This window comes from Carcharhinus amblyrhynchos, chromosome 1, assembly GCF_965287045.1.
Source record: "Carcharhinus amblyrhynchos chromosome 1, sCarAmb.v2.hapA, whole genome shotgun sequence".
NCBI lineage: Eukaryota > Metazoa > Chordata > Chondrichthyes > Carcharhiniformes > Carcharhinidae > Carcharhinus > Carcharhinus amblyrhynchos.
In genome coordinates, this window is record NC_137324.1 from 39,512,238 (window position 1) to 39,616,996 (window position 104,759).

The 104,759-nt window shown below is 40.8% G+C and overlaps 1 protein-coding gene across 2 annotated transcripts; it reads right to left on the reverse strand.

Annotated features, from left to right (window-relative positions):
- Window positions 1-6,822: 6,822 nt before the first annotated feature.
- mtmr12 (myotubularin related protein 12) lies at window positions 6,823-85,715 on the reverse strand. 2 transcript variants are annotated; one of them, XM_080212677.1, is made up of 17 exons: window positions 85,596-85,715; window positions 73,171-73,222; window positions 71,880-72,019; window positions 65,840-65,912; window positions 62,563-62,699; window positions 60,082-60,175; window positions 54,045-54,186; window positions 49,391-49,466; window positions 42,612-42,718; window positions 37,979-38,109; window positions 36,550-36,628; window positions 26,633-26,703; window positions 26,159-26,328; window positions 22,071-22,241; window positions 16,543-16,701; window positions 12,684-12,740; window positions 6,823-11,078 (listed from the first exon to the last, which is right to left on the reverse strand). In XM_080212677.1, exons 1-17 carry the CDS (start codon window positions 85,662-85,664, stop codon window positions 10,497-10,499), a joined length of 2,310 nt encoding a protein of 769 aa, XP_080068803.1. In that variant the 5' UTR covers window positions 85,665-85,715; the 3' UTR covers window positions 6,823-10,496. The 2 variants fall into 2 exon arrangements, with proteins under 2 accessions (XP_080068803.1, XP_080068889.1); XM_080212763.1 differs by lacking the exon at window positions 12,684-12,740.
- Window positions 85,716-104,759: the final 19,044 nt, after the last annotated feature.

A 104,759-nucleotide genomic window follows, 5' to 3' on the forward strand; every position in this document is an offset into this window, starting at 1 on the left:
GCTTAATTTGACATAGCATGAACTTGTGAGGGGTAGGTCTTGCGTCACAAATTTGATTGAATAGTTTGAGGAGGTAACTAAGTGTGCAGACAAAGGTAGAGCAGTTGATGCCATATACATGGATTTTAGTAAGGCATTTGATAAAGTTCCCCATGGTAAGCTCATGAAGAAAGTGAGGAGGTATGGGATAGCGGGAAATTTGGCCGATTGGATAGGTAAACCAGCTATCTCATAGAAGACAGAGGGTCATGGTAGAGGGAAAAATTTCAGACTGGAGGCCAGTTACCAGCGATGTACCACAGGAATTAGTGCTCGGTCCTCAGCTATTTCTGATTTTTATTAATGCCTTGGAAGCTGGGGCTGAAGGATGGGTTAGTAAATTTGCTGACGACACCAAGATTGGTGGAGTAGTGGATGTGGTGGAGGGCTCTTGTAGGCTGCAAAGAGACATTGATAGGATGCAGAGCTGGGCTAAAGAGTAGTAGTTGGAGTTTAACCCTGATAAGTGAGGTGATTCATTTTGGTAGGACAAACTTGAATGTGGATTACAGGGTCAACGAAAGGGTTCTGAGGAATGTGGAGGAACAGAGCGATCTTGGGGTTCATATCCATAGATCTCTGAAGGTTGCCACTCAAGTGGATAGAGCTGTGAAGAAGGTTTACAAAGATGGAATACAATGTTGGCAAGTGTGAGGTTATCCACTTTGGCAGGAATAATAGTAGGAAGGACTACTACTTACAGGGCGAAAAGCTGCAGCATGCGACGGTGCAGAGGGACCGGGGGGGGGGGGTCCTTGTGCATGAGTCGCAAAAACCCAGCCTACAGGTGCAGCAGGTGGTCAGGAAGGCAAATGGAATGCTGGCCTTCATAGCGAGGGGGATTGAATATAAAAGTAGGGAGGTCTTGCTGCAACTGTACAGGGCACTAGTGCGGCCACAGCTCGAGTACTGTGCAGTTTTGGTCGCCGCACTTGCGCAAGGATATTTTGGTCTTGGAGGGAGTGCAGAGGAGGTTCACTAGGCTGATACCGGAGATGAGGAGGTTGAGCTATGAGGAGAGGCTGAATAGACTAGGCTTGTACTCGTTAGAGTTTAGAAGGATGAGGGGGGATCTTATTGAGACGTATAAGATGATGAAAGGGATGGATAGGGTAGAGGTGGAGAGGTTCTTCCTGTTCAGAAAGGACAGCAGGACTAGAGGGCACAGCCTCAAGATAAAGGGGGGCAGTTTAGAACAGAGTTGAGGAGGAACTTCTTCACTCAAAGGGTGGTGAATCTCTGGTATTCTCTGCCCATTGAAGTGGTGGAGACTACCTTGCTAAATATATTTAAGACGCGGGTAGATAGGTTTTTGATAGACAAAGGAATTAAGGGTTATGGGGAGAAAGTGGAACTGAGCCACTTCAGATCAGCCATGATCTTATTGAATGGCGGGGCAGGCTCGAAGGGCTAGATGGCCTACTCCTGCTCCTATTTCTTATGTTCTTACGTTCTTATAGTGTGTTAGCGTTTATTAACAGGGGGGGGTTGAGTTTAAGAGCTGTGGGGTTATGCTGCAACTATACCAGATGTTGGTGAGACCACATTTGGAATATTGTGTGCAGTTCTAGTCACCTCACTACAAGAAGGATGTGGAGACAGTGCAGAAGAGAGTGCTGCCTGGTTTGGAGTGTAGGTCTTATAAGGAAAGGTTGAAGGAACTGGGGCTTTTCTCTTTAGAGTGGAGGAGGATGACAGGCAACTTAATAGAGGTTTATATGATGATGAGAGGGATTGATAAAGTGGACATTCAGAGACTATTTCCTCGGGTGGATGTAGCTGTTACTAGGGGGCATAACTATAAGGTTCACGGTGGGAAATATGGGAGGGATGTCCAAGGTAGATTCTTTACTCAAAGTAGTTGGGTTGTGGAATACACTGCCTGCTGTGATAATGGAATTGGACACTTTAGGAACTTTCAAGCGGTTATTGGCTAGGCACATGGAGCACACCAGAATGATGGGGAGTGGGTTAGCTTGATCTTGGGTTCAGACATAGCTCGGCACAACAGCGAGGGCCGAAGGGCCTGTACTGTACTGTTCTATGTCAAAGTATTATGCAGAACCACTTTGAATAATTTTAAAGATCAGCCAACTAAATCAGGAAACTATTGTGGTGAAAAGTCACTGATCTAAAATGTTAACTCTTTCTCTTTGCACAAGTACTGCCAGACCTGCTGAGTATGTACATCATTCTCACAACTTACTGAGAGGCTAAGCATCAAGCCAGTAATGGATGATATTTATCCAAGTGTTTATCTTCTTGGTCAGTAGCATCAAATTCCACAACCATGAGAATCAGAAAATGTTTAAATAGAGGTTTAAAAATTTTCGATTTGATCAATTAATGTGGAAAAGGAATGTTAATTTTTGATTGGATATTGAACATCCTGAGGACACAATCCCCAAATAGAAAATAATTCGTCTTAGTAGGATTTGCTTGTGTATTGACAAAATAATGATTTCTGGCAACAGCAGTCCTGCATGCTGTGGTGTTCATTAAAATACCCGAAAAGTGAGCAGTGCAAGATTAGCTCAAATTGTTTTAGGTTTATTTTTATCCACCTATTTGAAGTGTTTTCTTTCCTTTCACTATGTACCAGAAGAAAGGAATAAATGTCCGCTTCCAGGCATTTACCAGTGCTATTTAAAACTTCAAACCAGAAATGTAGGAGACCTTCAGGGTGGCTCTTCAGAGTTTCTTTCTTCCTCCTAAAGTTATACAATAAAGATTTGTTATTTAGCTCCAGGGAGCAGATGTCTCTCAAATGGAAGAATTGGAGCACTAAAATAATTGCAGCATCACATTTGTTCAATATTTCAAATTCCATAGCAGCAGAACCTACAACATTTTCCTCTTTTCTTCCACGACCCACCAGCCAGATCTGGCTGACATAGGAGAAATGATGACCATGCCTATGCCTTGGTTCATTGCAGCACAGTGATTAGCACTACTGCTTTACAGCACCAGGGACCGAGGTTCAATTCCCTGCCTGTGCAGAGTGTGCATTTTCTCCCCGCGTCTGCATGGGTTTCCTTCTGGTGCTCTGGTTTCCTTGCACAATCTGAAAGACATGCTGGTTAGGTGTGTTGGCTATGCTAAATTCTCCCTCTGTTAATGCGAACAGGTACCAGAGTGTGACAACTAGGGTATTTTCATAGTAAGATAAAAGCAGATGCTGGAATCCGAAACAAAAAATAGAAAATGCTAGAAAATCTCACCAGGTCTGACAGCATCTATGGAAAGAGAATAGATCCAACATTTCAAGTCTGGATGACCCTTCGTCAGAAACAAAGGGCTCTGATGAAGGGTCATCCAGATTTGAAACGTTGGCTCTATTCACTATCCCCAGATTCTGTCAGACCCGCTGAGAGTTCACAGCATTTTCTGGATTTTCACAATAACTTTATTGCAGTGTTAATGTAAGCCTATTTGTGACACTAATGAATAAACTTTAAGCTTTATAATTGTCAGTTAAAAGCAGTGACTGCACGTGACTGGGCAGAGATTCTCACTAAAAATAAACTACAAGTATGAATCCAATCCACGATGTGTGAAAGCCAGTGGACATATAGGGATGGGGGGTGTGGAGCACACAGAGGGGGGAAGTGTCTTGGGAGCTGGTGGCATCCAAGGTAGATTAATGATGGTTCTCCAGCTGAAATGAAATGCAAGGTCAGTTGAATTCTTTGATCATTGATCTGCAAGTTGATGTCCTGTGAACAAAAAAAAGACTGGCCTAGAAATCACCATTTTAGTTGAGCATCAAGAGTTACTTGGTTTGTGCATCAACTGATTAATGACTTATCACTCTGACATTGAGATATTCAGGATTCGGCTTCCAATAGTTTCCTCTTCGCAAATATTGTTTATTTTCATCTCTAACATTGCCCACCTCCACATCCTCTCAGCCCATCTTTTGCAGAAGCCCTCATCCATTTCTTTCCCACCTCTAGCTTAAACTATCCCTGTGCTATTCTGGCTGGCTCTCACCCTTAATAATTTGATCAGCTATGATCAAAATGAATGGCAGAGTAGGCTTAGAGCCAAAAGTCCTACTCCTGCTTCTAGTTTCTATAATCCAAAACTTTGCTATGTGGAACAAAGAAACACTCTCTCACACACACCTGTCCTAATTAACTAGATTGGCTACAATTTAAAGTTCTTTTCTGCCCACTTGAAGGCAAAATGAGGACACTGAAAAGTTGGGGTGATTCACCTTTAATACTTCCTTGTCAAATTACTTCTGCCAATGAACATGACACTAGGAAATTCTGAGGAACAATGGGACCTTGGTGTGTTTGTCCTTGGATCTCTGAAGGTGGAAGGGCTTGTTAGGAGGGTGGTGAAAAAGACATATGGGACACTTGCCTTTATCAATCACGGCATAGACTACAAACGCAGAGAGGTCATATTGGACTGGTATAGAATTTTGTTTGATGAGGCCAGTGTGCAGTTGTGATTGCCATATGATAGGAAAGTTGCAATTGCACTGGAGGAAGTGCAAAGGAGATTCAGAGATGTTATCCAGGATGGAACATTTAAGTTATGAAGAGAGGTTGGATAGATTTGGGTTGTTTTTGTTGGAGCAGAGAAGACTGAGAGGCAACCTGATTGAGGTGTTCAAGATTATGAGGGGCATGGACAGAGCAGCATTTCCTCTTATTTGAAGGGTCAATCACAAGAGCAAATAGGTTCAAGGTCCGAGGCAGGAGGTTTAGAGGGGATGTGAGGAAAACCCTTTTTACCCAGAGGATAGTAACAGTCTGGAAATGCGTTGCCTGGAAGGTTGGTGTAAGACAGCTTCACATCTTTTAAAAAAGCACTGGATAAGTACTTGGCACATCACAACACTCAAGGCTTTGGGCCAAGTGTTTGTAAATGGGATTAGGTAGGTCAAGTGTATCAAACAGTATCCAAAACAGTATACTTGTTGGAGAGGGGGATGACCACAGGGGACTCCTGCACTAACTGCCTGCCCCTTCTGGCAGTCACCCATCTATCTGCCTGCATCTTTGGTATTATCAGCAGGTTTCTATACTTAAATTTTTTTTTTTTAAGTACAGCATGTATCAGTGCAGACTGTTCTGCACTGTAATTTTTATTCCTCATGGCCTTGCTGAACCTTACCCACCACACTGTATTTTATAGATTTAAGCACTCCGTGCAACCCCTTCCCTTGTTCCACAATGTTGACTGTGCCTTCAGCCATGAAAGCTGAAGTTGTGTTTGCAATCATTCTCACATGCATGATGACAAGTCACCAGCAACATTTACATAACTGATTTACCCTAAAATACAAAAACAGAAAATGCTGGAAGTACATAGGTTGCAGCTTTGGAGAGACAGATTTAACTTTTCAAATCAATGACCGTTGATCAGAATAATGGATTCCATCAGATTTAAACAACATTGACCATTTATTTTTGTTTGGAATAATGCATGAATCCAATAAAAATGGGAGTGTAGTATCGTTTCAGGAATTGCATTGGACATTGGGATTCTACTTTGAAAGCCTGAGTATTATCATCAGATTTCTATACTTAAATTTTTTTTTGGTACAGCATGCATCAATATACTAAAATACCATCTTGATTTAGTGCTCCTCTTTGGGTATCTTTCTGAAGTTAGGATAGGGCAGAATGTAATGTCATTATTTGTAGGAGGCCCTGCATTGAACTGCTTAATGCTACCCCAAACCCATCTGGAATCAGTTCTTCCTGTTAGCAGGAATCTGGTCCCTTTGCTCAGCAGACTGGCTAGATTTGAACTCAATGGATAGTATAGTAATCTAACACATCACACTGTTTCATTTTCATTTTAAAAAGGAAGATATACATTTTCACAAACTGTCATGACGTAGCTAGTCCCATTCAGCCATCACTCTCCTGTGCTTGTTGAGCTACACTGGCTCTTGATCAAATAACATCTTGATTTTAAAACTCTCCAGTTTTCCAATTCCCTCCTTAGCCTTGTCCCTCCCCATCTTGAATGTCCTCCAGCCTCTTAACCCTCTTGTGATAACCGCATTCATCTAATTCTGCACTTCTAATTTTTCTCAATTTTAATGGCTCCATCATTGTTGGTTATGCCTTCAGTTGCCTTCTAAACTCTGGAACATTCTCCAAATACCCCTCTGCTTCTCTACTTGAGGCTATCTTCTTCAAGATAGCCAATCTCTGAACAAGTTTTTTGGTTATCTGACCTATTATTTCCTGATGTGGCTTGATGTCATCTTGATTTTATGCTCCTTTGCAGCAGGATGTTTCATTACATTAAAGATACAATAATAAAATCAAATAGTTCTGCAACATCTCGCAATTTGACAGTAGAATGTCACCCTCTTTTGCTGCAATTCCTATTCTAGTAGGTTATGTCATACAACAAGTGGCAAAGTGACACATACAATAATTCCTTTTCCAAAAAAAATTGGTCATTAATCTGGGATCTGACATTCAAAAGCCTTTGCAACTACACATTAATTATAACACTTGCACAAAAATGCCTAACATTGTTTAAGGTAATGGACATCTCAATGGTCCTCAAAACCAAGTAATCCCATCAAAAGTCTTCTAGTTTAAGAAAAACAAACAGCAGAAATCTAATTCTGTGAACCCAAAACGTTCGGTATCAAGCCCAAACTCACCAGTAAGAGATACTATCTAAAGACATATTTAAATTTCAGTCATATTGTTAACAGATTTACTTAAGAACCTTACTTGTTACAGAAACATTTATAGATGCAACATTGGGTAATTAGAGTATACAAAAGAAAGTGAAATATTGAATTTTATGCTTTAATTAGGGAAACATTTCAATTGTCAAATGGCAACAGAACCAAAGATTGAAATGAATATGGTAGCAAAGATACTGTAATGTTTCCATCAAAATACACGATACACCCATTATATACATTTAGTTCCGATATCAGTGCCACATTATAAAAAGTACAATTCACTTTGCAGTGCTTAAATTATAATTTTGCAACTGTTATATTAACAAGGCACAATGAAACAATGAGAATTTACAGTATTATACAGTATAGTTAAGGCTATTCATAATCAGTTCAGTAGTCAAAACTTCTGTTTTAAAACAGACTGAAAAAGTCAAAGATTGACCAATGTACGGAAACACAGGGCTGCACAATCAGAAGATCTCATACAACCAATGAGATACCAATTTCATTATCTTTCAATAAAGATTTTGTGGGATATAACATTCTCTAATGACAGGTTTTTATATTATGTAGGATAACAAATGGCTGAGATTTATCGTAACTAACTAGAGGGGAGGAATTAAATTCAGATGTTCTCCGTTTTTAAAGAAGAACAATTTTCTTGGTTCTCCATATATCCATGTCATATTTGAAGCTGAAACGCAATGGTCATTCATACAAATTATAGATTTATGGTTTTCTTTTGGAGAAATAAAAATAAGCCAACTATCTAGATTTTTTTTCCCCCCTCCAGGTATGGCAATATATTGGCAGTTGATCAAACTGATGAACTCCTGTTAACTCATTTCTTCCATTCACTTCTATAGTGAAAGCACACCCAAACCCCTAAAAAAAAAATGCTTTTTGGTACATTATACTGTTCTACAAAGACCACTATAGTGGTTTAAAGTCATAGACCACTTTATTCGCATATATAAAAAACTCAAAACTGTGCATATTCAACTGAAAAATGGCAAATGTTGCTACCAAAAATACTTTATATTTCAGTCTATCCAAATTCAAGAATGCTCTCCCAAAAGGCAGATCTTATTCATGAAAGTTTGAATGTTTCCATGCAAAGTTGTGCTAATTTTCCAGTGTTTCTAATGTTCAAATGCACATCTTGGAGAATAGGTCAAGCAGTTAAACAGGTCTTCATTTGGCAAAAATCAGCAGAAAGGACAAATTTGACAAATACAAAAAAATAAATTAAGGAAAAAAGTGAAATACATTGTAAAAAGCAAAAGAAATAATTCCAGTTTCCAAAATAATTGAGTTAACATTTCTGCTTACTTCAAAGTATTAAAGCATACTGGGATTTTATACCCAAATAGAAACATAACAGGCACCCAAATAATGATTGACAACTTTGATCTAAAATTCCAAACACTGAATTTGAGCAGTAAATACAGACATAAAAATCTTCACATTTTCCTGTATATACACATAGTCTACATTTTAAAATGAGAAGGAACAAGTACAATAGGGAAAGGATGATTGAATAAGTAGACAGTATAATAAAGACCAAAAGTGCTGAACAGAGGAACTGTTAAAAATACAAAACAGTTTACTGTTCAGGTATTGAATAGTTTGAAATTTAAAATCACCACAAAAGAAAACTGCAGCTTTAAAAAATAAAGCTTATACATGTCTCCTAGTTGTGGGTTATAGAACAGTACATACAAATAGTCAAAATCCTGGGTGGAGGTTTATCTCTTGACTAGGAAAAGAAATACTCTTAAGCAAAACAAAATAGGTACAGTGTTAATACAGATGTACTATTTATTGTGTTTGAGACCTCACAGGAGCCAGTCAATTTGATAACATCTACAACTTTGCAATTCCTGAGCAAGCAAACTATTAATTTTGCATGTAATCTTCAAAAGTTGTGATGAAATTTAAGATGTTGCCTGTTCAATAGTTCATCTCTTAAGGCAACTACACCTAGATTTAGAACTATAAATTGTTCATTAGTTTTATTTACTAATTACAAAAGTAATGCCTTCTAAAGACCAGGTCAATTTAGAAATTGGACCAAAAGCAAAAGTATTCAACTTAGGATGTTATGGTATTTTAATCAGAAATAGGTTATGGCAACTTTAAACATATGATGCAGGAGTACAAGTCAGTAATAATTCTACCCATCATTGAAAGCTATTCCAGATTAAATAGAAAATTAGTTTTAGACAACTGCAACAAATCCAGAATACACAAATTCAAAATTAATTTCCAGGCAAGACAGACTTTATAAAAATGTCCAATGAAATACTTAGTTGGATTTTTAAAATGTTCATAATTTTCTTCCCTAGCCTTGTGAAGAGAATAATGGAAGAAGTGAACAAGGTTTTATCAAGTGACATGCTTTAGACATGAGTTTAGGCATTGGATAAAATGTAATTCTGTTCTCACACAATGTCCACACAAATTTTCTCCAACATGGCTCGCTGGATAGCAATCAAGAATTCTAGTTGATTTTTCTTTCTCCACTACTGTGGCACTAACTGATACTTCAGTTGATGAGTTTGTTCAACATATATTGGCAATCAAATTTAGTCTGTCAGATCCACTGCTGCAACCTTGGTGGGAGAACATACTAGGCTAGTACTAGACTAGGGAACATACTATACTAGTAGGTGACCTGCATTTGTGCCAGGATTTTCCGAGAACATGTATTAAGTTTTAACATATCTATTTCATGACATACATATGTACACATATCAAGTTGCCAAAACTGCTAGATCATGATGTATTTGTGGGTAATTATTCCGATGAGGCAATATTGCTAAAAACAAAAAGTGCTACAACATTGAAACATAAAAGCAAAGGTGAGAAATGAACACAAACAGGATGAACATGCCATGGCTTTGACAGCTGCACTTCCAGAGATCAGTAGCTGCGGTATCTGTAGGGTGCAGGTTAGGAATAAAGCTTTCAGTTTATTGACCAGGATTTTATCCTGCATGTGATATCTACAACTATTTTTGGATTAATCATTGAACACTGCAAATAGTCCCCATTGAGGTGCAATACTATTTGAAAACTCGTTCTTTTGTCACTTTTTAAAATCACAGTTTTTAGCCTTTTTAATTCTTATTAAATGGGGGGAGGAAAACAGGGTTTGCGGTATACCCATTACAGATGCAAACCCAAATATTAAACTTTCATTATGCTCAGGAAACTTATCAAACACATCTTTAGAATTACCCTAACTTTGAGTTTAAGCAGCCCCAAAAACTGTAAAATATCTGGGATGAATCCACCCAAATTGAGTCAAGCCATTTTCCCCCCACCATGTAAACCATCTATAATACAAATAGCACCAGTAATGAAGGAGATAGTTTGCTTTTAACTATACATTTTGGCAAAAGCAGCACTGGTATTTGGCCTTGGAATTACTTTGCATCAACATCTTGCTGACAAGTATATATGCTCATAAGCAGCCAACTGTAGGCCAAAATAGTTTAGGAAATTAAGATCACAGAACCAGTGTTGGATTTTGGCCACCTAATTTAGTTAGGCACAACATTTTTGGTTAAGAGACCATTTGCAGTTTCAAACTTTTGCTAAACAAAATCAGAAAACAGGAGTATAGAAAAGAAAGCAACAAACTCATGAAACACTTGAGATGGTGTCATAGGCATGCAAAACCATTCAAATTAAAGACAACATTATTTTGGTAAAGTCTCACAGCCAAGAACAAAAAAATCAAAGTGTTAGGGGAGGGGGAAGAGAAAAATCTATGCTATAACAAACCCAGATCTTCCTCATCATCTGGCAAGTTCTCCATTGAACCAAAACTCATTGATAGATTTGTAGAGACTGGAATGCGGGGTTTTATAGTTAGCCTACGTAGTGTACCAAATGGAAAAGTTGAAGAAAGACGGCTGCTCTGGTGAAATGGTGTGAAGACATCAGTGTTTGGAGAGCTTGGCTGCCTTTTGAGTATTCTCTGTGATACTTTTGTCTGTAAGGTTTTTATCTCGTCCATAATTTCAGAGGCTTTGTTCAGAGTGGTTGTCAAACCACCACCTGGTATTTGAACCTCTGGAATCCAGCGCAAGTATCGCTGGCCCCAGATTTTTAAAGCAGGACCATCAGGCAAAGGAAGGAGCAGTCCGTGGTGATCGATTGGTTTACTGCGCCAATTGTCGTAAAACAATCTGTAGTTAACTGAATGGTCTTCAGCTGTGAGTGTCCACTTGCTGATCTTTTTCCCTAGAAAAGTCTTTATTAAGTGATCCGTCTCCTCCCTAAAAAACCCTTTTTTGGGAGAGGGTCTACTGTGATAGGATGGACTTGATGGCAGAGACATCTGACGTTGTGGCTGAGAAAAAAGAACAATTAAAATTGGATTATCTATACATACACACACATTTAAAAAATCTACCAATAAAATAATTGATTTCCTCCAAGAAAGTATAACTGGACAGATTTTTAATCTTGGACACAAACAGTCACAATTTAAGATAGCAAGATCCACATGCATTAATACTATACACGACCAAGGGATAGACAATCTAGATTTGCAGCGTATAGATATATAATGTGAAATTATTTAAGCTGCTGAGCCATTCAGTAGCACAGTGGGTATTTGCGTTTTTCCTTTCAAGCAAGTCAGCCAAAGAATTAGCAGGACATGCACGCAGGCAATTTGTCTTTAGGGTGGGGGTGGAATTTCACTTCCAGGTAGATATGGCAAGTCATAACGTTAAGCCCCAACTGTCATGAATTTCTGGATTCTATTCTACCATCAAGTAGGTCAGAAAACTGTTGATAATATTTGATGTTATTTGAACAAAACCAAAAGGACAAAAATGAAGTTACACTTTCTGCCACGTGATTTCTGTGCATCTATTTTGCAAATCAATATCATAGTTTCCTTATCTCTACTCATGATAGTTCTACAAGAAGGGCCCAACATTTTTCTTGTACCTGGTTCCATGGATACTATCAGTCCTCCAAAACCTTGACCAAAATGCAAACAGCCATTCTTTATGTGTAAGCCTAGACTAGACAATGTTGATAAAACATTTAACTGGAATGAGAGGAGACACAAACACGGTTAAGTTTGTTCCCCTTTGTAATGCATCAAAGGTCAGCAAATCAGCACAGATCCCAGAGCAAACTGGAAGTTTTCTGGTTCATCTGGTGAAGTTCTACATTTATTTAGGAGTGTGAAAGTCAAAGTAGAGAGAGAGAGAGAGAGAGAGGAGAGAGAGAGAGAGAAAAAAAGTGTGTGTGTGTGTAAAGAAGAATTCATATTCTACACGAAGACATAAAAATAGTTCGTCAAAGGAAGCTAATTTTGCCCTGCATTCCTCATTACTTGTACAGGCTCAACTGATAATTATTTTGAGTTTTACAAACAAGACCATACAGAACAAAAACAAAGAGACTCTGATAAATCTGTGCACAACACTTGAGTACTTTGTGCAGTTGTAAGTATCCCATTGAAGAAGGGCATAAATGTCACAGAGAATTTGCAGTCTAGATACATCAGGATGATACCAGGGAAGAGACAAGATTTTACATACTGCAATTATTTCTGCTGGAACAGAAAATCAAAAGTAGAGATAGATTTTTAAAATGATGAAATAATTTCAGATGGTAAATAAAGTTTATTTCCTCTGGTATGAAGTCAATGCTGGAGGGCTGGCACGGAATAAGATCCGAATGTCCTTCTGTCTTATAAGCATCTTTAGGGGAGATTAATAGGTGCTTTGATGCTGACCAAATTAATAACCATAGTTTATACTACCAATGCTAATAATACCAGGTTTAAATAAGATGATTGCATATCTAAGTAATGGCTTTCTTAAGAATTTAAGCACCACTCTACATGTAACTGAAATGGAAGTTTACCCCCACATGCACTTTCCCAATCAAGTTAGTAGACATGTGTGGTGAAAAATTGAAGACCTTAAAATACCTCTGGTATATCCAGAAAACTTTCCTGGACAATCTCCAAGCAGTTCAGTGCAGGGTCCTTTGATGATATGAATAAGGCAGATTTACTCAAAGATGATAAATATAGTTTCTATAAGAACATTCCACTTTTCTCACTTTTAATTCATATGAGGCTAGTTTATGGAAGAGCATTATTGTAGAAAAACATTATTGCAGCTATACCAAATTAGAAAGTAACAGTATATTTGATGTGGGCTTTTTTGACACGCACAAAAATCGTCACTACTGCCAATGGCTGAAGACTGATATTTATCGAATAAACTTGAGATAGCGTGGTTTCCTTTTCAACACTCTGGCTTTTGCTTATACTTACAATTTCTCCAGGCAAGCCCTTTTGTTGCAGCCAAGTTAACAAGATGGTAGTCACAGAGGTTTTCAGCAGGGAAACAGGCCCTTCGGCCCAACTTGTCCATGCCGCCCCCTTTCTTTTTTGAAACGACTAAGCTAGTTCCAATTGTCTGCATTTGGTTCATACCCATCTTACCCATGTAACTGTCTCAATGCTTTTCAAAAGCCAAAGTTGTATCCACCTCTATTACTACCTCTGGCAGCTTGTTCCAGATACTCACCACCTTCTGAAAAAATTGCCCTCTGGATGCTTTTGTATCTCTCCCCTCTCACATTAAATCTACGTCCTCTAGTTTTAGACTTCCCTACTGTTGGGGAAATATAGAACATAGAACTACAGCACAAACAGGCCCTTCGGCCCACAAGTTGTGCTGATCATATCCATACCTACCAGGCCACAGAACTATCTGTAACTCCCAATCCCATTAAATCCCATTTACTCATCCAGAAGTCTTTTAAAAGACCCCAGCGAGTTCACCTCTACCACCATCGACGGCAGCCGATTCCACTCACTCACCACCCTCTGATTGAAAAGCTTACCCCTGACATCTCCTCTGTACCTGCTCCCCAGCACCTTAAACATGCATCCTCTCGTAGCAACATTTCAGCCCTGGGAAATAGCCTCCGAGAGTCCACCCTATCTATTCCTCAATATTTTATAAACCTTTATCAGGTCACCTCTCAACCTTCGTCTCTCCAGGGAGAAGAGACCTAGCTCCCTCAACCTATCTTCATAAGGAATGCCTCCCAATCCAGGCAACATCCTTATAAATCTCCTCTGCACCTTCTCAATAGCATCCCCATCCTTGCTGTAGTGAGGTGACCAGAACTGCGCACAGTACTCCAAGTGGGGTCTGACAAGGGTCCTATAAAGTTGCATGATTACCTCCCGACTCCTAAACTCAATCCCTCGATTAATGAAGGCCAGTACACCATATGCCTTCTTGACCACATCCTCCACCTGCGAGGCCGATTTAAGACTCCTATGGACCAGGACCCCAAGATCCTTCTGCTCCTCAACACTGCTAAGACTCCTACCCTTGATATTGTATTCCTTCATCCCATTGGTCCTGCCAAAATGGACCACTACACAATTATCCACGTATTGACTATCTAGTTGATGTATGCCACTCATTATTTTATAGACCTCTAGAAGATCACCCCCTCAGTCTCTTATGCTCCCAGTGAAAAAAAGTCCCAGTCTATCCAGCCTCTCCTTATAACTCAAACCATCAAGTCCCAGCAGCATTTTAGTAAATCTCTTCTGCTCTCTTTCTAGTTTAATAATACCCTTTCTATAATAGGATGACCAGAACTGTACACAGTATTCCAAGTGTGGCCTTACCTATGTCTTGTACAACTTCAACAAGATGTCCCAACTCCTGTATTCAATGTTCTGACCAATGAAACCAAACATGCCAAATGCCTTCTTCACCACTCCAACTACCACTGACTCCACTTTCAATGAGCTATGAACCAGCACCCCTAGATCTCTTTGTTCCATAACGCTCCCCAATGCCCTACCATTAACCGAGCAAGTCCTTTCCTGGTTTGATCAACCAATGCTTCACCTCGCATTTATCAAAATTAATCTCCATCTGTCACTCATCAGCCCACTGGCCCAATTGATCAAGATCCCATTGCAATCAGAGATAACCACCTTCATTGTTCTTGGTGTCATCTGCAAAATTACTAACCATGCTTCTATATTCTCATCCAAATCATTAATATAAATGACAAATAACAGTGGACCCAGCACTAATCCCTGAGGCACACCACTGGTCATAGACCTTCAGTTTGAAAAACCTTCTACAACCACCCTCTGGCTTCTGTCATCAAGCCAATTTTGTATCCATTTGGCTACTCACCCTGGATCTCATAAGACTTAATCTGATGAAACAACCTACCATATGGTACCTTGCTAAAGGCCTTGCTCAAGTCCTTGTAGACATCATCAACTGCACTGCCCTATCTTCTTGGTTACCCCTTTAAAAAACTCAATCAAATTTGAGAGACATGAATTTCCACCACAAAGCCATGCTGATTGTTCTAATCAGTCCTTGCCTCTCTAAATGTCTGTAGATCTTCACTCTCAGAATATGATCTAGCAACTTACCCAATACAGGTATGAGTCAAATTTTAAAAAAAAACCCTACACAATTTGAAATTAAAGTTTGCACATGTTTTTGTTTCAAGAACCTGAATTGCTCCTAGTCCGAGACAAGATCTTAAATGAATGGCTGATAAATGATTCTTTGTTAAACATCCATTTTAGAGGAGAAAAACAACGTATCTTTTATAAATTGCAAACAGAACTTAGCTCATCTACTTGACTATCGATAGTCAGTGAGGTGCATACCACCCTCTCCACGACTAAAAACAGCCCCAAAGGCAAAGAGAGGAGGGGGCCAATCAAACCAAAAAATTTGAGTGCTGAGCAAGTGAGAAAATGGGAGAGAATTGCACCCAATTTTTGGTTGAGCTCCCTGACGCAATCAAGTGACACGCAACAGAAAAAATACAAAGTGTGATTCTCACCAGTAGGTTGAGTGGGCGGAACCTATCCACACCAGGAAGCCAGCTGCTGACCAATGCACTGTGAGATCGATCGCTTCCCCCCTCCCCCACCCCATTCCCCCCTGATCGATCAACCCATCAAATGGGCAAAATACTGGCCCTGATGTAGAGTAGCCCCTTGCCAATCCCCGATGCAAAGTATTTGTCCAACCGCTCCTGGCTGATCCCCAATGTAGAGTACAATCGCCCCACCATCACTCCGCCACCCCTCCTCAGTCATGGCACTGCCTCACCATGGGTTTACCCTCTCAGCACTGCCTGGTGGGCACCTGGGTGGGGGGGGTGAGGGTGTTTTCAATGGCCGTCATGCCAGGTCCCCGGTGGGAATCATATTTGATCCTCGCTAGTGAGGGCCTCCATCAGCAAAGTTGTTAAGTGAGCCTGGACAATTGCATCCTGGACTCACTAATCATTATTTAAAAATACCTAATAAATATTTACTGCTGATTATGCTGGCAGAATCGAGCTGGTAACGTTGCAAGAGGCGACAAACTGGGCGTGAATTCGGTTTTCTGTGTCTTGCCTGATATTATCAGCTCGTCAATCAAACGGCACAACATGCTGGTAAGGTCACCCCCTTCACTTTTGTCATTCACTAAAAAGCTTTTCTACAATACCAAGCAAAATTGCAGGATTTTGCTCCTGTTTCCTCCCACAATCCGAAAGACATGCTGGTTAGGTGCATTGATCCAAACAAGCGCCAGACTGTGGCAACTAGGGGAATTACACAGTAACTTCATTGCAATGTTAATGTAAGCCTTACTTGTGACTAATAAATAAACTTTTAAAAAAGCTTTAGGATATGCAGATGACCTAGATTTTTTTCTATGTTCCTATTCCAGGATATTAACTATATATTAAGAACACAGAATCCAAACTAAATTTAAAATAATTACCTTTACACGTTGCATTCTTCTAACCTTATCAGTTTTTGGCTTTCCAATGTATAATGGATTATAAAAGAGTGCTTGGACAGAGTTCTCAAACTGTACAGACCATTCCCAAACACTGGGAAGTTTCAAGGACCTGCTTCGCATTCGTCGGTCTTCATCAAGCTGCCAGAAAAGACAACATAGTATAACCTGGCTGGCGAAATAAGAACATAAGAACATAAGAAATAGGAGCAGGAGTAGGCCATCTAGCCCTTCGAGCCTGCCCCGCCATTCAATAAGATCATGGCTGATCTGTCGTGGCTCAGTTCCACATTCCCGCCCTCTCCCCATAACCCTTAATCCCCTCTCTTATCAAAAACCCATCAACCCGCATCTTAAAAATATTTAGCGAGGCAGTCTCCACCACTTCAAGGGGCAGAGAATTCCAGAGATTCACCACCCTTTGAGTGAAGAAGTTCCTCCTCAACTCCGTTCTAAACCTCCCCCTGCTTTATCTTGAGGCTGTGCCCCCTAGTCCTACTGTCCTTTCTGAGCGGGAAGAGTCTCTCCACCTCAATGAAATGACATCTTCGACACAAAAACTACTTGGATAAGGACAGAAACTGAGGTCCACCCAAAAATCTGTATCTCTTCATAGTGTTCTGCAGCACCAAATAAAATAAGTGGTCATTTGGTCCTAGTATTGCTGAAAAAAGACATGTCAAAGCTGTCTGGAGAGGCCAGGACTAGGTTTTAAATATTCCTGGATACAAGTTGTTTAAGAGACACTGGAAAGGAAGGGGGTAGTGGCAATATTGATTAAAGATGTCATTATAGTACCAGAGAGAGAGTGAGTTTGTATGTTCCAGAGCAGACAAGGACAGGATCTCTCTGGCTGGAGTAATGAATGAAAAAGGTGTAATAATTTTAATTGATGTAGTATACAAGTCACCAACTAGAGAAAGGGATATAGAGAAACAAATATGCAAAGTATAGAGGTGTAAGAATTATGGATGTTATAATGGGGGACTTCAATTAAGTTTTAAATTATGCAAATATGGACTGGGATAGGAATAATCCAAGTGTCAAAAAGCACGAGAGTTCCCAGAGTTATGTTTAGGATAATTTTCTGCAGCAGTACATTTCTAAGTGGCTCAAATAACACGGACAGCATTTTGGAGACAGTGACCTCTAGATTATCAGATTTTGACTTGCCATGGAAAAGGAAAAGGAGCAATCCAGAGCAGGGATAAATAACTGGGGGAAAGTCAATTTCAACAGATGCATTTTGAGTCAATAGGGTTGGAATCAGATGTTAGCAGAAAAGACACTAGCTAAACACTGGGCTACCTTCAGTGAGATAGTATCACAGACAGCCTCAAGGTATATTCGCTTTAAGGGAAAAGGTAGGAGAAATAAATCTAGAACACCTGTTTGAGGAGAGAGAGAGACAGAGATAGAGAGAGAGAGATAGAGAGAGAGAGGTGATGAAAAGAGAGAAGTGTGTGTATGACAGATGTCAGATAGAAATTACAAATCAGACTGAACCAGAAGGGAAGTGAAAAATTAGAAAAACGAGGGAGGGAGGGAGGGAGGGTGAAGATGAAGAGTGTCTGGCAGCTAACAAAAGAGAATTCTAAGGACTTCTATGAGCATGTAAATAATAAAGCAGTGGTAAAAGGGTAGGGTCAATTAGGAATTTAAAAAAGTGACTTGCACGTGGAGACAGAGAAATAGTGGAAGAATTAAACGAGTACTTTGCATCTGTCTTTACAAATGAAGAAGGTGCTACCCAGACTGAGCTGAGAGGGGAGGTAACTAGTAAACTTAAAAAAGTTACATTTGAAAAAGAGGAGATGTTAGAAAGACAGAAGTAAAATACTGTAAATGTTGGAAACTGAAACAGGAAGTGCTGGAAAACCTCATCAAGTCTGACAGCAGTCGTGGAGACAGAATAGAGCCAACATTGAATCGGGATGACCCTTCTCCAGAGATTCAACTTTGGCTCTGCTCTCTCTCCACAGATGCTGTCAGACCTGTTGAGATTTTCCAGCATTTTGTTTTTGTGTGGGGTGTTAGGAAGGCCATCTCTACTTAAAATGATAAGGTACCAGGACTGGATGAGATTATCCAAGGATAGTGAATGGAATTTGCAGAAGCACTGGTGACAATCTTCCAGCCTTCCTTAGACATAGGGGTTGTGTCAGAGGTCTGGAGAATTGAGAACATGAGTTATTCAAAAAAAAAAGGAGCAAGGCTAAAGCTAACAATTACAAACCAATCAGTTTGATTTCTGTGGTAGGAAAATGGCTGGATTTGGGACGAAATTGATAATTATCCTGCACTTGTCTAAGTAACTAAGGAAAGCCAGCATAGATACTTTGAGAAAATCATGTTTATCTAACTTGCTGGAGTACTTTTGAGGAGGTAACAGAGATGGTTGATAAGGGCAATGCTGTTGGGTGTGGTGTAAACAGATTTTCTAAAGGCAGTTGATACAGTTCCATACAACAGACTTAAGCAAAATTCTAGTTCACAGAACAAAAGTGAAAGTAGGCACTTGAAAAAGAAATTTACTAAATGACGGAAAACAGAAGAGTGATAAATAGTGTTTGTCAGGCTGGAGAAAGTTTATAGTGGAGTTCCTGAGGGGGTCAATATTAGGACACTTGCTTTTCCTGATATAAAGTCATAGAGGTTTACAGCATGGAAACAGGCCCTTTGGCCCAACTTGTCCATACCGCCCCTAAGCTAGTCACAATTGTCCACGTTTGGCTCATATCCCTCTATACCTATCTTACCCATGTAAAGTGACCATATTAGTGACCTAGACTGTGTCAGGGCAGGATTTCAAACTTTGTAGACGACAAGAAGATTGGGAGCATTGTCAACTGTTATAAGGATAGTTTTGAACTTCAAAAGGGAGATAGACATGTTGGTGGATTGGACTGACAAATAGATGCAGTTCAATACAGGGAAGTAGATGATTGTTAGGAAGAATGTGGAGAGAGTATAAAGTAAAGTAAAAGGAAACTCTAAAGGAGGTATACAAGCAAAAGGGACCTTGGTAAATATGTGCATACATCAGTGAAGGTGGTAGGGCAAGTGGAGACAACAGTTAACAAAACAAATTGTATCTTAGGCTTTATTAATAGGAGCACTGAGTACAAGAGTAAAGAGGTCATGTTGAACTTGTATAAAGACACTAGTTAGGCCTCATCTAGAGTATTGCGACCAGTTCTGGGTGCCATACTTGAGGAAGGGTGTGAAGGCACTGGAAAGAGTAAAGAGAAGATTCACAAGAATGATTCCAGGGATGAAGGATTGTAGCCATGAGGATAGACTGGAGGCATTGGGACTATTGAGAGGAAACCTGAGAGGTATTCAAGATCCTAAGGGTAATGGAAAGGGTAAATAGAAAGAAACTGTACCTGCTCAAGAGTACATAAAGAGCCTGAGGGTATATATTGAAAATAATAGGCAAAAAGGAATCAAATTGATGCAAGGAAATACCTTTTCACCAGTAGGGTTGTTGGAGTCAGGAATGCACTTCCTGAGAGGATGGTGGAGACAGGTTTGATCAAGGCATTCATAAGGGAATTGTTGTCTGAAAACTTAGATTGTGAAAGATTACAGAATTATAGCAGGGGATTGGAACTAGGTAGAATGCTGTTTCAGAGAGCCAGCATGGATCTGGTGGTCCAAATGGCCACCTCCACCACAGTAAACATTATGATTTTTCACTATGCACTCAGCAGGACATTTCACAAGATTACAAATAAGAGAAAACAACAATTTATTCTGTATGAGAGTGCTCATTGTTTGGCAAGTGGAATTTGATTGGGAGAGGCATGGCATTTGCACACCTCAGGCTAAATACAGTGCACACATATTATTAGTAACACTATAACCATTATGTTAACACACAGGGCCCTGTTCTTTGCAGATAGAAAGAACATGTACACAAATTGCATCCATTTCTCTAAACAAAGTAAGAGTCTGTCATTCACTGATTCATTTCTCAGGACAATGCCTTGACCAATCAGCACTGATTTAAATTTCAGACAAAGCTTGGCTGTTAACAATTGCCATCAACAGGTGCATTCTCCATGGCAACACCTCCACCAGAGTCCACTGGCCAACCAGTCAGCACCTTCTTCATGGACTACATAAATTGATGTTTTCCCTTCATATTGATATTCTTGCAAAATGCCCTGATGAGTGCAACATGAAAAGCTCTGACGTTTCTTTTTTCAAGCAATAAAACAACACAATTGGCATTTACACTAACGTAACTCTCAAATTCTAATACGTTAACTTTGTGTTCTAACAGTAATTGCAAAATCAAGAATTAAGTGAGTTTAAATTGTACAGCATTACTGATTGAAAACACTGATGGATAATGGATCAACATTCATAACTAGTTGTAGTTGTGGACAGGAAGGCAATGTTGTCTTTGGTTAAAAACATTACATCTTTTTTATTTTATACAATGTGGAAGTTTTCCAGCACTAAAGTAAAATACTTGACTCAACATGCCTCCAAATTGCTATGAAGTCCAACTTGCCACCACTAAGCACTACTTCCCTCTATCAGCATTCTAAAAGAGACCATTTTCTTCACAATATTCTGGTCTAGACTTTGCTTACCCCAAACACTACCTTCTGTTCCCATATCACCATCCAAATACTCCTTCCAGGTGAAGCAGCAATTTACTTTCACTTTGTATCACTGATCACTATGTGGTTTCCTCTATATATGGGACTCTAAACTTGGATGATCATTTTGCGAAGCACCTCTCTTCATGTCACTTAGAAATGAGCTGGTCACCTAATATTTTAATTCTTGGCTTCGCCCCCAGTCTAACCTCAGTTTCCTAAACTGTGACACTGAAGCTCAAAGTAAATTCCAGGAATAGCACCTCAGCTTTTGATTAAGAATTTTCCATCTTTCCAGATTCAATGTGGAGTTCAACAATTTTAAATCATAACCGCTGCTCCCATTTCTTCTGTTTGAAACAGCTACTGGTAACAATTCTGCATTTTCCCATTAACACCTCCTCCAGCCACACCTTTTGTTTCTTTACTTGTTCCATTACCACCTTTTTTTTTGGTCTGGCATTAACATCCTATTCTCCACCCTGTCACAGAACTTCCTTTTTCTTCTTTCTTCCTCTCTCCACTTTCCCTGCCTCTGTGCTTGTTAATACCGCTGCCATTCTGATAAAAGGTCAGTCATCTTGAAACATTAAATAATATTTCTTCTCTCCCCAAATGTAGAATTTTCCGTTTTTATTTCATATTTTAAGCACCTGCTGTATTTCGCTTTTGTATAAGGTAATTGATATCACTTTAGCATGCTGTAAGATTATAACTTCCCTTTAACATTGTAATAGATCTCAGAAGCAGGTTTCCATTTATGTAGCCTTTAGAAATGTATGGTTAAGGAACCATAATCCAGATTCAAGGCATCATAAATCTGGCAAATCAACAGTGATTCAGTAACACAAGCAAACAAATGCAAAGAATCTGAAGACACTTTGTAACACTTACCATTTGGTTATTGTCCCTTTGCCATGGTGAATTGAACAGGAAGGTGCTAAAGATAGGGATGTACATGCTGTCTGACAATATAGTCATGTAGGTCTCTGTAAACTCAAAGGCTGGTGGATATTGCTGAAGTAACTGCCACACACATTCCAAGAAGAGAAGAAATACTGGTGCCTTTAACATACACATAAAAAAAGTTGTAAAAGATTGTAACACATTTATCAAAGCTTATACTAACTTTACAAACAAAATCTAAATAGTGATGCAATGGTTATTTTTGATCATAATAAACTCAACTTCTGTAGCTGAGACAAATGACCTCAAAGAATAAAGAGCAAAGAAAATTACAGCACAGGAACAGGCCCTTTGGATCTCCAAGCCTGCGCCGACCATGCTGCCCGACTGAACTAAAACCCCCCAACGCTTCTGGGGACCATATCCCTCTATTTCCATCCTATTCATTTCACAACTTCTCTAAAAAGGTGCTGCTATGGGAACATGGGTCCTGGTTATATCTTGTTTTTTCATGACATTAGTATATTCTTTGTTCCTATCCTACTGATGTCCCTTTCTACTCTTCTTTCTGGCAAAATGATGCACTGATGCCACTTCCTACTCTTGTTCCAAACTGCAAAACTTTGCTTCTTAACTTCCAACATCTCACTAGCTTCCACGTTCAATGAATCATCCTCTGGTGGTGTTGTGCTGGCAAACATCCTCCTCCTGCCCTTTCAGCATTCCAAAGGAATTATTCCCTCCATTACCATTGATCCACTGAACTACTCTCCAAACACACAACCCCAACCCCCTTCCCATGCAGGCAGGAAATGCAACATTTGTCATTTCACCCCCTCCCTTCCCATTACTTGACCGGGTGAAACGACAACTTGTTTGCTCTTCATCCAATTTAGAAAATTTATTCACCGCTTACAATGTGTCGGGCCACACTAAACAGACAAAATGCAGGTTGAATCATCTCTGCCGAACACCTCTGTTGAGTTTGCACCCATGACTAAGCTTTTGGTTGCTTTCCACTTTCATTCTCCATTGTATTGCCACCTCCCTGACCTTGACGCAAGCTCAAAGTACAACACCCCAGCTTTCTGACCTTGAATTTAACAACTTTAGATCTTAATCATGACTTTGATTTTCTTTTGGACATCAGGCGCTGGTAACGAGAGGAAGGTTGTACCACTTCCACATCCAGTTGTTCTGACGTGAGCTGCTGCTTTGGGTGGGTACTGCCCTGTGGTACATCACCAGCTGGGCCACAGTGTTACAGATAATGTATTAGCTTTACTCAGAGAGTAGTAAGGGTGTGGAATGCCTGCCTGCAACAGTAGTGGACTCACCAACTTTAAGGGCATTTAAATGGTCATTGATTAAGCATATGGATGATATTGGAATAGTGTAGGTTAGATGGGCTTTAGATTGGTTTCACAGGTTGGTGCAACATTGGAGGGCCGAAGGAGGGCCTGTACTGTGCTGTAATGTTCTACGTTCAGTGTTCTATTAGGGGTGCAGAGGAGATTCACTAGGTTGATTCCAGAGTTGAGAGGATTGGTTAATCAACAGAAAGCAAAGAGCGGAGGTAAATGGGTGTTTTTCTGGTTGATGATCAGTGATTAGTGGTGTGCCTCAGGGATCGGTGTTGGAATCGCAATTGTTTACGATTTACATAGATGATTTGGAGTTGGGGACCAACTGTCGTGTATCAAAATTCACAGAAGACACTAAGATGAGTTGCAGAGCAAAGTGTGCACAGGATGCTGAAAGTCTGCAAAGGAATATAGATAGTCTAAGTGAGTGGACGAGGGTCTGGTAGCTGGAGTACAATGTTGGTAAATGTGAGATCATCCATTTTGGTAGGAATAACAGCAAAATTGATTATTATTTAAATGGTAAAAAATTGCAGCATGCTATTGTGCAGATGAACCTGGGTGTCCTTGTGCCAGAACCACAAGGACTGGGTTGCAGATGCAGCAGGTAATTAAGGCGGCAAATGGAATTTTGTCCCTTATTGCTAGAAGGATGGAGTTTAAAAACAACGAGGTTACGTTGCAGCTATATAAAGTGCTGGTCAGGCCACACCTGGAATACTGTGTACAGTTTTGGTCTCCTTACTTGAGAAACGATATACTGGCACCAGAGGGGGTGCAGAGATTCACTAGGTTAATTCCGGAGTTGAGAGGGTTGGCTTATGAGGAGAGACCAAGTAGACTCATTGGAATTCAGAAGTATGAGGAGAGATCTTATAGGAACATAAAAGGTTATGAAGGGAATAGATAAGATTGAAGCAGGGAGGTTGTTTCCATTAGCAGGTGAAACTAGAACTAGGGAGCATGACCTCAAAATAAGGAGGAGCTGATTTAGGACTGATTGAGGAGGAACTTGTTCACAGAAAAGATTGTGAATCTGTGGAACTCCCTGCCCAGTGAAGCAGTTGAGGCTACCTCACTGAATGTTTTTAAGGCAAAGATAGATAAATTTTTGAACAGTAAAGGAATTAAGGGTCATGGTGAGCAGGCGGGTAAGTGGAGTTGAGACTGCGAAAACATCAGCCATGATGTTATTGAATGATTGAGCAGGCTCAAGGGGCCAGATGACTACTCCTGTTCTTAGTTCTTATGTTCTTATTCCCGGGGTTGAGGTGCTTCACGTCTACCACAATAATGGACAATGCAGCCTTTTTCTCCATGACATTTCTATTGTTTCCTTCTTCTGCTGTTGCTGCCCTGTAACCATTTAACCTCCCTCTGAACCCATCTGTTTCAGGACTTTAAAATACTCTGGGATTTAAAACACTAAGAATATTAGAATAGATTGGATTAACTTAGGATAAGAATGACAGACTGCCTTATATGTATTTTGTAGAGGTACTGTCTGCATAGAAACACATATAACCATAGTTAGAGAATTTAAACATGTATTTTTGAAAGTGTACTATTGAACAGGCACAGGGTTTGAGGACATCATGGAAAATAGGCTAGTAAAGTGAATCACATTCCTTATTAAATACACATATAGAAACATAATAACACTTATCAGGTTGAGTACCAAACAGCTCAGTGAATGAAACATTAATTGAACAAGGACAAGCTAGTGATTCCAAACAGTTAATGAATAGGCCAAGCACATAACCAAATAAGAGTTAGTCTAGGTGACCATGGAAAAATCAGGCAGAAACCATTAGAACTTATTGTTCCTGTGCCAGAGAATGTGTAATTGGCCAAGGTATATGACACTTAATAATAAGCATCATTAATCTGAAATAATAACTGTTTCTCTTTCCAGACCCGATGAGTGTTTCCAGTAATTTATGTTACTTTGTTTAATGTACGTGGTAACAGTATTAAAAACAAAACATATATTAAAGCTTAATATCTGTGGAGTCATTTGTCCTGATTGGTTATTAAAAAATTTCATTGTTACTTCAGCTGAAGGTTATGATTCAGGTTCCTTCCAATAATGCAAAAAACTGCTCATTACAGTAACTGCAAATCTAAAAATGATCAGAACCCCTCCATCACAGGTGAGTGCACAGCCCCGAATGTACACTTCCTACTTTCCAGTATTGCCCCACTGTATACCCCACTGTATACCCCAGCCAAGATCTTTGGCTCATGCTACTCGGGAAGAGGAAGTGGTCGCAAATCAATAAAAATAATTTTTCTCCTAAAGATATAACTATGGTACACCATTATACCCTTCCAGACAAGTGTTGGAAGTAACTCTACTTAAGTTTTGAGAATTGTTTACCAATTTGCAAGTCATCTTAAATTATGCAGAGAAAGCACTCAAAGTATCCACTGTAACATGATTAATTTTCCACTTAATATAGTATATAAGATTGGAATAACTCTTTACTTAGTCCCATAAACCCAGATGCAGTGATATACCAACTTTCAGCTTTTTATCTGCATCTTGCCTGACAGTTACAGAATCAACTGAAAACAATTTGCACAGAAAAATAACAAATTCCACTTGATGTGTTACAAAACTACATTGCAGATTAACATTGGACACAGCTATTATTTCAAATTTAGTTTTGGAAAGCAATTACTCATGTATGTTAACAGTTTCAACCGTACCTCTTTATCGTTGTTTCGCAGAAGATTACATCGATCCAGAAAGCAATGGCAGCCCATCACCCACTCCTTCTGAATTAAACTCTGGAAGCCAGATATTGTTCTAAAATATGGGTCTATGATCACCTGGACCAGACTAGATATTAGACAGCACAAATCAGAGCAATTTTCTTCTGTGTGGGGGGAAAAGACAAGAATACACTTAAAATGGGTTCTATAGTGTGTAGGAAAGCAGTTATAGCTGGGGAATCAGTAAAGATATGGAAGAGAAGAATGGGCAAACTAGCGATACAATCCACCACCACCGCCATCCAGTTAAAAGGTTCATTTTAAATTTTAAAAAAAGCTGATTAAATAAAGTAGACAGAACAATTAATAGGAGTTAAAACTTATGTCCCATATACTTTGTTTGATCTTAGAATATGGCAATGTTGCAAGAGCTCAATGTTAAGCAAAAGTAATCTAACTATTCCTTACCCACAAGTACCACAGATGTATTATGATGCTCCAGGCATTCAACAATATCCAAGGCTTTCTTCAGACATTGCCTATAAAAGGAACACAGCCCACATCTCATGTACTGGAACAAGATCGAACTTCTATTTTTAATGATAATTGTCAGAGGACTTCAAAATACTCTGGGATTTAAAAAGCTAAGAAAGAATATTAGAACAGAGTAGGTTAACTTAGGATAAGAATAACAGACTGCCTTATATATTTTTTGCAGAGGTACTGTGCATAGAAACACATAGCCACAAAGTTAGAGAATTTAAACATGTTTTTTTAAAAAAGTGTTTTATTGAATTATGCAGACATCTTGGATGCTGCAGTTGTGTGATTTTCTATTAGCCAAAGATAAGCTCAATACTTAGCCTCTGAAAAAACCTTAACAATAATTAATCTCAAAAATAGCAATGCCATCTTCCAATTATTCTTCACTTATTTTACCACCAAAACAGAGAGTAGATAACTATCTGGACATTGCTGTGGGCACACTCAAATAGGGATATGAAAAGCTGGTCCCATTCTGAGCCACAGGCCATATTTCCTACATGAGTTGTCAACATTGCAACACCAGGGGTCTCACGCATTTGGAGAGCAAGGATTCTGGTCTGCTTGCCTGTCCAGCACTTCCAAAGTAAAGTCTAAGAAAGAAGGGCAGTCAGTGACTGCCTCCATGAAAGGATATTAAAGATTTTTATTAGAAAAACAGCTTCAATTTTAGTTTGTAGTCGCTAAATCCCAAGTGGCATAGGCTTGCTCCATTTCCATTAAGAGGTTCTAAAATAAGCATTAGGCCCTTCATTTACATATGGAGAGGACCATCCAACAAGGGTCCTAAAAAAATGGCTTCATAGAATTTTTTTTAAAACAAATGTTCTTGGGAAGCAGGACATAGGTCTACGGAACTGATTCTTCTGCTGCCTCTTTGTACTGTAAAATCAGATCCAACATGGTCCAATTTCTACATGTTTTATTCTGTATTATATAAGCACAGTTATCTTGGATTACCTACCACCAGGAGGAGACACAAGCTGAAGGAAGGGCAAGAATAATGCATTTTGCTCATGCAGACAGAAATTAGTTACCCAAAAGTTCTGGGAGGAGTAATTAAAACTATATAATCTCAATTTAGATTTACAGACTGTTACTATCCCAATTGATGTTAAAACTGGACAAATCAGATCCCAGAATGAAACCTGGCAATGACAGATCCTAACTTTGTTTTAGAGATCATGGAAATAAGTTGCTGAACAAATTCACAGGAGGCTGTTGATGAACTTTTAACAAAGATTAAAACATTTATAAAACAAGAAAAATGAAGTATATTACACCAGTCAGAAATGGCTGGAAACATCTCAACACAAACAGAAGATGACTCAATTTCCCAACATTTCTTTTATCCCAGCAATACCTTACACATACAAAAATCCAGTGGAGATTTGCTATCATCTTAACACAAAGGCTTCCTGCTTGGCCTGTGCCAGTTGCAAACAGTTTTCTTCTGCTGGATTTCTGAGCTTTCACGAGATGCTTGCTCCCAGCTGGTATCGCTCCTCGAGACACCCAAAACCACACTCTAAAAACTCCTTGTTACTTCCATTGTAGAGCAAACACAAGTTCCTGAAACTCATACTCTCACCAGCCTTGTAGTACTTCTTGTTAGAGTGCTTAGATTCTTGTCTTCACTCTCTGGCATACACACTCAACATATTTCTCTCTCTGTGCCTATTGTTTTTCCATTTCCTTCCCCCCCTCCAAAGTCATCAAATCTTTCAGTCAGACTTCTAGGCATCAGGGTAGATAGAACAAAAATGAAACTGAAGACACCTTCAGGACAAGCACTGGAAAATAAAGTCAGAAAACACTTCATTGCACTTGCTTGGTCTTGGAAGTGATTATAGTACAAAGGGTGCTCAGGTAGTAATGGTTAATGTGGGAATGGCAGAAACAGTACCACCCACCTGATGATTTAGAGAGTCACATGCTAGTAGACTGTGTAGCTCAAAAGGTCAGCATGGAAATAGCACCTAGTTAGGGCTGTACTTTGGAGATATGCATATAGTTGTCTCAAAACAATTCATGTTCAACCACACAAGTCTCCAGATCTCTTAGTGAGACACCCAATAACCGTACAACATAGTGGCAGCTAATGAACGAACCCAGGACCTCAAAGAAGCAGATGAAAGATCCCAAAATTCCAGAGAATTAAAAAGTTAAACTACAGTCTGACCTGAGAAGTGCCCCGAATTCCAAGAAATTCAACTAAAAAAAAATTACAGTCATGGAGGCTCAAAGACAAAAGATCCATTGAGCGGCTGAGAAAGACTCCACCACAGCATATGGGATCCACTACTAAATCTGATCAAAGACAGGAGGCAAAGGACCTAACCAGATTGCAAATAGATTAACAAAACCCAAAGTCAAAGAACCAAGCCAGATCACAAATGGGCAAGCAAAATTCATCAAAATGCTGAACTAACCTTTTTTAAAATAATCAGACAGAGCATAAGGATTGTTTAACCAGCTCAGCTGAAAGAAAGCTGCAGCTGGGTCTACAGTTGGCATTATACCACCTGAGCTCAAATTAACAAAAAAAAATAACACAGAGCAAAAGGAAAATGCCTTCAAATTGATTTTGCAAGCTTAAAAAAGCAAATTTCTGGAAAAAGCTGGCAATTTAAAAGTTTCTCTACAGAATTTCAAAGTTTTAAAGATGGCTCCAAAATTGCAATGACAGCCCATTGTGACCAACATGCACAGAAGGAGTTACTGCAGTAGAATCTTGAAGAAAATCCCTAGGCACGCCACACTCCGGCACCTGTTCGGGTACACAGAGGGAGAATGTTTAGCACGGTCAATGCATCTAACCAGCAACATCTTTCAGACCGTTGAGAATGTGCAGACTCCACACAGTGACCCAATCATGGGAATTGAACCTGGGTTGCGAGTGCAGTGAGGCAGCAGTGTTAACCACTATGCCACTCCAAATATTTTAAACATCAAGTTTTGGAGAACACAGATCTTAAAAAAAAAAATCCAGAACACCCCCAACGCTGCACCAAAAGGGCAAAGAGACACCAGGGTGAAGGATACAACATCAAAGCAAAACACAAAAGAGTCACAAACCATGTCAGCACAATAAAATACTCAAGCCAAAGAGCTTAATATAGAGAAAAGAGGCTGAGAAGGAGCCAAAAGGCTTGAAAATAGTGTGTTTTATTATAGGCAAATCAGTTCCCCAAACTGCAACAGTAATGCTGAGCAAGCAGATGGCTGCAAGTAGAGGCAAGTTTTCTGATGTAGCACAAAAGAAACAAAACCTGCAAAAGGAGAGACTGAAACTATTCCACAGGAAAATGTTCATTTCAAAACCAAGTTGGAAGAACTCAACCAAAGTAAACCAATGCACAATGGCCTGGAAAGGTACTCAAAATCATCACTGCCCTGAAAATCTCTGAAGAATCAGTATTTAGCCCTGGAAAAAAAAGGAGTTAAATAAGATTTTGAATGCTGCTTCAAAGAAAACTGTTGGAACAAAGCAAAGCAATGAACTTAGTGCAGTTGAATTGACAAGAAGTCAACAACAGAGTAAACATTTGAAAAGAACAACTAATCACCCTTCAATATCAACTCCAAAATGAGTACATAATCCTTCGTAAGCATGAAGAAATAAAGACTGTGTTGTACAGCAGAACAAAGTCGAAGAGATTGTTGAATTACAAGAAAGCTAAAGACAAAGCAGTTGTACTTGAGGAAAATCCATTGAAGGATCTCCACATTCTACAATGATCCCACAGAAAAGCAAAATTAATTTAACATCGCTGAAAGAACTGAAGAACCAATTGGCAAAGTAGACCCAGCAATGTTCAGTATTTGAGGAGGGAACTAAGAAGTATAAGAATGAGACTAGAGTTGGAGAATTGGACATTCAGAACAAAACTCAGAAAAATTTAAAAAATTTCCAAAGAAATATATATGAAGAAATTGAAAGCAAATTTATTAAGACTGTGTGAAAAGGTTGAGCTCATGGAAAAAGTGATGACGTATGCAGAAGTCAAACTGAGGAAAAGGAAAAGAAGAAGAATGTGTGTGTACAGGAGCAACAAAAAAGTAGAAAGTCTGCAGTCCCAATTTGACTGAAAGAGTTCTCAACCACTTTTGCAGCATACCCAAATTAAAGCAGTGAACACAGATATTGTTAGGTTGAAGGACAGCCAAATGGAGAAGAGGAGGCATTAAAAGAAAAATCTTTGGATCTTTCCAAGTTGCAAGCAAATAATGAAACCATAAGTAGCACAATTACAGAACTGAAATGAGTTGCCAGAGACAGGACTTGACTAATTGTGGAACCTTGTGGTCGGTGCAGGCTCAGAGGGCTGTATGGTTTCATTCCGCACTATAGGATTCTATGATTCAAAACAAAGGATAAGAATCATAGAACCCCTACAATGCAGAAAGAGATCATTCAGCCCATCAAGTGTTCACTGACCACAATCTCACTCAGGCCCTAGACCCATAACTCCATGCATTTACTCTAGTTAGTCCCCCTCTCACTAAGGGGGGATTTGGCACGGCTAATTCACCTAACCCGCACATCTTTGGGCTGTGGAAGGAAACCGGAGCACTGAGGAAGCCCTCGTAAACATGTGGAGAATGTGCAAACTCTATAAAAAGACAGTAAACCAAGCCAGGAATTGAACCGGGTCCCTGGTGCTCTGAGGCAGCAGTGCTAACCATTGTGACATGCCCGAAGGACACAACTCTGCTGCAGGCAAAGAAAGAAAAGGCAGAAACAGGATTGGAAAATGTAAATCAGGCAGATGGGATAACATGGAAACCTGTCCATCATCTATAAGGCACAGGTCAGGAGTGTGATAAATACACTCCAGTTGTCTGGATGAATGCAGGTCCAACAAATATTCGAGGAGCTTGACATCATCCAGGAAAACAGCCCAGCTGATTGTTTCTGGAAGGGTTGCCATTCACTCCCTCCACAACTGATGAACAATGGAAGCGTTACAAGTTGCACCAAAGAATCTCACCAAGGCTTCTTAATCAGCACCTTCCAAACCCACAACTGCTACCATCTAGAAGGACAAGGACAGCAAACACATAAGAACTTGAGGTCCAAGTCACTCACTATTGTGACTTGGAAACATATCGCCATTTCTTCACTGTCATAGTCATAAAGGTTTACAGCATGGAAACAGGCCCTTCAGCCCAAGTTGTCCATGTCACCTTTTTTTATTTAACCTCTAAAAGCTGGTCTCAATTGTCCATGTTTGGCCCATAACCCTCTATACCCATCTTCCCCATGTCACCATCTAAACACTTTAAAAAGACAAAATTGTACCAGCTTCTACTACCACAACCTCCAGCAGCTTGTTCCAGATGCTAACCCCTGTGTGTGAAAAAACTGCCCTTCTGGACCCTTTTGTATCTCTCCCCTCTCACCTTAAGCCTCTAGTTTTAGATTCTCCTGCCTTTGGGAAAAGATATTGACTATCTAGGTGATCTTTGCCCCTCATTATTTTATAAACCTCTATAAGATCACCCCTCAACCTCCTATGCGTCAAAGAAAACAGTCCCAGTCCATCCAGCCTCTCCTTATAACTCAAACCATCAAGTCCTGGTAGTATCCTAGTAATTTTTTTCTACACTCTTTCTATAATAGGGTGACCAAAACTCTGTGTACAGTGTTTCACGTGTGGCCATACTAATGTCTTGTACAACTTCAACAAGACGTCCCAACTCCTGTATTCAATGTTCTGACTAATGAAACCAAGCATGCCAAATGCCTTCTTCACTACCCCGTCCACCTGTCACTCTGCTTTCAAGGAGCTATGAGCCTGTACCCCTCGGACTCTTTGTTCTAAAACACTTTCCAACACCCTACCATTAACTGAGTGAGTCTTGCCCTGGTTCAATCTATCAAAATACATCACTTCACATTTATCTAAATTAAACTCCATCTGCCATTCACCAGCCCACTGGCCCAATTGATCAAGATCCTGTTGCAATCCAAGATAACCTTCTTCCCTGTCCACTACGCCACCAATCTTGGTGTCATCTGCAAACTTATTAACTATGCCTACTGAATTTTCATCTAAATCATTTATATTAATGACAAATAACAAATGGACCCTGCACCGATCTGAGGCACACCGCTGGTCACAGGCTCCAGTTTGAAAAACAACCCTGTAGAACCATCCTCTGGCTTGTGATGTTAAGCCAATTTTGTATCCATTTGGCTACCTCACCCTGGATTCCATGAGATTTAACCTTAGGTAACAACCTACCACGTTATACCTTGTCAAAGGTCTTGCTAAAGTCAATGTAGACAACATCGACTGCACTGCCCTCATCTACCTTCTTGGTTACTTCTTCAAAACACTCAATCAAATTTAAGAGACATGATTTTCCACTCACAAAGCCATGCTCACTGTCCCGAAATCAGTCCTTGCATCTCTAAATGCCTGTAGATCCTGTCTCTCAAAATACCATCCAACAACTTACCCACCACAGATACGATGCTCATCAGCCTGTGGTCCCCAGGCTTTTCCATGCAGCCCTTCTTAAACAAAGGCACAACATTTGCCTCCTTCCGATCTTCAGGCATCTCACCTGCGACTACTGATGATTCAAATATCTCTGTTAGGGGACCCACAATATTCTCCCTAGCCTCCCACCGCGTCATGGGACACACTTCATCAGGTCCTGGGGATTTATCTACCTTGATGCATTTTAAGATTTCCAGCACTTGTTATATGCACACTCCTCAAGACATCACTATTTATTTCCCCAAGTTCCCAAACATCCATGCCTTTTTCAACAGTAAATACTGATGAGAAATATGCATTTAGGATCTGTCATTGTGTTGAAATCCTGGAACTCCCTCCTGAACAGCACTGTGGATGTACCTCCACCACATGGACTCCAAATGTTCAAGATAGTTACTCACCACCAAGTTCTCAACAGCAATAAATGCTGACATAGCCAGTGATGCCCACATCCCATAAATGAATTAAAACTCAAGCCTCCATCCCATTATCTTCTGGCCTTACACCTAGAAACTCCATATAATAGATTAGTGGTTAACATTGGTGCCTCACAGCACCAGGGACCCAGGTTCGATTTCTAGTTTGAGTCACCGTCTGTGGAGTTAGCATGTTCTTTCCATGTCTGCATGGGTTTCCTTCAGGTGCTCCAGTTTCCTCCCACAGTCCAAAAGACATGCTGCTTTGGTGCATCAGCCATGCTAAATTCTCCCTCATTGTACCTAAACAGGTTCAGAGAGTGGCAACTAGGGGATTTTCATTGCAGTGTGAATGCAAGCCTAATTGTGACACTAATAAATAAACTTTAACTTTATTGAAATGTCATTATATATTTAATGGATGAAATCTAAAGGATATGGTAAAAAGATTTAGGAGTTCATGTTACCCACCTCATGCTAGTTTTCCTACATTACAACCGTGTTAACAGTTCAAAAGTAATTCAGTGGTTGGGAATGATTTGAGACACCCTGAAGTTTCTTCTTGCATGAACTTGTACAAAATCAAAATAACCACGCATCATCTCTTTAGATTAAGACATATTTGCAACAAATTATCTAATTATCCAGGGAATCAATTTAAAACAAAAAGTACTATAATCTGAACTTGTTACTTCTGAAAATGGTAGAGAATTATGCATTGTTTCCATAAACTAGAAGTTGCAAAGCTGTGAAAGTCTCTTCAATTTGTTGTGACTGAGATTACTGTAACATTGATGAAACACAAGTTTGACATTCCCATTGTTCAAAGTTTTAACAACTTAGTAATATCACTTCACATTAATATAAATATGGCTCAGTGCTTCCCGAAGCACCCACTGGTTCAGTCCTGTGTCAAAGGAGTATAAATTTTATAGATGTGAAGTTTTGCAGTGGTGAAGACTTGCACAATCCAAGTCTTGGACACCAAACTGCATTTTGCAATTTCATGAATTATGAACGTATGAAAAGCAATAAAAATGCATTTGTACTGAAACAAAATAGAAAAAGGTTAAACAAAATTCCAATAGGAAGTTGAAACATGTGTGTTGAAAAATACTGCCGCACCTGCGCAAGGATATTTTGGCCCTGGAGGGAGTGCAGAGGAGGTTTACTAGGCTGATGCCGGAGTTGAGGGGGTTGAGCTATGAGGAGAGGCTGAATAAACTAGACTTGTACTCGTTAGAGTTTAGAAGAATGAGGGGAGATCTCATTGAGACGTATAAGATGATGAATGGGATGGATAGGATAGAGGTGGAGAGACTCTTCCCGCTCAGAAAAGACAGTAGGACTAGGGGGCACAGCCTCAAGATAAAGGGGAGGCGGTTTAGAACGGAGTTGAGGAGGAACTTCTTCACTCAAAGGGTGGTGAATCTCTGGAATTCTCTGCCCGTTGAAGTGGTGGAGGCTGCCTCGCTAAATATTTAAGAAGCGGGTTGATGAGTTCTTGATAAGAGAGGGGATTAAGGGTTATGGGGAGAGGGCGGGAAAGTGGAACTGAGCCACAACAGATCAGCCATGATCTTATTGAATGGCGGGGCAGGCTCGAAGGGCTAGATGGCCTACTCCTGCTCCTATTTCCTATTTCTTATGTTCTTGAATCCCCATTATATAAAAGAACTTTTTCTTTCTTGTATGCAACAATTGAAATACTATACACATCGGTCGTAGTCAGATAAGCATCCAGCTCTTGTTTATGATTTTGCTTCTTGCCAGCATTTTGAATTGCGACAGACTGAATGGTGGGAAGCTCCTTATTTTGAGGCTGTGCATTTCATTCTTCAACACGGCAAGTAAGCAGTGTTGAAAACACAGATGTACAGAACTTCTACAAATACTGTGGTATTCAATTCATGTAGGGGAATTTCACAGTTACTTCATTTTAGTGTTAATGTAAGTCTTACTTGTGACTAAAAAACTTTTAACTTTATAATTTGCATAGTTTTGAAATCATTAGAAGCAGTAGGGTGGCAGTGGTTAGCACTGTTGCCTCACAGCACCAGGGATCTGGGTTCAAGTCCAGCCTCAGGTCACTGTCTGTGTGGAGTTTGCACATTCACCCATGTCTGCATGGGTTTCCGCTGGGTCCTCCAGTTTCCTCCCACAGTCCAAAGATGTGTGGGTTAGGTTGATTGGCCATGCTAAAATTAACTCTAGTGTTACTGGATTAGATTAGCAGGGTAAATAGGTGGGGTTATGGGAACAGGGCCTGGGTGGGATTGTAGTCAGTGCAAACTTGATGGGCCAAATGGCCTCCTTCTGCACTGTAGAGATTCTATGATTTGAACTGCAAGGGCTGTCCTAAAATCCTGTATTTTAGAAGGTGTCAAAAAGACAACTACAAATACTAAAACACAAAAATGAAATGAACTGGACAGTTAGGCAAGATGAGGTTTTCCTAATTGACAGCCCAAGAATAATTAAATGAGTTATTTGTAAAAAAGTTTTTCTTTAGCTTTTTAATGTTCCAAGTAGTGTGATTGACTCTCAAATGCCCTCTAAAATGGGAAGGCAGTTAGGGATGGATGATAAATACTGATGCTGCTGGTGATGCCCACATCCCATGAATGAAATTAATAAAAATTGCAGATGCAAAAAACCCACTAAGTTTTGCCAGCAAGAAATTGTTTGGATGACATTGCACTTTCAACATTACTATGAATGTTTAGAAAATGTAAACAAAAGTCTAAAATGAAAATTAAACTGGCCTCAATTACGACAGGATTAATGGAATAACTTCATTGATACATTAAACATTTCTGCTGTCAGCAATTACATTCTATATAACAATTCAAGAAACAAACTTCAGTACACTAAAAAAAATAATGATTTAACAATACAGGAAAGAGGCACAAACCTGATAGCTTCTAGCCAACTTGCATTCTCTAAAACAGACAGCCATTTAACATCAGACTCCCAGAATTCAGCAGCATTATCTAATCAAGAACAATCAGTATTATTAGTACACTGACTATATCTAGAACAACACACAGGTTAATCAAACTCAGACAACTTGACCTCATTCATGGATTCTGTACAAAATTGACAGATCTAAGACTTTGAAAAATAATTAAAATATAGAATTAGTTTGAATTAATTTATTGGTTGTTTATAAAACAATACCTATCAATATATTTTTATGGCTCAGTCTTTTTAAATAGAAAACATTGTAAATGTGTGTACATATGCAAAACACAATTGTGCCATAACACACTGTAGTGCTGTTCATCAGGCATCAACTGTAGCTTTAGGTTTCTAGAATGGTTCAAATTTACACCAAATGCAAACTAATAGCATATCATGGACAAGACTAGACAGCGTACATGCTTACTCAAATAGAGTCAGAGAGATTTATAGCATGGAAACAGGCCCTTTGACCTGACTTCCATGCTGCCCCGTTTTTTTTTAAATGCCTTAAGCTAATCCCAATTGCCCGTATTTAGTCCATATCTCTCGATACCCATCTTACCCATGTAACTATCTAAATGCTTTTTAATAGACAAAATCGTACCCGCCTCTACTAGTACCTCTGGCAGCTTGTTCCAGACACTCACCACCCTGTGTGTGAAAAAATTGCCCCTTTGTACACTTTTGTATCTCTCCCCTCTCACCTTAAACCTATGCCCTCTAGTTTCAGACTCCCCTACCTTTGGGAAAAGATATGACTATCTAGCTGATCTGCGCCCCTCATTATTTTGTAGACCTCTATAAGATCACCCCTCAGCCTTCATGCTCCAGAGAAAAATGTCCCAGTCTATCCAGCCTCTCTTTATAACTCAATCTATCAAGTCCAGGTAACATCCTAATAAATCATTTCTGCAGTCTTTCTAGTTTAATAATATCCTTTCTATAATAGGGTGACCAGAATTGCACACAGTATACCAAGTATGGCCTTACCAATGTTTTGTACAACTTCAAGACATCCAAATATCATTTTCCTTCAAGGAACAACCCATTAGCACACTACCAAAAAGTTCAAGTCAATATTACTTTCATACATTCCTGCGAACTAATTAGTATCATTTGTTTAAAACCATGTTAATGACGTGAAGAAATCAGAAAATTAAATCACCAAAAGTCCTTTGTTTAAAAGGCTCAAAAATAAAAGCTTAAATTTTACAAAAAAGTCACAAGGGACTTAAGGCAATAGCCACTTTCAAGCTTAGAATGTGAAATTTATAGGGCTCATTTCAAACAAAAAGATCGGAATACTTTTAAACCGAGTTGCATTGCTCCTTGTTAGGAACCACATTAGTTACACTATTTAATGGACAAAATGAATTTACCTGGCAAGAATAGCTGCTTAAATCTGCTGTAAAAAGCCTGTATTTCCTGCAAAGTTGGGAGTGTGGCTGAAAGGATCTCAGTCCTGAATGTGTGATTCAAGGGATGGGTTTCTCCGAGAACTTGGAGCTGCCTGCAAATCAGAAGTAGTGAAACCATTAGATTGTAAAAGTCATCTAAGCCAGGGGTGCTGGCAGAACAGTTTAAATTTTATACACTTCTGACAAATGCTGCATTCACAGCTCTCATCCCTGGCAATAACATTTCTAAGCAGTGGGGAGAGATGCTGTGTTAGCTTCCAATGGAAAATATTTAAACGCTACTCTATTGATTGGATTTTTGAACATAACAAATAGGAAACTTCAAGTACCGCTTCTTTCACGTCCACAGTTCAAAGTCCTAATTACCAAGTGACACCCCTTTCAATTGGAAAATCAGTACACTATGTTGACCACAGTTGGTGAGGAGCAAGGACACAGAACGTTGGGAGAAGATGGTTTTAAGAAATTTCAAGTACCTGAAACAAAGTGACTCTAATCAAGCTGGCTAAATCTTGAAAGTACAGAGCATCTCGACTTGGCCTGCCAGGCTGTGTACTTATTCATTGTGGGAGAAGGGAGGGAGCTCCACAAGGATCAGTGCTGGACCACTGCTGTTCACAATCTACATTAATAATTTGCATTTTGAATTCAAAATCACAATTTCTAAATTTGCAGATGACTCCAGCTTGGAGGCATGACGTGATAGTCAATAGCGAGAAGCACTGTAACAAATTATAGGATGACATCAATAACCTTGCAGAATTGTGAAATCGTATTAAACAGAGATAAATGAAAGATAGTATTATTAATCAGAAAGTGCAAGTTAAGGTGGGGTACAGAACAGAGGGATCTCCGATTACAAACACAATCACTAAAAGTTGCACCACATGTTACTATGGCTGTAAAAATGCAAACTATGCATTAGTCTTTAATCCTAGAGAGATAGAACAGTAAAATGGGGAAGTTAAGCTAAACCTTTATCATAGAACATAGAACACTACAGCACAAACAGGCCCTTCGGCCCACTAGTTGCGCCGATCACTTCTATACCTACTAAGCCATAGACCTATCTATAACCCCCAATCCCATTAGATCCCATATACTCATCCAGAAGTCTTTTAAAAGACCCCAGCGAGTTCGCCTCCACCACCACCGACGGCAGCCGATTCCATTCACTCACCACCCTCTGAGTGAAAAACTTACCCCTAACATCTCCTCTGTACTTGCTTCCCTGCACCTTAAATCTGTGTCCTCTCATAGCGACCAGTTCAGCCCTGGGAAATAGCCTCTGAGAATCCACCCTATCTATTCCTCTCAACATCTAATAAACCTCTATCAGGTCGCCTCTCAACCTTCGTCTCTCCAGGGAGAAGAGACCTAGCTCCCTCAACCTATCTTCATAAGGCATGCCTCCCAATCCAGGCAACATCCTTGTAAATCTCCTCTGCACCCTCTCAACAGCTTCCACGTCCTTCCTATAGTGACGTGACCAGAACTGCGCACAGTACTCCAAGTGGGGTCTGACAAGGGTCTTATAAAGTTGCAGCATTACCTCCCGACTCCTAAACTCAATCCCTCGATTAATGAAGGCCAGTACACCATATGCCTTCTTGACCAAGGCGAATGGGATGCTGGCCTTCATAGCGAGGGGGATTGAATATAAAAGTAGGAGGTCTTGCTGCAGCTGTATAGGGCATTGGTGAGGCCGCAGCTGGAGCACTGTGTGCAGTTTTGGGCGCCGCACCTGCGCAAAGATATTTTGGCCTTGGAGGGAGTGCAGAGGAGGTTTACTAGGCTGATACCGGAGTTGAGGGGGTTGAGCTATGAGGAGAGGCTGAATAAACTGGGCTTGTACTCGTTAGAGTTTAGAAGAATGAGGGGAGATCTCATTGAGACGTATAAGATGATGAATGGGATGGATAGGATAGAGGTGGAGAGACTCTTCCTGCTCAAAAAAGACAGTAGGACTAGGGGGCACAGCCTCAAGATAAAAGGGGGACGGTTTAGAACGGAGTTGAGGAGGAACTTCTTCACTCAAAGGGTGGTGAATCTCTGGAATTCTCTGCCCGTTGAAGTGGTGGAGGCTGCCTCGCTAAATATTTTTAAGACGCGGGTTGATGGGTTTTTGATAAGAGAGGGGATTGAGGGTTATGGGGAGAAAGCGGGAAAGTGGAACTGAGCAGCGACAGATCAGCCATGATCTTATTGAATGGCGGGGCAGGCTCGAAGGGCTAGATGGCCTACTTCTGCTCCTATTTCTTATGTTCTTATGTTCCACCTGCGAGGCTGATTTAAGAGTCCTATGGACCCGGACCCCAAGATCCCTCTGCTCTTCAACACAGCTGAGACTCCTACCCTTGATATTGTATTCCTTCTTCCCATTGGTCCTGCCAAAATGGACCACTACACATTTATCTGCATTGAAGTCCATCCGCCACTTCTCTGCCCAGTCTTGCACCCTATTTATGTCCCGCTGCAACTTCTGACATCCCTCCAGACCATCCACAACACCACCAACCTTCGTATCGTCTGCAAACTTACTAACCCATCCCTCCACTTCCTCACCCATGTCATTTGTGAAAACGGCAAACAGCAAGGGTCCTAGAACAGATCCCTGGGGCACTCCACTGGTGACCGACCTCCATGCAGAAAAAGACCCATCCACAACCACTCTCTGCCTTCTGCAGGCAAGCCAGTTCGGGATCCACAAGGCCAAAGCCCCTTGGATCCCATGCCCTCTCACCTTCTCAAGAAGTCTTGCATGAGGGACCTTGCAAGGTCCCCCATGAACTCAACTAGACTCGTAAGGCACGATCTGCCCTTGACAAAACCATGTTGACTATTTCTGATCATTCTAAACTTCTCCAAATGCTCATAAATCTTGTCCCTCAGAAGCCTCTCCATCAACTTACCAACCACTGAGGTCAGACTCACTGGTCGGTAATTTCCCAGGCTATCCCTGTTCCCTTTCTTGAAGATAGGAACATTGGTTTGACAACACCCAGAAGACTGTGCAGTTCTGGACACCATATTATAATGAGGGATAGACACACTGGGGAGGGTATAACAAAGATTTACAAGGATGATACCAGAAATTCTTGGACATATGTATGGGAAATGATTGACATGGTGCATCGCTTCGCTCTAGATAAGGAGGCGGGTGACCTAACAGATTTTTAAAATGAATGAATGATTTTGTTAGAGTGGATACAGAGAGGAGGCTACCTCTTATGGGGAACAGCATAACTAGAGGCCTTTAATACAAGATAGTAGCTAAGAAATTCAATAAGGAATTTGGAAGAAAACTCATTAACCAACTGTGGAACTCACTACCATAGACTGGCTGAAGTGAATAGCACTGTTGCGTTTAAGGGGAAACTAGACAAATATATGGAGGGAGGAAATAGAGTTGCAATGGTTACAGGTCACACTGCAGCAATTCTGCAAGGTTATTTAAGATAACACCTCCAAGACCACAACAGTAGCTAAATCAAGAAAACACCTCCAAGTTGCCCTCCAATCACATCACGACTTGGACAAATATTAGCAACTCTTTATTGTGACTCGGGTAAACTGCTGGAATTTCCAAGGCAACAATTGTAAGAATTGCAGTAATGCAAAAAGATGACCATTAAGCTCTTGAAACAACTAATATCAGCAATAATTGTGACCTTACAAGCATTGCCAACATTCCAAGAACCATATTTCAATGGAAATCAATTTTAAACTTGTTTGAACAAAGTACAATTTTCTATGAACATGCTCACAGGCAGAGTGCCTTTCATTAATCTACATACAAACGCAGTGTTCCATTATGTTAATTATGATTCCATTCCTCTTTCTAAACGACGTATTAGAAAATAATAATGCACTATGGTTTTGGCATTTCAAATTACAAGAATTTTTCTTAGGCAGAATATCAATGTAATCTTAAATCGCAATTGCATTAACAAATTATTGCTACAATATGCTGCACACTATGATGGAAATAATTAGCTGGCTCTTGCACACACTGCAAAAATGGACAAATTTCAACTTAGTTGGCAGGTCATGTCTCCCATATCGATGGCCACAAAATTCTCAAGATCTTCTATGAAGAACTGTGTCAGGGCAAACAGCATCAAGATGGTCAGTTCAAACAATACAAGGGCACCCTAAACAAGAGCCATACAAACTTCTATACTGCAGACCACCTCTCCTGGGAAAGCACTGCACTCAACCAGCTCATGTGCAAGTGAGCACTGAAATTTGGTTCAACATGTTTCGAGAGGCATCTGTGCCAAACTTCAAACATCTAACATGCCCAGAGGAAGGCCAGAAGTGGTACAGCTATAGGAACTGCCAGGTCTGTGGATGTCCACGCTGATCCTATACTGTACTCTCTAGTCATGAGATGACACACACAAGACAATGAAATAATTTACAACATGGACTTGCATTAATAATGAGGTGTCTCAAAATTGGTTACACTTTCCCCAAGTATTGTGACAGGAAGTTAATAATATCGGTCATGTGATTTTAAAAAAAATCATCTTTCAATTTGGAAGCCCAGCTGCAGATCTTTACTGACAATTTGACAGGGGTGGTTACTGACCTGTCGATCCATGCTTTGTCCATTTGAGTAGTGCTGTCATCAGCTGTTTCAGGGGGAGCTGCCATCTTCAACAATGCACAACCACTGGAATGAGACCAGCACCAAAGCTGCATGTGGGTAATTTAGAAACATTTTAAAAATGCAACATATATATGGATGTGGACAGTCAACATGCAACACTCTCGCAACCAGAACACAATTGCACATTGATGAAGCACACATTTCAGAAGGAATCCTACCTTTATTGGAGAAACACGCCCTTTGGCATTTCATAGGCGCAAAGGAAAACCAACATCAAGTGAAAGAGCAATAGAAGAGGTCTGCATAGATCTGAAACATTAATTCTGTTTCTCTTTCTATAGATGTCAGCTGACCTGCTGATAATTTCCAACATTTTCTGTTTTCATTGAAGTAATAAAGGGTGGTTACAGAAGCGGGTTTTAAGGAGTGAATTCCAGAGCACAGGATTTGATGTTAGATGTCCCTTCAAACAACAATAGTTAACAGGGGAGGGGGCAATGAACATGAGCTGACATCAGAAGGATGGAGAGTTCAAAGGTTGAGGATAGGATCTTCTGTGGGGTTGTGGATCAGAGGCAGCCAGATCCCCACCTCACGCCGCCAAAATCCCACAAACCCATTTTTAAAGAGGTTAGATGGGGATCAGAATGGTGACAAACATGATCCAGTTCTTACAAGTTATCACCAGTTGGGCCCCACCTCCTTAGAGGAGCTGCAGCTCTCCCTCACTTTTACAATGAGCACTGCCTGCTGGTTAAAATGGTTCCTCCCACTGCACCTGCACAACCCTTCACCAACACAATGCATACGTTCTTGTTGATCATCATTTAGGGGCTTTTCAGTTGGCAAATGACTTTGTTTTCAGGCCAGAACGCGGCCAAATCATCAAGGCCACCTCAAGTCGAGAAATGGGGGGGGGGGGGGGGGGGGGGGGGCGGGGGCCGTTGGGCACCAAGATTAATCCCACAAGGAATAACACACCCATGACTACCGCACCATCTCTGCAGCCTTTGGTTGCCTGATCATGGATAGGCATCCAGTCATTTTAAATTTAAAAAAATAACTGACCTTTTCTTCAGAGGGTGCTTCCATGTTGAGGTGGGCATTTTAGGAACACACTCTGGAACCTAAAATTGACATCAGGTTCCTGACCATGAAACTGAAATTCCGCTCAGGGTGTAGCAAGGCCATGAAGGGATTTATGCACCAGGGCAATAACCTAAAATTTGAATTGGTAGGGAATAGCCACCAATGAAGGTGAGCAAATATATCAAAATATAATTTGGTGGTCACTTTAATTATCACTGCAAGACGATCAGTGAGAGAATCCCCAAGCAGCAATGGGGGTTAAAACACAGAGGAGGGCTTCAGGCCAAGAATCAGTGAGAGCAGCAACAAGGGTAAAATGTCAACACAAGCCAGTCGGACGCCAAAAGAGAGGCAATATTACAGGGAAGCAAGTAGATTATTGACTAGTATTTCCCACCTAAGCTAGCAATCAGAATCCCATAGAATCGCTACAGTGTACAAGGAGGCCATTCAGCTCATCGAGACTGTGCTGACTGTCCAAATAGGCACCTTATCCTATTTACTATGTTTAATCTCACAGCACCAGGGAACTGGGTTCAATTCTCAGCTTGGGCCACTGTCTGTGTGTAGTTTGTATATTCTCCCTGTGTCTGTGTGGGTTTCCTCTGGGTGCTCTGGTTTCCTCCCACAGTCCAAAGATGTACAGGTTAGATGAATTGGCCATGCTAAATTCTCCCTCAATGTATCCAAACTGGGATACACTGTTTGGTGCTGGATTGGTGACTTGGGGTTTTTCATAGCAACTTCATTGCAGTGTGAATGCAAACCTACTTGCAACTAATAAATAAACTTTAATCCAACTTATTTACTCATTTTTGGATTAAATGCTTCTAATTTTTTCAAAGAAAGGCTTATCACTACAAGTAAAGTGCATTTTTTTAAAAACAGGAAAACCATAATATGCTTAGTGAGTATCTGTAAAGAGCTGCACAATAGAAAAAACAAAAAGATTTTTTAAAAACCTCAAGTAGCAACCTTATAATTAAACAGAGCAAAAGTATGAATCTAGTGAGTCCATTTGATTAATTGGTAAGGTTTATTGGACTGCTACAGTTTAACTTAATACAGAAGGTGGTGGTGAGAAGAGGTATCAATTTAACTTAAAAATAATTAACGTTGTGAAGTTTGTGTTTGAAAAGTTATAAAAAAACTTCTAAAATGCTAAGAGTTGTAAAATTGTATGGTCTGTTTAAAAAAATGTAGTTTTTTGCTGTGCTTGGAGAGTTAAGAGAGATGTAGGTGCTTGCTGTACACAGACTGAAATATTGTATCGTGAACCTAGACAGCGATGCTGCCAAGACAACGGGTTGTTTTTGAAATTTGCTGAATCGGTTTAAACTAGGGATTTGACTCGCAGCAGCCGCCTATCAGGTTTGAATTTGACGTTTTGATAACCTGTAAACCAATCCTATTGTGGGGATTTTGATATGTCATCAAGGGTATAAGAACCAGCTCCCAGCTCCAGAGAGCCAAACAGCAACTGCCACAGCTCCAGAGAGACAGCCAGACCAGCATAATAACATTTATATCTTAAAAGAAAGCCTCATCTCAATTGCAAAGGTGCCAACAGAAGATAGTAAAGACAGAAGATAGAAGATAAAGACAGAACATTCCAAAAGATAACATCTGGTTGCATTTTGAACGTGACTAAAAATTCTACTTTTTTGTGTTACTAACTATATTTATCTTAAAAACACTCCATTAGAAGTCTTTTATTCGGTTTGTTAATAGTTTAGTTAGCCTGTTGACTGTTAGTTAGATGAATAAAGTGTTACTTATTGTCTTTACAGTGTGTCTCAGGCAGTTATTTTGATTTGATCATAAGATTGCTGAAGTGCAGATATTCCCCCTTTCTCATGCACTTTTAACAGATTATGAAGGAAGGTACTCCTGAATGGTTGAGTCTTAGTTCTCAAAGAGGAGGTCAATCTCTCCTTTCATAACAATTAGTTACTCAAGACACTAAGAGTACTAGGACAGGTGAAATTTTGTGAGCACAGAATGTGGGAGTTCCTGGACACCATGATGATCCAGGGCAAATATATCTGCAGTAAGCATCTGCAACTGGAGGAGACTGTCTCAGCTCAGATTCATTGAGCTGAAGGCAGAGCTGCAGACACTGCAACACTTTAGGAAACAGGAATATTACCTGGATGCTTTGTTCCAAGGTATTCAAGCAGGGGGATACAGATAGGAATATAATAATAGTAGGGGACAATATAGTCAGATGGATAGTCATGGTTCTCTGCAACCCAGAGAGAGAGCCTGGAATGCTGTGTTGCCTGCTCAAAGGCTGGAAAGCAATTTGCAATGGGAGGAGAATGTCGAACTGGATCGTTGGTAGAACTAAGAAAGAAATTCTGCTCGAGAGTGTATGAGCAACTAGGGGCTAAATTAGAAAGCCAAATCTCAAAGAGATAATAATCACCTGAGCCACAAGCAAATGGTGTAGGGTAAATGTGTGTCAAATTTGTGGCTCAAATTGGTGTAGGTGAAATGGATTTCCAATTCCTCAGTCACAAACACCAGTATCAGGGAAAGTGGGCACTGTACCACTGGGGCAACAATCACCTGAACCGTGCTAGGACCAGTGTTCTGGTGGGTCATATAACAAGTGCAGTAGAGGGGGTTTTAAACTAAATAGAGATAGTGAGGAATATAGTTTAGGATGGTGTGGTAAATTAAAGATAGAGGAGAAAGCAAAAGAGCAACAGCTGGAATTGGTAATTGGAGTGTGGCAGCAAAGGACAGACCATACAAACTTAATTATGTGCCAGCAGATAAGGCTAGAGGTTGCAAAAATAATAAGGGTCAAAGACGCTACCTGAATGCATGCAATAAAGGTTGTTGAATAAATAGCATAAATCAAAGTAAACAGATATGATCTAACTGCCATTACAGTGATGTGGCTGCAGGGTGACTAAGTTCAGGAACTGAATGTTCATGGGCATTCAACATTCAGGAGGATAGGCAGAAAAGGAAAAGATGTTAATGTAGCATTGTTAATGAAGGGTGGGATCAGTTCGTTGGTGAGAAAGGATAACAGATCCATCTTCACATTGCGAATATCCTCCGTCATGTTGTGTGGCACTACCACACCAAACAGGGTAGGCAACATAAGACTGAACCTCCATGAGGTACTGTGGGCCATCAGCAACAGAATTTAACTTGACTACATTCTGGCATATCCCTCACTCTGCTACTGCCATCAAGCTAGGGGATCAACACTGGTTCAAAGAAGAATGCAGGAGAGCATGCCAGGAGCAACATCTGGCATACCTGAAAATAATGCATCAAATTGGGAAGCCACAACAAGGGACTACTTGCATGCTGAACAACATAGGCAGCAAGTGATAGACAAAGCTAAACAATTCCACAACCAATTAACCACATCTAAACTCTGCAGTCCTGCCACATCAAGGAGCCAGGGGGGTACAGTTGCGAAATAAGAGACAAAGAGGAATTTCTTTTGTTAGAGGATGGTGAATTTTTGGAATTCTTCACCCTAGTGGGCTGTGGATGCACATTGAGTATACTCAAGACAGAGTTTGACAGTTATTTGGATATTAAAGCAAAGATTATGGGGATAATGCAAAAAGTAGAAGATCAACCATGATCTAAATGAAAGGCTCATGGGACCAAGTGGTCTTCTCCTGCTATGTTTCCCTGTTGCTAAGGTTGGAGAAGTTGGAAGAACTTGTTCCCTTAAAAGGGCATTTTAAAATTGCACTGTATAGACAATGTTTCTACAGTAGTGTGATAATACATTCATATATTTCAGCAGCCAAACTTTGGTACATTTATCCAGAGGTACTTCCCAATAACTCGTCATTCTGTTCTAAAAGCAAGACTGTTAAGATGTGAATTCTAGCCCACCAAGCATTACATGCTTGAAATACTGTGAATGTTTGATTCAATTAGAAGTATATGATTATCTCACATCTCAGGTCCAATCTCAAAGACAATACCTGGTGTTTATTCATGGAAGTTTCTGAACAATTTACCAGGCCTTGTGAGGCTATCACAGGGATACAAGAGGTTCCACAGAAATTAAAGTTTATTTATTAGATACAAGTAAGGCTTACATTAACACTGCAATGAAGTTACTGTGAAATTCTCCTAGTCGCCACCTGTTCAGGTCAATGCACCTAATCAGCACGTCTTTCAGACTGTGGAAGGAAACCCACACAGTCATGGGGAGAACATGCTCCACACAGGTGACCCAAGCCAGGAATCAAACCTGGGTCCTTGGTGCTGAGAGGCAGCAGTGCTAACCACTGTGCTACCTCTAAACAGATAGGTAACCAAGATGCAACATTCTTATTAAAGGATCTGATCAGGTCCTGTTTTACCGTCATTATTTGAAGAGGCAAGACAACAGCACACAGTAAACATCAGAACAATACTAGCCCAGGAAACACACAACTTTGAATTTTGTCCAAAATACATCTTTAACTATCGTCATGTGCTTTTTATTAAAGCACAGCAAGGCTAACATCAGAAATTCTTACATTCAAGGGAATGGAAGCCAGGAAATTATTAGTTTTTTCATTAAATGTCAATAACACAACCATTCATAACCTTTTTTCAAGATCGTACACTGCCAAAAAGTTTCAATTTTGAAACTATACACAAAAAAAATCTGGTGATTTTATAGTTAGTATTTATTCCTGTATCCAGTTAACATCTCAAGTTTAATTCAATGGTTTTCATTTGATCTAAACCACAAGTTACTACTTTGCAATGATTACTAATAATCACTATACCTTCACTATAACTAGTGATGTAAATGTGAAGAAAGAACTTTAAACATACTTAGATTGCAGTATTAAAAGTAGAAAAAGTTACTAAGAGTTTAACTGGTTAGGTATCATGTAAGGATTCCAATTGAAATTGATGTCAAAAAGACAAAAACAAGTCAATGCAATATCAGATCTGACGAAGAGTCATCCTGACTCGAAACATTGGCTCTACTCTCTCCACAGATGCTGTCAGACCTTTGATTTGACTTGACTTATTGTCACAGTGAAAAGTATTGCTCCTTGCGCGCTATGTAGACAAAGCATACTGTACATAGGGAAGGAAACAAGAGTGCAGAATGTAGTGTTAAAGTCATAGCTATAGTGTAGAAAATGATGAACCTAGTGCAAGATAGGTCCATTCAAAAGTCTGATGGCAGCAGGGGAGAAGCTGTTCTTGAGTTGGTTGGTATGTGACCTCATATCTTTTTCCCTATGGAAGAAGGTGGAAGGGAGAATGTCTGGGGTGTGTGGGGTCCTTAATTATGCTGGCTTCTTTGCTGAGGCAGCAGGAAGTGCAGACAGAGTCAATGGATAGGAAGCTGGTTTGCGTGATGGATTGGGCTACATTCACCACCTTTTGTAGTTTGTTGCAGTCTTGGGCAGAGCAGGAGCCACACCAAGCTGTGAAACAACCAGAAGAATGCTTTTTATGGTGCATCTGTAGGAGAGAGTTGTAGATGACATGACATGACAAACCACCATTCTGTATACATGCATAACAGGGGTTCAACCTACTCAATTTTGCAAAGGCTTTGAGACAAAGGGGACTACTGTCACTGGACTTGCAAAACAGGTCATGCGAAGGAAAGTACGAGTGGCATTAAAGGATGGACCGATAAATTGAAGAGAAACAAAAAGCAAACTTACAGCAATGCCTTTTCCTTTGTATTTCTTAATGTCATCATCAGCAACACTTGAAGGAACAGCAAAGAACTGTGGAAGTCTGGAAACAGTTTTGAAAATGTAAGACTTATTGATAAAGAATGATGCCCTTTTACCTCAGCTATAATATTTTTCCTTCTCTTTTTAATTGTTTTGATATTCTATTCCCTCAAATATATACAATCATTGAATTTCACAACCCATTGCATCCAAGCAGGTACTCAGCTGTTCATTCCCCATATATTTCATTTTCCTCAAAAGCTACCATGAATCCCACTTCCATCATTCTGGACGAGGACGAGGACGCACCCATATCGTGACACACCTCAACGCAAAAACATTTCTCCCAATTTCTCCCTTTGTCCTTTCAGTGTTCAACAATCAACTCGAACTATGGAAACAATTTTTCCTAAATCACATCGTTAAAACCCATGAGTTTTGAACCTCTCAATCACATCTCCCATGAACCCTCTGAGCAAAATGGCCACAGCCTCTTCAGAGCTGAAGCCTTTTTTCCTGATATAGCTTTTAAGTTGTACATTCTGCATTGTTTCCACAGGTCTAACATCATGACTAAAAGAAAGGCACCCAAAACTCAACACAACATTCTAACTGCAGCCTAACGAATATTTAGTAGAGGTTTAAAATTACTTCCTAATTTTAAAAGCAAAATTATATTTCCTACCCATCCGCACATTTAGAAATTCTTTGAGGGAGGTGGGGGTAATCTGCTTTAAAAATTAGATCAACTGTCCTCCCTCCCCCCATTTTAAATATAGGTATGTGACCATTACACTATATTAAAACATTTCAAATAGAAATCAGATCTCTCCAAATTTGCATTTTTATTTCTATTTCAATTTAGCCAATAAAGTCAAAATCCCACTACCTTGCAAGATTCAAAATTCTGGTGAAACCAATCACTGGTAAACTTGTGATTGCATTTCTAAAGAAAAATATTGTATTGGGAATGGCAAGGAATTATGCAACGTGTATGAAGTCCTACACCCAACCATACATTCTAAACTCTAAAGCATTTTAGGAAAAATAAAGATTTTTTTAAAATCTATTTTAAGCTTTGGCCTGGGAGCAGATTACTCTCCTGCTTGCTCAGCGCTGGAGATCTTTGACCAGAGAGGAAGGAAGGAAGGAAGGGAGGGAGAGGCAAGAGGAAAGGAAAAGGGAAAAAAATTACATATCAAATTAATAATCAGACAAGTGAACTAAAAGGGAAAAAAACACTTTCTCACAAAACAGACAGGAAAGTGCGAAGTGGAATAAACTGAAGAAGCAGTTCATTCCTTAGCATCACCACCATCCACTTAAGGTACAAATTCAAAACAAAGTCAGTTTTCACATAGAACAATAAAGTATGGTTATTATTTTAATTCAACATGAACAAATTGCATAAAAATGGCCCGATTCAAATTCAATATCTTACATAAATACAAAGTCTCCTTCACGTAACCTTATTTGTCAGATTGATAGAACATAAGAACATAAGAAATAGGAGCAGGAGTAGGCCATCTAGCCCTTCGAGCCTGCCCCGCCATTCAATAAGATCATGGCTGATCTGTTGTAGCTCAGTTCCACTTTCCCGCCCTCTCCCCATAACCCTTAATCCCCTCTCTTATCAAGAACCCATCAACCCGCTTCTTAAAAATATTTAGCGAGGCAGCCTCCACCACTTCAACGGGCAGAGAATTCCAGAGATTCACCACCCTTTGAGTGAAGAAGTTCCTCCTCAACTCCGTTCTAAACCGCCTCCCCTTTATCTTGAGGCTGTGCCCCCTAGTCCTACTGTCTTTTTTGAGCGGGAAGAGTCTCTCCACCTCTATCCTATCCATCCCATTCATCATCTTATACGTCTCAATGAGATCTCCCCTCATTCTTCTAAACTCTAACGAGTACAAGCCTAGTTTATTCAGCCTCTCCTCATAGCTCAATCCCCTCAACTCCGGTATCAGCCTAGTAAACCTCCTCTGCACTCCCTCCAGGGCCAAAATATCCTTGCGCAGGTGCGGCGCCCAAAACTGCACACAGTACTCCAGCTGCGGTCTCACCAATGCCCTATACAGCTGCAGCAAGACCTCCCTACTTTTATATTCAATCCCCCTTGCTATGAAGGCCAGCATCCCATTTGCCTTCCTGACCACCTGCTGCACCTGCAAGCTGGGTTTTTGCGACTCATGCACAAGGACCCCGAGGTCCCTCTGCACCGTCGCCTGCTGCAGTTTTTCGCCACGTAAGTAATAGTCCTTCCTACCATTCTTCCTACCAAAGAGATAGAGATCACTTGAAAGCTAATTAAGATGCAACAAATCAAAAAGTACTGTGCTGACGGCATAAGTTACCTATTTTTACATAAATGAAGGAACAAGGGCAGTGACCAGCTTAAAATTTGGGAGAAATAAACAACACTTGCAGAGCTGTTATATATGTCATAACACATTGAATACAGAAGTTGGGACATCTTGTTGAAGTTGTACAAGACACTGATAAGGTCACTCTTGGAATGCTGTGTACAGTTCCAGTTACCCTATTATAGAAAGGATATTATTAAACCAGAAAGAGTGCAGCAAAGATTTACTATGATGCTACCAGGACGTGATGGTTTGAATTATAAGGAGAGGCTTGATAGACTGGGACTTTTTCCCTGAAGTGTAGAAGGCTTTGGGGTGATCTTATAGAATTCTAAAACATAATGAGGGGCAGGTCAATTACATAGTCGACATCTTTTCCCAAAGGTAGAGTATAAAACTAGAGGGCATAAACTATGGCAGAGAGATACAAAGGGTCCTGAGGGACAATTTTTTTCACAGAGGGTGGTGAATGCCTGGAATAAACTGCCAGAGGTGGTAGTAGAGGCAAGTACAATTTTGACTTTTAAAAAACATCTACATGGGTAAGATGGGTATAGAGGGATATGGGTCAAACGCAGGCTATTGGGACTAACTGTGTGGTTAAAAACTGGGTGACAGACAAGTAGCGCTGAAGGGCCTGTTTCCATGCTGTAAACCTCTGACTCTATAGCTAGCACATGACTCAAACTCAAGAGGAAATGCACAAATATCAGTTTGGAACAGAGTGAGCTGCAGAATCCCATCAAACCTAAATGTCTTACGAGTCTACTTTGGTATGATACAACTAAAATAAATGTAAATATTCATTATATTAGAAACTTATGTTGACAGCAAAAATGTTAAAACATATACTGCTTAGGCAATTCAGCCACACACTCTAAAGAACCAAGTCATGACAAGTCTATTTTCTTTGCTTACACACACTATTCAGAATGCTAGAAGCATTCATGTTCTTCAAATGATTCCAAGGAATCTTTAACAAGAGGACAGAGCATTAGTTTAACATCTCAACCAACAGATGGCTCCTCCGACAGCCCAGCATTATCAATACTGCACTGCAGTTAGAAAACTATATAATAAAAGGCAAATGTTTGAATTGCTTAAGGACAAGAGGGGCTCAAATTAGTAAAGGCAGATGATGATAAATTAGTTCTTTACATAAAGATCAATAGGGAGAATCAAGTCCTGGATATAACAGTGAAACAAAAACTCAAGGATCATTTAGGAAATAATTTGATGCTGCCGTAGTAGGATTTTGCGTTTATTTTGATAGATGAACAAACTTAAATCCTTCTCTTTATCAAAACAAAAACTATTCAAATAAATTTGAAGGACTGAATGGCCCACTCATGCTTCTAGCTTCTATGCAACTGCCTGAGACTTCAAATCATTTAGAATTCAGCATCTTAGTCAGTTTGCTGTTTAAGCTACCAATTCCTAACCAGCATCAAATATTTTCCAAAAGGTTGGATTATAATTTAGAAAAGTTGTCTTCATTTTGCAGAGTTACATCTAGGTTGTGCAGCACTGAGGAATTATGTTGCCAAGTTTCAAATGAGATATTACAGTAAGCCCAATCTGTCCTCTGAGCCTAAACCACACTATGGCACTTTATGAAATAAGAGGAGAGTTCCCCTAGTATCTGGCCAACTTTTGGACCATGCTGTTCATTTGGACAATACAGTGGGAAGCATTGTTCCCTCACAGCACCAGGGACCTGGGTTTGAATCCCAGATTGGGTCACGCTCTGCCTGGAGACAGTACATTCTACCTATGTCTGCGTGGGTTTCCTCCAAGTGCTCCGGTTTCCTCCCATGTCTGAAAGACATGCTGGTTAGGTGCACTGGCCATGTTAAATCCTCCCTCAATGCACCCAGACAGATGCCCGAATGTGGGAACTAGGGGATTTTCACAGTAACTTCATTGCAGTGTTAATGGAAGCCTACTTGTGACATGAATAAATTAACTTAAACTAGCTGCTGGATTTCTCCACAGTACTCTGACAGTGCTTCAGAAGTACTTTATTGGTTGAAGCACTTTGGGACATGACAGGTGTTATACAAGTCCTCTCGGTGATCTCTGATTGAATAAACAGGTTATCACAATATAGGCCACATTTTGGTAGGATGGTCTCAGGGATGGGACTTAAAAGTGCACCCTTCCTCAAGATATTTTAGTTTTGCAGGAGAAAGTAGCAAGATGGTTAGGTTTTCTTGTGCCATAATTCCCAGTAATTATGAAGTGTTATCGGCAATATCTAACTGTTGACTACACACCTGGTGCTGATTTTATAATTTTCATTGCTGGAAATTATTCTGTAGGTTAGTAGACCTCCAGTGCGATCCAGTTCCATTTTCCAGTCATTTTTAGTTTCAAACATTATGGTCGGAGGTTCCTCTTCGTTTCCTGAGGGACCCACTGAAAAAAAAAATAAACTTCTCATTGACCGAGATACTTTTGCAAACTAAATACCTCTTGTGTACACGATGCATCATGTATTCTACATACAACTGAACTGCTGTGGATAGTTAATGGTCAGGCATTAGCACAGAAAGTGCTGTGGAATTCCACTTGGAGCAAATGTTTTTTCAAAATCACACAAGTTACAAATCAATTAAAGATGTAAGTAACTATCAAAGGATTTAACAAGATGCAAAGGACAAAATATTTATATATAGAGGAACCACAGGTAGTGCTATGACTGCATGCAAGTTAAACAAAGTCACGTCATCAAAGCAAGCTGCCGCAAACGGAACTCTAGCCCAACACTGAGCACTTCAATGTTGAAAATGTTTGATTTTTTGATAGTGTACTTCTGTATTATATTGCAAAGTTTCTACTTCACGTTGTATACTGTTTCCTTTGTTTAAAGCCAACTTCTTGAACTGCAAACTTGCAGCATTTAGCCAAACATGGGTTTTGAATATCTACAGCATATTTGATCTAAAACGTTCATGCCAATGCTAAATTTCCACATTATTATACTAAACTCAAATAGATTCAAATATTGCAAGAAACTGGGGCGGGGGAGGGGGACATTCCTCAAAAACACTGTACATTCAAGCTTAACTAAAAATCAATGCTGACACTCCAGTGCATTACTACGGGAGTGCTAGACATTGGAGGGGACATCTTTCACACGAGATGCTAAATAGAGGCCCCATCTGCCTGCTCAGGTGGGTGTAAAAAATCCCATGGCAATACTTCGAAGAGCAGGGGAGCTATTCTGGGTGTACTGACCATTATTTAGCCTTCACAATGTGAGGTCAGTGAGCATCACATCTGGAGTAAGTAAGTTGTTAGAAGATATTTTGAGAGACAGAATCTACAGGCATTTAGAGACAGAAGGACTGATTAGGGACAGTGAGCGTGGCTTTGTGAAAATCATATCTCATAAATTTGATTGAGTTTTTTTTGAAGGGGTGACCAAGAAGCTAAATGAGGACAGTGCAGTTGATGATGTCTACATGGACTTTAGCAAGACCTTTAGCAAGGTACCACATGGTAGGTTGTCATATAAGGTTAAATCTCACAAGATCCAGGGCGAGGTAGCCAAATGGATACAAAACTGGCTGGATGACAGAAGCCAGAGGGTGGTTGTAGAGGGTTGATTTTCAAACTGCAGGCCTGTGACCAGTGGTGTGCCTCAAGGATCGGTGCTGACTCCACTATTATTTGTCATTTACATTTAATGATTTGGATGAAAATTTAATAGGCATGGTTAGTAAGTCTGCAGATGACACCAAGATTGGTGGCATAATGGACAGTGAAGAAATTATCTCAGATTGCAACAGAATCTTGATCAATTGGAACAGTGGGCTGATGAATGGCAGATGGAGTTTAACTCAGGTAAACGCAAGGTGATGGAGTTTAACTCAGGTAAACGCAAGGTGATGGATTTTGGTTGATCAAACCAGGGCAGAACTTACTCAGTTAACAGTAGGGTGTTGGGGAGAGTTAAAGAACAAACAGATCTAGTGGTACAGGTTCATAGCTCCTTGAAAGTGGAATCACAGATGGACAGAGAGGTGAAGAAGGCATTCGACATGCTTGGTTTCATTGGTTAGAACACTGAATACAGGAGTTGGGACATCTTGTTGAAGTTGTACAAGCCATTGGTAAGGCCACACTTGGAATACTGTGTACAGTTCTGGTCATCCTATTATAGAAAGGATATTATTAAACTAGAAAGAGTGCAGAAAGGATTTACTAGGATGCTACTGGGATTTGATGGTTTGAGTTATAAAGGAGAGGCTGGATAGACTGGAACTTTTTTCTCTGGAGCATAGGAGGCTGAGGGCTGATCTTATAGGGGTCTATAAAATAATGAGGGCTGTAGACCAGCTAGATGGTCAATATTTTTTCCCCAAAGGTAGGGGAGTCTGAAACAAGAGGGCATATGTTTAAGGTGAGAGGGAAGAGATACAAAAAGGTCAATTTTTTCAGAGGGTAGTGAGAGTGTCTGAAACAAGCTGCCAGAGGTAATATTAGAGGCAAGCACAATTTTGTCTTTTTAAAAGCATTTAGACAGTTACATGGGTATAGAGATTGGGTAAACTGGGGTTGTTCTCCCTGGAAATACAGAGAATGAGGGGAGACCTAATAGAGGTGTACAAAATTATGAAGGGTATAGATAGGGTGAACAGTGGGAAGCTTTCTCACAGGTCGGAGGTGACAATCACGAGGGGTCACAGGCTCAAGGCAAGTTATAATTCAGATGTCAGAGGAACTTTTTTTTTGTTACACAGAGGGTGGTGGGGGCCTGGAATGCACTGCCAAGTAGGGTGATGGAGGCAGACACGCTGGTATCGTTTAAGACTTACCTGGATAGTCACATGAGCAGACTGGGAATGGAGGGATACAAACAAATGGTCTAATTGGACCAATGAGCGGCATAGGCTTGGAGGGCCAAAGGGCCCGTTTCCTGTGCTGTACTGTTCTTTGTTTTGTTTGTGGAAGGAAAAGGGCCAAATGCAGGCAATTGAGATTAGCCTAGAGGTTTAAAGAAGGGGGTGGGGGCATGGACAAGTTGGGCCAAAGGGCCTGTTTCCATGCTGTGAACCTTCAATCAATATCATAAAGTCAAATTACCTAGTCATCATCACCCTTGCTGTTTGAGAGAGTCTGTTGTGCTGCACAGTGGATCCCACACAGTTCTTACATTACAACAGTGACTACACTTTAGAATGACTTAGTTGCCTAGAAAGTGCTCAAAACATCCAGTAGTCATAATATAAATGCAGGTCTTTTTCTGGCTTGTTTTCACTGCATATTACTTTGGACCCATTACACACATCATACTAGCTTCCATTTGCTATTTCAGTACAAATTCCCTGATGCATTAGACAGTTAAAATAATGCATAATCAAGCCAGAAATAGAAGAATGCAAATGCTGAATGAGGGGATCAGACAGCCAATATTCACCACAAAGTAACTACTGTCCACCAGGATCAGGGAAACCATAGTCACTGGTGTTTCTCCTGTTTCTGGGCCCTTTATCCCCCTCCCTGCCTTTTAACCCCACTACCCACTGTCGTCCCCGCCCCCCCCAAATCATGCATGATATCTTTTCAAGATTCAGTAATCAATCACCAAAAGGTCCTAGAAAAATGATAATATCCATTGTTGGCATCTGGTTATAAATATTATCCAATATATATGCAGTATGGATCATTAATATTAAGACCAGTAACAGCATAATGCAGCATTGTGTTTTCTATCAGTGATCACACTATTAAACAAATCAAAGTACAAATTCTAGCTTAACAGCATCATGCAATATTGTAAATTGATAGGAAAATACCTTAATTATTTACAACACTGATTTCAGTGACTCCCTCATTAACATGTTCTGCATATTGCACCATATGTGCATGGTGACTTTGGGGGAAGTAATTGCAACCCAACTGCTGCCAGACCTGAGTTTTTCCAGTGGTTTGTTTTTATGTCAGTTTGAGTGGGTTTTCTGTAGACTCAAAGTCTTACAAAGCAATTATATCCCTATTAGCAATTATCAGAAAAGCCAAAAGGCCACAATTAAAATAATCGCTTTCTCCTGAACACCATTAGTAATACTCCAACATTTTTGCTGATGCAAAGTGGATTATTTTAATTTTCCTAAATAAATTCATATCCAATATTATAGAGCAGAAACTTCTGCAAATGTTAGGAACTGCAAAAAAAAGCCAGATTAAAATTCTGAAATTTTAAAGCCAGTAGTAATTGTTAAATGTAATATATCCAGTGCGTGCAGGTGGACAGTACCTGTTTTGTTACATAGATCTTAGCTAAAAAGAACAAAAATCTCTTAACCATTTAGGTCTGTGAATTTGATGCTGCTGAAATTCCCGATGATTTATCAGAGGTGTACAATCAAATACTTACACCAACAGAAACACTGTTCTACAGATCTCCCATAGTTTCATTTTAATTTTTTTTTTAAGTTCATGAACACAATTAATCATAGGATGCCCTGTTTCAGTTGAAACCTTAGACTAGCTTCAAGTACAGCTGTTTTGAACACTTCCCCCCCAAAGGATACCGACACAATCTGAGAGCCCAATAAACATTTGCTGCTTTGCCTCTCGTCCTTTCACACATTTCCATCCAAATTGCTCCACTGCGTAAATGAAGCATTGGTGAGGGGGCACTGAACAGCAACAGAATCACTAATACCCATGATATCAGGAAAAAAACTACAAAAGCTGGGGAACTTCACCATAGGAAGGGTCATGAATGATCTTTATAATGCATATTTGAGATTCCAAATGGTATGGACTGGATATATTTATGAATGTATTTAATGTACAATCATGGATGGGACGTGGGTGAACTGGCAAGACCAGCATTTGTTGCCCATCCTCAATTGCCCTGGTACTGAGTCCAACGGGTTTATTTGGTAACACGAGCTTTCAGAGCACTGCCCCTTCATCAGCTAAATAAAGGAGCAGTGTTCCAAAAGCTCGTACTACCAAATATACCTGGTGTTGAGAGACTTCTTAATGAACCACGACAACTATCATCGAATAATTGTCCAGTGAATGAATTTTAAAAGAAGCTTACCAAGACCCTCTACCGTATTTTTTCATCAGTATTTATTCAGTTTGCTGATTAGGGGGGAGGGAGAGGGAAATAATTGGCCCTTGCTCATTACCTCCTGTAGGAAACCATTTATTGCCCATCCCTAGTTGCCCTTGGAAGATAGCTGAGAGTCAACCACATTGCTGTGGCTCTAGACCAGATGAGGACAGCAGATTTCCTTCCCTAAAGGACATTAGTGAACCAGATGGACTTTTCCGACAATCAACAATGGCTTCATGGTCATCAGTAGATTCTTAATTCCAGATTTTTTAAAAAAATTGAATTCAAAGTCCACCATCTGCCATGGCAGGATTAGAACCCGGGTCCCCCAGAACATTAGCTGAGTTTCTAGATTAATAGTCTTAACGATAATACCAGTAGTCCATCGATGTTGATGCTGTATTTCCTAGACACTGGGTCTAGCCAAATAGCGTACAACCATTTTTTTTGGTCTTTTACATTCCCTTGTATGCCCAGACATCAACAGCTCACTTCAAAAGTATCATGATTTTCTTTTATGCAAGAGAAGGATTATCAGTACCAAGGATATGAATAGCGCACACACATACTTTCAGCATGCAAAAATCATCAAGTGCCTTGAAGAACATTCTTTACCACATCAGTGAAAAGATTCTGTGTCCCTTAACAATCTTTCCTGTAAGACTAGAGTGAGATCATTGATAAAGCTTCAATCAATATGTAATTATGGACATTGAAACTCAGGCAGAAATAGATACACAAAGCTGGTGCCGCCAACCCTTTGTTGTTTTCATTAATAATCTTCCTTTTCTAAATATCTGTCCAATTCATTGTTTAAGGAGGTAATAATTTGAATTCAAAGTCACTAGTGGTAAACCAATTGGTGTTCTATTAACGTTCTGAATAGTCTTTTTCTAAAAACTTTCTTCATGCCTCTCATTAGCCCAGGAGCAGTCAATTTTGATCATTTCTATTAGAACCCTCCATAATCAAACTGGTTTATGAAAATGGCACATGTTTCAGTCCTTCAAGACTTCGTTTTTTGCATCGTTCTGCTCTTTGGTCCCAACCTGGTCAGACTCACTGCATTCAAACTTAAGCCACGGAAATAAAAAGGAAAGGGAAACTGGCTGCCACAATGACCAAAACACACAAAAATACTTTGATGGTAAGCATCTCTATCACAGCAATCCACATATTAATCAAAGCAAAATAAAAAAAAGAGGAAGAATATAGGATTTATGTGGCATTACCTTTAAGTCCACCTGCTGCACCAACGTAGGAGAAAGCAAATAAGCATTTTAAAGATGTTGGATTCAAACAATAGTGAACTATGGCACGGATCAGCTGAAAGAAAAATAAAGAGAAAGGAGTTGTCAATACACGTATTAAATGTAAATAACTTTTTTTGTGTGTGTTGGGGGCTGGGTTGGATGTTGAGGTGTCTGTAAGTGGGCACAGAGGTGATAATTAGCTTATCCCTTTTTCACCCAGTAGGTAAAAATGTACAAGGTCATCAGAAGGTTAACTTCCCAAAGAAGACGTATCAACATTTTTCAGAGATTTATTCTTTTGCAGGTTGTGGACATTGCTGGCAGGGTAAGAAGTTGCTGCCCATCCACATTTGCCCTTGATTGTGGCTGGTAAAACCATTTCAGAGGACAATACTGTGGGTCTGGAATCACATGAAGACCACACCAGGTAATGACAGCAGATTTCTTTCCTTAAAAGGAAATTAGTGAATCAGGTGGGTTTTGGTCTTTACAACAACGATAATTGTCATAGTCACCATGACTGAGACTAGCTTTACATTCCAGATTTATGAAATGAATTTAAATTCCACCAGATGCCATTGAGGGATTTGAACCCATGCTCCTGAAGCATTAGCTTAGAACTTCACCCCCAAGATATTCCACTCTGGATCAAGACAGATTGTCAGGGTCAAACATGGGTCCCAATCCTGTAGTTTAGGAGCAGTCACAAGACACAAATTTGGGTCAGATCAGCCAATTAATGGCCAGAGTATCTAATTAAGAACAGCTTTCAAGGCTGGAGGACCAGAGGCATGGATGGAGCTGCAGCAGGACACTGCAGACAAGGAAGAGGTAGGATGCCCTCAACTGGAGTTGCCCTGACAGTACTTTTAAAATATTTGAAGTCACAAAATGATCACAATTGCCAGACTACCATTTGGAAGGGTCTTCCCTTTGGACAATGGCCCAAAGCCACAGCTGTAATTAGGTAAGTGAATGGGGGCCTAGAAGTTATCCTGGACTGCTGGCCACTGGTCTGCCACCAGAAGCCCACCTCCTGGCAGCTGCCACTTTCCTGATGTCATGAGGGAGCTCATGGAATTTTGTTGTCAATCTTTGACCATTGGCCTTAAAACTACTTTAAACAAGCAATGGGAATCTACTAGAAACTTATAAAATTCTAACAGGGTAGATTCAGAAAGAATGTTTCCAATGGTGGGGAGTCGAGGACTTTTGAGGATATGCGGCATGTCTTTTATAACTGAGATGAAGAGAACTTTCTTCACCCGGAGGGTAGTGAATGTGTGGAATTCACTACCACAGAATGTAGTTGAAGCCAAAACATTGTCTGATTTCAAGAAAATATTAGATATAGCTCTTGGGGCTAAAGGGATCAAGGGATATGGGAGGGAGGAGGAGGATATTGAATTTGATAATCAGCCATGATCATAATGAATGGCAGAGCAGGCTCAAAGGGCCGAATGGCCTACTCTTGCCTCTAGTTTCTACGTCATGTCAGGTAAGCAGCCACTCCACCCCCAATCCAGCCTCCAGAAAGACGATTCGCAGGTAGAATGTCAGCCAGTGGCACAAAATGACATGCCTATTCGCCTCAGGTCCAGCCCACATACCATCACCAAAATCCAATCTCAATTGTGATAGGCAGGCAACATAAGTTCAAGGGACCATAAGAATACAAACAAATTACGAGTTTATTTCTAAATGAACAGAATTCAAAAATCAGAGAAGTTACGTAAATATTCAAGGAAGTTTGATTGCACTCATGGGAATATTGTGCACAGTTCAAGTGACTAGGTTACAAGGTGGCCAGGGGCACTGGAGATGGTGCTAAAAGGTTTTCAAGGATGAAACCAGAACAGGTCTAACTACTTGCACCAACACATTTAACATAGTTAAATGACTCAGAGCACTGGAGGGTTAAACAAATTTCGACACTGAACCATTCATACAAAATGGGGGGTATCATCTGAGAAGGGGATTTAAACACGATTGGGAGCATCCGATGTGGATCAGCAAATCCCCAACGATGGATTATTGGGAGTTGATGTCATACAAGATAACGGGAGCAGTTCCAAATTGGCTAATGTTTGTGAAGGGTAAAGAATTGGAGGATAACCAGGGAAGCACTGGAACAGCTGACTCCAAAGGTGACACAGGCATTTCAGAAACATTTGTCTGTGGGTGTCATTGGTCAATTGTCCTGCACACACACAAATAGAAGTGTTAAACATAGGGAATGTTTAAGTCTAGCCATCCTCCATACTGTGACATAGACATGTGCATAATGTTTACCACAGCAATGAATAATTTCAAACATCACCCCTACAATACACACCATGTAAAGAGTAGGCACTTCACAACTCGAAATAAAGATAGGAAAAATTTGCAAACAATCCATGACATGTAAATTATACACTTGGCAGATAATTAGATTCTTGTTAATTTTTATTTTGCATTTACCCTTTTGGCATCCTCTTCCTTAGTGTATCTTAATCCAAAATGAAAGACCCGGAAGTCTTTACAATAAAGTAGAAGCTTCTCAGGAATTTTGTTCTTTACAGCACCAGGCAGTAGTGGCTTCTTCTTATCGTCATACACTACAAAGAAAGCCACAGTCACAGTCACGACATGCTAACACATGAAGCAACAGCAATAGAGGGGGGCTGAACTTCAGCCATGGTTATTCTTGCAAAAAGTAGAAAAATTACATCTTTCCTGATTCAATATCTCCCTTCAAAAACACAATAAAACTTCAGCAACCAATTCGACACCTAGCGAGACTGGTTATATTAATTTATTACAATTTTTAAAAAAATGATTATTTGAAGATATCCCTTTATAACAAAGGAATATCCAGCTACAAATCTTGTCACTTCTAAATTATGTCCTGCTGCCATGAGTTGATAACACAGACCAACAAGTAGACAAAACAGAAAGCCCCTGATAAGGAACTACATGTCAAAAGATAGGAGTAAAGAGCAAAATACATTTTCTTTACTAAAATTGTAACCAACCAGGAAATTATTTGCAGGGAAGGTAAAATTGGATATTAACTACAGTTACCAAATGTCAATTTGGCTCAATTGGCATCTCTCACCTAAAGAATCAAAAAGGTTTGAGATTTAAGACATCTTGAAGACTGATCTAGCAGACAGACACACCAGAACAGTACTGAGAGTCCTGAATTGTGGTAGCTGGTATATTTTAAACAAGGCCATTAACCAGCAGCCATACCTGCCTGTTCAGGTGGGTAAAGATCCCCGGTACTATTCAAAGTTTCAGTGAAAATCCAAACCAACACATCATAAGAACATTAAAACTAGGAGCAGGAGTAGGTCATCTGGCCCCTTCAGCCTGCTCAGCGCTTCAGTAAGATCATGGCTAATCTTTTTTGTGGACTCAGCTCCAGTTACCCACCCACTCATCATAACCCTCAATTCCTTTACTGTTCAAAAATGAATCTATCTTAAAAGCATTCAATGAGGTAGCCTCAACTGCTTCACTGGGCAGGGAATTCCACGGATTCACAACCTTTTGTGTGTAGAAGTTCCTCCTCAATCAGTCCTAAATCTGCTTCCCCTTATTTTGAGGCTATGCCCCCTAGTTCTAGTTTCACCTGCCAGTGGAAACAACTTCCCTGCTTCTATCTTATCTATTTGCTTCATAATCTTACATTTCTATAAGATCTCCTCTCATTCTTCTGAATTCCAATGAATATAACCCCAGTCTACTCAGTCTCTCCACATAAACCAATCCTCTCAACTCTAGAATCAACCTAGTGAATCTCCTCAGCACCTCCTCCAGTGCCAGAATATCCTCTCTCAAGTAAGGAGACCAAAACTGGACTCCAGGTGTATGACCTCACCAGCACCATATACAGCTGCAACATAACCTCACTGTTTTTAAACTCCATTCCTCTAGCAATGAAGGACAAAATTCCATTTGCCTTCTTAATTACCTGCTGCACCTGCAAACCAACTCCTTGTGATTATTGCATAAGGACACCTTGGTCCCTCTGCACAGCAGCATGCTGCAATTTTTTACCATTTAAACTATAGTCCATTTTGCTGTTAAATGGATGACCTCACATTTACCAACATTGTACTCCATCTGTCAGACCTTCGCATACTCACTTAGGTTATCTATATCCCTTTGCAGACTTTCAGCGTCCTCTGCACACTTTGCTCTTCCACCCATCTTAGTGTCATCTGCAAATTTTGACACACTACACTTAGTCCTCAACTTCAAATCATTTATGTAAATCGTTAACAATTGCGGTCCCAACACTGATCCCCGAAGCACACCGCTAGTCACTGATCACCAACCAGAAAAACATCCATTTACGCCCACTCTTTGCTTTGTTAGTTAACCAATCCTGTATCCATGCCAATACATTACCCATAACACTGTGCACCTTTATTTTATGCAGCAGTCTTTGGTGCGGCACCTTGTCAAATGCCTTCTGGAAATCCAGATACATCACATCCACATCCATTGTCCACTGTGCATATAATGTTCTCAAAGAACTCCAACAAATTAGTCAAACATGACCTGCCCTTTGTGAACCCATGCTCCATCTTACCAATGGGACCATTTATATCCAGATATATCGCTATTTCTTCCCTGATGATAGATTCAAGCATCTTCCCTGCTGCAGAAGTTAAGCTAACCAGCCTATAGTTACCTGCCTTTTATCTACCTCTTTTTAAACAGTGGCATTACATTTGCTGTTTTCCAATCTGTGGGAACCACCCCAGTGTCCAGCAAATTTTGCTAAATTACCATTAGTGCATTTGCTATTTCTCCCACCATCTCTTTTAGTACCCTGGGATGCATTCCATTAGGACCAGGAGGTTTGTCTACCTTTAGCCCCTTTAGCTTGCCCAACACTGCCTCTTTTGTCATAATGATGATTTCTAGATTCTCACCTGCCATAACCTTCCTGTCATCAATTTTTGACATCCCTCTTTCAACTAAAACAGCTTTGTGTGATCCTGCAGTGTAAAATTGGCTCCTACATTACTGTGACTGAAATTCAAAACATTTGATTCTGGAGGTTGAGACAATTACTGAAGTCGAGTCTTACGTTACTGACATTATGCAGTCTTTTTTATTACTTACGTTTCGAAGAGTTACAACAGGAAAAACATGAGCGTTATATTCTCCCACGCGCCATTTGATATATTTTACAATTGTTTTGGCATCTGGTGAATATTGCCACCAACGAAATACGTGCATATCAAGATAAGTGACTTTTTTATATGCTTGTTTAAAAAGAATAGATTTGTTTTTATAACAAATTATATTTCTTGTTTGGTTTCCTATGGACAACTTAATTGGTCTAAGGCATTTACTGCAGTCTTTCCTACTAAAACCTTCCCTTTATCCTCATTCCCTGAAGGCACTTAATCCTTACAGGAACCCTACAATGCCTCCAAACACTACAAAATGTATAAACTTCATTCATCTACTTGCTGAAGTTAAGATCTGGCTCTAACTGAATTGCACAATAGCTCCAGGGGCTGAATGGTCTACTCTTGTTCCTTAGTTCCTATGGATTTATTTCAGAGCAGGTCAATCAGCCCCTCTAGCCTGTTCTCCCTTTTGGTTAGGTCGTTCCTCACTATACAAAAACATTACTGTTATAACCTACATGTACTACAAATCAATAAACATATGCACCAATGGAAACAACAAAAAGATGAAGGGTTCCATGTAGCTTTGCCTGTTACGTTACCTCCAAAAATCTGGTCCACACAATGCAAGGATATGTCATTTTCACCCATTAATTTATTCCTGTAGGATTGCTCCTGAAATGCAAATGACAGGACAAAAGAAATCCAGATAAATGTACAACTAAGATAACTGATTATCCATTTAAAATCAATGCCTAGGTTATGCTTATTCATGCAGCAAGCTGAAGTGTAGGTCTCCATGATACTGGATGAATTCAACAAATGTTTTATGTTACAAAAAATAGATTGTCTGAGATCTGGAATGCAATGTTTTGTTTTAAAATTTAATTCGTGGGTCATTGGCATTGCTGGCTGGCCGGCCAACATTTATTGCCCATCCCTAGTTGGCCTAGAGAAGGTGGCGGTGAGCTACCTTCTTGAATCGCTGCAGTCTACGTGCTGTGGGTTGACCCACAATGCCATTAGAGAGGAAATTCCAGGATTTTGATCCAGCAACTGCAAAGAAATGGCGATATATTTCCAAGTCAAGATGGTGAATGGCTTAGAGGGGAACGTGCAGGTGGTGATGTTCCCATCTATCTGCTGCCCTTGTTCTTCTAGATGGAAATTGGAAGGGTTTGGAAGGGTCGTGGGTTTGGAAGGCGCTGTGTAAGAATCTTTGAATTGCTGCAGTGCATCTTGTAGCTAGTACACACTGCTGCTGCTGCGTGGAGGGAATGGATGTTTGTAGATGTGGTGCCAATCAAGTGAGCTGCTTTGTCCTAGGTGGTGTCAAACTTCTTGAGCATTGTTGGAGCTGCACCAATCCAACCAAGTGGGGAGTATTTCATCACACTCCTTGTGCCTTGTAGATGGTGGACCGGTGTTGGGGAGTCAGGTGGTGAGCTACTCACCTCAGTATTCTTAGCCTCTGACCTGCTCTTGTAGCCACTGTGTTTATGTGGTGACTCCAGTTGAGTTTCTGCCCATGCCTAATTACCCATAAGAACTAAGTGGTGAACTGCTACAGTCCATGTGGTGCATTGTTAGTAAAATAAATAGCACTGTTAGGAAGGGAGGGAGTTCTAAGGTTTTTGACCCAATGACAGTAGAGGGAAGGTGAAATGGTTCCAAGTCAGGATGATGGGTGATTTGGAGGAGAACTTTCGCATGGCTGTGTTCCCATATACCCACTGCCCTTATTCTTCTGTGGTTGAAGCTGCAGCTGGAAGGTGTGTTGAAGGATTAACATTGCTCCTTTACAATTCAAACATGACAATGGTACCCATTATTTGAATAGCAAATGAACTGAAATATCATATGATTACAATCCCCAAAAAAAAGACCCTGCTTGTCATATTATTTCCTCATAATTTGCTCCTTATTCTCAATGAAGTTGCAGTGTTTAAACGAGATACAGGTTATTCACTCTTCATTCCTTTCTGTCCACCGACTTCCATTAACAATTATTTACAGGATTATTAAAAAAGGGGAGATTTCCTTCTACTTTTTTCTCTTTCATATTTGTGGATTGAGATACTATTGGTAGAGCACCCACTCTAAGTTCCTCCACCACCATTACCTGCAATAGTCAACACCTTGGTCAGGTTGTGGAACTATCACTGAATATCGAATGCAATGACCAATCAACAACCAAATGTTTCAATGATCCTGGTTTGGTCCTTGAAGGATCATCATTCACAAAACAGTCATGAATAATTTACTCTATCTTATTTCTTGCTTCCGGAAAACTCCTAAACAGCCAGTGGAAACAAGGTTACCACTCCACAATTCTTCCTTGAACATACTGATCATTTGTGCAAAGAACTTTCCAAAATCTGCATTAAATTTAACATACTGGCTTGAATTGTCTCTGTCTTACTCTATTTAAGAAGTCTCAACACCAGGTTAAGGAGCAGCGCTCTGAAAGCTCGTGCTACCAAATAAACCTGTTGGACTTTAACCTGGTGTTGAGACTTCTTATTGTACCCACCCCAGTCCAACACTGGCATCTCCATATCATCTCCCTATTTAACAAAAGGAATATCCTGGATTCATCATTTCCATTTCATAGAACCCTAGAATGCTGGAGGCAGCAATTTGGCCCATCAAGTCTGCACCAAATCTTCAACAGGGCATCTTACCTGTAACCTCACGTATTAATCCTGCTAACCCCCAAACATACACACCTTTGGGCACCAAGGGACAATCTAAAGTTAATTTAAAGTTTATTTATCAGTCACAAGTAAGGCTTACATTACCACCGCAATGAAGTTACTGTGAAATTCCCCTGGTTGCCACATTCTGGTGCCTGTTCGGGTCAATGCATCTAACCAGCATGTCTTTCAGAGTGTGGGAGGAAACTGGAGCACCCAGAGGAAACCCCCTCAGACATGGGGAGAACATGCAAACTCCACCCAGATAGTGACCCAAGTCAGGAATCGAATCTGGGTCCCTGACGCTGTGAAGCAGCAGTGCTAACAGCATGGCCAATCTACCAAATCTGCACATCTTTGGACCATGGGAGGAAACCCACACAGACAGGGAGAACATGCAAACTCCACACAGCCAATCATCCAAGGTTGGAATTGAACCCGTCCCTGGTGCTGTGAGGCAGCAGTGATAACCACTGTGTCACCATGCCTCCTCCAAGATTTTGAGTTTACCTCTTTTCCCATCCATCATAAATTGATACCCTGGACCATCCTTTCAAGTGTGATCACTGTACCTCGATAACTTTACATTTTCATATAGTAAAAGTTTATTTATTAGTCACAAGTAAGGCTTACATTAACAATGCAATGAATGAAGTTACTATGCAATTCCCTGAGTCGCCACACTCCGGCACCTGCTCGGGTCAATGCACCCAACCAGAATGTCGTTCAGATTGTGGGAGGAAAGCGGAGCACCCGGAGGAAACCCATGCAGACACAGGGAGAACAAGCAAACTCCACACAGACAGTGACCCTAGCTGGGAATGGAACCCGGGTTCCTGGCGCTGTGACACAGCAGTGCTAACCACTGTGTCACCCATGACAGAAATAGTTTTAAAACAACCTTCTCCAACCCAAATATAAAAGTAACATTTTCATAGTTCCTCATTTTCTCTTAAGCAATTGATCTAATAGAGAGCATTAGTTTATTTCCTACCTTAGGATTTGTTTGTTCTCAAAACATGGTTTGCCTCTGATGTCAAACTATGCACCCATTCATTCTGCCAGCACACACCTGCTTCCTCTCTTCAAAACTACTCAGTGTTCCAGCCAATTGCTGATCCCAGTTGCCAACTTATTTCTGGCCTCAATCCCCAGAAAACAGAAGTGGATGCATTGCAGCTTAATAAATTAAACTGCAGTGAGCAGCATACATAGAAATTTTCACAGAGGAAGCCATTCAGCTTATTGTGCCTGTGTTGGCTGAAAAAGAGCTACCCAGTCTAATTCCACTTTCTAACTCTCAGTTCACAGCCCTGAAGGATATGTACTTGAAGTGCTGTAACCAAGTACATATGGGTTTCTGTCTCTGCCACCCATTCATGCATTGAGGCCTCAACACCTTTAGTGAAAAATTCAACTCCCTTCTAATCTCTTTACCAATTGCTTTAAATCAATGTCCCATCCTGATTGTCGATCTCCCACTGCCTCCTCTGTTCCAAAGAGGATAACTCCAGTCTATTTGAGTTTCACTTGTAGCCAAAATTCTTCAGTTGTGGCAATATTTACCTAAATCTCCTCTGTACCTCTTGAGGATGATCTTTCTAATAACACAATGAACTTTATACAGTATTCTTGCTGTGGCCTAACTAGTGTTCTGTACAGTTCTACCGTAACCTCGCTGTTCTAACCGTGCCTTGACAATCAAATTATCCCATTTGCCTTCTTAACCACCGCATCTTCTTGATTTGCTACCTTCAGGAATCTATGGACATGCACTTTAAAGATTCCTCTGCAGCTCAGAATCTGACCAGTTATTCTGTGTTCCTTAGCCCCATTTGCTCTCCTGAAATGTATTACCTTCCATTAGCTAGGGAGAGAGTAGGGCCTCTTAAGAATCAACAAGATCATCTAAGTGCAGATCACCAAGAGATGGGTGAGATCCTAAGTGAATATTTCTCATTAGTATATACTGTTAAGAAAGACATGGATGTTAGGGAACTTGGGGAAATAAATAGTGGTGTCTTGAGGAGTGTACATAGAACAGAGAAGGAGGACTGAGAAGTCTTGAAGTACATCAAGGTAGATAAATCCTGGGACGTGATGAAAGCGTATCTCAGGATGTTATGGGAGGCTAGGCAGAAAATTGCAGATCCTCTAGCAGAGATATTTGAATCATTGACAGCCACAGGTGAGGTGCTTGAAGATTGGCGGGTGACAAATGTCATGTTGTTATTTAAGGGCTGCAGGGAACAGCCTGGGAGCTACAGGCCAGTGAGCCTCACATCTGTAGTGGGTAATTTGTTAAAGGTATTCTGAGAGACAGAATCTACAGGCATTTAGAGAGGCAAGGACTGATTAGGGATAGTCAGCATGGCTTTGAGTGGAAAATCGTGTCTCACAAATAGTGAAATGGATATAAAATTGGCTTGACAACTGAAGACAGGGTGGTTGTAGAGGGTTGTTTTTCAAACTGTAAGCCTGTGACCAGTGGTGTGCCTCAGGGGTCAGTGTTGGGTCCACTGTTCTTTGTCACTTATATTAATGATTTGGATGAGAATTTGATAAGGCATGGTTAATAAATTTGCAGATGACACCAAGCTTGGACAGTGAAGGTTTCTCAGATTACAACAGGATCTTGATCAATTGGGCCAGTGGGCTGATGAATAGCAGATGGAGTTTAATTTAGATAAATGTGAGGTGATGCATTTTGGTAGATTGAACCAGGGCAGGACTTACTCAGTTAATGGTAGGGTGTTGGGGACAGTTATAGAACAAAGATCTAGAGGTATATGTTCATAGTACATTGAAAGTGGAGTCACAGGTGGACAGGGTAGTGAAGACGACATTCGCATGCTTGGTTTCATCGGTCAGAACATTGAATACGGGAGTTGGGATGTCATGTTGAAGTTGTATAAGACATTGGTAAGGCCACACTTGGAATACTGTGCACAGTTCTGGTCACCCTATTATAGAGAGGATATTATTAAACTAGGATAACTGAGATTCACTAGGATGCCACCAGGACTTGATGGTTTGAGTTATATGAAGAGGCTGGATATACTGAGACCTCTTCTCTGGAGCGCAGGAGGCTTAGGAGTCGATAAAATAATGAGAGGCATAGATCAGCGAGATAGTCAATATTTTTTCACAAAAGTAGGGGAGTCTAAAATTAGAGGGCATAGGTTTAAGGTGAGAGGGAGTGTTACAAAAGGGTCCAGAGGGGCAATCCCCCCACCCCCTTACAGAAGGTGGAGAGTGTCTGGAACAAGCTGCCAGAGGTAGTAGTAGAGGCGGGTACAATTTTGTCTTTTAAAAAGCATTTAGACAGTTACATGAGTAAGATGTCTATCAAAGGATATGGGCCAAACGCAGGCAATTGGGACTAGCTTAGTCATTTTAAAAAAGAACAGTATGGACAAGTTGAGCTGAAGAGCCTGTTTCCACGCTGTAAACCTCTATGACACTTCTACAGCCTGAATTCCATTTGCCAATTTTCTGCTCATCTAACCAGTCCATCAACATCTTATTAGTGAACAGCTTTCTTCCTCACCATCATCGATTAGCCAATTTGTGTGTCATCTGCAAATTTCTGAACTCTACATTTAAAATCTATATCATGAAAAGCACTGCACCGAGTTCTGCAGCACCCAATTGGTTTTATCTAGGTCAATCATGTCAACAGTCCTTCAAGGAGTGCTTTTCAAAATGACGATAAATACTACCCCTCAGAACTTTTTCGCCAATAATTTGCCAACTGGCCTCTACTTACTAGATATATCCCCTTCTCACATGTTGTTATTTTGGGTATACTTGAAGTTTGCTCAGTTGCACAGGCACTGGCCTGAGAGCAAAGATTTCACCTGCTTCTCAATTTAAAACTCCTGACAGAGCCAAAACAAAATCCACATTTACCACATACACAAAATATGTTCTTATTGATGCTTACCACTTCATCTAACAACTGCTCAGCACTTAAAAAGGAAATCTTGAAATTCGTACAGACAAGCTTTCCATAAAAGCCTCGTTGTAAAGAATCTTCTCGACTGTATTTCACCACAGTGTTGGCTTCACAGATTACAAGTTCCCCTGCGTGAGGCAGAAAAGGGAAGTGAGCAGAGGGAAGAAAAATGAGAACTAATGAAATCAACTCATGTTAAATGCTGGATACTCCTCCAGAATATTCAGCCAGGTAGACATCACAGTCTTAATTTGATCACAATGTCCATTTTCCAACAACAATCATAATCAAGGCACTAGTTAGACCTCATCTGGTGTACAGCATACAGTTCTGGGCACCACACTATAGGAAGGATATGAACATAATAAGCAAAAATGCAGAAGAGGTTTACAAGAATGGTTCCAGGGAAGACAGGGCATGGTAGCAGCAGGGCTGCATGGTAGCAGTGGTTAGCACTGCTGCTTCACAGCTCCAGGGATCTGGGTTTGATTCCCAGCTTGGGTCACTGTCTGTGCGGAGTTTGCACATTCTCTTCGTGTCTGTGTGGGTTCTCTCCAGGTGTTCCGGTTTCCTCCCACAATCCAAAGATGTGTGGGTTAGGTTGATTGGCCATGCTAAAATTGCCCTTTAGTGTCCTGAGATGTGTAGGTTAGAAGGATTAGCAGTAAATATGCAGGGATATGGGATTGTGGTCAGTGCAGACTCAATGGGCCAAATGACCCCTTTCTGCACTATGGGGTTTCTATGATTCTATGATGAGAAAATTCATTTATGAGGATAGATCGGAGAGGTTGGGACTTCTATCTTTGGCTAAGAAGAGATACGATAGACATGTTCAAAATAATGAGGAGCCGGACAGAGTAGATTGTGGGAAACTGTTTCTGCTCATAAAAGGATCAAGTGTGAGAGGGCACAGATCTAAAGTGATTTGCAAAAGAAGCAAATGTGATGAGAGAAAAATTCACATTAAGTGATATGGTACTGGAACACACTGCCTGAAAGTGTGACGGAAGCAGGTTCAATTGAGATATTCAAGAGGACATTTGATTATTATTTGAATACAATCAATGTGCTGGGGTACAAGGAAATGGCAGAGGTATGGCACGAAGTCATGATGCTCAATTGGAGAGCCAGTGCAGGCACGAGGGGCTAAATGGCTTCCTTCTGCTGTGTAACAATTCTATGATTAAAAATAGAAGCTCTCAACTCTCTCTCTCTCCCTAATATTCAAAAGGAAAAACAGTTACTGCACAAACATTTTAGAAGATGGCTTTCTTACCTGGTAATAAGAATGGCTTCAGCTCATCATTAATATTTTCCTTTTTAATTTCCTGAAATGAAAATGAAATCTCAATCATGGATTAACACAAAATGTCTTAATGAACATAGTGAACTGGAGTTGGAAGAAAGAGTCCTGTAGCATATAATCTGAATTCAGATTGTGGAATTAAATTCTGCACAAATTCAATAATATGTACTCCATAAAAACATTTCTCCAATGCGAGCGATCATATGATGACCATTACAAAAATTTAAAGTTTATTTATTAGTGTCACAAGTAGGCTTACAGTACCTTCACTGCTGAGTTAATATGAAAGTCCCCTAGTCATCACACTCCAGCGTCTGTTTCGGGTCAATGCATTTAACCAGCACGTCTTTCAGACTGTCGAAGGAAACCACAGCACCTGGAGGAAACCCACACAGACACAAGGAAAAAGTGCAGACTCCTTGCAGACAGTGACCCAAGCCGAGAATCAAGCCTGATTCCCTGCCGCTGTGGGACAGCAGTGCTAACCACATTACTACCTTCTTCATCTTGGTGGGCACGTACTTTTAGCAAAAGTTTCTGAAGAAATTGAACATCCTTAGAAGGATCACGTGAATCCAGCATACAACTTGAAGATGTCTTAGTTCCTTCTTTCTGTTTATGTTTAAACGAAAGTGAAAAAGAATGAAGTAATAGCAAGGACTGGAATTATAGATCATATGAAATAAAAACTGAGCTTCTCTACGTCACTTTTCCAGCCTAATATATACAAACAAATCTAACTCCACAAATACAGGTCAGACTTTCTTAAAAACACATTGACTTGATGGACCAAATAACCGCCTGTGCCATAATGACTATCACCTTTTTCTCCTTTCCATCACATTGTCATTGCCAAGCTACAGTACAGCATACAGCTTCTAGTAGCATACTGAAGAGGGTCATTAGTTATGCACAACGCTTCATGGAAAATGCTAGCATGTAATTTTACTGAAGGAGCGTCACAGCCAAGTCCAACTTTGCCCTTTTCCAACATTCACACACAAATTTTCAGCAGAAGCATGAATCCTAAATAAAATTCCCCTTCTTGCCAAAGGCGAACAGTGGCATGGCTACTGCCATCCATACTGAGCTCAGCCTATGTGTGGGGGCTCCTTGGTCTGTAATGTTGCCATCCAACCCAGATGGCCAGGTGCCTACCAGGATCAGTATTAATAGCTAAGGAAAGTACTCCAGGAGATTTTAAGAACAATATTTTGTCAAATAATTCATCAGCAACTACCACCAGGAAAGGGAAGCTACAACTTGCATCATGAGGCATTGCTGCACAGTGACCAGTGCAGCACCACCCAATCAAATTCAAACTGTAAACTAACAAAAAGCCAGGAAGACTCAGGTTGGCTTGGGTGCGAGCAGCAAGCATTAGTCCAAGTGTAATCAGCATGAGTGGGGGCTCAGTTACTTATTTTTCTCTCCACTCTTCCATGCATTAATCCCAGCAACAGAAATAAGCTTTAGCTCCAGGTTCCAGCTATCTGTTGCTATACTGTATTGTAGTGTAGTCAATCATGACTAAATATACAGTAGCTCTTACAGCATCTAAACCATTTTAGACAAAGAACATAGCATCAGCTTACATTTTTCTACAGCATTAAGTCAAGGGGAATTCACAATGGAGGTATGAAATGGGAAGCTTCCTGGTACACTTCAATATCAGTGGCATTATTGTTTATGATCACTAAAAACCTTGTGTATAGTATAAATATCCTGCACACAAACTTTACTTCATAATTAAGCTATGTTTGCATGTCAACATTTAACATTCAACCAGCTCAAGATGTCAATATTTATAATGAAGGTAACATGTAAGAACTTCTATATAAATTGTTGTTACACAAGTAATTGTACACTCTGGCCATCGTATTGCACTTTGACAAAAAATTTAGTTTCTTCAGTTCTTTCCTCTTTCCCTCCTGACCCCACTAGCAACTCCACCTAAAATTTAATTAATGATAGCTTGAACACCTCCAACAAGTTTACCCAGTTTCAGGCAAATGTATTAGTTATGTCACTGGATAAGAATAATTCTGGAGTTCACGAGTTCAAATCTCACCATAGTACGTTGGGAATTTGAATTCAATAAACCAGAAACAGAACATGAAAGTTTTTGGGCTGTTACAAAAATTTAACCTGCTTCATTAATGCCCTCCCTGGGGAAAACTTGCCACCATTAACCCATTTGGCTCACAAACCTTTGCAAACCTCCCAAGCCACTCAACTATAAAAGGGATTTGCTACCTAGAACAACAAAGAATGTGCCAAAATTTTGACCATTTTTATTTTAAATATCTATTTTCTCATGCTATTAAAACTGACTTCAGGCCACATGCATTCCACATTTTGATCTGATTTATTTGATTCATTACTGTCACGTGTATTGGGATACAGTGAAAAGTATTGTTTCTTGCATGCTATACAGACAAAGCATACTGTACATAGAATAGGAAAGGAGGGTGCAGAATGTAGTGTTACAATCATAGCTAGGGTGCAGAGAAAGATCAACTTAATGCAAGGTAGATCCATTCAAAAGTCCAATGGCAACAGGGAAGAAGCTGTTCTTGAGTCAGTTGGTACATGACTTCAGACTTCTGTATCTTTTTCCTGACCAGGGTGTGTGGGGTCCTTGATTATGTTGGCTGCTTTCCCAAGGCAGTGGGAAGTGTAGATAGAGTCAATGGATGAGAGATTGGCTTGTGTGATGGACTGGGCTATGTTCGCAACCCTTTGTAGTTTCTTACAGTCTTGGGCAGAGCAGGAGCCATAGCAAGCTGTGATACAACCAGAAAGAATGCTTTCTATGGTGCATCTCTAAAAATTGGAGTGCGTCACAGCAGAATTTCTTTCGCTCCTGAGAAAGCCAAGGCATTAGTGGCCTTTTTTAACCAGTGTCAGCACGGAGGAACCAGGACAGGTTGGTGATCTGGAACCTGGAAATTTAAAGTTCTTATTCATTTCCACTTGATGTAGAAATGTTGGTTTGTCCTCCACTACACTTCCTGAAGTTGATGACATTGCAACACATCTATGTATTCCAGAATTACATAGACATTACAATGTAGAAACTGGAGATTTCCAAGAATCTTGCCAGGGCTAGAAAGGGTTAGCTACGAAGAGAGATTGGGTAGGTTGGTTATTTTCTTTGGAACAAAGGTGGCTGAGGGGTGACTTAATTGACATGCACAAAATTATGAAGGGAAGAGTTAAGGGCGGGCAGGATAAAACTGTTTCCTTGAAGGAAAATTCTAGAACCAGGGGACATTGATTCAAGATGAATGACAGTAGGAAGAAGATGGTAGGTGTCTGAAAATTGCTGCCTGAGTTGGTGGTGGAGACCCTGAGCTTCTAAAAAGTATCTGGATCTGCACCTTAAGCCAAGGGGCTGTGGGTCAGATGCAGAAAGGTGGGATTAGAATGGGCACGTGTGCCCTCAGGTTGGCATGGACAAGATGAGCTGAATGGCCTCCTATATCTTTTCTATGGTCCAAACAGGCCATGTCAACATTTACTATCCATGTGTGCAAATAGTCCTGATTACATTATCCTATCCCTTTATTTGAAGAAAACGTAGAAGTGACTTGAAAGGTTTTAAACATCAGACTTTAATCACAAAGCAAGAATGGAGTTACATAATAGATGACTTGTATATATAGTGATATAATGTATTCCAAATACATTAAATCGCTTAATACACCAAGTGTTAGCTTGGATCACGCATTCACGTCTCTGGAGTGGTACCTAAACCCATAACCCACTGACCCAAAGGCAAGAATGATGCAACTAATTTAGTTGTTCTGCTGCCCAACATTAAAATCCACTCAATTAATTTTTGCTAGCTAAGGATCAGCAAGAACAAAACCATCACCAGTCTTCACTAGAAAGTGCCTGTCAGGCAACAATCATCTTCAGCATGCTAAGGTCCATCCCTTACCTTATCTGGTCACTCATAGGCCAAACAAATTTATATTCACTTTGTCAGTGTAGATAAGGTTCGGCAACTAATCTTTGCAATCAAGTATACGAAGAAAAAGACGTAGCGTCAAGCAAGTACCAAAGCTAAACAAGAGCAAACAATAGTGCCAAATTACATCATTGTTGCTGCAATCATTTTGGGGGGTGTGGCAGAAATGTTACTTTTCCTGGGACCTTTGCCAGCTATTCACTTCTCTTTTTAGAGTAACAAAAACTGGAAATGTTGATGGTGAAAAGTGGGCAAGGAAGGAAGTGAAAACAAGCAAGACATCCCAAAGTTAGAAAAGTGCAGTCATGTAGGGAAATATGATCATTACTGAGCTCATTGTGCACAGTGAGTTCACCAAAATCGAGGGAAGAATCACAGTCAGATCAGAGAAGGGAGTCTGTGCTGCTCATGAAAGTGTTATGGGATCTTCAATAGAACCAAAGGATGCAAAGTTACAGTGAATGGCAAGTGAACCAAAAGGCAATATGAGGGAATTGCAGGTGATTAGGATCTGGAATGCACAGTTGAGTGTGTGGCGGAGACAGAAACAATTATGCCTTTAAAAAGGAATTGGGTAATTATCTGAATATGAAAAATTAGCAGGGCTATAAGAAAAAGCAGAGGAGTGGGGTTAGCTGAGTCAGTCTTGCAGAGAGCCAGCATGGACACAATGTGCAAATGGCCTCCTTCTGTGCTGTAACTAGTCTGTGATATATCTAATTAAACTGGCTTTGGTTTAACATCGCATAGGACGGTAGCTCCATAAATAGACTCCCTCAATGTTGCAGAAGAGCGTCAGCCTAGTTTCAGGTGGTCAAGTTCTGAAATAGGGCTTCAACCACAATCCAACTCAAAAGGCAAGGATTCTATCAACTGAGCAGAGTTGAAGCAAATTCCCTTTTTCCACTAACGATGCCACACCCAATAACCATTTTCAAAGGTATTCACTATGATTAAAGTAAAATTAATTTAGGAAAGCTAATAGGTGTTATTTAACAAGTGGGTGGGCTATTTTTATAAAGCCAAAAAATATTCAGTTTATTAACAAAATATTTACTTCTACTTGCCTTCAGTAAACTAAATGCAACCTTACATCATGTTCTAATGAAAATAACAGTAACATAAATTCTCATAAAAAAGATAGAAAAACATGTACTCCTCACTTAGTGTTGCATTACTCCAACACATTTCAACACAGGAAGGGAATGTTAAACGTCACCAGTTATGACCTGCATATACACAATTTTCAATCAGCAGGCCAAATGATTAATTTTTCCCTCCTAACTCAATCAGCAACTTTTAAGATGCATTTAGATGCTTTTGTAAGATGTTGTGCTTTTCATGAGCTGATTCTGCAAAATATCTGTGGAAGAAATTTTACAAAGTTACTGCATTCTTTTGGTGATGAGTAAAACCTACTTCATCAGGATAATGCTTCTTCCTATGCTCCTTGTTGTTACCATTGAAAAGTTCAATAATATTTGAAAACATGCAGTATAGACTACTATGCAATGATGTAACTTGTAGCACTAATCTCCTCTAAGATTGCAGTTTAATGCACTTAACACATCAGCACAGATATTGGAGATCAGTAATTTTATCAGTATGGGGCATCACGATTCACCATGAAAACTCTCAAATAATAAAGAATATGCACAACTCATTTTAAATTGATGCTTGTGAATAACAAAAAAAATTCACTTGCAATCTTCCAGAGCAGAATTCAGAAAACTGCCAGCACTTCCAGCTTTCCTTCAATTTTTTTTCTGAGCTAAGTTAAGGCACTTCAGCAAAAAGAAAAGTTTTTTTTTAAAAGAGGTTTTAATTAAAAAGAGTTTGACACATTACTGAAATGGTTACCCATCAATTTCCACCAACACTTAAATTAGTCATAAGTAAGGCTTACATTCACACTGCAAAGAAGATACTGTGAAAATTCCCCAGTCACCTCACTCCAGCTCTGAGGGAGAATTTAGCTTGATCAATTCACCTAACTTTTGATCTGTAGGAAGAAACTGGAGCACCCAGAGGAAACCCACGCAGACATGGCAGAACATGAAAAATCCACACAGACAGTGACCCAAGCCAGGAATCGAACCAGGGTCCTTGGAGTGAGAGGCTGTGCCTTGTCCAAAACTAAGGCACATTATAGCAAACATCTCGAGACAGTTAACCTGTTCTTACCTCACAGGATGCCCTGGCAAAATTAGTGGTAGGAATAAATAAATACACTAAAAATTGAAATAAATTAAAGCATTAACTTTAGGTGCACAGTCAACATCTGAAAAACATTCCCTTTGCTCACAGTTGATCCACAACCTTCAGCAGTCCTCCTTTTTGTAAAATTCCTTTCCCAAGTTCTGCATCTCTGACTCTCATCCCTTCAATTCAATTTTACTGACCACTCCAACCATCTGTCGCTTTTTCCCCTCATATTTGTTTCTCTCCTTCCTTCACCTCATGCACCCCTCACCCGTACCCAATCTCCTCCACCCAAATAATGCTTTTGGTTATTTTCTACATTAAAAGCAAATTGTTGATATTAATTCACAATACTAGGGCAGCACGGTGGTTAGCACTGCTGCCTCAGGCCAGGGATTCGGGTTTGATTCCCGTCTTGGGTCACTGCCTGTGTCGGGCTTGTACATACTCCCTATGCCTGCGTGGATTTCCTCCCACAGTCCAAAAGATATGCTGGTTAGGTGCACTGGCCATGCTAAATTCTCCCTGTGTACCCAAACAGGCATCGGAGTGTGGTGATTGGGGGATTTTCACAATAACTTCATTGCAGTGTTAATGCAAGCTACTTGTGACACTAATAATTCTCCTAAAACCCATCAAGAAGCCCAGTCATATTTCGGTCAAGTACTTTACCACAGAAAGGGTTTTTTTTTAGTAACTATTAGGTTTCAACATGTAATTTAATCATACAAGTTACTGCGCTGAAAATGATGTCAAGTGAATATCCTGAGTTGCTTTAAAATCACCTCTCTGCTTAAAAATAAATTCCATTGCTGTGGAAAGATACTGATTCTTTTTTGGTTGCAAACTGGCAGAAAAGTTTTTTGAAATCCAATGCTGAGAGATCCACAGCCTTCAGCTGTCCTCTAACACAGAAAGTCAACACCTGTTGAAAGCATGCATTAAAATTAGAATTCTTGCAAGGTGTTTTATTTAGGTTACCCCTGAGAGTCATCCAAACTTGAAACATTAGCTCCATTTCTCCCCAGATCCCAGTCAGGCCTACTGAGATTTTCCAGCATTTTCTGCTTTTGTTTCAGATTCCAGCATCAGCAGTAATTGCTTTTATTTTGCTTGGGTCGTTTGTGTTTTATGACTTGTTATCCAGAGGCCCAGGCTAATACTATGGGGACACAGGTTCAAATCCCATCATGGCAAGTGGTGAAATTTAAATCCAAATAATAAAGTCTGGATTTGAACACGAGTCTCAGGAATGATGACTGTTAAACTATCGTCAATTATCATAAATATCCACCTGGTTATCTAATGCCCTTTCGGAAAGGAAATCTGCTGTCCTTACTTGCTCTTGTCCAAATGTGATTCCAGATCCATGCTAATGTGGTTGACTCTCATCTTACTCCAAAATGGCTGGCAAGCCATTCAGTTCAAAGGCATATTTAGCAAATATTGGCTTTGCCAGCGACGCTTGTTTTGCATGAAAGAATAAATTAAAGCAAACAGCCTACTGTGGAAGAGTGGGTTCCTGCAGTGCATCATAGATGGTTCACACTTCTGCCACTGTGCATCAGTGGTACAGGGATTGAATGTTCGGGGAACATATATCAATCAAGCGGGCTGCTTTGTCCTGGATGGTATCAAACTTTACATGGTAACCCTCAGGATGCTGAAAGTGGGGATTCAGCTAGTGAACGTCAAGGGTGGTGGTTAGATTCTCTCTTGTTAAAGCTGGTCATTACCAGATGTTGTCCAGGACAATATGGACAACATTCATAGCCAGCATTTATTGCTGTCCCTAATTGCCCTTGAACAGAGTTGCTTGCAAGACCACTTCAAAGGGCATTTAAGAGTCAATCTCATTGATGTTTAGGCCAGATCAGAAAAGAATGGCCCTGGATTTTTGCAACAATCAACACTGGTTTCATGGTCATCGTTAGACTTTTGATTCCAGATTTTTATTAAATTCACCAGCCATAGTGGGATTTGAATCTGGGCTCCCAAATTACTGATCTCTAGATTACTTGTCCAATAACAATACACCTCCACCTCCCTGTGCAGGCAGTGGATACAGCAAGATGTAGATCGGTTGGAGATCTATAATCGCCAAATTTCTACAATGACATTCACAAATCAACAAAATTAGCACTGTGGCATATCACAACAGCTTCACATTGAAGTTATAGTCAAGCATCAAGGTCCAAACTTGACGTATAAATGAAAATGAATGCTTAGATAGGATAGCTCCATTTCACACCCTACACTGGATACAAGCTGCATTTACACTATAGACATAGAAACTAGGAGCAGAAGTAAGCCATTCAGCCTCTCAAGCCTGCTTCATCATCCAACATGATCATGGCTGATCCTTGATCTCAATGTCAAATTTCTGCTTTCTCCCCAGACCCATTGATGCCATTAAAATCTAAAAAAAAACATCTCTTTCTTGAATACAATTCAGTGACTTAGAAACGTAAAAAAAACTACAGCACAAACAGGCCCTTCAGTACACAAGTTGCGCCAAACATGTCCCTACCTAGTAGACTTACCTATAGCCCTCTATCTTACTAAGTTCCATGTACTTTTCCAGAAGTCTCTTAAAAGACCCTATCGAATCTGTCTCCACTACCACTGCTGGCAGCCAATTCCACATACCCACCACCCTCTGATTGAAAAACGTACCCTTGACATCTCCTCTGTACTTACTCCCCAGCACCTTAAACCTGCGTCCTCTCGTGGCAACGATTTTAGCCCTGGGGAAAAGCCTGAGAATCCACTCAATCAATACCTCTCATCATCTTATACAACTCTATCAGGTCACCCCTCATCCTTCATCTCTCCAAGGAGAAAAGGCCGAGCTCTCTCAACCTATCCTCATAAGACATGCCACGCAATCCAAGCAACATTCTTGTAAATCTCCTCTGCACCCTTTCTATGGCTTCCACGTCCTTCCTGTAATGAGGCAACCAGAACTGAGCACAGCACTCCAAGTGGGGTCTGACCAGGATTTTATACAGCTGCAGCATTATCTCCCGATTCCTAAATTCAATTCCTCGATTGATGAAGGCCAGTACATCATAAGCCACCTTAACCACAGCCTCTACCTGCGAAGCTGCTTGAGCGTCCAATGAACCCAGACCCCAAGATCCTTCTGATCTTCCACACTGCCAAGAGTCTTACCCTTAATATTATGATCTGTCATCCTATTTGACCTGCCAAAATGAATTGCCACACACTTATCTGGGTTGAAGTCACTTCTCAGCCCAGTCTTGCATCCCATCAATGTCTCATTGCAACATGCCTCCACACTATCCACAACACCCCCAATCTTTGTGTCATCAGCAAACTTACCAACCCATCCCTCCACTTCCTCATCCAGGTCATTTATAAAAATCACAAAGAGCAAGGGTTCCAGAAGAGAACCCTGGGGCACTCCACTGGTGATCAACCTCCATGCAGAAAAAGACCCACCTACAAATTGACCTCCACAGCCTTCTGTGGTAGAGAATTACACAGGTTCACTACCTTTCGAGTGAAGAAATATTTCCTTATTTCAGTCCTAAATGGTTTACCTGTATCCTGAGAACGTGCCCCTGGTTCTAGATTCCCCAATCACAGAAAACATCCTCCCAGCTTCCAGTCTTTTTGAATTGATTTATTATTGTCACATTTATTGGCACAGTGAAAAGTATTGTTTCTTGCAATGGTATATAAACAAAGCATACCATTCATAGAGAAGGAAACAGAGTTCAGAACGTAGTGTTAAGTCAGCGCTAGAGTGTAGAGAAAGATCAACTTAATGTGACCGTGGACAGAATTGAACCCAGGTCCCAGGCATTGAGAGGCAGCAGTGCTAACCACTGTGCCACCCCACCACAATGAAAGTCTGACCTGTCATCTTGTTTTTCAGTGTCTAGATCCTTTTGGATTGGTTTTCAGAAGAGCCCGTAAGCATGCAGCCACACATTATCTAGCTTAACAGTTCAATGCTGTACTGATTGCAAGTTGCACAGAATTGGAGGCCCTGTCATTTGGATGAGGCATTGAATAGAGACCCTATCTTCCACTTCAGTTGATGTAAAATAAATCACACAGTACTGTTTGAAGGACCGAGGAATATATTAACGATCCCAGTTAATATTATCCCCAAACATTAACATTTTAAAACACAGCAATTTGATGGACCTTGCTTTGTGCAAACATTTGCTGACACGACAATAGTGAGTACACTTCAAAAGTACTTCAAATAGTGATAAAGTGCTTTGGGATATCCTGAGATTATGAAACATTTGAGCAAGTTTGTTCTTTCTTTAAATACAATGATGATAGCAGAAGCAACTATCTTGACTGGAGCTTCTTCATTACAATAGACAAATCAGTGGTTAGCACTGCTGCAGCCTCACAATGCCAGTGACCTGGGTTAGACTCCCAGCTTGTGTCACTGTCTGTGCAGAGTCCGCATGTTCTCGCTGTGTCTGCATGAGTTTCCTCCCACAGTCCGAAAGACATGCTGGTTAGGTGCATTGGTCATGCTAAACTTTGTGTACCCAAAACAGACATCGAAGTGTGGCGACTAGGGGATTTTCACACTAACTTCATTGCAATGTTGATGTGAACCTACTTATGACAATAATAAATTAACTATAAATTACAACTGTAACTGTGTGTTTGTGGTGTCATCCAATATAACATTGAAGATATCAACAATGTATGTCTGGGATTGAACCTTGCCTTAATCCTCTTCAAGACGAGGGGGATTGAATGCTTTTCATCCACAACAGATTTGAGCTATAGCAATATATATCCCAAATAAAGTCAAAGATATGACCAATTAATCACACAACTTCCAGCCTTCACCGCATTAAAGTAAAAAGTTTATTAGTAACAAATAAGGCTTACATTAACACTGCAGTGAAGTTGGGAAATTCTCCACACTCCGACGTCTGTTCAGGGAAATGCATTTAACCAGCACGTCTTTCAGAATGTGGGAGGAAACTGAAGCACCCGAAGGAAACCGGAGCAGACTCAGGGAGAACATGCAGACTTGGCACAGACTGTGAAGCAGCCAGTGCTAACCACTGTGGTACCATGCAGCCCACAGGTTGAAAATATTATGAAAGCAATACAAGCAGGGATCTTGAGCTTTACAATACACTATGACTAAACAAAGCCACATTTTCCCCACAAGGAAGTAATGTTGACAAAGATAACTGACAAACTTGCTGCCGTCAACAGCAGAATTCTCTACTGATAATAGCTAATATTGAACAAAAGTTATATTCGTGAGTAATTTATTAAATCCAGGGGCTTATTTCACACTGTAACTGAGGGAGGCAACTGGGGACACCTATCTGGTGTATTTCATATAATTTATTCCAAAAGAGGGAGACATCTTCTTATAACCACATCACTCTAAAGCTGCACAAATGATAAACCAATCATTAGATCCTAAACACTACTGTTTAAAAGACTCAAAAATATACATACATGTTTTCAAAATAAAAGTATCATATTCAACATGCTTGGGGGCAGGGGAAAGAGTTTGTTGCATTGTACTAGGAAATATACACAGATTTTAAATAATTCCGGTTGATTTTGAGTCCACTATTATTGCATTGTATAACAGATGTTGGACCTCACTAAAATGCAACTGTAAATCTTAATGCAATGTCTACTTAGTTTCATACTGCATGTCATACCAGAAAGAAGCTGACCCACTAAAAACAAACCCTTGGGATTCCACCACGCTGCCTTTCCGGTGATATCAATGAGTCCCTCAACTTCTCTGCAGTATAATAACCTTGATCAGAGACGATAACATTAAATGCCTCACCATTGACAGGGCCGGGATAACTCAGTGGCACACTCCTATCTAAGTGCCATCATGTCCAAATAATTGCATGTCACGACACCACATTTGGGATATATGCTTCACTCTTACTGATTTCCTTGACTTCATTTACAGACGGGGAGAGAAGGGGGGGTGGGGGGAGCGCAAGAGAAACATGGAGAACTCCCGGAAAGAGACAGAGCACCACGAAGCTGGCAGCTTCTAATGCCAGCCCTCAGGCACAGTTTGAAGAAATAAATAATCGCCGCGCCCAGTCCGCAGGTTTCTCCCCTCCACCGCCTCAATCCTTCATCCGCAAGATTCACTCCCCCCCCGTTTGGTTTACTACTTGAATGATTTGTTTTTGTTCGAGAGAAAAAGATTGAGACCCACCTCGGGCGAAACGTAGGAGACGAAGGAAGGTTTCGCCGCCTTTCCGCCTCCCGAGCCTAGGCTGAGCATTTTGTGTGGGTATTTTTTTCCGGGTTACTTTGTTGCTCTTTCGCTCAGGTGCAGCTCTGCACTGATACAACTTGTATCAGTCTGGGAGGGCCCGCCCCCTGCCCGCCTCTCATTGGCCCCGGGCCCCCCCAGCTCCCCAGCGTCACTCAGACCCTGCGGCAGCTGATTGGTTCTCCTGGGTGTCAATCAGTGACCCATTTCCCGCCTCTCCGGGTCCCCCCTCCTCGCGCTCACTGCGCTCCATTTAAGGACTTAGAAAGCAGCGGCCCCTCCACTTATTGGCTGCTGCAAGTGCCAATCGCTATTGGCTCTGTACACTAGCTGCTGCTTTTTCCAGCTCCAGAGAGAAAAAATAGGCAAGTGCTTTGTAAAGTTTTGCATCTTTTGTAGCTTCGGACCGCAGTAAAAGTTTTAGGCGCTAATCTTCTCAGGAACCGGTTGGTAGCCGCGGTGTAAATGTGCCTAAGAAGCACCGAAGAAGAGACAGCACCCCGGCCTGTGTTGTTAAATGAGAGGCATTTCACAATGAATGAAAGAAAACATTGCGTGGTGCAGTGCAGGGGTGAGATTACAGAGATAGGGAGGGGTGAGCCCCAGGCAGGCATTTCAACACCACCAAGAGAGGTTTGACTTGCAGAGGTCAAAGAATCGAAACTAATGTTTCGTTAAGTGAATACCGTCTGAAGAGGGCAAAGATTTGTATGTGGTACAGTTCCTCTCATGTCCAGGGCATCCCAAAGCGCATCACAACCAATGAGGTAACTTTTCAAATATAGTCGCAGTTGTAATAATTTCTATATTCAAGAGGCGGCTCGATATAGCACTTGGGGCGAGCGGGATCAACGGTCATGGGGAGAAAGCGTAGAACATTACAGCGCAGGACAGGCCCTTCGGGCATCGATGTTGCGCCGACCTGTGAAACCAATCCAAAGTCTATCTAACCTACACTATTCCAATATCATCCATATGTTTATCCGTTAGGCTATTGAGTTGGATGATCGACCATGATCGTGGTGAATGGTGGAGCAGGCTCGAAGGGATAAATGGCCTCATGCTCCTATCCTCTATGTATCTTGTATATTTCTAAGTGCAGCAACCAATTTGTGCACAGCAAGCTCCCACAATCAGCAATATGATAAGAACCAGATGTTTTGGTGATAAAGGCAAATTACTGCAGAATCTGAAACAATCTCAGCAGTTCTGACAGCATCTGTGGAGAAAGAATGGAGTTCGCATTTTGAGTCAGGATGACTTTTTGTCAGAGATAGTAAATAGACTCACAACACCAGGTTAAAGTCCAACAAGTTTATTTGGTAGCACGAGCCTTTGGAGCATTGCCCCCTCATCAGGTGAGTGAACAGAGAAGTTCATTCACCTGAGTGCACATCTTTTGTCAGAGATGGTTTGGTGCTGTTATTTAAGAGAAACATTTTGGCCAGAAGTTTACGTACAAGAATGTGGATGTGTTGAATACGCTTACATCATGATGTGTAATCTACTTTATTTGGCTAAAATTTAAGTTTAAATATGTCTTATTTGTTTGACTAGCCACCCCCCACCCCTCCATCGCTGTCCCCATTACCTCACTGTCTGTTATTTGCTTCTGAGACTAAAGTTTAAAGATCTAAGTTTAAAGTTTATTTATTATTGTCATAAGTAAGGCTTACATTAACACTGCAATGAAGTTACTGTGAAAATCCCCTAGTGGCCACACTCCGGGGTCTGTTTGGGTACACTGACCATGCTAAATTCTCCCCCAGTGTACCTAATCAGCATGTCTTTCAGACTGGGAGGGAGGTTGTTATGAAATTAAGGTCAAGGGAAGGAAGCCAGGAAGTTGGACTGCATGAATACTATGTTAAAACCTTGATTCAGATGTTCTGCCCTAATTCCATTACTTCTGATGGAAATAACCAAAAAACAAAGGTCAGTACTTGTCTTTAATATTTCTGGTTTCCATATCTTCCCTGTTAAATACACCTAACCAGCACATCTTTCCCTAAAAGACGTGCTGGTTAGGTGCATTGACCCAAACAGGTGCTGGACTGCGGTGACTAGGGGAATTTCACAGTAACTTCGTTGCGGTGTTAATGTAAACCTTACTTGTAGCTAATAAACTTATTAAATTGCAGAAATCTGGAAATTCAGTGATTATCCTGCTTTCAAAATGTGGAATGGTGTTTTTGTTGTAGGATTCTAATCCATTTGTCATGAATATTGCTTTCATTTCACATTTTTCTCACTGTGGGGAGAAAAAAAGCAACTGAAACATTCAATCTTGTCCAGTCCTATAATGGTTAAAATGCAGAAGGATGTCATTTGACCCATTGTGTCTGTGCCAACATTCTGAAAGAACAATCCACCTAGTGCACCTCCCTTGCTGCCTTCCTGCAGCCTTGCACGTTATTCCTTTTCAGAAAAATTAATATCCTCTTGAATACATTGATTGGTCCAGCCTCAACTTTCATGCCGTGAATTCCAGATCCTAATCACTTGCTGTGTGAAAATGTTTGTTTCTCATGTCGCCATTGCTTCTTTTTGCCAACATCTTAAATCTGTGCCCTCCTTCCATCAGTGAAATAATTTCCTCCTTTCTACTCTATTCAGGTTCCTCATGCTTTTAAATACCTCCAACAATTCTCCTCTGGGGGTATTTCACAGCAACTTCTTTGCCATGTTAATGGAAGCCTTACTTGTGATTAATAAATAAATTTTAAAAAATGTTCAACCTTCTCTTCAAGGAAAACAGTCCCAACTATTTCAACCTATCTACGTAACTGAGGTTGCTCATTTTTGGAGCCATTCTTGTGAATCTTTTGTAATTCTCTCTAATGCTATCACAATCAGGATTAGTTGAATTTTTGACATAGTTACTGCATAACTTCTCTGGCCCTTTAAAAAAAATACAGGATCAAAATTTATTCCCTCAGAATAACATTTAAATATTGTAGGATTTTTATTTTAAAAATGGTTTAAGGTTTTCTGATATTTGTTTCTTTCTTAACTCGTGTAGATAGTCTTTTTGTACTACAGAATTTGTGTATTACTGAAAAAAGACCCATGTTATCAGAGCTTTTCATCTTGCCGTCATTAGGAAAATTTGCAAGAACACCACATTGTCAACAGAACAGCACTTAATACTGCATGAGAAGATTGAACAAAGAAAATTACAGCACAGGAACAGGCCCTTCGGCCCTCCAAGCTGCCTGAATTAACTAAAATCCCCTACCCTTCTGGGGACCGTATCCCTCTATTCCCATCCTATTCATGTACTTGTCAAGATACACCTCAAGAGTCACTACCATATCCGCTTCCACTACCTCCCCCGACAACGAGATCCACGCAGCCACTGCTGTCTGTGTAAAAAGTCTGCCTCGTACATCTCTTTTAAACCTTGCCCCTTGCACCTTAAAATTATGCCTCCTAGTAATTGACTCTTCCACCCTGAGAAAAAGCTTCTGACTATCCATTCTATTCATTCAGCCATGATCTTATTGAATGGCGGGGCAGGCTCGAAGGGCTAGATGGCCTACTCCTGCTCCTATTTCTTATGTTCTTATGTTCTAATCTTTTGGACTTCTGTCAGGTTGCCCCTCAACCTCCGTCACTCCAAGTTTCTCCAACTTTTCCTCATAGTTAATGTTCTCCATACCTGGCAACATCCTGGTAAATCTTTTCTGTACCCTCTCCAAAGCCTCCACATCTTTCTGGTAGTGTGGCGACCAGAATTGAACACTATATTCCAAGTGCGGCCTAACTAAGGTTAATAAAGCTGCAACATGACTTGCCAATTTTTAAACTCAGTACCCCGGCCGATGAAAGCAAACACACCGTATGCCTTTTTGACTACCTTCTCCATCTGCACTGCAACTTTCAGTAACCTGTATACCTGTACACCCGGACCCCTTGGTTAGCATATGGACTGTAGTAGAGACGTTGCCATGGAGAATGCACCAGTTAACTGCCAAGCTTTGTTTTTGATGGATTGTTACCTAACCTACCACTTGCATATTTCTGATGTGTAGATAATACATTTGCTTTATTTGAATCTGCTATTGCATTCTTTAATGGCCTCCATCCTGCACTCAAATTCACCTTTGAAATGGAACCGTCACATGAGCTCCCTTTCACTCATTTACTAATTGAGAAATCTGCCAGTGGGTGCTCTGTCTTCCATAAGTCTAACTTCACTGGTCAATATTCATGTTGTGAATATTCACACATTATAAGATTGGCCTTCTTGGCAACTTGTAAATAGGGGCTGAGCTATTACCTCATCATGCAAACTTGATGCTGAAATAGGGTGTGTAAAAGATATCCTGTGATCAGATCATTGCTTGCTATATGTCACATAAAACAATGAATAGACCAAGGCTCTCACTTTCAGTCCTGACAAGTACCCAGATGTCAGATTAGTTATCTCAAAAATCTGAGCAACAGGGAAAGGTAGCCATTACACACCTCTTATGCAATGGCAACATAAGTGGTTTTTGCCACCAACAGAATGCTGCTGTCAAGCTAAAAGATTTTCTGCCAATCACACAAATGAGTAATGTGCTATATAACTTTCAGTGCCAGTGTGATGCCAAAGGACAGGCAGTTCATATCAAACAGCTTGTTCCTGCCACAATTCACAACAAGCAAGGTACCCACGCTTGCAAAACTCAAAAATGTCCAACATTAGATGTGGTTCTATAATTGGAACCAAGAGGGTAATTGGGACCAAGAGTAGGTAATCACCCCAGGAGGTGGAGACACCTCTTAGGCAGAAGACAGGGACTAGGATAGCTGGGGGAGGGGGGGGGGTCAACTCCAGGACAGCCAAGGACTGCTGGCCTTTGTACAGTTTTTTTCTCAATAAATACCTTTTGTGTTCCTGATAATGTTTGTGAAAATGCATCATCGCATTGGTAATGAGGATAGATTTAATTATTGATAGCGCTGCCTGTTGGCCCGACACCTGTGAATATCCTGTGTTAATCAAAGATTGAAGCAAAGTAATGTTCACCTGAATGCCTGTCTCTGGGTGAATAGACCCAGTGAGGTGTTGCCAGACTTTGAGGGACAGGCACAGAGCAAATCTGAATTATCTGGTGCAGTCAGAAGCTTGGAAATGAATAGAAAAGAAATAAGAGAAAATAACCCCCCAGAAGCCAGAATGTTACTGCCTTGCCCTTGGAGCAGGCAAGGGGTGGGCAACAGAAATGTCCATTAACCTTAGGTGGGAATTTCTTGTCTCACTCAAGCGAGGCTGTAAACTCTCACCCTGTGACTTTTGAGTTTAAGAAAATAGAACTTGGGTTGAGGATAAGAGAAGAAAAGAGAACACAGAAAGCTGTGTTTAAAGTGAAGTAGAAGAAATGCCCCCGGGAGTCGGCAGCTACCAAGGCTGTGGTTTCAAATTTAGGAGACCTGCTGCAGTTAAACAAGTTCAAAAGTTAAAAAGAGGCCGGCACTAGGAAGCAGTGCTGCAGCTTTCAGAATTTAAAAAAATAGAAACAACCTGAGCAAGACACTCTGCACCTGCATTGAAATGTTTGTTGCAAAATATACCTGCAAAGGGAAGCCAACTTTATCGGACCAACAACAACAGCCTGTGTGTGTGTGTGTGGTTCGGGGAGGTGGGGAGAAGATTACTACATACTTAAAGAAGTAATGTGTTTAAAGAGGTAATGCGTTCAATATGGCAATGCACTTAGAACAAACAGAAAATTACAGCACAGGAATAGGTCCTTCAGCCTTCCAAGTCTGGACGGACCATGCTGCCCAACTGAACTAAAACCCCTTATCCTACCAGGGACCATATCCCTCCATTCCTATCCTATTCATGCATTTGTCAAGACACCTCTTAGAATCACTATCGTATCTGCTTCCACTACCTCCCCCAGCAGCGTGTTCCAGGCACCCACCACCCTCTAGGTAAAAAAAAATGCCTCATATTTCCTTTAAATCTTGCCCCTTGCACCTTGAACCTATGCCCCCTAGTAATTGACTCTTCAACCCTGGGAAAAAGCTTCTGATATCCACTTAGTCCACGTCCATCTTAATCTTGTAGACTTCTATCAGGTTGCCCCTCAACCTCCGTCGTTCCAGTGAGAATTAATCAAGTTTTTCCAACCTCTCCTTATAGCTAATGTACCCCGGCAACATCCTGGGAAATCTTTTCTGTACCCGTCTCCAAAGCGTCAACATCCTTCTGGTAGTGTGGCAATCAGAATTGAACACTATATTCCAAGTGCGGTCAAACTAGGAATCTATAAAGCTGCTACATGACTTGCCAATATTTAAACTCAATTTAAAACAGCAACCACAAGAAGAAATAGTAGACAATGGACAGGAAAATTGGAGAAGATCTCAGAAACCAGGCAATTCTCAGAAAAAGCTCCATAAGCAATGAAAACTGCAAGGAAGAGACAAAGGAAGACCTCAGGGGAGGCATTGAAAGAGCTCAGAAGGAGGGCAACAAAAGGCCCCAGAAGGAGGGCACTGAAAGACACCAGAAAAAGGTCAAAGAAAGACTAGATGACCAAATGAAGGATGAGAGAATTGCAGATTGGAAACAAGTCAATACCTCATCAGAGATAGAGCCCATCAACAGTGAAGCCAAAAGCTGAAGTTAAGACAATTAGGAATTAAGATTCCATTTGTGAAATGTACATGTCCAATAAGAAAATGAAGGATTTCCTTTTGAAGAAACTCAGAAATTAAAGTCTTCAAAAGAAACCAGGCACCATTGAACATAAAGAGGAATCAATAAAAAGAATTAAAGCTCTAGAGAAGACATTAAAACAACAAGATGAAATGACTGACAGGAAACTTGAAAAGAAAAACAAAAATTTACAAAATGGAGTTAAAAAGAATGAGACAGTGGAGCATAAGCTGAACCTCTTGAAAGTGTAACCAGAATATAAGAACAAGTGCAAAAGGATGCTGATTGGTTGATAAATCAACTCTGGTCGAGACACTGCCATGGAGAAAACATCAGAATACTATTATCTCCAATGGTTTTGTTTAAGTCAGAAAAGTGTAATGCCTGGTCATGTTCTTTTTGCCTGCAGAAGAAAGGTTCCTGCATATGAATTCATGCAGTTTTGAGCAAGTGTAAGTGAGCTATACTGCAAGTCTGATTAATAATGTTAAATTGATTGTCGTTGTAATTCTTAGCACACTTGGGCTTATTCAAAATGTGCTATCCAATCGCAGAATCATATCCAGCATTAGAATTATGTTCTGAGTTTTGCAAACACTGGCTGGTTGAGTACGGTTAGTACTCGCTCTCTGCCTGTTGCAAACAGCTGAAGTCATTGCTGTTAATACAATCTGTTGGTTACTCTGCTACTTTGCACTATTACACAAGTGTGAAACAACACCAATAAGTAATGTGGTATATTAATTTAGTTACCAGTGTGATGCCAGATAAATAGGCTGTACCTGGCAGTTTTTTTTTGAACAAAATCTATTGCGAACAGTGATAAGAAAGTGGAGTGCATTCTGTTAGGGAGAAAGAGGGTGATACACGCTTAGAGACATGGGGCAAGGTTAGATAATTAAGTTCTTTGTATAGATGTTTACAAAGGAGGAAAAATCTATTTTTCCTATTTTCCTATTTTCAAGAAAGGGAACAGGGATAGCTCGGGAAATTACCGACTGGCGAGTCTGATCTCAGTGGTTGGTAAGTTGATGGAGAGGATTCTGAGGGGCAAGATTTATGAGCATTTAGAGAAGTTTAGAATGATCAGGAATAGTCAGCTCGGCTTTGTCAAGGACAGGTCGTGCCTTACGAGCCTAGTTGAGTTCTTTGAAAATGTGACTGAACACACTGACGAAGGAAGAGCGGTGGACGTGGTTTACATGGACTTCAGCAAGGCATTTGATTAGGTCCCCCATGCAAGACTTCTTGAGAAGGTGAGAGGGCATGGGATCCAGGGGGCTTTGGCCTTGTGGATCCAGAACTGGCTTGCCAGCAGAAGGCAGAGAGTGGTTGTGGATGGGTCTTTTTCTGCATGGAGGTCGGTCACCAGGGGAGTGCCCCAGGGATCTGTTCTAGGACTCTTGCTGTTTGTCATTTTCATAAATGACCTGGATGAGGAAGTGGAGGGATGGGTTAGTAAGTTCGCCGACAATACAAAGGTTGGTGGTGTTGTGGATAGTCTGGAGGGATGTCAGAAGTTGCAGCATGACATAGATAAGATGCAAGACTGGGCGGAGAAGTGGCAGACGGACTTCAACACGGATAAATGTGTAGTGGTCCATTTTGGCAGGACCAGCGGGATGCAGGAGTACAATATCAAGGGTAGGAGTCTCAGCTGTGTTGAAGAGCAGAGGGATCTTGGGATCCGGGTCCATAGGACTCTTAAATCAGCCTCGCAGGTGGAGGATGTGGTCAAGAAGGCATATGGTGTACTGGCCTTCATTAATCGAGGGATTGAGTTTAGGAGTCGGGAGGTAATGCTGCAACTTTATAAGACCCTTGTCAGACCCCACTTGGAGTACTGTGCGCAGTTCTGGTCACCTCACTATAGGAAGGACGTGGAAGCTATTGAGAGGGTGCAGAGGAGATTTACAAGGATGTTGCCTGGATTGGGAGGCATGCCTTATGAAGATAGGTTGAGGGAGCTAGGTCTCTTCTCCCTGGAGAGATGAAGGTTGAGAGGCGACCTGATTGAGGTTTATAAAATGTTGAGAGGAATAGATAGGGTGGATTCTCGGAGGCTATTTCCCAGGGCTGAAATAGTTGCTACAAGAGGACACAGGTTTAAGGTGCTGGGAAGCAAGTACAGAGGAGATGTTAGTGGTAAGTTTTTCACTCAAGAGGGTGGTGAGTGAGTGGAATCGGCTGCCGTCGGTGGTGGTAGAGGCGAACTCGCTGGGGTCTTCTAAAAGACTTCTGGATGAGTATATAGGATCTAATGGCATTGGAAGTTACAGATAGTTCTATGGCTTGGTAGGTATAGATGTGATTGGCGCAACTTGTGGGCCGAAGGGCCTGTTTGTGCTGTAGTGTTCTATGTTCTATAATCTAGCAGAATAAAGTGGAGATAATGGAGACAATGGATAACAGGAGAATTCAAAGGAGGAGGTACTGGAAAGGCTGGTATGCTTAGGTTAGATAAGTCATTTAGTCTGGATGGCTTGCATCACAGTTTGATAAAGGAAATGGGGATGGAGGTGACAGATGGGCTTGCCTTAATCTTTTAATCTTCCCTAGATATGGAGGAGGTACCAGAGTGGCATATATAACATCCTTATTCAGGAAATGCTATATACACAGGCTGGTTTGGTTAACATCATTGGTAAAATTCTGAAATTTGCAATCGGGGAAAAAAATCAACAATCAATCAGGGGGAAAAAAATCGGGGAAAAAAATTAACCCAGATAAATGTGTAGTGGTCCATTTTGGCAGGTCAAGTGGGATGAAGGAGTATAATATCGAGAGTAAAACTCTTAGCAATGTAGAGATCAGAAAGACCTTGGGATGCGGGTCCATGGGACTCTTAAATTGGCCTCGCAGGTAGAGGATGTGGTTAAGAAGGCATATGGTGTACTGGCCTTCGTCAATCGAGGGATTGAGTTTAAGAGTTGGGAGATAATGCTGCAGCTTTTTAAGACCCTGGTCAGACCCCACTTGGAGTACTGTGCTCAGTTCTGGTCGCCTCATTACAGTAGGGAAGTAGAAGCTATTGAAAGGGTGCAGAGGAGATTTACAAGGATGTTGCCTGGATTGGGTGGCATGCCTTATGAGGATAGGTTGAGGGAGCTCGGTCTTTTCTCCTTGGAGAGACGAAGGATGAGTGGTGACCTGATAAAGGTGTATAAGATGTTGAGAGGTATAGATCGGGTGGATTCTCAGAGGCTTTTTCCCAGGGCTGAAATAGTTGCTACGAGAGGACACAGGTTTAAGGTGCTGGGGAGTAGGTACAGAGTAGATGTCAGGGGTGAGTTTTCACTCAGAGGGTGGTGGGTGAGTGGAATCGGCTGCCATCAGTGGTGGCGGAGGCAAATTCGATAGGATCTTTTAAGAGACTTCTGGATGAGTACATGGGACTTAATAGGATTGAGAGTTATGGGTAAGCCTAGTAGGTAGGGATATGATCGGCACAACTTGTGGGCTGAAGGGCCTGTTTGTGCTGTAGTTTTTCTATGTTCTATGTTCTATGTTCTAACAAGCATTTAGAATTAAATAGAGCCAGCACAGATTTGTAAATGATTAATATAAAAAATTGAAGGGAATGGGGTGGATGTTGTCTATATGGATTTTAGAAAAGTGTTTGACAACATCAACATCCTGGGGGTTACCGTTAACCAGAAACTGAATAGGACTAGCCATATACATACTGTGGCGACAAGAGCAGGTTAAAGGCTGGGAATCCTGCGGCAAGGAACTCATCTTCTGACCTCCCAAAACCTGTCCACCACCTACAAGCGCAAGTTTGGAGTATAATGGAATACTCTCCATTTACCTGGAAGAGTGCAGCTCCAACAACAATCAAGAAGCTCACCACCATCCAGGACAAAGTAACCCGCTTGATTGGTATCCCTTTCACTCTCTCCACCACCAAACAGTTGGTGGCAGCAATATGTACCATCTTCAAGATGCACAGCAGGATCTCTGTGCAAGCACTTTGGAAGGAGGAATAGAAGCATAGACTATTTTCTAAATGGGAAAATGCTTAGGAAATCAGAAACACAAAGGGACTTGGGAATCATTGTTCAAGATTCTCTAAAGGTTCAGTCGGCAGTTAGGAAGGCAAATACAATGTTAGCATTCATGTCAAGAGGGTTAGAGTACAAGAGCAGAGATGTACTTTGGAGGCTGTACAAGGTTCTTGTCAGACCCCATTTGGAGTATTGTGAGCAGTTTGGGCCCCATACCTAAGAAAGAATGTGCTGGCCTTGGGAAGGGTCCAGAGGAGGTTCACAAGAATGATCTCTGGAATGAAGAGCTTGTCGTATGACAAATGGTTGAAGTTGGAATTTAAAGGATGAAGAAGGATCTTATTGAAACTTAAAAGATACTGCGAAGCCTTAATAGAGTGGATGTGAAGAGGATGTTTCCACTAGTAGGAAAAACTAGAGCCAGAGGGCACAACCTCAGACTAATGGGACAATCCTTTAAAACAGAGATGAGGAAGAATTTCTTCAGCCAGAGAGTGGTGAATCTGTGGAACTCTTTGTCGCAGAAGGCTGTGGAGGCCAGGTCATTGAGTGTCTTTAAAACAGCGATAGATTGGTTCTTGATTAATAGGAGGATTGGGGTTATGGGGAAAAGGCAGGAGAATGGGGATGAGAAAAATATCAGCCATGATTGAATGGCGGAGCAGACTCGATGGGCCTAATGCTGCTCCTATGTCTTATGGTCTAACTCACCAAGGCTCCCCAGGACAATACCTTCAAAACCCATGGCCGCTACCATCTAGAAGAAGAAGGGCAGCAGACGCCAGAGAATGCCACCACCTGGAGGTTTCCGTCCAAGTCACTTACCATCCTTACGTAGAAGTATATTGCTATTCCTTCACTGTAACTGGGTCAAAATCAAGTAATAGCCTTCCTAACACTGTGGGTGTACCTAAACCTCCTGGACAGCAGCAGTTCAAAAAGGCAGCTTGCCACTGCCTTCTCAAGGGCAACTAGGGGTGAACAATAAATGCTGGCATAGCCAATGACATAAAATGAATTAAGAATGTACTATATAAAAAGCTAGTTAATAAAATTGAGACTTATGGGATAGAAGGCTTGGTGTATAGTTGGATTTTTAAAAAATGGCTTAGGACAGAAAGGAGAAAGTTGTAGTAGAAGTTTGATTTGATTTGACTTGATTTATTATTGTCACATGTATTTCCATACAGTGAAAAGTATTGTTTCTTGTGCACTCTGCAGACAGAGTACGCCATTTATAGAGAAGGAAATAAGAGAGTGCAGAATCTAGTGTTATAGTCATAGCTGGGGTGTAGAGAAAGATCAACTTAATGCAAGGTAGATTCATTCAAAAGTTTGATGACAGCAGGAAAGAAGCTGTTCTTAAGTCGGTTGGTACATGAGCTCAGACTTTTGTATTTTTTTCCTAACGGAAGAAGGCATAAGAGGAATTTTGCATCTGTAAACGTTGGTGAGAGTCATAGCTGACATGCCAAATGTTTGTTTTTCAGTGAGCATGGTAGACAGTGGTGTTCCCCAAGGATCCACTGCTTTTTTTCAGCTATATACTTGGATCTTAGAATAGGGAGTAAAATTTCAAAATTTGATGATACCAAACTTGAAGGAATAGCATATGGTGAGGATGATACAAATCACCTGCAACAGCACACAGACTAGTGGCAGATGGAATGCAATGCAGAAAAGTGTGAAGTAATGCATTTTGACATGAGGGAGAGGCAATATAGACTTAAAAGCAGAATGCGGGCATGAAAGAGGGGTGCATTTGCAACGATCTTTGATATCAGGACATGTCAAAATATGGGTTAGCAAAGCATGTGGGATCTTGGGCTTCATTAAATAAAGACAATATATGCAAAAGCAGGGAAGTTATGCTTATAAGGATCTGATTAGGCCAAAACTGGAGTATGACTCTCAGTCTGGTCCTAACACTTTAGGAGAGATTTGAAAGTGAGAGAACAGAAAATTAACTAGAGCGGTTCCAGGGATGGGGTGGTTTATTTACAAGGTTCAGTTGGAGAAGCTGGGCTTCTTCTCCTTGGAGTGAAGGAGATTGAGGGAAGATTTGATAGAGGTTTACATGATTAAGACAGGCTTCAATAAAGGTAGACAAGGAAAATCTCTTTCCATTAGCTGATGGTACAAGGGAGATGGGAAACGGATTTCAGATTTTGGGTACAAGATGCTTGGGGAATGTGAGCTACAATTTTTTATGCAACAGTTGGTAATGACGCTGAACTTGCTGCCCAAAGAGGTGATGTTAGTAGAAACAATCAGTGATCTCAAAATGAAATTGCATGGATATTTGAAGGAAATAAACTTGCAGAGCTCTGCAATTCAAGTGGGGGAGTAGGACTAACCAGATTGCTCTGCAGGGATCTGGCATAGACTTGATGGGGCAAATTTCCTCCATTTATGCCGAAAATGACTGATCTTTATCAGAAGTGAAAAATATTAGTAATTAATGGCTTTTAAACAAATAGAAATCCAGGAAAATGGAGGGAATATGCCATATAGATAGGTGCCCAGTAGTGAATAAATGGTAGATATGTATCTGGATTATATCTAATTGAAAGATACTAGGGATTTTAAAAAGATCTGTTAGGATGGGATGTTGCTAGCTAGGCAACATCCTATCCCATTTGTTGCCCATCCCTAATTGCTTTTTAGAAGGTGGTGGTGAGTACCCTTCTTGAACTGTTGCAGTAAATATGGTGCAGGAACATCCACATTGTTGGTAAGGAAGAAGTTGGGATTTTGACCCAACAACAGTGAAGGGAAGGTGATATTATTCCTAGTCAGAATGGTATGTGACTTGGAGGGGAGTTACAGCTGATGGTGTTCCCATGAATCTTCTTCCTTTATCCTAAGCAATATGAGTTTGAGGGTATGGAAGGTACTTTTGAAGGAGGCTTGGTAAGTTGCTGCAGTGCACCTTGAGCATGGTGTGGATTGCTGCCACTGAGAGTCAGTGATGGGGGGAGAGAATATTGAAGATAAGAACATAAGAAACAGGGGCAGGAGTAGGCCATCTAGCCCTTCGAGCCTGTCCTGCCATTCAGTAAGATCATGGCTGATTTGAAGTGAATCAGTTCCACTTTCCTGCTTTCTCCCCATAACCCGCAATTCCCTTGTCTGTCAAAAACCTATCTACCTGTGACTTAAATATATTTAGCGAGGTAGCCTCCACCACTTCAACGGGCAGAGAATTCCAGAGATTCACACCCTTTGAGTGAAGAAGTTCCGCCTCAACTCCAATCTAAACTGCACCCCCCTCCCTCTTATCTTGAGGCTGTGCCCTCCAGTCCTGCTATCCTTTCTAAGCAGGAGGAATCTCTCTACCTCTACCCTATGTATCCCTTTCATTATCTTATACGCCTCTATAAGATCCCCCCTCATCCTTCTGAACTCCAACGAGTACAGACCCAGTCTATTTAGTCTCTCTTCATAGTCCAACCCCCTCATCTCCGGTATCAGCCTAGTGAACCTCCTCCGCACTCCCTCCAAGGCCAAAATATCCTTGCGCAAGTGCAACGACCAAAACTGCACACACTACTCCAGCTGCAGCCTCACCAGTACCCTGTACAGTTGCAGCAAGACCTCCCTGCTTTTATATTCTATCCCCCTCGCTATAAAGGCTAGCATTCCATTCGCCTTCTTGATCACCTGCTGCACCTGCAGACTGGGTTTTTGCGACTCATGCACAAGGACCCCCAGGTCCCTCTGCACCGTAGCATGCTGCAGCTTTTCGCCCTTTAAATAGTAATCCCTCCTTTCTGCCAAAGTGGATAACCTCACACTTGCTAACATTATACTCCATCTGCCAGGTCCTTGCCCACTCGCTCAGCATATCCAGATCCCTCTGCAGACTTTCCACACCCTTCATGCAATTTGCTTTACCACTCATCTTCGTGTCATCAGCAAATTTTGTCACCCTACACTCAGTCCCCTCCTCCAGATCATCTATATAAATGGTAAATAGCTGAGGCCCAGCACCGATCCCTGCGGCACTCCACTAGTCACCAACCGCCAATCAGTATAGCACCCATTGATACCAACTCTCTGCTTCCTATTAGACAACCAATCCTCTATCCACACTAACACCTTACCCCCAACTCCATGCACCCTAACCTTCTGTAGCAACCTTTTATGAGGCACCTTATCAAATGCCTTTTGAAAATCTAGAAACACATCCACCGGTTCCCCTCTATCTACCGCACTAGTCACATCCTCATAGAAATCCAATAAATTTGTCAAACACGACTTCCCCTTAACGAATCCGTGCTGCGCCTGCTCTATCAAACCATTCCTTTCTAGGTGCAGATGGCAGATGTGATGTCACTGAAGCCAGCTGCTTTGTCCTGGATGGTGTCAAGATTCTTGAGTGTGTTGGAGCTGCACACTACGCATGTGAAGAATATTCCATTACATCCTGACTTGCGTTCTTGTAGATGGTGGAGGGGTTTTGGGAAGTAAGGAGGTGAATTATTACGTCAGAAGTCCTAGCCTCTGACCTGCTCTTTTAGCCACAGTATTTATATGGCAATGTAACCCCCATGATGTTGACTGTGGGGGGTTCCAGCAATGGAATGCCCTTTTGTCATAGAGTGATGGTTGGATTCCCTCTTGTTGAAGGTAGTGATAGCCACATTAGTGACAGGTAGTCAGCCCAAAGCTGAATGTTGTCTCGGTCTTGCTGGATATGGATCTGAACAGCTTCAGTTGTTGAGGAGTTACAAATGGGGTACTGTACATTGTGTGATTATCAGTGAACAACCCCACCTTTGACCTTATGATGAGCAAAGGTCATTGCTGAAGCAAAGATGATTGAGTGTAGGACACTGCCCTGAGGAACTCCTGCAGATGCCCAGGCTTTGAGATGATTGAACTCCAACAACCATCTTTTATGCTAAGTATAGCTCCATTCAGTGGAGTTTCACCAAATTCTTTTGACTTAAGTTTTGCTAGGCCTCCTTGATACTATTTGGATGTCAAAATCAGCCACTCTCACCTTGTTTCTCGAGTGCAGCTCTTCTATCCATGTTTTGACCAAGGCTGTAATGGATCAGGAGCTCATGGCAGAACCCAAATTGAGCGTCAGTGAGCAAGTCATTCCCTTTACCAATCAAGAACTTATCAATCTCTGTCTTAAATGCACTTAATGACCTGGCCTCCACAGCCTTCTGTGGCAATGAATTCCATAGATTCACCATCTAGCTGAAGAAATTCCTAGAGTTGTCCCTTTACCCTGAGGCTAGCCCCTCACCCGCCATCCACTCTATCCAGGCCCTTCATTATTCTGAGTACGTGCTAGTGTTGGAGCTGTACTGAAATAGCTTGGCTAGGAGCAGTTAATTTTGGAGCACAAGTCATCAGTACTGCTGCTGGAATGTTGTCAGGGCCAATAACCTATACAGTATCCACTGCCTTCACCTGTCCCTTGATATCTAGCATCAGTCATCACCATAGAGAATAAAAGCAACATCCCAAAAATAGCAGTAAATCAAGAAATGGATAGGATGGAGGAATTGAAGAAAACTACAATTACCAGGGAAGTGGTATTGAACAAATGTTAGAGTAGAGGGCTGAAATGCTTTGATAAAGGGTCATCTGGACTCAAAATCAACTCTTTTCTCTCCTTACAAATGCTGCCAGACCTGCTGAGAATTTCCAGTGTTTTCTCTTTTGGGCAATAATGTTCCTGGGTCCTGATGGACTTCATCCTAAGACTTTGAAATAAGTGGTTAGTAAGATATTTGTCACATTGATTTTAATTTTCCAAAATTCCCTAATTTGGGTTCCATCAGATTGGAATTTATTATTTCAGATTTGATTTATTATTGTCACGTATATTAACATAGTGAAAAGTATTGTTTCTTGCGCACTGTACAAAGCATACCATTCATAGAGAAAGAAACAGGAGAGTACAGACTATAGTGTTACAATCATAGCTAGGGTGTAGAGAAAGATCAACTTAATGCAAGGTAGGTCCATTCAAAAGTCTGACAGCAACAGGGAAGAAGCTGTTCTTGAGTCGGTTAGTACGTGATCTGACTTTTGTATCTTCATCCTGATGGAAGAAGATGGGAGAGAATGTCCAGGGTGCATGGGGGGTCCTTAATTATGCTGGCGGCTTTGCTGAGGCAGTGGGAAGTGTAGACAGAGTCAATGGATGGGAGGCTGGTTTGCATAAAGGATTGGGCTACACTCACGACCTTTTGTAGTTCCGTGTGGTCTTGGGCAGAGCAGGAGTCATACAAAACTGTGATACAACCAGAAAGAATGCTTTCTATGGTGCATCTGTAAAAGTTGGTGAGTCATAGCTAACATGCCAAATGTCCTTAGTGTTCTGAGAAAGTAGAGGTGTTGGTGGGCTTTCTTAACTATAGTGTCAGCATGGGGAACCAGGACAGGTTGTTGGTGATCCGGACACCTAAAAACCCGAAGCGCTCGACTTTTCTATTTCGTCCCTATTGATGTAGACAGGGACATGTTCTCCTTTACACTTCCTGAAGTCGATGACAATCTCCTTCATTTTGTTGACATTGAGGGAGAGATTATTGCTGCCGCACCAGTTCAGCAGATTCTCTATCTGCCACATCAAAGGTGATTACAAAAAATAAAAGCTCATGCTGTAGGAGTAATATATTGGCATGGATACAAGATTGTTCACTAAACGGAAATAAAATGGTATGTAACTTGTCTCGTCATTGTGTGAGATCCGACCCACTACAGTGGTGTTGTCAGCAAACTTGAATATCAAATTGGAGGGGAATTTGGCCACAGTCTTAGGTGTATATGGAGTACAGTAGGCAGCTGAGAACACAGCCTTGTGGGGCACTGGTGTTGGGGATGATCGTGGAGGTGTTATTGTCTATCCTTACTGGTTGTGGTCTGAGTTAGGAAGTTCAGGATCCAGTCACAGAGGGAGATGCCGAGGCCCAGGCCACAAAATTTGGAAATGAGTTTTGTGGGAATAATGGTGTTGAAGGCTGAGATGTAGTCAATAAATAGGAGTCTGACGTAGGTGTCCTTTTTGTCTAGGTGTTCCAGGGTCGAGTTCGAGGGTTGAAAATAGCAAATGTAACTCCATTATTCAGAAAGGGAGACAGATTGTCGGAAACTACAGTCCAGTTAACTTAATATCTGTCATAGGGAAAATGTTAGAGGTTATTACTAATTTCGCAAAGCAGTTAGATAAGTTCAAGGTAATCAAAGTCAACATGATTTTGAGGCTGTTTCCTTGTGTGGGAGAATCTAGAACTAAGGGTCACTGTTTAAAAATTAATGGTGCCCATTTAGAACAGATGAGAACTTTTTCTCTTGAGGATTGAGTGTCGTTGGAATATTTCCTCAGAAGCCAATGGAAGCAGAGTCTTTGAATATTTTTAAGGTAAAAGATAAACTCTTGCTAAGCCCAAGGGGGTTAGGTAAAAGGTTATTGGGGATAGGTGGGAATGTGGTTACAATAATATCAGCCATGATCTTACTGAATAGGCTTGAGGGGGTGAGTGATTCCTAATTCATGTGTTGCGATTTAAAGCTGTCCCGAGGGTATTGATCTGGGCCTCTGGATTTACATAACATTACCACAATGGATCTTCACAACAAACAACAATGGTTTCATGATCAACCTTAAGACTTATTGAATTCAAACTTCACCATCTGCTGTGGTGGAATTCGAACTTGGGTTCTCCAGAGCATTAGCCTGGGGTGTCTAGGTTACCCAGTCACCACCTCTGCTCAATTATACAATTGAGATAATTGAAGTTATCTATTCCATGGGCAGCACAGTAGCACACTGGTTAGCACTGCTGCCTCACAGCGCCAGAGACCCTGCATTCAATTGAGAGCTTGGGTCACTATCTGTGTGGAGTTTGTGCATTCTCCCTGTGTCTGCATGGGTTTACTTTGGATACTTTGATTTCCTCACATTCTAAAAGATGTGCTGGTTAGGTGCATTGACCCAAACAGGTGCTGTACTGTAGTGACTAGGGGATTTTCACAATAACTTTATTGGAGTGTTAATGTAAGCCTGCTTGTGGCACAAATAAATAAACTTTAAAGTACAAATTTCCTGTTCTCATTGATTATTTTAAAAATCTCTTTATGGAGCAAAACAACAGGTGGACAAATGACAAATGCGACGTGCAAGATTATCCAGCATACATTTTGCTAATCTTGTGATAAATTTCTGTCAGTTTTGGTGTACTTGTGTTCACAAAACAGACAGCCACAGCTGATACATCTCATCAGTAATAGCAATCAAAAATCATTTTTGAAAAATTAACATGGTTAATTGGTTGTTGGTTTGAGCTACGGTTTAGCACCTCTCTCCCCCTCCCCCAAATATAACATTTACTAATAAATTGTAATTAATACAAGATCCAACATCCCCTCTCCCTAGAATAAATACTAAATACAATGCTTATGATTAATGAC

Bases quoted from the DNA above. Each gene is read 5' to 3' on its own strand.
- mtmr12 (XM_080212677.1), bottom strand. From the start codon at position 85,664: ATGCTCAGCCTAGGCTCGGGAGGCGGAAAGGCGGCGAAACCTTCCTTC. The intron at 65,913-71,879 runs GTAAGCATCAAT...TTTGCATTTCAG, and splicing joins AGCAGTTGTTAGATGAAGTG to GAGCAATCCTACAGGAATAA. The intron at 26,704-36,549 runs GTTTGTGCCTCT...TTCCTTTTATAG, and splicing joins AGTTGGCTAGAAGCTATCAG to GCAATGTCTGAAGAAAGCCT.